Genomic DNA, 116,562 nt, shown 5'->3' with positions numbered 1-116,562 from the left:
AAATATCTGAGGTTCCGAAGGAGACAGCCCTTCGTGATAAAAAGGGTGAGTTAGAGAGAAATTAACAGTTAATTTGTGTGAAAGCTCTTTTCCAGGTTTCGTCTACTACTGCGGTAGACTTTATCAGAGGCGATGTGATAACGGTCGCCTTTGATCACGTCTACTGCATTAGTGGACGAAACATCAGCCATAAAAACCTGCCGACCTCGGCTGAAAAACCCAGAAAATAGCTTCCACACGTTGTCAAACGGCCAACTAGAGTGACACAATATACGGCGACAATCATTGATCACTTATTTGTCAACTTTTCTGACAATGGGACAACTTGTGTTATCGATAATATTATTTCTGACCACTGCACCATAATGTTTGACCCAGGTATTGATCACAAATCACAAACCCATACTGATGATTACAGGAGATTCTTCAAAAATAACGCAGTTGAAGACTTTATTACAGATATAAAACATGAAACATGGCTAAAACTTTATTGTATCTCCGATATGGCTCAGGCATATCAGTATTTTTATAATAATTTCATGCTTTACTTTGAGAAGCATTTCCCAAAACGCAAAGTTCTCAATGAAGCCAAAGGGAAATGTTGGGTTACTAATGATGTGAAAAAATCTAGCATGAAGTTGAAACACTTGTTCAACCAGTAACCAGTATGGAAGAGTGGTTTGCTGCTAACCTCCTTTTCATGAACATGGAAAAAACGAGGGTGATAAGGTATCATAATAATCTTCTTATCTTAGGACGGGTGAAGAATGTGTAAAATTCCTGGGTATACATGTTGATAAAGGTCTCACCTGGAAAATTTAATGTGAACATCTGATTTCCCACTTGAATACTATATCCATCCAGCTGAGGAACCTAAGACATATCCTCAGTCTTGATATGCTACGACAACTCTATTATGCACAAGTCGAAAATAGACTTCGTTAAGGAATTTGTTTCTGGGGCGTATCCCCCTTGGCAAATGAAGTATTTATTGCTCAAAAAAGAGTTATAAGGAGTATGACTGGTCTGAAAAGAAGATAATCCTGCCGCTATAGTTTTAAAAATATTGGAATTTTAACAATGTCGTCTATATTTATATTTGAAACTTGTTTATACATTTTTAATAATAAAGCTAAATTTATACTGAGATCTGATATTCACCAGACAATTTTGATGTTCCCCATTACAGAACAATGATATGTTCGAAGTCATCAAATGTAATAGGGCCTAAAGTCTTCAATTCTCTACCCGATGATATTCGAAATTGTGTATCTGCACCTTCGTTCAAATCTCGCTTAAAATCGTACTTGATCGAACAGTGTTTTTTGACGTGGATTCGTTTTTTCTGTAAGCTAATGTAATGTAATGTAACTCTATTGTGATATCTTTGTGATATTTTATTTTTATGTGATCTAATTATCTTTAGAATAAGACTGTGGTTTGTACTGTTAGTATGCCTAACTTCTGTTAATCTACTTTCTACTTTCAAAACAATTCCTATACAATTTCTTATTGTCTGAAGGAAAATAAAAATTATCATTCTTATTATTATCTTCGGCTGTGAAAGTTTACATTCTTCGAACAGTCAATCTATTTTTTCATAAGTAATAAAAATTCGTCCTGTAGATTGTGATTCAGTTCTATTAATCCTAGAAAACTTCAATAATGTTTATAGGAACCCTCTTATTATTTCAGTTAATTTTTTTCAGGTAATGTGCTGCCCACTCAGCGTAATAAATTTCCTGATCCACGATCTTCAAAGACAGAAAATATGGGCCATAAAATTATTGAAATCAATTACAAAGCTGTGCTCAAACAAGAAATGAAAAACATACTGACAAGAGAGAAGAAAAATGTTTTCCTTGATCCTGGGTCTGGAAAAGGTGATATTTCAAATTTACCAGAAAATTATAATCAGTTGATTATTTTTTCAATTATTGGCATTTAATTGACATCAAAATCTATTAAAAAATCTGTTTAAAATCTGTTTTTTCCGTTAATCAGCTGCCGCCCCCATACGAACGACAATTCTCAGAAGTTGAGAAACTTGTGCGAGCTAAGGACTAACGAGGTCTCACCTTTTAACGTGTAATTCGCAACACGGTTGCAGATTCATCTCAGATTCAACCAGATAAATTATCTCGAGAAAAATATCTGATCGAGGCGGGAATCGAACCCACGGCCTTCCGATCGTGAGTCGGGCGTACTACCACCGCGGCCAATTCCACAACACAAAATGCCGTTTGCCAATTATTCATCATTTCAAAAAACTGACATTCAAAAGAAACATAAATGTTTGTCAACCTAATGACAAAATGCATTTCCAATTTGAGTTATTAGTTCCTGATAGGTATTGAAAACAAAATCCTTTACGTCCAACACTTACCTATTATTATCAAAACTTTATTGTTAGTAGCTCTTCATAATAAATTCTTTCTGTAGTCGAAGAGTTTGTGTTTTGACTGTGTTCTGAAGGTGTTCTTTAAAAAATCTAGAGTAGGTAAATCTGGTTACCAAGGTGGCCAAACATGTGGCTTTCAAATAATTGATATATTGACATTGATCATATATGAATATATTGAAACCCCTGAGACTTCAAACGCATCAAAAGTATTCAAAATTACTTGTTTTACTGGAAGTAATATCGTATTGTAAATGTTTTTTTCCAAATCTACCTGTTCCACCAAAATAATTTACCTAATATTTTACCTATGTTCTGTAATTACCTACTGCTATGTAGACTAATTTGATGTACCCCAACCATTACCATAACTATGACCATAACCCCAACCCAACCCTTACCCTAATCATAACCCCCAAACCTTACCCTATTCATAACCCTAACCCCAACCTCAACCCTTACCCCAAACCTTCATTACAACCCTTACCCTAACTCCAAACCTAACCCTAACCTCAACCCTAACTCTAATCCTAACCCTAACCCCAATTGTTGAGCATCATTAAAAACACTTCTTTATTTCCTCGTTCTAAAACCACTACCATTATATTCCTCTCATCATCCATTTTCGGTTGATATACCACTCCTTCTTGTGGGTGTGGTCCCGAAAACTGAAGTGACGCCGGAACTGCTTCAATAACTAATTATCCTCAGTTACATTCATTATGTAATGGATATTACTTTTTTCTGTTCAATGGCTTCTTTGGTATACCAGAAAATGATGATGATGATGATTGCTCACGTTTTTGCAAAAAATGGAGAATAGTAACTTGTTGATACTTGATTTGGGTTGAAATGCATCATTTTCTCAATAAATACATATTTTTCCAGGCTTTCTATCGACATAGTGATCTAGGGGACTATCCAGCTGAATTTCCTGATCTCTGGCCATTGCTTTTTATTTCGCTTACCTTCAGTAGAAAGTTTTCACCACACTTCTGCAGATCCCTAAGAACTGTAACAAATAATTGTTAGGGAAAGCCCTAATGTTGAAAAACGAATTTCTCTAGCAATAATGAATTAATTTCAAAAAATTCAAAATGATGATAGTAGGTGATATTACACTATCATCTTTTTTCCAATGTAATATTGGGGTAGCTGCATTAAAGTGGTGAAGGTTCGAGTATGATAAAATGTAGACCCTTTGAAACAAAAAATTACGTATTTTTTTATTTTCGAACAAGGGTACGATGTTGAGTTACAAAAGGATCATATTTTTGTTGGGAAGCTCTGGAGATGGGTCCTGTTTCTCGGTGTTTATGCTTAACCTTTCTTACACGATTGCATCTACTCACAGCCGCTGATGCCAACTTAAACACTTCATATCCTCTGCCTACCGCTTCCTTAGACGAAACGTCAAGCATGAGTAGGTACTTATAGACCACGACCAACAAACCCAAAATATAAGCTAGATACAGTTAGTAAAAAACTATAAATTCAGATCGCCCCAATTATGTTCGATTATGTACAAGTACATTTGTGTTTTTCAGCAACTGCTGTCAAATTACAACCTAGAAAAAGCTCTTCTAGTTCTTCAGCGAATCCTACAGGGTCCTGTAGATGCGGCCCGGCCATAAGAAAAGAAGAAGGACGAGTACCAAATCGACAGTCATCTGGCAAATTTGAAGCAAAACACGCTGTCAGAGACAAAAACAAATGTGAATATCTGAATATCGCGACCAAAGTAGAAAAGAAATGCGAAGAAGTGAAGAAAGTTGGCAAAGAAAACATCAGATCTAGAGGGACAAGCAACGATTTGAAAGAGGGGAGAAGGAGTGAAGATGCGAAAAATATTATGAAGGGTACGAAGAAGTGTGTAGAGGCGAAAAACATATTGAAAGACCGAAATAAGCGTGACCAGGAAACAGGTAAGTCCAAAAATCTTTTTTTGACTAAATAAAACATTTGGTTTATTGTAAGGTTTGAGTCAGTCAATCATCAGTTAGAAAGTTGAAGGCTTCGCATACTATATATGTCGCACCCTTCTGTAAAATCATAAATTGATATAAATTATTGAATTTTTTAATGAAAAACATTCGATTCTTCCACTGTTCGAAGCTCCAAGGACAACAAGAACACGTTCATGTTCGTTGGCCATTGAACCAGTTGAAATAATCACCAGAAACTCCACCAAGCCAAGGATGTCAATCAATTTGAACCCAGAGAAACCCTTTCTGGCTAGTTCTACCATGAAACTGGAAAATAGGACGGAATATCGAAGGAAATGCTCTCCAATTCCACCAAACCCATTCACATCTTCGAATACTTTGATCAGCAGAAAGACAAAGAGTCAAAGAAGTGCAAAATTGGTGAGAAGAGCTCTCAGAAGAAGTGAGTATTGCAAATTATGTAATAGTTTTTCAACCCCCTCTTCAATTGGACTCATGGAGATGAACGTGTTCATAACTCTCCAAACCCTCAGTATAAATTATTGAGTATCATACAAGAATTTCCATTCAAGGTTTCAAGAACAATTGAAACATAGTTTAGGCTCAGCTGAAATTTTCCCAGACCTCAGTCCGGTAGATTTGTTATCTAGAAATATGTCAAGGAATGGACCTACTGCAGGAAATTAATAATACAAGATTGAAAATAGGATTAGGACAGTTTTTCTCTCTATTACGAGATATGCATTACTTGAAGTCCGAATCGAAATTAAAAATATATTTGATTGATGAGAAGCTTAGAATGAAAATTTGTTTTTTTCCTGCGTTTAATTTAAAAAGTCGTTCATGTTCTGATTTATCGACTTTTTCATATTTTCTACAAGAGTACATTTCCTAAAGCAAACCAAGTACTCAAACCTCACATTCTCTTTGGTCTCGTAGTGTGGACTATTCTAGTATAGCCCTATTTCCAGAGTTTTCCATCTGAAAAAATTAGAAAAAGTTTTGATTACCTCCGAATGGAAAAAGCGATACTTGTCAAAATTACAAATAGGAAACTAAAAAAGGATATTCAAATGATTTTTTTTATTTCGTTTTATAGATTGGAATATACTGGGTGTTAATAAACCCAATTTGTGACATCAACTCCACCAACACAACTTTGATAAATCACACAATCATTGAGCGAAATGTATCTGTATCTGTATTTGTAGAGTAGGGAGGGTGAGTGTAGGTCCATAGCACTTAGGCCACAGTGACCCATTGTATATCCTGTCGAGGAGTTGTCCTCCTAGGTCATCGTCCATCCTGTCCTTTCCAGAGAAGGTGGACAGGTCACTAGGAGACATCTCCTTTATATCGACAGGTGTAGGCCAAGATTCACCAAACACACACTCTCTTATTGACGATACCTCTGGACACTCGCATAGAACATGCCTGACAGTATCATCTTCCTGTTTAAACATCCTGCATAGAGTTGTGTCCACTATTGTGCCGCTTTATTGGCTAAATAGTCGGCAATGCGATTACCTTCAATCCTGTCGTCGCCTTCAACCTTCCCCGGGATAATTTTATTATCTACCGAGGCTGTTGCTAAATCTTGGTGGCACTCTAGTACTAGACCTGAGGTAACACGTTGTCTGTTCAAGGCTAATAGGTCTTGTCTGCTATCACAATGTGTTTTGACAATAATTTTCAAAACAAAGTTTATACTAGGACTTTTCTTTCATACATTTTTCTGTCTCAAACAAAGGAGCAACACTGACACACTGATAGACCCTGTATGACATCAAATTTTTTCCACCACTCTATTCAGTGGTGATGAATTGTTAAAGATGATTGACTCTTGTAACATTCTCTGTTCTTCATTGTAGTTAATAATAGTGCTGCCTATGTAGGAGACATTTATAATGAGGAATATTTAGAGGTGAGTATATAATCTTTTTTAAAAAACTCTTTGAAAAGTTTCCATTCAAGGTGAACCTCGAAATTGTGGGTGCGAAAGAAGGAAGGATCGTGCTGCCTATGGATTTCCTGGAAAAATTCAATCCTGATCAGAAATTTAGAGCATCAGTGGTAAATTGGATGTTGGAAATACAGGTATTCATAAGGAGACTGTTCAAACGAAAATGATTTTTTCCACATTGTAGGTTGTGGCATTTTTCAATCGAATTATAGCAAATAGTACTTTTTTTACAATTTTAAGGGGTTTTGAGGTTAGGAATAATATCCTCAGATGATAATTTGGCGTAATAAATTTTCCACTGACATATTTCATAGAATGGATTGCCCTGTGATGAAGATAAGACAACCAATTAAATGTAGACCTCAGCTCACACAAGTTAGCTATATTTCTCTCTACTTCTACACTGAGAGATCCATTCAAGAAAGTACATAGTCCACCGAATATTCATTATTATATAATTATCTTCTATTGCTGTCAATGTGATTAAATTTCAACAACGTATATTTTCAGGAACAAGTTTCACTCAATGATGAAGAACTATATTTATCTGTAAACTTACTAGATCAAGTTCTAGCCAGAACTACAGTCCCTACAAATATGTATCAGTTATTGGCAGTGAGTACTATATGGATTGCCAATAAGCTAATTGGATCTGATATTCTGACTGTAAGTTACAACTGACACTTTGGTTGATATTCGTAATATTGTGTCTTGTCTACTTCTCCAGATTTCCAAGGTTTTCGAGGTACTAGGTACTTTTTTCTTCACTCTGTTTGATTTCCTTTGGTCGCTTTTGATGGATCGTTATATCAAATATACATACTGAGTTACTTTTTGGTAACCTCAAATGTTCCAATCATATTATGTTTTCACAAGTATATTCCATCGTCTTTACTAAAGATGGCTTCATCAATGAGAATTTTATCCTTCAGACAGTGAAGACAGTTTCATACCCAAAAGTTTCGACGTAGTAAGAACCACTGAAAGTGAACCTGAATTTCTTTTGGAACGAAAACTGTTTTTCAACAACTTCACGTTCCATTTTCATTTAATCTGTCACTAAAAAGATTTGCCCAGGATAAGTCCACTGACTATGGACCTGAATTATTTTCAGAATACTTTTTCTACTCAGGATCTATTTTCTTTGAATATTTCTATGAAAAGATTCACGTTGAATCACCAGTGAAATATTTTCTTTATTTTGTAGGCTTCAACTTTGTTGGACTTATGCGGTGAAGCTTACATGTTGAGTCAACTTATCAAAATGGAACGCAAAGTGTTGAAGCTGATGAACTTTGAGATACATTCCATCGAACCTTCCCTTTATATTAACTATTATTTGAAGCTGATGGAGATTCATCAAATCCAAGTGAGTAACATTCCTCAAAGTTATGATTTACCTATCTATTGAAAACACTTTTCCAACACCAAGTCAGCATCCTCAGGAGATCATTGTGACTATATTTCACTACTATGTTAGTGTTTTCATATGCTAGTGTCCTAACTCCTACCTGTTTATATTACCTAACTACTACCGATTAGTATTACCTAACAACTACCTGTTAATGTTCCTCTGCTAAAATACCTGGATGAGTATCAGGTATCAGGTAGGTTATACTAATCGGTAGTAGTTACGTACTACTAACGGATAGTAGTTAGGCCACTAGCATATGAAAACACTAACATAGTAGTTCCAGTACAAACTATTGTGAATTAACTACTCATCCGTCATTGACTGTTCGTAATTTTTTGGCCAAAACCAACAACGAAATCATGAATTGATGGATGTAGCCATTACTACGTGGTAGGAAATCATTAGTGTTTTCATATGCTAGTGGCCGAACTCCTACCTGTTAGTATTACCTAACTACTTCCGGTTAGTATTACCTAACAACTACCTGATAATGTTCCTCTGCTAAAATTCCTGGATGAGTAGCAGGTATCAGGTAGGTTATACTAACCGGTAGTAGTTACGTACTACTAACGGATAGTAGTTAGGCCACTAGCATATGAAAACACTAACATAGTAGTTCCAGTGCAAACTATTGTGAAACAACTACTCATCCGTCATTGACTATTCGTAATTTTTTGGCCAAAACCAACAACGAAATCATGAATTGATGGATGTAGCCATTACTACGTGGTAGGAAATCATTAGTGATTTTATATGCTAGTGGCCGAACTACTACCGGTTAGTAATACCTAACAACTACCTGTTAATGTTCCTTTGCTAAAATACCTGGATGGAGCAGGTATCAGGTAGGTTATACTAATCGGTAGTAGTTACGTACTACTAACGGATAGTAGTTAGGCCACTAGCATATGAAAACACCAACATAGTAGTTCCAGTGCAAACTATTGTGAATTAACTACTCATCCGTCTTTGGTTGTTCGTAATTTTTTGGCCAAAACCAACAACGAAATCATGAATTGATGGATGTAGCATTACTATGTGGTAGGAAATCATTATGAAGAAAACAGAAGGTTTTTACCACTTTTATTTGTAATTAAAGTTTCTGCAGTTTTATCCTGTGAGGAAATTTTCAAACTTATACGTTAAACATTGAGTTTAATGTATAGTATATTCAAACTTATACATTAAACATTGAGTTTATTAAGTTTAAAAATATCCTAATATAACGTATAAGTTTGAAAATGTCCCTATAGGACTGTAACTAACTGCAGTAACGTTAGTTACAAATAAAAGTGGTAAACACATAAAAAGTTTCAATTCTCTTTTCTTCATAACCTAATCATGCCTTAGCCACCGTATTCTGAAGGTACCATGTGTGAATAAAGATAATGTAAATCGTACTCTATAAAAATGTTTCAATTCCAATTTGTTTTCCAGTTGGCTCACTTTTCCGTTTACTACATTTTGGACTGCACGGTACTTCTACCAGAATTTTCTTCATCCCGTTTATCAATACTGGCAGCTGCAGCTCTCAACGTCGCCATCAAATTGTTTTGCCCGGATTTGGAAGAAAAGTCAAACGAATTTTTCAGCAGGAATTTATCCGTTACAGAAATCGAGAAAAGGAAATCACTAGAAGCCATGATGTATTCCCAAGTTTTGAATATGAATAATGAGAGCTATGTTTTCAGGCAGCCGTTTTATAAACGCCGATTCGTTTCGAATTGTCCACCATCTTCATGCACAGTTTGATGATTTTAGATTTTGGGCGCCGGCGCTTTTTTAAATTGTTTTTATTGTCTGACATGAAATAAATAGATATACATGATTTTCATGATTTTTAATGACCAGTCTATATTGTACCCTCGTGATGCACTGTTTGGAACCTTTAGTGTAGTAATGAATATTACCGGAGTTTTTTCAAACACCAAACCGTTATTTTAACACCTTGACACGTGTTTCGATCACCAAGTGATCATCTTCAAAAGGAATATCAAACTGTTCAATCTTTCTCTTGAAGATGATCACTTGGTGTTCGAAACTCGTGTCGAGGTGTTGAAATTAACGGTTCCAACAAAATTTGAAGTTGAAGTTTTTTCTAAAAATTTCGAAGAAAGATATGATAACAAATTTTTCGAATGCAATGTTTTGTCTGTCTGTTTTGCAAAACATGGTTTTGATTTCTATCGTTTTTGTATGCTAGTATTTCAAAAACAGAAAACAATAGACATAAAACTGCTCTGTTTTGAAAATTTCAGAAGGAGTTATTTCAAAGGAATGTTCACAGAATAGATCATAAAACTTCAATTCGTGATTCAATATACAATAGCTTCAAATTGAAAAGGGTATATTTTTAGGAGAGGTTAATTTTTGGGAAAGAAAGTTTTTGACCTTCTACTTCTACAAAAAATGTGAGAATTTTCCAAAGAAAGGGAAAAAGCAATCAATTTAAAAAAATCAACTCTATACAAAGATGTGCAGTCCTACATATACACATCATACATATATACATATATATATATATATATATATATATATATATATATATATATATATATATATATATATATATCACACACTTCCTTTTATTACCAAAACTACAACACAATGAAAGTTTGTTTAGCGTGCACCAAAATGTTATAATCACATTCCGGAAGAGATCAAATCTCTGAAAAGCACACTAATATGTTCAAAAAACGGCTGAAAGACTTTATTAACAAAAACCCGAGAAGGGTGATAAATGCATTATTAGATGCATAATACTCAAAGTCAATCTATGTTCACTTCAATCATGCCTTCTACTTTTTTCTTGTATGAAAAACTTGATGTTCAATTGAGTGTTGAGTATATTTTTATTTATGTTGTTCATTTTCATATCTATATATTGCGATTCATTCATCCATTTCATTCGTTTATTCATCTAAGTATCGTATACATGTTATGTTTTTACTATGTACTAAGCGAAATCACGAACACTAAACATATTTCGCAAATAGTTCTTTTGTGATGCCTTTGTTTGTTTACCTTGCTACTTTATATATGTCATATATTCCAGATACAACATATATTATATTAGTATCCTTTATTATTTCGTAAATAAACTTATTATTTTCTAATTAGTCTGTGGGCTATGCTTGAAAACTGGCAGTAAACAAATCTAAAGAAATGAGCTTTAAACGTTCAAGCCCGTCTCGTATATACCTACACAGTAGGTTGAATGGACTGACGCCTAAAAATAATAACACTGGTAACTACTCACTTACTTACTACTATATTACTTCGTTTTCAGTTGGTGTCGTCAGTATGAGACTATCTAGGGACCAATTTTGTTCTTACTGTATTTTAACGACGTAGTAAATATTACAACCGACGGTTCTTTCACAATCTTTGCTGATGACACTACCATTCTATGGTACGATAAAGATGCTGATAACTTGCACTCAAAAATAGTTTTAGGGATTACAAAGATCAAAGAGTGGTGCGATGCTAATTTACTCTCTTTCAATATTAAAAAAACTAACTGCGTATCATTCCACTGTGCTTTGCCGGATATCCCTCTGGGTGATGGTGCAATAAGAAATAATGCATGTAATAAGTTTCTAGGGTTGCACATGGATGGGGAACTAAACTTCCAGCATCATGTTAGACAGCTAGGTACAAGGATCGCCTCGGGTGGTTATGCACTACGCATCGTTGTAAATGAACTAGGTACAGCGACAGCAATGCAGGTTTATCATGCCTTGATCGAATCGCACATTCGATATGGAATCGCTTTCTGGGGAGTCTGTAATCAAGTACATTTTAACTCAATCTTTGTTCTTCAAAAACGTGCAATTCGCTATCTTTGTAAGGCGGCTCCCAGGGTATCATGTAAAGAACTATTCAAAACTCGTAAGTTGTTAACTCTGCCCTCATTGTTCATTCTCGAAACTGCCTGTCTAGTATATAAAAACAAAACACTTTACAAGTTCGCTGATGGAATCACCCGCCAGAAAAATGACATAAAACTTCCAATCCCAAAAACAAATTTCATAAAAAATTCATGCATATATAACGCTGCCAAAATATTCAATCATCTGCCAACAGAAATGAAACATTCTGAAACATATGCTGTGTTCAGAAAAAAATTAAAAACTTCTCTTCTGGATCTGGCTTTATATAGTATTACGGAATTTTTTGAGACAGTGTTCACTGACGTCTAACATCAGCTCAGTATGTTATATGTGTTATTTAATTTATTTATCTTAATACTAGTTACAACCAATTGAAAATTAAATTAATTGATAGTCCTATATTTTATTGACAATATCATGTGAACCATGATATATCAAGTTTTATGAATGTCTACACTTTGTCGATAAGATTATTGTATCTTCAGACAATAAAGTATATTTATTATTATTATTATTAAAAAAGTATTTTTTGTTGGAGAAATTAGTTTTAGAGATAGAGGCTGAGATAGAAAAGGCAGATATTCACATTGAAACTCAATTGGTGGTGTACAATGTATCCTGTGATTCGTATATGGCTCTCATCCTCAAGCAAACAGTTTTCGATCATTTCATGTCATTTTGCATAAAAACGGTCAACGAAGACCGAACAAATTCATCATGAGGACCATTACAATCAAAATGAAATGTTTCCTGTCTTCTTTTGATGAGCTTCTTACAGCTAAGTCAAGCATTGGAGGTGGAACTTCTTCGGTGTATTCTACTGATATTCTAGGAGAAAGAACTCTTGGTACAAATGTGCTTTTGGAAATTACAAGTTGAGGAGTGGTACTCGTAGTTCTTTCTGTTGTTGTTGTGGTTGTTGTTGTCGTTGTGGTTGTAGTTGTCGTTGTGGTTGTTGTTGTCGTGGTGTGGATAGATGAGTTGTAAAGAAGAATAGTCACAAAAGTCAGCTTTGGATAGCCGATTGTCTTGGCAACTGTGAAGTTTCTTATTATTGTATGGTATCCTGTCTTCTGTACCTGAAAAAAAAGGGTTTCAACATTTTTGATGTATTGTTAGCACCGATAAAATAATATTTCATCATTACTTATATTGAAATATAACACAAGTGCTGAATGAAGGCAAAATGGAAAACAATAGCCAATAAAATATAACTTTTGAAGAGACATACAATTATTTCATTGACGAAATGGTCAAGACTTTCGTGGTTGAGGTTTTCAGTATCACTATTTTGCTTTGACAAACCCGAAACCCCTCCATTGAGAGACACTTCACGTGATGGAAGGCTAAGTTCTATGAGCAACTAGATGGCGTGGCGATGGAAAGTCCACTTAGCCCAGTTATAGCCAACTACTTCAAGTAGTCGACACCTTTGAAATGAATGACACCTCCGTCATATGAAAACATAGAAGAGACGCTCTGAACCATATCCAGGACCACTTGAACGCTCAACACCCCAGCATCAAGTTCGCCATGGCAACTGGACAGGAGCAGCGGATAGCATCTCTATATGTACTCATTGAACAATGTGGTGCTAGACCAGAGGTTCTCAAACTTATTTTGTGTACCGCCCACTTCGAGAATGAATTATTTTCCAGCTCCCCCCAAATTTTTTAACTTAACTACAACTTGAGAATCACAATCGCAGTCATTATTTTAATAATTAAATTATGGGTGTCATGTGAAAATAAGACTTTCTGATGAGGGTAATGTTAAACACCATTTTGTAATATTAGGAAAACTTTTATTTATGTTATTAAAACAAACATTTCATTTTGAATTTTAAAACTAATTAGATGTGTAGGATGAATTTAATGATTTTTAACAAGTTTGTTAGTATCAATCACCGCGATCTGTAATCTGCAACCTATTTTTTTTTATTTGGCAACGTTGCCACAGCACTAAATCCACGTTCACACAAGTACAACGATGGCAACGCTATCAAAAACCGTTGAACGATGGACCACAATCCAGGATACAATTGCGGGATTGGTTTTTGTAGCCAAAATTCTTGGTATCCATTTTTGAATTTTATTTTTATTTCCTCGTTAGTTATCAGTTCTATGAAAGAAGGCACATAGGTGAAGATGGATTTATGGAACTTTCAATAAATCCATATTTTATATATTCCGTGCAATACTGTCGTTTCTTCTTTACTGCTTCCGACATAATTTTGTCTTCAAAAATGCCGAAGTAAAGAATCGAGTATCAAAAACTTTCTAATCACTCACAGTTTTCATCACCGCACCTACAGCACTTCACCTAGCTAGTCGCTAACTAAATTCACTTGTTTTCGTAATATCGTCGCGCTATCATATGAGGCAGCGGGCGGGCCTAGTACTTTCGAGAATGGAGACTAGAAACTTCTCGCTTGGCATTGAAGCTCACCGCCATCTATTGTTCAGTTTGACAACTATCGGAAAGAAAATAATTACTGTCTAGTGCCCTAGATGACGTTACATGAGGAATCGCGCGTTAGGTGTCAAGGAGCGGTAAAGTTTAGGTAAAAAGCAAAAAAAATAAATCAGTTATAGCCCCCTAAACCGCTTCAATGGCCCTCAGTAATTTCCATAAATGACTGAGCAAAATGATTTCATTTTCATTTGTGTTTGACTAACCTTCAACTGGTATTTACCAGGTAGCAGAATTCTCCAAAATTCTCCAGTTTTGTTGGAACTCCAGAAAGCCATGTCTCTTCCAACAATATTCAATTCGGCTCTTTCTATGGGTTTCCCTGTATAGAAGTCAACAATTTGTCCGGTCACCCCCATGTTGGCTTGCATGGAATACATTAGCAGAGACTGAAAATATAAAGCGTTAGCAAAACATTAAATTGGAATATTCAACCGTATCCATCAAAAATTGTGGAGACCTAACGTTATTCAGATGAAAGAACAAACCTGCCTGTTGTCCTTCCAAAGTGCTTCCAGTTGCCTTGGTTTCGGATACTTGCAGCAAAAAATTTCCAGTGTTACCTCCATACATCCATGGAAGGCGTAATTATAATCACCCATTGCTCCTGTAACAAGAATAAGAACAAGAATCTTGAGTTGACAATGAACGAATTTGGAAACAATATTTCCAATAAATTAACTACATCCTGTCAAGGGAGTACGGGGAATCGATCATTTAAAAAGCTCGCGTGAAGGGTTAGGTTATGTTAGGTTAGGTCCAAAGTGAGTTGGTCTATTCGACCCTCCACCGCAACTCTTTAGGGTTTATTGTGGCTCACACCTATTCCCACTCGACCAAATACACCCAGCTTCTTAACGAAGCCGATTAGTTTGTATGGTGAGGGGTTTTTCAGGTCAGACGGTAAGAGTACGGCTCTGCCAAACTGTAAAAACCTGATTTGGTCCCCAGCGGGGGGTGCTCTGCTGTTTCATCATTTTCCAAACAGAGGCGATACACACTGTCTTCCGACAATCCAAGTTTCTGCATATGATGATTCAAATGGTAGTGACCTGTACGAAGGCCTGTTAGGCATCCCTACTGCAGTTCAACAACTGTTTGGTATCAAGCCTTCCAGGTCAATATGGCCAAAAATCCAATCTGTTAAGTCTTCCTAACGAGGAGGATCGTTTTTGGCAATTTACTATCAATTTAGACGTTGCTCGGTAGGAGCCAAGAGTTTCCAACGCCGCTTGACTGTCCGAGAATATTTGTATTGACTTGTGTATGAGATTGGACTCTTCCAATCTCTCCGAACACAATTCAATAGCGTAAATTTCTGCTTGAAATACGGTCGCATATGTTTCTAGGCAGGTTAATATCTCTGTCCTGGGACTGCGACTGAAAACACCTGCACCGGAACCGAAAGGTGTTTTTGATCCATCTGTAAACCAACAATTATCTGCTCTTAATACTTCCTTCTCCCTCGCGTGAAGGGATTGTCGAAATCATTTTTTTTTAATTGGCACAACTGTCCTCTGTACTCATCCGTCATTTAGTTTGTTTTCAGTACTTGATTCGTCAATTAACCTCAAACGTAATTTACCATGTATATCTCTAGATAAAAATATTGAAAAAAAATACTGAGAACCTCTGCCGCAAAAGCCTTAACTATTTTGTGTTTCAACTTGTTAGAAGACTGCTCACCTACAAAATTGTACCACTTGGCACCATTCGTGATTCCATCTGCGAAAGACAAGTCGCTTCCTGCGCAGTTTTTCTTTCCCAAATGCATTGTTGGATGGTTCTTCGAATATACCTTTGCTAGATGTTTGAATTCAGCATCATCCGGTGTTAGAGATTCCACTTTGGCTGTAGAACCTAGAAATTCATATAATGAACCCGACTTTAATAAAAACAGTTGAAATTGATGGAAGTGTCGTGTGGCTGAAAAAGTTTTTATTGTTTAAAATATCCTCATAAGAGTATACAGTATGAAACAACTGCCGCCATAGGTCTCATCACTGGTACTAGAATGAACCACAAACACATTGATAAACGAGACTCTCCCTGGTGATCCCTGTTAGACCATCCACCCCACTCACCATATATAGCTCCGTGTGACTTTTTTAGAGTCTCAAAAGTGGCAGAAGCAGTGAAATAAATCAGGTTCAATACAGTGGACGTTGTGAACAAAAAAGCCTCGAGAACTATGAACAGGCTTTCAGAAAATGATTCGATACACCGTTTTGGACAGTGGAAAATTCGAATGGAAATGTGTAAAGATTGTGAAGAGGACTGTATTGAAGGAAATGATGTGGATGTTGCGAAGGTAAAAATTGTAAACAGTTACACCAGAAATCCTGTTATTCTTTAACCAAACCTCGTATACTTCAGATTTGACGGCTGCCCACGAAAAAAGAAGTGGGGGCTTTATATCAGGTGAGCTGGCAGGCCACTCCAAGTGACCATGACGACACTCCCGATCCAGTCTATCATAATGAGGAGGTGTCTCATCAGGCTGAAGCGTAACATCAGTTGAAAACCAATTCAGGTAACGATTTCATCAATCATAAACCTGCAATTTTGTAGCATATTCAGATGCCTGGTTGAATTTTGGTCCTACACCCCACCCCCTTCCAATATAATTATGAAAGCATACGGAGCCCTCCAATCATTCGTTACTAAGACTTTGAAGTACTACATTCGTCCTTGCAGTCAACGCCTACATCACTGAAAATGTATGCCGCATTAGCAGACGAAATGTTTGGTTCTTATTTCGACAACGGCCTACCGGAAATCGTTCTTTCAAATCGTGACCCCGGCCGTGACAGCTCATGTTCCTATTTCAATTGCTTTGGTTTCTTGCAAATTTGAAAGACTTCGTATTTCCGAAATTAACAACGTTAGGTATGATTATAGGCTCGAATATGGTTTGTAACAGTTCTTTGCAGGCCTCAGAGGCTTTGCATTTATTTTAATACCTACTCACGTTTTCTGACGTTATCGAATGGATAATTGGCAACTAGTTGTCCTCCGTGCAGCGCAGCAGATAGTATGAATGGAGTCTTCTTCATCCATTCCATGATTGCTAATGACTCCTTGACGTCCGTCCTTGATAGTGCTAAGGAATTATCTTCAAAGAAGTCCGGAAAATGCCTGTTCAAATCCACATCCCAACGAGGCACTTCTCTCCCCGCTGTACCTTGGCAAGTAGTGGCTGCAACTTCGAATCCATCGGGATTCAAACAAGGTAAAACGTGTATCTTGGTGTTGTTCAGAAGCCAAGTCACATCTTTTGAAATCCCATAGTTGTCGATCAAGTACTGAAAAATGACCAGATGTTTCAATATTATCAATTTGGCAGTTAGATTTTTATAGTGTGCAAATGGCAAAACTGATATCAATTGGTTCTTCGTGAAAGAATGTTGAGCAGCCGGAAAGTAGGAAGCACCTGCCTATCGGCAACCAACTCAACTAGTAACAGTACCTGAAATATGAAGCCCAGCAATCTACAAGAGTAGGATATGTAGTTGGGCCGCATCAAAAGTTATTTACAGCAGAATATATTTTTGTTTAAAATTGGTTGACAATGTTCCATGGTGAATTTCGCCAGTTCGGATTTCCACAAGAAGGATGTTCCGCTCAGACCGGTCATCAATTCCAGAGATTCAGCTACTAAAACTCGTTCAAATGGAATAGCTAGGATGCTGTGTATGGAACTGCTATTTCCAGCTGAAGAACGAATTCTTCACGCAAGTTATAGCCCACATATACATCACTCCACTGTCCTCAGCAATCTACGAGGAGAGTGGTATGATCCTCTACTACAACAGATGTTCAAGACAGTGGTTGGACACCGATAAGCTACCCAGGCACTTTCCAAAGAGGCGTCAACGCTTGACGTGATTCACTGTTACTTTTTGCAATTGTGTCAAACCATCACAGCATAGTCCTATTATGAGGACATCTACGAAATGTATCAGAAATTGCGTAAGCAGCAGCTGACACTGGTCAACAGAAGAGGTAATTGAACAGACGTAGGTAGGTAATATCAACAATGAGTCATAGTAAGATCGTTTAAAAATACCTTGCTAAAAATACTAACTAAAATGAAATAGAATTACCTCAATGAAATGAAGAAGTACTTCCCTTCCACCAGCTTCATTACCATGCATATTCCCTATTAACTTCACATTCGGGACTCCAATTCTATTCTCGTCTGAGGCAGTCAGTTCCATTACCCACAACGGTTTTGGATGAACTAAGAGAGAACAAAAATATTCAAAAAATGATTGCAGTATGTGTTTTCATCACTTATTTCAATACAGTTTATACTGTCTGATCAAAATGTACACCCTCTATCAAGAAATTGAATGAACAAGTGAGTCGTAACTGGGAATCAGTGTCCTCAGAACTAGTTCCCTGTTTATACTGTGTGAAACTAGTGCAACTGTGAAACCAGTTCCCTGTTTAAACTGTGTTAAACCAGTGTAAAACAGTGAAACCAGTGCAACTGTGCAAATCCGTGAAGCCACTGTAACTGGGAAACCAGTGCCATGAAAACCAGTGCCCTGTTTATACTGTGTGAAACCAAAGCAAAACAGTGAAACAAGTACAAAACAGTGAAACCAGTGCAACTGTGCAAATCAGTGCAAAACAGTGAAGCCCGTGTAACTTTAAAACCAGTGTCCTGTGTGTACTGTGTGAAACCAATCAACTGTGAAACCAGTGCAACTGTGCAAACCAGTGCAAAACAGTGAAACTAGTGTAATTGTGAAAACAGTGCCCAGAGAACCAGTGCCCTATGTATACTGTGTGAAACCAGTCAACTGTGAAACCAGTGCCCTGAAAACCAATGCCCTATTTATCCAGTGTAATCAAAATTGTGAAAACAGTGAAAACAAGTGCCCTGCAAACAGTGTCCTCTTTATACTGGGTGGAACCACTACAACTGTGAAATCAGTGAAACTAGTGCAACTGTCGAACCAGTGCTCTAACAACCAGTGTCATGTTTACACCAGTGCAACTGTGAAACCAATGCAAATTTGCAAACCAGTGCAAAACAGTAAAATGCCCTGTTTATACTGTGTAATCAAAATTTACAGACTCTATCGAGGAATTGAGTGAACAAGACACTTTCAGCTGAAAGCCAGTGCCCTGGAAACAGTGTCCTGTTTATACTCAGTGAAACCAGTGCAAATGTGAAACTAGTGAAACTAGTACAACTGTCGAACCAGTGCTCAGTGGTAACTGAGTGTAACTGTGAAACCAGTACAACTTTGCAAACCAGTGCAAAATAGTGAAGTGAGTGCAACTATGACACCACTGCCCTGAAAACCAATGCCCTGTTCATACCGTGTAATCATAATTTACAGTCTCTACCGAGGAATTGAGTAAACAAGTGACTTTCAGCTGAAAACCATTGTCCTGAAACCAGTGTCTTGTTTATAATGAGTGGAATGAGTACAACTATGAAATCAGTGAAACAAGTGCAACAGTGAAACCAGTATCCTGAAAACCAGTGCCTTGTTTATACTATGTAATCAAAATGCACAGCCTATATCAAGGAATTGAGTGAACAAGTGACTTTTAGGCTGAAAAATAGCCTTTTAGGCTGAAAAACAGCCTAAAAGTCACTTGTTCAAAGACAAGTTACCACAGGTAACTTGTCTTTGAAGGAAAAGCCTGAGTGAGTGAAGGCGACGATATCTCCCTTTATTAGTACGTGAGAGAGAAGAAATCAGAGGTATGTATAGTTTTAGAAAGTGGACCTTTATTTGCTGAGAAGGAATGTAAATTTCACCTTAGCTGTGTAATCAAAATTTACAGACTCTATCGAGGAATTGAGTGAACAAGAGACTTTCAGCTGAAAGCCAGTGCCCTGGAAACAGTATCCTGTTTATACTGAGTGAAACCAGTACAACTGTGAAAACAGAAAAACAAGTGCAACTGTCGAACCAGTGCTCTGAAAAACAGTGCCCTATTCATACTAACGTATTCCAAAAACACTTTATTGTGAGATTTTCACTAAATTGTTTTACAAAAACGCAACACGTGTTTCGCCATACAATGGCTTCATCTGGCGTGTCTTTCAACAATTTAGTGAAAATCTCACAATAAAGTGTTTTTGGAATACGTTACTTATGGATTTTCATCAAATATCGGCCGATTCCATCATATACCCTATTCATACTGTGTGACACCAGTGCAACTGTGAAACCAGTGCAACTGTGCAAACCAGTGCAAAACAGTGAAATGAGTGCAACTATAACACCACCGCCCTGAAAACCAATGCCCTGTTTATGCTGTGTAATTATAATTTACAATCTCTACCGAGGAATTGAGTGAACAAGTGACGTTCAGCTGAAAACCAGTGTCCTGAAACCAGTGTCGTTTATAATGGGTGGAATCAGTACAACTGTGAAATCAGTGAAACAAGTGCAACTGTGAAACCAGTATCCTGAAAACCAGTGCCCAGGTAACTTGTCTTTGAAGGAAAAGCCTGAGTGAGTGAGGGCGACGATATCTCCACTCATTCGTACGTGAGAGAGAAAAAAATCAGAGGTATGTATAGTTTCAGAAGGTGGACCTTAATTTTCTTAGGAAGCAATTGAAATTCCTGAAACAACTTTTCGCAATAAAGCAGTGGCATATCACTTTTCTCTTCACATGTTATGAAAAAAATGTCTCTAAGAAAATTGAGGGGTGTCTTTTTGGAAGAATTGAGTTGTGACTGGAATGAACACTTTGCATGGAAATTGCAAAATGTTTGATGATTATTCACTGAAGAAAAATATGAAAAGGACGTTTTTTCAGCTGAACTCACTATAGTTATCTCGGAAACCGTAAGATCTACAAGGTCGGTCGACTTGGACAAAAATGTACTATTTTGGGGAACCAGAATAATATCTTTTCGGTAGTGGTCGTGGAGTAGAGCTAAAAATTCTCAAAAGAGATTTGAAGTTAATGTTCAGCTCGGTGTGCTAGAAACTGAAATTATAGGTCCCTACTTTTTTGAGTTATCTTTGACATAGCAGAACTATTTGCAGAGATTTTCCCAAAACCAGTATGCAAGAACGATTGATAGGAAACAATAGTTAAATAGTCCTATCAAATGGTCACCACGTTCACCTAACCTGGACCCTTCTGGACTTTTCATTGTGGGGCTCCATTGAAGACAAGGTATTCGCCTCAACTCCTGGCAAGGTCCGAAAACACCGGCCTTCGTGCGATCGGCAAGAACCCTACAGCAACAATTGACTGATTGAAAGGGACAATAAGGAAGGCTTTCATGGCTGTAACGCCACAAATACTGGAAAATTGACATAAAAATACTATTGCAACAGCGAATATGTGTTTAAGAAACGATAGACCGTAATTTGAACATTTAATGAGATATCTTGGAAGGCGTAGAAGGTTAGGAGTATTTTCACGATAACTTTTATGATTGTTACTTGGTATATATATAGATATATATAGAGTTTATGTATATCTTTGAGTTCCAGACCCAAAAACATATTGGTCCAAATTTTTTTGAGGTAGCTCTGACTGGAAATCGTATGACTATACAGTGATGATGAGAAAAACTTGTGAAAGCACATGTATAGTTATACATAACTGACGTTCTTATTACAGTGGCTACAAAAATCGATGAAAAAACTAGAGGTCCTTATTTAAAATAATAAAGTTGATAATGAAATCGTCGCACTGCATATTTGCTTATATCTGATTATGACAAATATGAAGCAGTATTGCATGTTCCCCGGTCATTTTTTAATATCATTCGAAATGGTGGCGATAGAGATGAAAAACGAAATTCGTCAATTCTAGATTATGGCGAATATTTGAAAAACAACCATCGATATTCTCGATCTGAAAATAGATTATTCTAGTTTCCCAAAATAGGACTCTTTTGCCTTCTGCAACATATTGTAGGTCTTAACGTTTCAGTTCGGAAGTGTTTTAAGTCGGTATCGGGTTCCAACAAGATTTTAATATAAACCCAAAAGCATATTGAACTATGTTTTATCAATTACCAAAACCATTGCCAAAACCAAGAACAGAAAAAGCTACGGATGAATGAATATTGACATGTGTCAGCAACAAAGGCGCACAGGCGCTCACCGCGTTTTCAATGTTGCCAACATAACAACGTGTTGCTTATTCGGCGATTCTCTGCTATAAAAAACATAGGTCAAAGAATTTCAATCACATTTTGTGTAAATTGTTAAATGACATCAACGGCGATCCAGATTTACTCAATAGGGTCATAACTGGTGACGAATCATGTGTTTATGTTTATCACATCAAAACCAAAGTTCAAGCCCAGCAGAGCCAAGACCAAAGAAGCAATAAACAACACCGTAGTCGTGTTTCAGCCACTATATTCACCAGAGTAGGCCCCCTGCGACTTTTTCCCCTTCCCAAAATGTAAGACAATCATAAAAGGGGGCATTTTGCGACTATTGAGGAGATAAAAAACGAATCGTTGATAGAGCTCAAGGACATAATGGGAGGACTACTTTGAAGGGATCAGAATGGAAATTGATGAATAATTTTTGGTAAAAACGAAATTCACCTTTTTTTTAAGTTTCCATAAACCGGCTTTCAACCAATAACTACTTACTTGTGTCTGAGGAGTTTCCAATACTTGTAACTCGAGTCCTGACCTTTCCAGATTTAGCAGAGAGGTTCCTCAACACTTCTTCCATTTCATCGTTCTTGTGGTATCGAAATTCCAGAGAGTTTGACACGTGCAAGCATATGAATAAAAACACATTTAACATTAGAAAACAGTTCACTGAACAGGAACAAATTCTATTGACAAGGCTCTGGTGTAATATCATTGTTTCGTGGTTTGTAGCTAACTTGATAATAAAGAATTATTCACATTTATCGAATTATACATACGAGAAGTTTCTCCTACCCGCAGAAATTCATAAGTTGTGTATGACGACAATGAAGATTACTTTGGGTTTCTTATCAATAACAACAGCGTAAAAAGAATCTGAAAGAGATGTATTTTTCAAGGACAAAACACAAGCACTACAGGAAAATCTTAAAGGTGCTCTAAAAGCGGTGCCTGTGCGAAAGTAGCGATTCACATTGGATTTGAAGTCACTTGAAACCTCCCGTGAAAGTATCTATAGAAAATAGATACTTCGATGTTCCAGACTACTTCAAATCTGCTTTATATACTCCCAGTTCCGGAGTGCCCCAAAGCTCGAATTTAGGACCTCTTTTGTTCTTGATTGTCATTAATGATTTGAGTAAAATAATAAACAATTCAAAACTGCTCTACGCTGATGCCCTTAAAATATTCAAGGTGATAAAAAATTATGGAGACTGCTTAGACTTACAGTATGAATTAGATCTGACATATGATTGGTGTTTCAATAAACGTTTGCATCTTAACACTGCCAAATGTCATGTATTGTCTTTTTCCAGAAAGGAAAGTCTGATACAATTTACTTACGAAATTGATAACAATACCATAAGTCGAGTTAATGAAATGAAAGACCTTGGCATTAATTTTGATCAGAAATTCACTTTTGTTTCACACATAGACTAAGCTGTTTCATCCACTAGTCCAATGTTGGGCTTCATGATGAGGAACACCAGAGAATTTAGAGATACTAAGGTGATAATCATGCTATTCTCTGCTTATGTGAGGTTCAAACTAGAATATGGGGCGATGATCTGGTATCCCATTTATAATTATCACATAGGTACAGCAAATTGAAGCTGTCCAAAGAAAGAAATTCTTTCGCACTACAGGTATTTACCCGTAAAGGGGAATTGACTATTCCACCATTTTGAACCAATTTAATATTATATCACTGAATACACGTAAACTTCTCATTATGGTCACATTTCTATATAATTTAATAAATAATAACATCTCCTGTACTCCTGTACTCTGGTAAATTTTTTTGTACCACGCCTCAACTCAAGATACGAGAAAACATTAAATTGTCAGAGTAGTAGAACAAATGTGAATCTCAAAGCACCAGTAAATTTAATGTGTTATTATTTTAATTTAGTATGTAACATGTGTGACATTAATGGAAACTCTTTGAACTTTATCAGGGACTGTATCTTACATAGAACCTTTCATTTATATATATTTTTTTATATATACCTTTCATTTGTTATACAGGCTGATTCACGGTGGATGGCACATTAGACGTTTCTGGTGAACCAGACAACGGATCACTTTGAAAATTTAATGGAGGGCATATTCAGATATTCTCTAGCCAACTAAAATATTTTCGACAATGCGGTGTTGCCGCTTCTATTAGAAAGCAGTAGCAACTTTGATTTTTCAAATGGAACACTCTGTATATAATATTATTTTTGGCATCTCCAACAATTGCCCGACAACTTTTCTTGATATTTCCCTATACCTATCTGTTACCGTTTTCGAAATAAAAATTAATTTCAATTTTTTTCTTCGAAAATCATGACTTCTAAAAATGCCGATATCTTTTAGTTAAGAAGTACTATGATATCGAAATTTGGTTTGGAGTTAGGTGATACTTGGACACTTCCCACACGTCAGCCTAATCTCCGTTATTTCAATACAGGGTGGTAAAAAAATACAGTTTTTTCGTTTGCTTGAAAAAGTTGCTGAAATTTGATTATTTTAAAAGGAACACCCTGTATATTATTGAAAATTCGGAAAGCTGCTGAAATTTGCTTTCTTTCTATGCATATCATACCTATACCTAACTGGTCAAGTTTCGGACTTATGAACATTTATTTGTGAAAATGTCCCTTCAGAATGGTATTTCCATTCGGTATTTGGTAAGCAGGCCATGATTACTATTTGACAGTAGCGTTGTGACATTCTCCTAATAATATCGACATTTTCGTCACTTCAGAAGTTGCAAATACCTTCAAAACGATGGAACAAAACTATTCAAACGAAGTTCTTATGAATTTGTTTATTATTTTTGGACAGTGTGACAAAATTATCAGCAGAACATGTAGAAAGTTCAATGAAATGTATCCGAATCTACCGCCAATGAACCTCAAGAAATTTATACGAATTCAGAACAATTTCAATGCATTTGGATCAACTTTAAAAGCACCAAGAAACTTGCCTCGACCCGTAACTTTCGAAGACAACCAGATTAATGTCTTAGCATATTTTCACGCATTTCCCGAGTCATCGATAAGAAGTGCTGAAGAAGATTTGGGTATAAAATATTCATCGGTTCAAAGAATCTTGCAAAGACATAAAATGCATGATTATAAATTCACCAAAATTCATGCAATGAAGCCTCAAGATCCTCAACAGAGAGTAGAATTTTGTGAAATGTTGTTGACACGCATTCAAGAAGATCCACTTTTTTTAAATAAAATTATTTGGACTGATGAATCGAAATTTTCGAGAGAAGGGATTTTCAATAGAAAAAATCGTCATTATTGGTCCAGTGAAAATCCTCACGTCACAAAAGAAGCCGGATTTCAAGAAAAATTTAGTTTTAATGTCTTCTGCATGTTGATGGACAACAAATTGAGGTACGTGATATACGAGGAGTCATTAACATCCAGAAGCTACCTGAATATTTTGGAGAATACTGTAGACAGTTTCGTGGATAATCTGCCACTCGAAGATTATCGAAACTGTTGGTACCAACTAGATGGAGCTCCTGCACATTGCACAAGAGAAGTGAGCGCAGAACTGGATAGACTATTTGACGATCGGTGGATGAGGCGCTTGGGACCATAGAATTGGCCAGCGAGATCACCCGATCTTAATCCATTAGATTTTTATTTGTGGGGAATGTTTAAAGAAAAAGTTTACAAAATACCCGTGCGTTCGAGAGATGAATTGTTAGAAAGGATTGCCCAAACATTTGAAGGTTTGGATCCCAATGAAATCAGAAAGCAGTCAACACCCGCATTTTAAAGTGCTTGGAAGTGAACGGCCAGCGATTCGAACATATTTTGAAATATTCCACATGATTGTTTTACTTTTTTATAATTATTCATATCAATATTTCCAATTTCAAGTTTCTTGGTGCTTTTTTAAAGTTTATCCAAACATATTGAAATTGTTCTGAATTCGTATAAATTTCTTGAGATTCATTGGCGGTAGATTAGGATACATTTCATTGAACTTTCTACATGTTCTGCTGATAATTTTGTCACACTGTCCAAAAATAATAAACAAATTCATAAGAACTTCGTTTGAATAGTTTTGTTCCATCGTTTTGAAGGTATTTGCAACTTCTGAAGTGACGAAAATGTCGATATTATTAGGAGAATGTCACAACGCTACTGTCAAATAGTGATCATGGCCTGCTTACCAAATACCGAATGGAAATACCATTCTGAAGGGACATTTTCACAAATAAATGTTCATAAGTCCGAAACTTGACTAGTTAGGTATAGGTATGATATACATAGAAAGAAAGCAAATTTCAGCAGCTTTCCGAATTTTCAATAATATACAGGGTGTTCTTTTTAAAATAACCAAATTTCAGCAACTTTTTCAAGCAAACGAAAAAACTGTATTTCTTTACCACCCTGTATTGAAGTAACGGAGATTAGGCTGACGTGTGGGAAGTGTCCAAGTATCACCTAACTCCAAACCAAATTTCGATATCATAGTACTTCTTAACTAAAAGATATCGGCATTTTTACAAGTCATGATTTTCGAAGAAAAAAATTGAAATTAATTTTTATTTCGAAAACTGTAACAGATAGGTATAGGGAATTATCAAGAAAAGTTGTCGGGCAATTGTTGGAGATTCCAAAAATAATATTATATACAGAGTGTTCCATTTGAAAAACCAAAGTTGCTACTGCTTTCTAATAGAAGCGGCAACACCGCATTGTCGAAAATATTTTAGTTGGCTAGAGAATGTCCGAATATGCCCTCCATTAAATTTTCAAAGTGATCCGTTGTCTGGTTCACCAGAAACGTCTAATGTGCCATCCACCGTGAATCAGCCTGTATGTCAACCTTGTGAAGGCTAATTCATTTATGACATGTCAATTGAATCTAATTATATTTCATTTATATATTAATATCATTTGTAATTTGCCAATTCAATATGTAATATGTGAGTTCAATTGAATTAAATGTTATTTTTTTAGTATATTTTCTAACATTTCCTGTAATTGGGTGTACACCTGTTGGAAATAAAGTGCTATCTATCTATCTATCAAGGTTGTAAGTGATGTTTGCGTCTCCAATCAGGCGAATGGCTCTTTTCTGGATGGAATCCAGCAGCTTCAGAGTATGCTTAGAGGAGGAGCTCCATAAATGAGAACTATACTCCATGAAAGGTCTGATATGAGCTTTATGAAGCATCAAAAGTTGCTGAGGTGTGTACAGTTTTCTGGTTCTATAATATCATTATATCCGGTTCGGTATGGACAATACCATTCTTCAAAACAAAATGATTGAATTGAGTGGGATATATTTTTACCCAATTCAAAGAAGATTCCTATGATTTGGACTTAATCAAATGAATGCACGACATAAAGTTGTGATTGTGATGCACTGTTTGGAACCTTTGGTGTAGTAAGGAATATTACTGGAGATTAAACTGGGGAGTTTGATCTTCTTCTTGAAGATGATCACTTGGTGATCGAAACACGTGTCGAAGTGTTGGAAAAAAACTCCAGTAATCATAAAGTTGCAATGTTATGAATGAATTGAGTACTTTATCTTGTCACGTTATCCATAACGAAGCTGATGAGGTAGTAAGACAAGTGTTTCATTTCGAAACTTCGAAGTCCTCAATTGAGGATGGTAGTGTTCTATGTAAATGCTATGTTACTGTGACTAATAAGTGAGTACAAACTGAATGGTAAAAGTGATTATCAAAAAATTCAATGTGCATATAAAAGTGGTTGTTTCTAAACTATTTCTTCAGTTCTGTTTTCGAAAAGTGATGTCGAATACTGGGGCTCATTGAATATGTTTTCATCTCAACATTCACGCTGTGATCATCACGTCTTTGTGGGAGGTCATTACGATTTTTATCGCAATTTTTGATGCAATTTTGTGCAGATAAACACCCACGTACAACTCCCCTTTTAAAAAGAAACCGTACATAAAATGAATAGAGAAGTTTTGCGTCTTCTGTATCTTGAATTCACAGAAAAATCCCGTGAAGAAATCATAGTAAGTCTACAGGGTGTAACATAAGTACCTTAAAATATTCAAATGACCTATTTCTGAGAAACTTTCAAAAAAAAAAGTCTATATAGACTTGTGTCCGTAAATGCTTCATTTCGGAGATACAAATAACTAAAAAATTAATATTCAACGAAAGTCATTTTTTTGTGGGGGAAAATCAGTTTTTTATCGAACTTTTTCGGGTATTTGTTACCTTCCACAATCTGAAAAATATAAAAATTATAATGAGTTTTGGAGAAATCATCAGATCAATTTGCTTCAACTGTTTGTCGGAAGAAAACACATACAAATAGATATATTCACTATACATCGAATCATCATGCGAGTGTTAAAAAAGGTATAATAAATTGCCTTTACAAAAGAGCTAAAACGATATGCAATTCAACTGAAAATCTCAATAAAGAAATATAATTAATTAAATCTTTTTTGAAAGATAACACTTATCCATAGTTGTTCTTAAATTCAACGATAAATGCAATAGAAAATAAAGAGTCAATTAAAAACCAAACAAACATACAATCAGCTTCACAAATTCAACAACATCCAACTCAACAATTACTGACTCAACATCCACCGGCACCTTTCACAACTAACGTTATACCTTACATTCCAAGACTTTCGGAAAAAATAAGACGAATTGGAAATAGGTCTGATGTTAGAACTGCTTTCAAAACAAAAAATACACTGAGATCTATACTCATACAAAACATACAAAACCCAACAACGCTGAAGAAAAAACAAAAAATTCTATTTATGAGATACCTTGTTCTTGTGGTGTTACATTGGTGAAACGTCGAGACCATTGAAATTGCGTGAGAATGAGCATCAAGATTACATAAAAAATAGACAATTGACAGGATCTAAATTGTCAGAACACATTTTAAAATCAGACGGTGAACATCGAGTAGAATGAAATAGGACAAGAATGATTACCAATGAGCCTCACTCTAAGAGACGTAAGCTAAAAGAATCAGCGTATATTCTCATATCTGGAGAGAATTGTATTTCGAATAGCTCCTTAGAAATAGACCGTACTTGGCTACCCATCTTGAAGAAAAATGTGGATAGTGGCGAAATGGCAACAGACTGATATCGGAGAGCACCTTGTATTACATCGAATGTTTCAATTGTCAATCAAAACCATTAACATAATTTCATATTTCAAAACTCCTTTGACATCGGTCGAAAAAGTAAAGAAATAAATAATCAAAAAGGAATAACAGCCAATATATTAGAATGTTTTTGTCCATTTCTGAAAACGGAGGCAGATTTTGGCCTCCGAAACGTAAAGATAAGTATTGTATTATTTCTTAACAATTTTTTTGACAGGCAAAATTGTTAAGTACTGATAAATTTTGTAGAATTTTCGTTTCTTTCGGCCATAATTTGAAGAAATAAATCACTTGAATACGTATAACATAACCTAGCACGACAGACGTATCGAAACTGACAAAACAATTTGACAAGATGGCGGGCGTTGCTACGCGATGGACACCAGCGACGCTGAGCGTTCTAAAACGAGATTACTAACTGCATATTTCAAGTGACCGAATGACGTACTTACTTAAAATGGGAATAATTTTAGACATTCATCATTTTTGCAGTGGACCCTTCAAATAGAAGATTTTTCTTTATGAAAAATACTTTTTTACGCAGTAACTTATCGGGGTAAAGAAAAAAGTTTGCCTTCTACACTTGTATGAAGTTCTCTATTATAATTTTTATATTTTTCAGACTGTGGAAGGTAACGAATACCCAAGAAAAGTCGATGAAAAACTAAAAAATTAAATTTCAACAATTTGTATCTCGAAAACGTATGATTTTTTCGATAAACATTTCATAGAAGAACGTTGTTCCTTTTGATGAAATCCACCACATCCTTAGTTTTTGTAATGTTCTCAGCAACTTCACTTAGCGCCCTAGGACCTAAGTAATATGCATCAATATAGAAAATTGTTAATATCTTGAAAACGATCACCTCCAGCCTTGTTGAGGAAGTGTACCGTTTTTACTCGTAAAAGGTGTGGGAAAAAGGTTTTTTCATGAAAAGTACCAAAAGTTTACTGTAAAAAAAGTAAGGGGAATTTGAAATCCATAATGACAGCTACGCAGCGCCTTCTGGATGTTACATGAAAATTAATACGAAGTTATGATTTCCCACGACAAAGAACCCCGGGGACCATTTTTTGCAAAAGTTCTTTAAAAAAAACGACCAAAAAATTCAATTTCAACACCCTGTATCTCCGAAACGAAGCATTTCCGGACACAAATTTATATAATTTTATTTTCTTGAAATTGTCTCGGAAATACGTCACTTGAATATTTCAAAGTACACCCTGTATAGAAAAGATCCAGAATAAACAGAAAACTGTTTTATAGAATGATTCAATATCATTGTATGATCATTGAAGAAATGTTCACTTAGAACATAAGATTTTCTTTGGAAACTGCTTTTACACTTCAGAAGATATTGGACAATCCCAAAGACAAAACGGAGGAAACAAAGAAGTATGGGATTTGAGCATTTGCGTTCGATTCGTGTGCTTTTGATATGTAAAATAGCTGAAATATGTTATAAATGAAGTAGTGAAAGAAGTTAATATGACCACAACTTCACTGATAGGTATTCTTATATATCGAAGAACAAAGGATTGCAGTCGATACCAACGTGATTCAAGATGAATAAATAATTTTTCCGGTTTGTGTGAAACGTATTATAAACATTGAGATATCTATGTGTGATCACAACCAAGAAATAGGATATTTTTGTTTACTTATGCGGCTAATTCTTCTCGCGTAGTAACTTGAGTCATTTTTTCTTTAAACGATAAACAGAAGTTGAACATTCCTTTGTGAAAGGTATTATTAAAGGAAAGACCGTAGTGATAATATTATCAACTAATTAAGAAATTTCGAGGTGAACAAAGTATCTGGAACTGATGATCAAATTGTTTTTTGAGACCACCGGTAGATCATTTTTTGTTTCAAGTATCAGCATGGAATCAGAAAATTTGAGCGTTTCTATTCGAGACAAATATCGGCACAGGAAAAAGAATTATAGTGACATCATTTTTCGGGTTGAAGGCCGTCGATTGACGCATCGGTGATGCGTTTTTTCATTTTACAGCTGAGAAACAAAATCTTGTACAATAAAATGTTTTTCACTACTGATTTATTATAATTCACCTCTGGATTGAAAGAATTGTTGTTCACAACAAAAAACACCATAACATTTTTTCCAGATTTATTGTGACCAACTCTAGCAAAGTAAAGGGGAAAAAATTAATTAATTGCTTTCTTTCGAAGATTTCCATCTTTATTTTCTCGTGTAGAAAGCCAAAACCTCTCTTTCCCAAGAAATTGAAGTTTTTCAAGACTCCTCTAGCGAAATCAATTCTCTCATCTATTTGAAAGTTCATCATTTCTAGGTAGGATTATGCCCTTTCCATGTGAAAGATGACATTCAAACCGCAAAAACAGTAAATCTGATAGTGGTAGTTATTCCAACCTTCGTAAAATACACACAAACCAATACTTCCTTTTTAAAAAAAAAAACATATCAGTGCTGATATGACAGTATTTGATACAAATTCTTATAGAAAAAACGATATCGAGAAAGATAAATTTTTGTTACATATTAAAATAGTTTATGCTTCGTTATCATTTGCCACTTCCTCGATACAGTCGCTTTCTCACTATATATTATTCTTGTATCGAAACAGCTCATCATCTCAAGTCAATTTTTTAGTCCCTATTTTCAATGAAAAGCTACTGCAGAAGGTACAAGATTTTTCTTGATAATAAAATCCATAAAAATGTGCACAAACTCTATTTACTACAATAAATGTTATTTTAGGACAAAACACGAGCACTACAGAAATATCCTCAAGGCGCTCTGAGAGCGGTGCCTTTGTGAAAGTGGCGATTTACGTTGAATTTGAATCGCTGGGGATTAACAGCCACAGTCCGTCGCGTATTCCTGATATGTACTGCTCTTGATGGAATCAAATGTGCCAAGTCACTTGAACACTTGAAAGTATCTATAGAAGAGAGACAAATCTCCAACCATTCTTTGATGTTCCAGACTATCAAGATTGCAAGTTATGTCCGTGTCTTCAATCAGGCGAATAGCTCTTTTTTGGATGGAATTCAGCAGCTTCAGGGTTTGCTTAGCGGCGGACCTCCACACATTTTTTTTGTTTTTTTTTTTTTATTTGATTTGATTCTAAGTGTTCTGTGTTCAAATTATCTAAGAACAATTCGTTCAGGACAGTCTCAACTCCCTACACAGTAAGTAATTGGACTGACACCTATTAGAAAACAACTACTCCCCTGGGTAATACCACGAAGGGCATTGGATTATATCCGACAAGTGTCAGTGCAGGATTCTTCACAGAAGTTATTCCTGCATATGCTGTTGGCGATACAACTGCCGCAATAGATTTTCAATTATTGGAACACACTTGCAGACCGGTTTCGGGCTGTTTGACTACTCGTCAGTGCAAGGTAGTGTATATCATCAACGTAAAGTCGATGATTTCGATAATTGAAAATAGAATTCCGTCAGAGTATCATTCCTCGAACTAAACTGAAGCATACAACAAACAACAGGTTTGTCGTCGCCCCATCTGCCTGTGGAACGAGGTAACCAACTGCATATCCGAAATCTGCCCAATTCCTCGTATAAGGAAAGAAAACTTCTGTGTTCTGTCCTGTGTTGTTTGAAGTCCTTTCATTGTTTTATTATACATTCCACCTCAAGCATTTATGCAATATCTCAGGACAGATTCCGCTAGAGATTTATATAATATAAAAATATTTTTTTTTATCCAAGATATCTCGTAATTGATAGAAGCTTTCAATTAGCATTCTGAGTCTTTTCACAACGTAATCAGAGTGCGCGACCCATCTCAGATGCTGATCTATCATCTCCGCCGAGATGTCATCGCAGCATCCGCCGTACACTAACCACAAACATGCAGTCGTACCCAACCGCGTACATATTGGTCTCACAACATTCCATTGTTAATGTCGTTTAGCTGCAAGTGCGGTTCATATGACCGCAAGTTGACCACAAAAATGGGGTTGGGTCAACCGCGAAGTGCAGTCAACGTGGCCACAATGTTGTGGCTGCCTCAACTGCAAATATGTAGTCCGTGTACGGCCGGACTAAGAACGCCCGTACACGAGCCACATTTTGTGGTCGGATCGACCACACAATTGCAGTCGCGTTCCAGCGAACTCAAGCCGCCCATAAGAAATACTGAACTACGCGTACACGGGCGTTCACAAAAGACAAAACGGGCTTCTGCAGACAACTTGCTGCTGATCTCCGCCGAGATGTCATCGCGGCATCCGCCGTACACTAACCACAAACTTGCAGTCGTACCCAACCGCGTACACCGTCTTGTACTTTTTCACATATTGGTCTCACAGCATTCAATTTTTGATGTCAGTTGCCTCAACTGCAAGTGCAGTTTATATGACCGCAAGTCGGCCACAAAAATGTGGTTGGGTCAACCGAAGTGCAGTCAACGTGGCCACAATGTTGTGGTTGCCTCAACTGCAAATATGTGGTCCTTGTACGGCCGGACTATGTTGAAGGCCTATCCCTCAATATCCTTCATTTCATTGGTTGAAGGAAATAATCGAACGTAATTCCACCAACAGCTATTTGAAAATGTCACAGTATGCCATCCAAATGTCATGTAAATGGAACATGTCAATGAAGTATTGATATTGTCACTAAAACAAGATATTTGCAGTTTGAACGAAACTATTGAAAATATTGGTGGAGGAGCTGAAATTCATTCATGGCTCTTTCCAACGAAAAACTATAGTTTCGTCACAGATTTCATAAAGGCTAACAGAATATTTCAAGACAATAATGTGAAGCTGTTTCTGGAACTAGCAATAGATAGGTAAAGTATATGAAGAGAAATTACTATCAATATTATTTCATAAACTCGCACAATTTCAGATTATATGTAGGTTTAAGATTGATTCTAAACAGATTGGAGGAGTATGTAAATGATAGAGTTTTAAAGAAAAACCCTTTCCTTCGTAGACCACAGCAAATTACACTTGGTTGTTGCTTCAAGAGTTTGTGGAGTGTATTTAGTACACTGCTGACTAAAATGGTGAGAAAACCATTGTCAGAAGTTATTGCAAGAAAAAACATTCTTTTACTCACCATTTTCTGAATCGCTCAACTTATTACAGGCTGAAAAGGACCACACCACAACAATTACAAGTGTTACAGAAACTAATCTCAAAAAGAAAATCGATGTTGATTGCCAGACTGATATAATTTCATTGAATAAGTGCGATAGCTGTGCTTCAGCTATGATGTGTATGAAGAATCTTCTGACAATTTTTGACGGTGTGTCTACTGATAATATGTTGTTCAAAAGGTAAACAATGAAGGTTTTTCATCGACTTGTTGCGTATTTTTACATTCATCGATCTGAAAAATATGAAAAATTGCAAAGGAAAACTTCATATTTGTGTGGACACGGCAACTTTTTGGTTCACCCTAACAAGTTATTATGTTAGATCTTCTTACAAAACAAATTACATTTATTACCTTTACGGTTTCCAGATCAAACATAACATTTCATACTTGTAATGCACTATTTAGTGCATTACAAGTATGATTTATTACTGGAGTTTTTTCCCAACACCAAACCGTTATTTTAACACATCGACACGTGTTTCGATCACCACGTGATCATCTTCAAGAGGAACATCAAACAGTTTGATCTTCCTCTTGAAGATGATCACTTGGTGATCGAAACAGGTGTCGAGGTGTTAAAAACAATGGTTTGGTGTTGGAATTAAATTTCAGTAATATTCATAACATTTCATCTCAATGTACCAAATTCGTTTCACTATTTTTACTTCCCTTTAACACACTGTGTAACACATCTGATAAACTAGATAACGTAGAAAAATTTTCCACAGTATGAGTGAATTCAGACTTGAACTTTGTAGATCTATAATTAATTCATTGTTTGACTCATTTCATGTGATTCGGTTTTACTATTTTATATTTGTTTCATTTTGTATGAATTGAATTTTTCGTTTCATTTACTTTATACTTATTATAGTCATTATACTGCTTGTTTGTATTTGAAAAAAAAATAAATGAATGTTTATTTCTGTTAACATAATAATGACCCATCAGTTCTGCAAAGTTTTTACTTGAACAACTAGAGATTATAACCATTATTTTCTTCTACTGGTTTCAGAAAAATCCGTCCGAAATTATTCGATATAACCCAATTCGGATGTATGTTACAAACTACTACTGCAATAGAGAACAGTTTGAGAAGCATTTTCCAGAAACTCCTAGACAAAGAACAAGAGAACACGGAACTTCTTTCGTCATATAATAAAATGAAAAAGGCAAATGACGAAAAGATAGCCAAAATTACAATGTTGGAGCAGGAAGTCAAAATTTATAAAGAAAAGCGCGAAAAAGGTGAATAGTGTTTGAATTAATCGAAATATGCATTAAAAATATAGTCTTTGAATTAAGATAAACAATTTATTATTTACCAAAAATGAGGTAATTTTTGTGCATATAATAAGTAACTATAATTTGATGAAATTTAATCAAAATATATGTTATTGTCTAAAAGTATGCATATTATTGAAAAGAAAATATGACACGAAAAGAACAAATACAAAAAATTATAAAACAGTTATGAAATATGAAAAATATAATACAACAGCTGTATAAAGATTTGCTGAAACTAATAGGGCTTAATTTCAGCAGATTATCCACTGCCTTTTTAAATTCAAAGTTGCTATAGTTCACAGACATGACATCTATTTCTGTAATAATATATTGAACAATTAACCACCACTAAAATAACTATAGTGAATAGTATAGTGAGTTGAAATTAATTTGTTTTTAAACAAGGCAAATCGCATGAAGAAAAAACAGTACAAAAACACGACATTGAGACAAAGTTTTTGGAACAGCCTAATAATATGGGATTTACTGTGAAAAGATGAACTATTAGGTATCTCGATGCGAAACTCTAATTTCAAAAGTGAAGTTAGTTGACAGAGTAGCTCATTTTCATTATTTGTCAAGCTGTACTATATAAATAAACAACTGATTACAGTTCCTTCATGCATCTGCTTCTCTTTTAGCGTCCCTCAGAAGTCTCCAAGAGATTTGCAATACCTACAAAATGGCGAGGAAGGTCCTTATTTATTGTTTTCACCTGAAACATGTTCTGCTCATTGAACTGACTGTTTATCATTTACAGATTTATTAAAAATGACCCTGTTACGGAATCGGGAAGAAAAGTTGCTTACTGAAAAATCTAAGAACGATCAAAAAATAAGAGAGTTCGAGTATATTATGACCAATTTGAATGATTCATTGAGGGTACATGAAACAAAAATACAAAACATGATATCAGAACGAGAAACCATGGACAGTGCCTTCAGAAGCATGTGGAACTTTGAGAAGAAACTGGAAACACAATGCAATCTTTTGCAAAGGAAAATGTCGGTACTTGAAAGAGGACAGTGTTATGTTGAAAATGGATTCAAGCAATTTCAAGCCACAGTAGACATTTTGAATGAGAAATTGAACAATATTTCTAAATGGCACTCCGAAACTGAAACTAAAATACAGAATATGGCCAGTGACATTTCAAATATAACCAAAGAATCATATTCGATGGTTGAAAAGATCGACCAACAAAAGGTAAGTCGTATAATATTTTTTTTTTCTGTTCTTCAATTGTTGTATATTGTTGAGTATCAATGTACGTGAACTGTATTTTCTGTGACATGAATTTGAATGTTGTTCTTTTGCGTAATTTTGGTAAATAGAGAAAGCGAATATTTCAAATTAAACCTGTGCTTACTTTGAGAATTTCAGCGTTCTTTCTTCTAGTCACAAATAGATGCAAACACAATAATACCGCGGTCTGAATATTAAAAATGAACACAAAATAAATTACTTTCAGAAAACACCAAATCAAGAAAAAGTTAATAATAATAATGAATTAAAATTGAATTCCAAAAAGTGGTAAAGACGGATCATATACTGCGTGTAAATTGTATCAGTCAATGTCAATATGGATGCCATCAAGTATCTGTTGTATTCAATTTCTTGAATTTTATTGAAATTTCAGGAAAATCTGAAACAGAAACTCATACGAAGCTGTATTAATGAAGTAGAAGACTCAACCATTCCGACACCTAAATTTCAAATAAAGGGGAATCCTTTAGAGGACATATCTAGGCAAATAGAAGAAAACAATGAGAAAATAAGACAACTAGAAAATGAAAATACAAAACTACAAAAAATTGTGTCCAAATTCAAAGGCATGAAAAAATAAAAATATTCATATATCAAGCACGACCATTTTTTAGATATCTGTGATATATGTTTATAATTGGTTTCAAAACTATTTGTTGAATAGAAAGCAATAATATGTCTATATAGTTGAAAAAAAATATTATGTGGGGTATCGCAAGGATCAATATTTGGAACTATTTCGTTTCTCATATATTTCAATTATTTGGCTACAGTAAATTTATTTGGTTGATTACAAATGTTTACCAATTTAATTAACAAGGGAAATAGTGTACAAGAAATTAAAATTCATATTTCAAAATATCTTGATCAAATATCTGTATAGCTTCAATACTATAAAATTATGAGGTGTATACTCAAATTGAACTACAAAAGGAGTCTACAGTCAACTTGTATAACACCAAAAACACTATCAGATTTGTCAGTTATACATGTATTCCAATTAGGTTTCTTCATTCATTTGGCAAAAATAAGCTCAAACATTTAAATCTGACTTTCAAACACAACTATTTGTCAAGATATTCAGGCAATGTTAAATTAATGGAAATGAAAACAAATATTGGGCAAAATTCGATTTACTCAAAAGGTATCAAATTTTACAATGTGCTACTGAAAACTTTGAGAAAAATTCCAAATATACTTTGAAAAACAGTGATTGCATAGATATATTCTCTGATGAGTGCATTTATGACTTTGTTGATAATCAAATTCGATCATATATATTTTTCTTTTAGGTTGTCAGTTCTGATTTATATATTTTTTGTGCTCATTTATATTATAGTTAGTTTTCAAATGTTTTTCCCCCATTTTCTTGGGAAAATAAATCGTTACTATTATTCTTACAATCATTGACATCTTTCCTTACAAAGACATTCCTTAAAAGAAAAACTCAAACCTTATTTTTCCACGACAAACAAGGGCCCCCGTGAATGTTTAATGCAAAGCAATCGATCACCTAATGGGGATTCGTTTTCTGTTTCTTTATTACATAGTTCCATGCCAAAATGTAGTGTGTGAAAGATCGGTGATTTGTGAAAGAAGCAAAAAAAGATGGTGTGTTCTCATTACAATATATCTTCGGAACCAATTTTGTTCTATGTCTCCTGAACCAGTGATTGACGAATAGACCGGCTCTGAAGATACCAAACATGGTATTTACAGATATGCATGAGTAAATGTTTCAATTACATGTCAATTAGTGTGTTTTGACATGGATCAGCTGACAGAATTTCATCAATTTCACCACAGAACATTATCATAAATGAAGTTTCTCTGACCACTATTAACCACTGTATTAAATCCACAAGAGAAACCACCATCTATTTCCATGAATGTTCAGTCAAGTCTTCATCCATGTCTTCTCAATTTACTTGATTATTCTCGTATAGGAAATCTTAGAAACAAAGATGATCCATCCTGTTGAAACCATAAAGATTAGGAAGTACATTTGTCAGCATAGAAATAAACTGTTTATAAAAATTTCGAACAGATGTCTTCGTAAGGTTCTCCACAAAAAAATTAGTCTATACCCAGAATACTGGTCCGAATATTTGTTGCTGATTGCTGAATATACAACTATCTCATCCAGAGATGATTTTCTCAGAACCAGTTTCACCAATTCTGACAGTTCACCACGAAGGGTTGAGATGGATTCATAAAAAATACATGATTGGATAAAAGTTCTTTCTCATTTTTTTCCGTCAGGATCATCTTCACATAACTCTTCTGTCGTGTGAATTTTGGAATAATATCAAATACAAAGATACTTAGACATTTTGGCTGTAACAATATAAAAATAATCACTTAACTTACATCAAGGAAAATTATGAATATTCCCAATTCATCAGTAAAATTAAAGTGAAAGTGGTGCATAAGTCATGCTACAGAACAGATGTGCTTGCTATCTGTCATCAAATTTATTTTCCTTCCCAACACACGCGACTTCAGGATTGAAAGTATGTGATATTGACTTCTTACAGTTAGAATCTGAAGTAAGCAATACTATAAATTGCCCTTGGGAATAAATCTTTTGAACAAAAGTATGTAATTCACTTTAAATTCTGAGCTAATGGCCTGTTATAAAAGAAAATAAAATCTCCCTAATATTTTTCAATTTTGTGTCGTCGAATTTCTGTTCTAGCTGAAAACAGATCAGATATAGTTTTCGATGCAAAAAATTATTTGAAAATTTAACTCTGCCAAGAATGTGGAAAACATACAGCAACGTTTTATCTGTGTGACAGCTGTGGGACAGCTCTCAAGAGGTAGGTACACAAACATTGAGGAAAAAAAATAATATAGAACTTAAGACAGCCAGAAAGCCATCACTTTATTTACACAAATATCCTGTTTACAAAACTGATGTAAATTACAATGTAGAACTATACAATGTGTAACGAGGACTGCCTAAAAAACCGCAGTCCTTTTCTCCAATTATTGAGACCAGCCCTAACCTCTAAATGAATGAAATGATGGGACCACTTAAACGCATTGTAGGAAGTACACTAACCAAATGTTAACTTGGCGATAAACACAACACTCAGGGGGGATGGAGGGGGCTAAATCCCCCTCTCTTGACTGCGGTTAGCACTGGTCTCCAGATAACGTTCAAAGCTTCGTACCGCATCGGGCACAAAGTGATAACAATTCTTTTAATTATCCTAAATATATGTTTATGTACATTTCATCAATTCCAAGTCTGGGTTCGGCAGATTCGTGGCCAGTCGGATCCTGATTTCGTTATTTGCTTATCACAGCGGTGCTTTACTGGACAGATTATTTACTTTTTCAAGGTAAAATCCGAGTGTCAATTAGATTTTTCAATTGAAATACAGCTGCGACCAACGAAATTTCTTAGATAGATCCATGGTCGGACCTTAACTAATCTTCATTTTTTGAAGGCTGTCAAAGAGAAGAGGAAGAGTCCGAAAACATTTTTTTTTTAAATAGATGGCGCTGATAGGCTTTTTGTCAATTAATTGTAGATAAGCAGCTGATGTCAAAGTTAGTAGAATATTTCGTAAATCCCAAGTAACTATTATGAATGTTTTTCGAAACGACTGGGAAATTTCGCTGGTCGAGTTATTTCTTGCAAATCTCGACTGGTACAGCGACATCTGCCGAAACTTCCACTAAGACTCTCTATCACTAGTCATCTAATGCGCCTTTAAACCAAATCACAGGTCTACAGGAAGACAATAGTGAATTTAACAAAGAAAACAACACTTGCAACTTAAAATAAAGCCATCGGAGTGAACAGCTACAGCTAGGTAAGTCATAAAAAAATAATATGCGACTCTACTAGCGTGAAAAAGATCGGAAAACTACGCTTTCCGTGTTAGGTAGAAAAAGAGTAGACGTAAGCTAGCCAGAGTCTTTTCAACGATTATCCTAACAGGTAATTAAAAAAAAAGCAGGAAGTCTGACGCTTGCAGTTACCATCTATCAACAACTACGTCACCAACTGAAACAGAACAATGACAAGCGTTAACGAAAAAATTACGGAAACTGAAATCAACTCGCATGCCTGTTATTGCAACATTCAGGTTAGTGAAGGAAATAGAAAGTTATTCGATTCGGACGAAAATGAAAAATCCACATTTTTGGGAAGGGGGCACTCCAAATGGCTCGATATGTCTTCGTGACGAGCTATTTACATTCGGCATATGACTTTGGGTACTGCGAAAAATAAAAACAAAACATTAGAAAGTGTATAATACAAAATGGAATGATTCATCAGTCATAATAAGTTACTTACTTTTTGACGTCTCCCTGTATAGGAATCTTTTTGTGTTAGATCACGACCACACAACACAAAATGTTAGTTGACAGCTTTGGAATGAGTAGAGAAATAGAAAATGTACATGGTGTGGAAGTGATACTGTGTAAGACCCGAAAGTATGAATTACTTTTCAAATGACAAATTTAGGTGTCAGTTTCAATCTCTACTTTTTTCATGTTTCCTCTAATTATTCTTCAGTGGAATTTATTGCAGGAGATCCAACATCTCAAATACAGATTCAAGAAATTTATTGAAAAAGTTGTTAAGTATCGAATTCTAACCTCACTTTCGGAATAACGACTGGATTGTCCGAAATTTTAAATTCAGAAGATTCGAGTTGACTGTGAAAGTAAGTTTATCAAAGAAATGTCGCAAATTTTCAGCAATCTTTGTTTTCAAACTAACTTTTTACTATTCTAGCTTTTCCATCATGCAAGTGATTGTTGACATTGCAAAAGTATTATTTTTCAAAAGTAAAAAAGATATGAAACAATCATCTCATTTCAGTTTCAACAGATCAAAATTATTGAAAAAGCTGTTGAGTATCGAATTCTAACCTCACTTTCAGAATAACTGAAGAGAGCACTTTTTTCCTTGATTTCTTGTCAGTGCGAAATTTCACACTTCAATGATTCGAGTTGGCTGTGAAAACAAGTGTATCAAAGAAATTACAAAAACTTTCAGCAACCATTATTTTCAACATAACTTTTTACCATTCAAGCATTTCCATCATACAAGTAATTATTGATATCGCCCAAGAATTCATGTTTTTCAAAAAGGGAAAGATTTGAGACAATTATTCCACTTCTGTTTTAATGGTTCTAATCATGAGCTTTGCAGTAGACTTTGGTTGTGTAACATAAACTTTAGAATTCACCAATCGCCACATTGATCTAAGAGTGTCATATCAGGTAATACAGCGGGTCATTCTAAGGGACCACGTTTTCCTATCCACTGGTTTGGATAATTGTCTTCTAGCCACTTTCAAACTAGCTCGTGGATAATAAACAGGTACACCATTTCGCTGGGATCCAATATTAGTTACTCCTTCAGGCCCAGCACTAGATTTCTAGAGAAATCATGAGGGTAGTAATAAATCCAGAAAAAATCGATTTGTTTTTGATGAAATCTTACTGCATCAAAAAAACAACAACATAATTTTCATTTCAACCCTGTGAATTTTCATTTTAACCCTGTGATAATGAATAGACATCTGCACCGGTAGAAAGACCCTGCAAACCCTAAGTGTTGGCATAGTAAAATATAAAAAAATCACAATGGCGACTGTTCAAGGTATGACAAAATGGTTTAGAGTTTCGTGGCTGAGGTTTTCAGTGTCACTGTTTTTCGAGTTTGAAAGCCGTGGAATTTTGGAATTTCTTCCTGACATTTCACTGGCACGAGTGGCCAGTTTCTTCGGAGGTTTAACCATCATAGCTTGCTGTCCGATGACTTCTGTCCGATAACATCGGACAGCAAGCCATGATGGTTGAACCTCTGAAGAAGGTAGCCACTCCAGCGAAACGTCCGGAAGGAATTCCAAAAATCCACGGCTTTCAAACTCGACAAACAGTGACACTGTTCAAGGTATATGATGTAATGGAATATTGTGTTTTATGTTGTTTAGCAATGTTTTCGAATATGCCAGGACTGCATAAGTCCTTAGAGCAAAAAGCCACAACACAAAGAAAAAATCAAATCTTTATTATTACCTTTTTTTAATTCAACACTGCCCAATACATTTATATACAAATTGTAATTTTTGAATTCAATCGTAATAAAAAAATGAGTTCTCAGCAAAATTACTCAGGTTTTGAGAATATGTACGAAAAACATCTCAAATGGTATACTTGCAAAAATTAAAGTGGTCCATTGTATGTATACTATTAGTTGCTTTTGTACTTGGGGTTACTGTAGAAGTATTACAATAAATAATGAAATTTGGAACTATCATGAAATACAAATCAATTCAAAGAACTAAGATTATAAAAAAATGGAAAGAAGAAAGTCATATCAAAGGTGCTGCTTCGTTCCCTCCTGTTCATAAAAGAGGACATATGCCTCATCGCTCACAAGTGATTTTGGCGAAATTGGGAACACGTGTGAATCGTTGTATTCATGCAACGTGTCACTATATGGGTGTCTGCAATATGCTGAGTAATACCCGTTGTGAGTAGTCCCACCGTGGTTTGAAAGTGCATATAGATTATAACGACAAGGACCCACATTGTCTGCTGCATAATGGCTTATATCTAAGTCATCTGAAGGAAAGTCAATGGAAACATTGAATTTTCCTCTGAATCTTTCCGTTGGAGAGAATATTTTCAAATGAATTACTAAAATACGGGGAAACTTATAGATTGATAAGGACTTTGTACATTTTCTTCTTTGCTTGCACCTCGAATACATTGGTTTTTCATCTCCATCCAGAATTTCCTCTCTTGTGAAGGAATCCAAGCAATGTGACAAACTCAATTTGCCAGTTCTTTATGGCATGGGAAGAGACAAATCCCAGTTGAAGTTACAATTCAGTTAGTTATATCAGAAAATAATTTTCCTGGGATAAACATGTCAAAAGTTATTGATTATTTCGAATTGAACAATAAACTATTGATTTTTGCTACCGATAAAATCGCAGTCGTCAGAATTTTGTACTGTATTTGCTGGTCAGTCTGCTGGTTTTTATGACTAACATTTCGTGAAAAACTGCGGTATACTTTATCAACAAGAGCACTGGGTTCAATACCTAATCAACGTTGACAGTGCCTACCGCATTTGTAGAAGAAACGTCAAGCTCAAAATCACGCAGATCACGACCAGAAAACTAGGAAACTAACTGATGGTTAGCTTTTGATGAATAACTAGAAGGTAATTGGCCCAGATTTAGTCTGAAAATAGATACATTTTTTATTCTCTTATTGAATTAACAAAAAAAAAATAGGTTGTTACCTTTTTATTTATCATAAAATTATCATTGATTTTTTTTTTCATTGAAATCAGCATTTTTCAAATGAAAGGCATTCAATTATAGATAGTGAATTGAAAAAAATACATTTTGGAATTTGGAACATTATGGAATTTGAAACCGATTTTTTTTTAATTTTAGCCGCTACAAAGAAAGATCACTGAGCATTCTGTAGAAAATTTCATGATAGGTAGAAAAATTCTATATTATGTGTAAGTATTTCTCTGGTTACATTTTATACAAAGCCTGATAGTTGAGTTATGATTAGTCAGATAAAATTTCATTCCATCAGAGCATAAAACTGTGATTGAAGAATTCCAGAAAGGCCAAGAGACATTTGAAAGCTGAGAAAGTGAATGCTGAGGAATCGGAAGATGAAGAAAAAGACGAGGACAAATATGTAGATGAGGTATAGTTGTTTTGTAGCTATACTGAAGCTATAATAAATAACAATTATAAATATATTTCAGTTCATTTCCTATATTAAAAGATGTAACTAGAACAGGGACTGCTCCCAAACACCAGAACTGCGACATTTTTTCGACGCATTTTCCACCAAGCAACTTGGCATCTTCAGAAGACTAATTCAACTTTTAAAGCCATCAACTTGGTTGGTGCGTGCATCTATGATTAAGGCATGGTGTTCATCAGGACACCCTGCCTTAATTGATTATGCAACTTTGAAGTCAGCAAACTGAGGAGACATCCCAAATATCCCTCCTCAGGACCACTTTATTTTCTGCAAGAATCCTCAACTCGTATTCGAACGAAATGTTCAGAAACTTCATTTAAAAAAATTCACCTAAGTTTACCGAAGTGGGCAAAACAATTCTACATCTGTACATACATACAGCATTTGAAAAATCTATATAATTGCCTATATATGAATAAATTACACACCTGAAAACCGCTTTGTCAAGAATATTGCGCTAGCGAACAGCGCGGTAGGAAATCACGAAATTTTATTAATGAATATAATACAAATGAAAACATCAATTTCGTGATTCACTGGAATCCTCAGTGGTTAAAAGCAATAAATTATACGAAAAATAATTGGAATGTTAAAACCTTTAAGGTTAAACGATAATTACACTGAGAATTTAAAAACTCACTCTCGAGATGCAAAAAATTCTTGTACTTTTAGAGAAAAGTGCGTATAACAGTAAGTGGATTGATTGTAAGTAATGATGTGGTTGAAAAAGTTTACAGTGTCGAGTACCTTTGTTCTTAAGCAACTTTTGACTATTACACTTTGCAAATATGCATAGTTGAAACCACCAAGTATTCGAGTCTGTTTCTGACATTTGAGAAAACAAAATCTTGAGACTCAACCAGAAAATATACCGGAAGAGAGTCAGATCAAATTTGTTGCATGCTACTTTTTCACCTTCCCTGGTAACTGAAAATCAATATTTTTGGTCCAGGCAGAAAAAGTTTCATTATTACTCTCTTTGTCATTGTTTCTCCTCTAGACTGGGTCATCAAATTTCTCTCTTGACCAAGGATTATCAGTATAGAATAAAAAAAGGAAAAATGACAACAGCTGCAAATTCATTATACCAGGAAGGGTGAAAATGTTTTTTGGTGATATGTGGAAACTAGGAAATGTAAAAATATGAATTGGAATCTTCGAGAGTTTGAAAATTTCCGCGGCTGCTTTTAACCATTAGGATGACGGTTCAGAACATATTAAAAAAATTAGTTACCAGGATGGAGTCAAATTTCGAGCCCGCTTTTACACAGTAAGTACTAGTTCTACGGAGTCTAAAACTCGCACGCTTCTAGACCGTGGCTTCTCTAAAATCTAGTGAATATGGACGAATCGATGACTCTACTAGAAAATATCACACCCACGAAATACGTGTCAACGGGTACTTCAATATATTGATATCAAAATGTCCTAGATAACTTCTACTTGTAACACTGACAAACGAAGGCGGACTCGAAATTCCACTTCATTCTGCTGCGCAAACAAGTCACCAATGTCGATTTTGTGTATCGTGATTTTGTTTTTGCCTACGTAACACAACTCGACTTGCCTTCTATTCAACGATGTCTCATTTAAATCCCTCGGTTCGGATGTTTCATCACACAAAGACTGTCTGAATTATGTTAAATAAACTAAAATAAACACTAGCGTTACTCCGGTTGGGTTTTAGTGGGTAAAATCGGGTACCGGTCATAATTTCACTTCTGGTGAACAGAACTCCACAACGGTACAACACAAAATATATTAAACATCTAACAATTTACAAAAAAATCGACCCGGAAATCTACTAAAAGGCTCGTGAATGACACGCGAATAAAAAGTCACAATCAATGAATGAACTGCCATCTTAAAGATATGATCACTAACTTAGAAGAGTATCGGCAGTGCTGGCGGGAATCGAGACCATTCCATCGAAAATAATTTCAATTCCCGTCAAACCGGTCGTTTATAAACGCGATTCAAATCCCGTGCTATGAATCCGTTCAAAATACGCCGTCAAAAAGGCACGTCCTCGAATACCCGCCAAAAAAAAACTAACAGATCTTGGTCCAACTACAAAAATGTACACGCTGCACGTTTTTGATCTCTTCCCGAATTAGCACCCGTTTACGCACTAAGGCTGCCCAATCCTCGTCTAGGGAGGAGGTTGTTCGGCGGGCTTTTCATTTTTAAATGGGGCACACACGCAAAAAGCCAAAGAATACAGCCCACATTAGTACCATCCAGTGCACAGTGTAAATAGCGTTCTCACCGTCTGCGATTTTTCTGGCGACGAACTTCAACGTCTCGTCGAGTAATACTACTGGAATTGAAAATTTCATCACTGTCATCCACTCTTCGACTGTCAGCGGACACACTTGGAATACAACCTAAAGAGAAAACCAAAATTAGTTGAAAAAATAGTGGTTCCCGAATCAAGGAAAAATTTGTGGTGTCCCACACTACTCAAATGGACACAATGAAAAATTTTGCACACCTAAGGTGAAATTCTAGAGTATACATTCAGGACGACGAATCATTACATATTCATCATCAATATCTGACGCGATAAAACATCCTTCTCGTCTAAAAGTTGAAATCCAAGATAAAACAGTTACAGCTTTTCATTTGAATAGAGAGCGCCCTCTTTTGGCTGATAGCTTGCGCGTGATATATCGAAAAAAGATAGCCATACAAACGTAAGTCGGATTCCAAATTCGGCAATAGGGAATGTTCCTCCTGACAAAAATCAAGTAGTTTTCATAAAAGAGCTATAAAACAACGCATTTTAAACTTATCATTTTAACCTTTTTCTTTGAAAAATTATTTAAATACTTGAAAAAGAGGAATGAAATAATGTATTCAACATTTAAAGGGATTCGTTTATATTTAACCATTTGGCAACATCGGTTATAGCTAATAAAGGACAATGAATTTGTTACCTGTATGAGACAAAAAAAGATGACCTATTTCAGAGGCGTGCTGTTCTGTTTACTTATGTTCCGAGTTCCGAGACATTCTGTGACATGACATTTTGTGCGCACCTAACCTATCTTCCTCTATATAAATAAATAACAAAACAACTGTTGTTTATGTGGCTTGTGAAGGTGGTATTGAACTATAATTTATATTTTGCCTCAATTGTTGATTTATAAAGATAATTTTCCTTTTGTAAAGTAGAATATCTAGGTATGTATAAATTATTTCAACTTGATATAGGCGCTGTTGCCAATATGTGAATTAGAAACAAATCCCTTTAAAAATTAAAACCCAACATTTGAAACATCGATTTGATTACTTTTCGAAGTGAATTTGAAAAACTCGTGAATTAAACTCAACTTTATTTTGTTCAAACTGGCATTTGCTGTAATAACCCAAATTGAGGAACATTCCCCATTGAAGACATATAACTATCATTTGACAGTTCAAAGTTGTTTATTATGTCTGTTGCAAAGATTCGATGGTTTTATACTACTAAACAGTCGTTTACAGAACTAATAAACTGCGATTATTTCACATTTCATAGTAAGTAAATTTTAACCTTTAACTGGAAATAACATGGATTCCTTTCTGAATCAATAGGTAGGTAATTTCAAATTGAGATATGTGAATAAACAAAAAATATTTTGTTCCATAAAGTACGTGTATACTCACTGAAAGTACATCAACATAAAGAATGACGAAATGGAGGGTGAAAGATAGAGCCATGGATCCAATGAGCCACCAGTTAGACCATGGGGGCATAGCAATCAGCGACTGGTTTTCTGACAAGCTGTAAAATACAAACAGTTGGAAACATTACCTTTCTAGACATCACCGAAAAATCCGAAATGAATTTTACAAAGCTCTAACCTGTTCATAGCGTTCAACATCTCAATAGTTACGAGTACAGAAAGGGCCATCGTCATTGGATGGGGATCGCCGAAGACTTTGCAATCGATTCCTTTGAAATCAGGTCCGCCTCCAATGCACTGCAAGTGATGGGTCTGAAAAAAATGATATAACAATTTTTACTCTACAAAAAAGGCACAGTTTATGTTATTTCCCAGGTCTCGTCGCCGGTCTCTGATAGAGAGTAGGCAGACAGACCCTGTTTTACTGGTACAGCTCTCAACAACGGTTTCAAGATAGATATTAGTGTCTCCATTCTTTCCAAAAACTATAAAAACAATCCATGAACCAGGTCTACCCATCTCAAGTAACGATTGTGTCCGCTTTAAGACATTGTCATATCTTGAGGATTTACAGAACAAATAATAATTTAAGCAAAATAATTCAAGCAAAACTTCAGTGTCAGAAAGATAAGGAGTATATAAGTTGACTTGTGGTCATTGCCCAAAATTTATATTGGCCAAATGGGGAGAATGTTTTCCCAACGAATTAAAGAACATAGAAGTGATGACACATTTGCAAACCATCTTTTGGCAGAAGGGCACGAGTTCAATCACATAACATATATGATGGATCATTGTTAATATTTGTGGTTCTTGAATATCATCAAGAATATCCTGAGTTTATTTATTAATTCATAAGCATAAAAAAATTGCTTTCAAAATGACTTCCTGTTGGTGAAAACTCGGGATTTATAGCACAAATATCATGGGCGCAAATATTTATGTGGATGCTTGGCGTGAAGAAAAATGATGAATTACTCGTTGTGTTTGAAAATAGGAAATCTGTATCGCATAAATATTGAAGAAAAATCAATATGTTTATAATTCTGAATAACTGATATAAGAAACAAAATAAGATTCCAGAAACTCGTTAACAAAATCAACGTTATATTTCAAGAAACATTATTTCATTTTTGTAATCATTCTGTATATCAAGTCATTTATTATCGAACATTATTTAATCATAAGTGGGAATTATAATCAACCTTGTAAATGGTTCGCTTAACGACCTGATGAGTTTTTGATTTGTTTTTATAACAAGTTTTTAAAATGTAATAAAATCATCCTCTGAAAATATTACCAACAGTTTGAATTTAAGTTTGTGCTAGCTCCAGTGTTATTCAACTAAAAATAAATGAATCACTCTGAAATATAAACATTACGTAGGAGTATCTTGAACTATAGTTCAAGATATTTCATGATGATATCCAACAAAATACAACCAAATTATAACTGATATTTTGTTGTTCAACACATTTGTGAACAATCATTTATGGGTCAAGAAAAACTGATCTTTGTAGAGTTCCACAAGGATCTATCATTAGGACGACAATAAGATTTATTGGTCCCGAAAAACAATTTTGTTGTTACTCGATATGTTGCGACCAAGATAAATTTTTATCAATATACTAAAATATACTTTGTAGAAATAAGTGGCAAATTTTCAAAATCAAAGTGCACAACATAAACTTCAATATTAGTAGTATATCTATGGGGTTTCTGGGACACTTTTTGCCAGAAAGCCCCAAACAGTTTGACAGTAGCATAAAAATCTCAAACGATTTAAGACCGGCGACTCCGCCTGCGAAAGGATGATTTTTGAGGTCAGAGTCCAACCGATATGAGCGTTTGGTGCACTTGACCGCTTCGACAACCATCCATAAGTACTTGGACAGAACGAGTTGGCATTGGTCGAGGTGGCATGATCGGAGATGTTTCATGGGTGTCAAATGGGATTTAAGCGAGAGATGTAATGTGTGTATAGGGAGGATTGCTGATTGGAGTGTAGTATATCGTTTGAGTGTATGGACTTGGCATCTTCATGTGGCTTGGCTGGCTGCAGCCGGAATTGTGATTCTGCATAGAGTTATTCTAATTCTACATTTATTTATATTAAATTATGATGGTATTTGTCTTTTTGTCAATTAAAGCGCTCTTCGCAATAAATATATTCCTAACAATGTGTCGAACGCGGCGAGTTTCTTACCCAGAGCTTACTGGTAAAACAGGGTATTACTTCTGTGAACTTATTATAATTTTCCTTACCAATTGATAGTAGTTCATCTGGGGTCCGTGAGGGGAGTACATAAACCACCAGGCGGCAGCACCAACAGTCGCCGCTCCCACATACCCTCCGATGGCGAGATACCTGAAGAACAACCATCCCGAAATGAGAGATTCGTCGGCTTTACGAGGAGGCTTGTTCATGATGTCCAAGTCGGGAGGATTGAAACCGAGGGCGGTAGCTGGAAGACCGTCTGTGACCAGGTTGACCCACAACAACTGGACGGGGATGAGTGCTTCTGGAAGACCGAGAGCGGCAGTCAAGAAAATGGACACGACCTCGCCGATGTTTGAAGAGATCAGGTATCGGATGAACTGCTTCATGTTGTTGTAGATAGCGCGACCTTCTTCGACGGCGGCTACGATGGAGGAGAAGTTGTCGTCGGCCAAAACCATCTCAGAGGCGGATTTTGCTACGGCGGTTCCGGAACCCATGGCGATACCAATTTCGGCTTTCTTTAGGGCGGGGGCGTCGTTAACACCGTCACCAGTCTATATGAAGAAATTGATTAGCTAACTATACATTCAGGAACAAAAAAATTCAAATTGGTGGACTCCAAACGGAGTATTTAGGAAGGGATGGCAAGTGGCGAAGTGTTGTAAATAATGGAGAAGATTAAATGACGTTAACTCATTTCAAACATGAGTTACTGGGACCAGACAGCATTTATTGATACTACTACTACTACTACTATTCTAACTTACCATAGCGGAAATTTCGTTCATGCTCTGCAAGTACTCAACAATCTTGGACTTGTGGGCGGGCTCTACACGCGAGAACAACCTGGCGCGTGCGCAAGCGGCTTTTTGCTCGGACGTGGGCAAATCGTCGAATTCTCTGCCGGAGTAAGACTTTCCGGTGGTGTCTTCGTTCTCGCCAAAAACGCCAATACGCCTGCAGATAGCTTCGGCTGTGGCCTTGTTGTCTCCGGTGATGACGATGACTCTGATTCCGGCAGCGCGACATCTCACGATCGAATCGAATACTTCTTTACGAGGAGGGTCCAACATGCCGACGACGCCGACGAAGGTCAGGTTGACTTCATAGGTGTAGAACTTGGTGGAGTCGCCGAGGTCCATATCTTCGGGTTTCATGGGGTTGTCGGCCGTAGCGAGTGCCAAGCAACGGAGGGTGTCTCGTCCGCAACCGTACTGCGCGGTCAGCTCGACGATACGTTTTTTCAGGGCGCTGGTAAGAGGAACCTGTAATGACCAATCAATTCATTAATGTATAGTCATCGAGACGGTTGAACACCATGTAACTGAACATGGATACAAGGGTAGCTAGGTTGAGAATTATAGCAGTTCTGAGAGTTAGAAGAAGTAATAATGCCACAGAAGTCATTTGACTGAATATTTTTTGAATATTTGGATATCTAGGCTCAACAAATTTTTGTTACTTTTTTCTCATGACATGGTGACAAGTCATAAGTTGAAGTTTGTCGACTACATCTCTTCTCGGAGATACGGCCCTTCAATAGGCTATCTGAAATGAATGTCCACCAGATATCACTCGAATATCCTGTGAATATCTAGTGGATGTCCATTAGGCATCAATCGGTGTCCAATGAATATCCATCAGATGACTAGTGGATATCTATCGGATGTCTACTATGAGATTGTTACAAACCTTCTGCGTGCCCACTCGGGCGTGCGTACACCTGTCCAACACTCCCTCAGGCGCTCCCTTGACAAACAGTTTAGGTCCGTTTCCGATACGAGAAGGCTTCGTGGGTATGCAGTAGGACGACATAGATTTGCGGTCTCTGGAGAACTCCAGTGTGAATTCTTTCTTCCATTTGGATTCAATCTCGTTCCTGACGCAGATAGCAATCTGGCGACGATCTCCAGTCTTCGTGACGCTGAACGGGTTCATCTTCTCGGCCAGAACGACGAGAGCCGTTTCCGTAGCCTCGCCGACCTTCTCGAAAGCCTGTTTAAACTCGTTGAAGTCGATAGCGGAATCGTTACACATCACGCAAATCGTGCCGAGTTCCTGCAGGCCGTCGAATTCGCTGCACTTGACTTTCTGTCCTTTGAGGAACACCTCGCCGATGGGTTCGTATGTAGAGCCGGTGATTTCGAATTCAAGGAAGCTGCTGTCGTTGCCTTCGACCTTGTCGAAGATGAACATGCGCGAGACGGACATCTGGTTGGTGGTCAAAGTACCGGTTTTGTCAGAACAGATGACGGAGGTGCATCCCAGAGTTTCTACAGAGGGCAGCGACCTAAAACAAAAAGTTTCATGTTTCCTCAAGAACGAAATAATACAAGAATTGTTGAAATACACCTTGTTTTGACAAAACAAATGTGGAACCTAGCTAACATATCTTTTTTATGCTGGTTGTATGTCCACTAAATCCAAAAGGTGGAAGTGCTTCAGGTAAGAACAATTTGTGTAGAACAAAAATTGTTAATTTTCACGGGCGAGGATAACTGCGTCAAAGCTATTTTCCGGGGTTGTTGGTCGTGGTCTGCAAATTTTTATGCCTGGCGTTTTGTCTACGGCTGCAGTAGACATTTTATCAAAAGCGACGAAGTGTTCTGGCTGCTCTCACAGTAGATATTACGAGGGTTGCCTTTTATATTTCGGGATTAGAGAACAAAAACAAATATTATTCATCGAAAATCCCGTTATTGTTTTTTAAAATATTCCCCATGAAGATCTATACACTTTTGCATGCGTTTGAACCAATTGTCGAAGCACTTTTGCCACTTTGATTGAGGTATCTCCAAAACATGCATTCTGAATGCAGCAACTGCTTCTTCAGGTGTCGAAAAACGTTGACCTCTCAGTTTGTTTTATACATACGGAAATGAAAAGAAGTCATTCGGTGCCATGTCGGTACTATACGGCGGATGATCTTTTGGGTGCTCAAATATGCAGTTGTTTGAGCCGATGTGTGAGAGCTCGCATTGTCGTGGTGAAGAGTGATCTGTCTCCGGCGGTTGGTTTTCCGATTTCTTGGAAGACAACTAGCAAACAAATGGTTGTGTACCACTCAGAATTGACTGTTCTGCTTTGTTCTACTGGTACGGTTGCGACATGTCCGGTTTTTTCGAAAAAAATAGGCGACCATTTGCTTGGAAGTGCTTTGTACGCGAACAACTTTTGTTGGATTTGGCTCATCTTGAAACGACTGCTGTTTACTTTCGGGCTCATACGCGTAAATCCACGATTCATCACCTGTCACGATGTCATAGACGTGTTTCGAAGCACCGCGATCGTATTTTTTGAGCATTTCCTTCGACCAATCGACACGAGCCTTTTTTTGAGCGATTGACAAATTGTGTGGGATCTAACGCGAACAAATTTTTTTTGACAGTCAAATGTTAATGCAATATTGAATGTATGACGGTCCCACTAATGCCTAAGGTTGTCTCGATCTCACGATAGGTTACATGACGATCTTGCAATATCAGTTCGCGCACAGAATCAATGGTTTTCGGAACAACAACTAATTTTGGACGACCTTCACGAAATTCGTTTTGGAGTGAACTACGACCACGATTGAATTCACGATGAATTCTTGATGAAGCTTTATCGCCAAAAATTGAATTAAGTTCATCCATGCACTGTTGCTGAGTTAATCCACGTCGAAAGTTGTAAGAAATAATCGCACGAAAATATTCACGATTTAATTCCATTTTTGTGCCGAGATGAATCTTTCCAAGTTACTGTAAACAACACAAATAGCGCGCGTATGTTGAAACGTTCTGAGTTCATATAAGCTCAAAAATGTCCAACTTTACGATAGAGCTGTCAGTTGCCAGATTGCAACACTAGAGTTGCCAAATCCCTAAACATAAAAGGCAACCCTCGTAAATTGAAGATTTGAGTCACCAGTTTTATTTTCTTGGTGACGGATATGGTTTCTTTCCTTTTGGTTAAAATAAATGACATTTAACTTGTGCCATTTAGTGCAGGTAGCCATATACGATTGGTAGTAGCTCATTAGTTCTATCAAATACATAGGTTTCTTCGTTCGTGAATGCATGTTCCATTAGACACTATCTCTTGTGATCAGAAAGCTGGTTCCAGTGTAGACGGATCCACAACTATAGGGAATCTGGCAGGCTCTTTTGAAGTTTTCTTGGCATAGAATTCCACATTCCTTGTAACAGTGGATCGATCCACATTTTAACCCGAACCAGAAACGTGAGTATCTGGCTATCAGAACACAGTTTATACAAATGCAAATCTATCAAAGTTTCAGTAACTCTTACAATATTAGTCCTTTAGTAAGATATGGAAAGAAAGTTCGAAAATTCGCGACTGTTCCCGATTTTTACGATGTTCACTTTACGATGTACATCAATGATTGCTGGACTAGTAAGACAGGGTTAACTTTCAATCGTTACATAGAAAATTGACAAAAATACGTTTGGTTACTGACCTGACGATGGCGTTCTTCTTGGCCATACGGCGAGTTCCCAGAGCGAGACAGGTGGTGATAACGGCTGGAAGACCTTCGGGGATGGCGGCCACGGCCAAAGCTACGGCGATTTTGAAGTAGTAGACAGCACCCTTAATCCAAGACCCGCCGTGAGCGGGATCGTTGAAATGCCCGATGTTGATGGCCCATACAGCGACGCAGATCACCGAAATCACCTTCGACAGCTGTTCGCCGAACTCGTCGAGTTTCTGTTGCAGAGGCGTCTTGATTTCCTCCGTCTCAGACATCTCCGTCCTGATCTTACCGATGGCGGTGTTGAGACCGGTCCCGATGACGATACCACGAGCTTTTCCAGCGGCAACATTGGTACCGGAGAAGAGGATGTTCTTCTTGTCCTGGTTGACTGCCCTCGGGTCGGGAATGGCGTCCGTGTGCTTGATGACCGAGACGGATTCTCCAGTCAGGATGGACTGGTCGATGCGGAGCGTCGTCGAGAAAATTTTCACTAAGCGGATGTCGGCAGGGATCTTGTCACCGACGGATACCTCAACGATGTCCCCAGGCACTATTTCCTTCGCTCTGATCTTCTGTACGCCCGACTTGTCGCCTCTGATCACCTTGCCCATTTCGGGCTCGTATTCTTTCAGGGCTTCGATGGCGGATTCTGCGTTCCTTTCCTGTAATACGTAATTCAAATCATTTGAATTTTATCTAAAAACTATAGTATCCAGAACCACAATACACAATTCGAAAGAAACGCGGTACCATTAATTCTATTGTGATTTCAAGTTATCAAGAGTATTTAGCATGTACTATAAATTCACTGAGGATACCTCTTCAAGTTATAGAACTATGGTCGAGTTACAAAATGTTTACTTTGTTGAAGAATTGCTGGGTGAAATTGGAACCATGGGAAACCAACTTTTCATATAAGGTGGACATCCCGGCAGAAGAATATTGAGTATCAAAGTGAGCAAGTGGGTTCCTTTCAGAGTTTTCAACAGAAGTCCTGGAGCATCGTTATTTGAATCAAGATTTCGTGTCTGTTGAATGATAAGCGAACCTTATCTATTTTCAAATGGACCTATATTTTTTGATTTTTTTCTGAATGTCAATAGGGATCTACAATGATTCACACACATCAATCCTTTTACTTCTGGAATTTATGGTTAGGTTATTTGAACAGGATACAGTGACTGAAGGTTTCCATTAACGTATGTTAATGTCTGTAATTCATGAATTCTCTAATATCAATTGCAAAAATAAGTGGCCCAATAACTGAACCTTGAGGTACCCTAGTTTTTTTTTTATGAAATTGTTGATATGTTGACGCCAAGGTGGTCAGTTTAGGACGTCTCAGAACTGTGATATTGAACCAAGGCATTTAGAAAACTTTCCAAGTCCAGAACTTGGCTAGTTAATGATTTTTTCATAGAAATTTGAGAGGAAAAATGTTCTTCTTCTGTGCCAAAGACCTGTTTCTGCTTCTCGACCAATATATCCATAATAGAAAGGTATTACTTGATTCTATCAAAAACATTGTGAGAGGAAACAAACTAAAACAGATAAATCCAAGTGTACCCAATTTCAAATCTATAAAAAGCACATATCTAGGAATAAGTTTCCAATATTTTTGTAATGCCATGCCAATAATCCGGACTGCTGATTGATAGACAGAATTTATCAATGATTACGATATAGATTGGAAGTATTGAAAAATAAATGAATTGAAGCAGCGACAGCTTTTGTCTTTCTGAAAAATTCCAGCTGTAGAAACTGAAGATAACAAACTTTTCAACAATCCATTATAAATAATGTCTTTGATGAATGAAGAGAAATGTTACATCACCAGAATTATAAGGAACTTATGCATCCTGATATTAATTATATGTTAATTATATACTAACACTAACAATATTTTAAACGAAACACGGTTCGTGTTTATTATAAATATGTGGAAGGAATACAATAATATTCAACAAAACCCAACTCTTTACGGAGTCTATGGAACTAAAACAACATTAGAAGAAGAAGAAGAAATGTGGTTGGGAAGCTAAACTATCAAAACTATCCGATTTGAAACGTTTCTAACTTCATTGAAGAGTACTTATATTATAAAGTACTGCAATATCAAAATATTAAACCACACAAAGTATGTATATTCGAATAGGACTAGAATTGAAACGCCAGAGTTATAATATTCAATGATTCCGTGTCACATTGTTCACAGCAAGAATTGAAATGATGGAATAATATAAATTCAAATACATACCTGCCATACTCCTACTACCGCATTCGCTATGAGAATTAAAAGAATTACGAAGGGTTCTACGAAGGCCGTGAATGCACCATCGTGGTCTTCAAATAAAGCGAGTACCTGAAAATAAAGAAGAAGAAATTATAACCTCTTCTTCAAATAAAGCGAGTGTCTGGAAATAAAGAAGAAGAAATTGCAACTTCTTGAATTTCAGTTATCGATAATGAAAACATATTTAAGCATTACTTTTAAATGCAGGTGATGTCGATTATTAATGCTTTTAAATCAAATAATCAATTTGTAAATTGCAAATAAATTATTTACACGAAATACGACTCTATTCCTGATTTATCAGTCACGTGTATGCAGCTACAACAAATCTCACCTCAAATGTTGTTGTCAATTTAGTACCAATTTTTGAAAACAAATTAAAAAAATCCTTACAAATTTCTTTTTTAGTTGTTAATGAATTGCATGCGGTGGATTTATTTTGGATAATTGAATTAATTATTTTAGGCCTATATTCACACTCAGAATTCCATATATGCTTATATAAACCAGTAATAATTTCCACGAAGTTGATAAATAACATTCCTTCAGAAATCGATTTCGAAAACATATTTCGATCATCAGAAGATACCTTTCAACAATCAATGCCGCTTTCATAATGTCACATTAGTATCGAAAATAGACCTCTCAATTTCGAATCGACAACAAATCCATCAGACAGTCGAACTTAGCCAGCCGAATACTCTAAAGAGGCCACATAAAAATAATTCTATCGAATCAACGTACAAAATCATCAAAGCGAGTATCTATTTTCTTTTAAGCTACGACAGTCGATGATTGACATATGTGATTCTGTTTTCTTTCCAGAATATAATTCGGCTTGATTCGCTACGACAGATTTATTAAAGAATGATTCGCCGAGTGAACTCTAATTACGTCATCGATCCAGATTCATAATTGATGTTTCCCAATTTCAATGCCCTGATGACAATCCCAATTTCAATCCTCTGGAGTGTCTACATGACAGAATGGTACTGGATATAGCCTGTAAAGTCGTCAGGAGATCGGATCCCCTTCTCTGCATGGTCCGTGACCATGAGAGAGCAGGAATTGGAGCGTTTCTCTTTAGGGCAGCTGCCCGAGCAGCTGATGAACTCGATATAGTTTTCGACTCTGAACGAGGTGACTACAACTCTGTCACCGAGTTGGAACCCGTTCAGCAAAAACTCAGATAAAAACCGCAGAGATCACCTTACTTCTGCGGAGACACAAGGATAAGCCAATGCATGGGGTCTTCTTCAATAACATTGGAGACCTTGGCGTATGAAAGCCCCTGACTTTCGCTTTCCTCAGGTCGAGTGGGCTGAAGTCGGAAACTGAGGGGTTCATCATGGCTTGCCAGGATGGTGTCTTCAACACCTTAGTCTACTGCAGTCGCGTGATGGGTATTGAGGTTCCTGACACAAGGTGCAGGGTCTGCCGCGAGGTGCCCGGGACCCTAATGCACTTGCTTTAGCATGTCCAGCATATGCGGTCTCTGGCTATATCCAACGACATAACGCGGCCCTAAGAGTGCTAGATTACCATCTACGGCACTCTTAAGGTATTGACGAGACACCGGTGTGGCCCTACGCTCCGGGGGATATTGAATCCGTTGTGGGGAACGAGAAGTGCCGAATTTATTGGAAATATTCGTTCCACACCCTCAGGCTCATACAAGCTAATACGCCTGATGTAGTCCTTCTCGACCACCAAAGCAAGACGATATTTGTCGTGGAGTTTTCAGCTTCTCGCATGACGAATATCGTCCTAAAAGAGGAGGAAAAACGGATAAAATATCGGGGTTTTTCCCTTCGAACTTCGCAGTCTCTACCCAGACTACTCTGTCAAGATGGTTGTTTTGATTATTTGAGTCTTTGGTGGAATGATGCCCTCTACTCTCGAATCTTAAAATCATACCGGCTTGCCGCACTAAGGCAGAAATCTCAGCCGGACAGATGCAACGACCACTCCCCACGGTGTGGGGAGTGGTTGATAATGCTGGCGCGCCCTCCCGAATGTATCGGGGCTTCGGGGGATAGGGCCTGACCAGCGCACACTACGGTTAAAAAAATAATAATTATAATAATAATCTTTTATTGCAATCCAACAGTGGACACAGCACTTTCGAGAAGGCAATTCTCATTTACACTGACCCAAGAAGTACAACGAGAGCACTGCCAAAATTTCAAGTTCACCAAATAACTCCTTACAAGAGCTTCTTCGATTTAGATTTAGGATACATCACAGAATATTTTTGATTATTGAATTTTTTTGGGAGTATACACATGGGCATAGGATTATGTTTTCGGACTACAAACAGAAATTTAACCCTCAAATATCGTATCACTACTCAAATAGAGCTTAATCTGTAATTTAAAAAGTTTATTTGGGTTTGCATCCATCGTGATACCTAAGAATTTAGTGTGACCAGATATTGGAACAAACTTATTTTGGAGTTTCACATATAGATATACATCAAAGTTAATTGATTCATTAAAAGTTCACAAGTCCTGTTTTGACCAAATCATTTGACATGGCAGAAGCTTTGGTTGAGAGTTCTGATGTATTAGTTTCTGTGATAATGACTGATGTGTCATCTGCGGACTGGTATAAACCACCCAGATTCAAAGCTTTGGATAAGTCGTTTACATATAGAAGGAAGAGTATTGGTCCGAGGATCGAGCCCTGAGGTACACCTTGCCTAATTATGATTTTACTAGATATATAATGATTTTGTAAATTAATTATGAAACAACCTGGGATCAATTTAAAAGGTATAACCTAATCACGTGGTACTCACACAAAAAATTATACAAAATTATAAAATACTTTTCATCCCACGGTTTTTTGTAAGCCGGAATATTTCTTTCCCAAAGACGGCTAAAATGGACTACAATATTAGGTATTAGGTATTATAAATTGCATTTCTAATCTCAAATTAGGTCGTTAAGGAATGCAATAATTTTAATAACAAATAGGTGTGCCATAGCTCTAGCAATACACGTGTTTATCCGTATAATAGCAGATGGAAGCTTTCATAAAAAGTTTTATGGGTTTTAATAAACGATGCATTGTTCATTTCAGCGAAAAAACTCAACATATACTCACAAATAAACTTTGCGCACTTTATTATTATCATAACAGACTGCATTGCATTCTTGTTTAATAATAAATCATCATCGTTATTATAACTGCTTTTGAAAATTGCTGATAAATCTTTCGATTTTAATATATTCGCAATACTTACAAATGAAATAATAGCGGCTAATAATAAAATCTTGACTAGAAGATCATCGAATTGTTCTAAAACTAACTGCCAGATGGACTTTCCTGTAACAAAGAAAAACATATAGAATACGATTGAACTCTGAATGAAATTCATGTTTTTTAGCAAATAGTAGACACTAAGATCCGTATATTTCTGAAGAGGGGCTAATCTGGGACTAGATTTATTATTGCGTGAAAGTCATCTATCGAACATTTTTCTTCTAAAGCTTTCTTGAACTCAATCAATAAATAGTCTATTTAATTTCATTTCACACAGAGAAAAACACTTCTATGTTCAAATACAGTCCTTACTTACCTCAAATTTAATTATACTCAGACATATATTTGAAAATATCAGAGCGTATATGCCTACATTTTTTCCGTCATGGTATCGCATCAGCTGATAACCAGCACGAAACCGGTCTGCAAGTGTGTTCCAATAATTGAAAATCTGTTGCGGCAGTATATGCAGGAAAAACTTCAGTGAAAAATCCTGCACTGACACCTGTCGGATATAATCCAACGCCCTTCGCGGTATTAGCCAGGGGAGTAGTTGTTTTCTGATAGGTGTCAGTCCATTAATCTACCGTGTAGGGAGTTGAGACTGGCCTGAACGAATTGTTCTTAGATAATTAAAAAAATACTGTTGTTCTTTTAGATGATTTGAATAACAATAATCTTCAACGAAATCCACTCAAAGAGAAGCATATTCACATGTATAATTTTAATTTGAAACAACACAAACAAATATGCCACCTTGACCTTCAAAGTAATTAACTACGTAAAATAAAACAAACTAAATCGCAACTTTTCTTCATCACGCGTATTGAATCAGGGGGAATTCGTTGTGCGATAGTTTTAATTTTGCGATAACTTTCAAGATATTAATTCGAATTGTATGGTGTGAAGGACCAGCTATAATATGCACGAAAAGCTTGGGAATTAATATAGTATTCGTCCAAATAGCTTTTCAATTGCCAAATTACCTGTAACCTTCTTCTGAAGTCGCTCCGTCCATTGATAGTTTTTGAGTTAATCGCATTAACACGCATAGATTGACAGACACAGCAGGGGAACTTTATTTCACGCGTTGATTGTGACATTGAATATATTTCATTCATTTTATTCATTTGTCAGCTCAAAGCAGAAAATTATCATTAAATGTCGACCTTTAATACACAGAATTGATACTAAAGGTTCATTCATTTACAAAGATTAGAATGAATATATGAAAATGAGGTAAAATTATCCAATTTTCAAGTTGTCGACTGTCAATATCAATTGTTATCAAATGAAATAGTTCATACCACTATATCATTTCTTCATTTCCACGTGAAATCAACGTTTTCAATTCAATAACTATCCACAAGATCTCAGTATTAGATTTATTTAACGATGACTATTTTATGTTCAGCAACTTCCATAATTCTGCACCATTTCGACTACTTCGTGGAGGAAAATCACAAACAAAAGCATTTCAGGTTCAGAACTCATCTGAAGAACGATGTTTTTACAGAGTAAACTTCCAGAGATCTTCATTCGAAATAAATAAATTCTATATCAATATGAGTTCAACGTAAAAAACGTCAATGGCGCAGTAGGTACGATCAACACTGAAACAAGGAAATATTTACCACCAAAATCAGAAATTATTCCATTCGAAACAGTGGATCTTCATTCCATTGGAATTTCTCTTAAACAAACAACTTAAAAAAATCCACATCTCATAAATCATTCGTCAATTCTCTAAAAAAACTCGCGAATTCTAAATGAAATTAATCAAAAAATATTTTCGGTTTTGATAAATTAGAATCATAATACTCAACGGCCATTCATAACAAGAAGTATATTTTGACAAAGGCAATAATTCAAACAGGCAATTCTTTATGCCTTCCTCTTACGTGTCAGCTAAATTATTCATCCGCGCGGTAATCCCGGGCATAATCCGTGTATATTTTTTTGCATGATATTCGTCTGGTTAATGTGCGTTAGTTACGACATTTATTACCCTATCGAAAAGTTTAATTGTTTATTGAATAGCAGCAGCGTAGGTGGTCAACACTGACAGAGAATGTAGATAAATTTGTTGGACTTGAATTTACTTTATTATGTTCCTTAGAAAAATGTTATTTAATAGGTCAAACGAAGTAACCATCGAAAAACTGAATATCAGTTTCGGCCTTCAAACCGGAATGAAGCTAGTAACACTGAACTACTTAACTCTGCTACTTTTAAAATTCCAAAGTTAGAAATTTGTAGTTACTTCTCCAGCTCTGCCAAAATTGTTATCTTCAACAAAAAATTGATCATTGTAAATCATTAAAATAAATTCATCCACGTCTGTATCATTCAAAAAATTCAAACTCCGCCTATGAAGTAACATGAACAATATTCATAACAAATTTAATATTCCAGGCTTGTTACGCTTTGATGTTTGATATTTTTAAACTTCTATTATTTATTGAGATAGCCTTTTCAATGTCAACTGTATTCTAACTTTGAAAATGTTTCCTATTAAACGCAACCCGACTGAATGTTTTACTAATTAAATTAGAAGCGACTCGAATAATCCTGAATATATAAAAAATGGGGTGTGGATCCCTGCTCAGAATTAAGAAAAAATGAAACTCTGAAACGCCTATCTGAATTTCAGTTAACACTTTGAAGGTACCTTTCACTATAGCGATGTTATTTTTATAGATTTCAGATTCATAAGTACTATATTGATGATGTTTTGGAATTATTTCACCTAGAATCTAATATATTCAAATTAAGTTGCAGCAAAATGTAAACCTAATTATGACTGACTGTTTCGACGTTGGTTAGGTGACAATCATCCTAACTGGCGCACATGGTTCCTTAGAATGGCCAGCTAGATCACCTGATATGACATCCTTAGATTTTTTGTGGAGATTCGTGAAATCTAAAGTATACGTTACAAAACCGCAACCAATCCAGAATTCATGAAGAGAATAAAAGGTGTTTGCAACGAAATTACTGCAGAAACATTACATAATTTGAGAAAGGAATTCGGAAGCAGACTTCATTATTGCCAAGTGGATGAACATTTCAAGCTAATGTTGGAATACGAAGAGTAACAAGAAACTCTTTTCCATTAAAAACAAAGTTTGACGACGGGTGCTAAAAAGGATATCTTTCACATTAACTTTGTTCGGCAATTTCCTATTGAAAAAATTGGATCAAAGAATTTGGCCTCCTGCGACTATTTCCTGTTCCCAAGACTGAAAAGTGGGAGTCGCGCTCTACAGAACCCCCCCACACTCCTTCACTTTTCGTCATTACTCAGTCGACCAACAAATCGGATTAAAGAAAAAAACATGGCGGTATTCAGTGCAGCTTTAAAGAAAAAAGCGGCGAGGAATTCAGTACAGCGCTAAAGAAAAAAACAGGTCTGCCATCGTTAAAGAAAAAACGTAAAAGGGAAATAAATGACCTCAATGTGTACAAGGTGTCTCAAAATACGTCATTCAAGAAAAACATGGCAGTTTAATGGGGCTCTATCGTTTTAAATTGTGAATCTTCAATGTGTACAGGGGGTCTCAAAATACGACATTTAAAAATATTGCAGTTTAACGGGACTCAATCGTTTTAACGTGCGATTCTTCAATGTGTACAGGGGGGTCTCAAAATACGTAATTTAATAAAAAAAACGCCGTTTCTGGCTCAAAATCAGATGCTTTTTCTTATTGAGCTTAATTTTAGTCATTTTCAGACCCCGTGACGGAACCTTGTGGAATACCCAACTCGAGGTAGATGTGACGTGTGTTATACGTGGAGTAGAGAAAAATCAGAGATGGTGACATACCGAGAGGGTACTAAATGACATCTTCGTTAATAATAGTCGCATCGTCACGTACAGTACATCAAATGAATGGAGAAGAAATTTATCGACAGAGAAAAAAACAAAGAATGTGGCCAGAAGGGCACTAAGCCACATCTTCGTCAATAATAGTCTGAACATCGCGCACAGCACGCCAAATGAAAAGAGAAGAAATGCAGAATTCATCAACACAGAAAAAACAAATGATTGCTGCCAGAAGGACACTGATCCACATCTTCTTTAATAATAGTAGCATCGTCACGTACGGCACGTCAAATGAAAGGAGAAGAAATGCAGGATTCATCGACAAAGAAAAAACAAAGATTGCGGCCAGAAGGGCACTAAGCCACATCTTCAATAATAAATCCATGAAAGGACGGCGTTTGGCGACAATTGAGGAGATTAAACACGAAATGCTGGGCTAGCTCAAGGACATAACAAAAAGTGCATATCGAAGATTGGAAAAAAAGCTGGCACAAGTGTATTATATCTGAGGGGTAATACTTTGGAGGGGAAAAATAGAAATTAATGAATAAATAAATATTCTTTGAGAAAAATGAAAAGTAACCTCTTTGTTTCAACAAAATATTACATTCGAGAGACAATATGATTTGATATTTGTCTCATCGGTGTGCTTTGATCATCACTTTATACCGTGTCGCAATCGCAATATTGAAACTTATATTCCATTGTGCTCCATTTTCTGATAGGTTACAAGCATATTCAATACTCGTGACTAGTGAAACCAAATGAGCCAAGAAAGAGTAAACTGACATAAAGCGAGACAACTTCATTAGCTGAAATCGATCGTTTGGAATGTCACCGTTTCCATTTGAAGCTTTGACAACGGTTCAACAACAGATATAACACCCTTTGAGGTGAGGTAGAATGAAATGTTATTGCTCCAGAGAGACAGAGGGAGAGAGATAGAGGTTCCGATGTTCAATTTCCTCATTGTCCGAAACAGTCTAATGAAAAGCAACGCAGAGAGAGAAAATTGCAAGAGCAAACATTGATAAGAAACTACTAATTATTTTGATGAAATTGAGAAACATTTCAAAATGTTATCGAGTAATATTCACATTTATTTCAAACATTCCTGTATCTGGTAAATACCGTAGGGTTTTTAAAAATTATCAGCCATAGGATGATATAAAACATTTAGTCAACAAGAATTGTTTTCAAGTACCTATTCTACCCAGCTTGATTCAACTAAAAAGAAAAGATTACTTGAAGAATTTGATGATAAAACATTTCGACCTGGAATCTAGAAAAAATGCTAGACTTGAGAAAATAAAATTCCAGGAACTTATCAACCAAACAAGTTGATGATGCCTTTCCAAAAGTTGATAAAATCTCGGTTTATCGAATACATTTATTTTAGCAATGCCACCCGTATTCAGGGGTTAAATATAGGCAACTGAAAGCTAATATAATTATTTGAAATCCACGAAGATATGGTCTCCAACAATTTCAATAAAACCCATCAGATTATAGGTATACGCTTCATTACATCACGATCTTCAGTGAGACAGATCTGTTTTACGGCCTCCATTGTTATCTAATCTAATTCCGCTCAATTTCCCCAGGGGTGCAAAAACGTCAAGAAAAGTAAGGATTATTTCATTTGTTCCGACTTCCATTGTCTAATTTGATATAAAATGATTTGAAATTCTTGAAAGAATCAATAAAATTAAAAAGATCAGCTGAAAATAACAATGAAATAAAACACAAACAACAATTGAAAATTGAACAATGAACAATAAATGAAAAAACTAAAAATTAGAAGATTCCAAGCCAAGTTACTTCACGACGTTTCGATTGTGAAATCTTTTAATTTTTGATTTTTTTATTTCTTGTAAATTGTTCAATTTTCAATTGTTGTTTGTGTTTTATTTCATCGTAATTTCAGTTTGTTTTATTTTGCTTAATATAATCATTATTTTCAGTAAGGATTACTCCGAGACAGATCTGTTTTACGGCCTGCATGGTTAACTCCGCTTCATTTTTACCCAGGGGAAAAACTAGTGAGGAAAATTGTTGTTATATTGAGAAATATGTTTGACTTCAGAACGTCTTGTAAGAGATAAAACTCAAAATTCAAGTAGTGCACCTCGTAATACCGATACTACCAATAAATAAACGACCATAAAAATCCGATTTGCTTCGAAAATAACGCAACTTAAAAGTTCTCAATAGAAATTAGTAAAATGAACCGCTGATGCCTTGTCATTAAATATTCGTTTATATGCACACGCGTAGGATTCGTTTTACGGTCCATATTTTTGCTTAAGCGTGACTGCAAGTAGAAATAGATTTTTCAAAGGATCCTTTGAAAATATAACGAATTTTTTACCGAAATTCAAACGCAGTGTCCGACGCAAACAACCTCTGGGATGATAAAAATGTTCAAATCTCCCAGGAAATACTGATTCTCATTAGAAACTTACCAATTGAAGTTTCAGTTTGAGTTGACAGCAATTAAATTGATTACAGGATATTTCATTAGAGTAAGAGTTCATAACTTGAAATATATGGCCTTCCAACAGGGATTTACGATCTTTGACAATTGATAATGATCATCTTGTTATTTCATCAGTCTGTTTTGCCAAACCACTATGGACGAATATAGTATTCAACAACACGCGCTGTCTGTGAGAATGTGCAGCAGAATCCGAGGCAGTCGATTTCGCGTCGCCCGTTAAACTTTTTCTTGCGGGGTTTTCCTAAGTCGCCGATGTGTGCGACCAAGCTACAAACCACAAGGGTACTCAAAGCCAACATAGCCCATGTCATCGGTCAAATTCGGTCTGATTTATCCGCCAGAGTCATCGACGTTTCGGATGCGCTCTACCCACAGAAGCCGTGGCTGACATTTGAACGATGTTATATTCCACATATAATGGCGTCAATAGGTTTTTCGAAGGAATAAAAATTTCGATGACATATCATACATTTAAAAATAGGAAGCGGCCGATAAAAGATCCTATACATTCCTCATCTTGAACATTAACACTACATGTTCACGTGTTTCTCATACAACAAAATCCACCAGTCATGAAGCAGTTAGTACACCGAAACAAAATATTTCTGAAATAAAGATTCCAACACCACTAATAACCAGATGTGGTAAAACCTGAATATTTTTGATGCTCATAGTTTTTTAATGAACTGGCAGAACCAGATTTTGTTATTTGAGAATTGATTATTACAGTATCCCACACAGGCGACTTACAATTCCATATTGTATATTATGAAGAAGAATGTACCGAGAATTGTGCTTTGCGGAATTCCACAGTGTAGCGGCCGAGATTATTCAATCATAAAGAAACGACATTACCAAAGATTTTGAGTGTAAAAAAACTCAATGAACATTATGCAATATTACTACATATTATAAAAATCCCCCACCGCATCTGTCGGAGTTATTCAAGGGGAAGATTTATGTGTACCTATGATTTAATACACACATCGGAAAAGTCTAGGGATATTTTTAAAAATGGCAATAATTTTTTTTAGATCGCTTTAGGGAAAAAAAGTTGACGGGTGATTATTAAACGAATGTAACTTACAACAAAATTTATTAAATGGTCAAAAATACTGAGTGCGCATATAAGAAAAACTAAAAAAAAAATATGGCTCTTCTTTGGCACCCCGAAATAAAATCATAATACAAAAAAAATTGGAATCAGTACAAAGTATGGCCTCCACGCTGGTTTATTACGGCCCTACATCTATCGTGCATAGACAAAATGAGATTGTCAATGTCTTGTTGAGGTACATTTGCCCATTCAGCGATTAAAAGCTCTCTCAATTGAAACGTTGTGTGAATGTTCCCCATATGCGGAGTAATTCTTCGTTGAAGCATATCCCACACGTGCTCGATGGGATTCAGGTCCGGTGATTGTGCTGGCCATGGCAATACGTCAACTCCTTCGTTGGTGAGCCAGTCAGTCACTAGACGCGCGACATGTGGACGAGCATTATCGTGCATTAGGTGGAAGTTTTCACCAACAGCACCAGCAAACGGACGGACGATAGGTAGAAGAATGGTGTCGAGGTACTGTCGAGCTGTGAGGGAGCGATTTGGAAAAACGAGATCGGTTCTACCGCCGATCATGATTCCGCCCCATAGCATTACTGTACCACCTCTGTGTGTGTGGACTTCCTGGACGTGTCTCAAACGTTCATTATTTCCAGGTCGTCTCCACAGTCTTACTCGACAAGAATCTGGATGAAATCCAAATCTGGATTCGTCTGGAAACAAAACTGTGGCCCAATCATTTGCATCCCAGTTTTGATGTTCTTGACACCACTCTAATCGACACCAGTCGATTTCTGACAGTATCACGACCAATGATTACCTGGTGCGTCTGCTGCAACACGTTAACCAACTCAGGTGCTGTGATTGTCGGTTGTCTTCTTGCGGTTAAGACCAAAAATCGGTCTTGAACTGCAGTTGTAGCGCGTCCTCGCCCTGGATGTTGTTCGACTGGACTGCCAGTTTTACGGAAACGCCGCCACAATCGACTGATAACACTTTGGGAGACCCCCAAACGAAGAGCTACATCATTTTGTCGCATGCCACCTTGAAGAAGCCCTACAGCTCTATTCATCTCAGCCAATGGTAAGTGATGGCGTTCCATGTTAAAGCACAATATTTCCAGTTTAATTGCTGAGCAAGAACTGCATAGAATGTACAAACTCGACACTTTCAGATTATTCATTTTAGCCGAAAACCTACAGTTTGTAAAAAACTTGATAAAAGATTAGTTACCGTTTTTGCAGGCTTTGTTCAACCCATAGAAATCTACAGAGTGGTCGAGTGTACCAATTTAATCGAAATTAAACGACCTCATGCATTTATTTTTATGATATTTAGTAGGTTATAAAAATATCCCTAGACTTTTCCGATGTGTGTAGTTTTGTGTGATGTGGTTGAAATATGACTATGTTATTTGTGAGAAGTCGGGACGCTGGTACTACCCTGCGTACTCCCTTGGAAATATAACAAAGCAATTTTCTACGTAATGTTCTTCATTCACAGTTCTAAAAATCCGCAGTAGCATATGTCCATATTTTGAGGATAGCTTACTAAATATTCCAACGTTGAAAATAATGGTCACATATAATGTGATAATTGAAAAACTATTTAGACGGATACGATATTATTTCTTTTCAAATTGATACTTTAGCTACCTCAAGCATTTCATTTACATTGAAACTGCCTTTCACGCCATACAATTCATATAAATATATCAAAAGCAATCGCAAAATCAAAACTATCACTAGAGAAAATAAATTCAAGCCCTAACAAACCAATGCAACAGATGTGATAAGGAAAGGTTGCAACTGCATTGATTATATTTTACGTAGAAAATTATTTTGAAGGTTAAGGTCGCATTTTTGGTTTGTGTTGTCTTCAGGCAGGTGGATACTTGCCTAGCTCATGAATGATTGATAGTTGTGAATATACTATTGTTTGGATGAATTCAAAGCTCACCGCTATGTAAACCCATACCAATGAGTAGCTCCATCCATACGAAAAGGGTTTTTCGATTAGTCCAAAATGATACACAACATTCTACAATATTAGGGAATGTTGCCGAGCGTTCCAAACTATTTACGAACATTCCACAGATCACAGAATGTTTCCAGCTCCTATATCTCTAAAAGCACAGTATCACGGAAAAACGGAAACTTTCTCCTTGGAGCTACCACACCATATAACTCTCTTGATCATGCACACTATCAAGGAAAAACGGAAACTTTCTCTTTGGAGCTACCACACCATATAACTCTCTTGATCATTCTACAATGACCTGAAACGCTCCAGACTATTCCCGAACATTCCAGAATGTTCCGAAATTTTCTGTAATGTTATGAAACGCTCTTGAACGTTCCCGAATGTTCTGGACTGTTATGGAAATTTCTAGAAGACCAAACTTCCAACCCCTGCATCTTCTAGGCACACCCTTCAGGTAAAAACGGAAACTTTCCTAATCCTTCTACACAAATCTGAAACGTTCCAGACTATTCTGGAATATTCATGGATATTCCAAAAGTTTCTGGAAGGCTCTCTGTAAAACCCTTCAGATAAAAACGTTAGCCTTCTTCACGGACAAGCTGATATGAAACTATGACATAAAAATAAATGTAAGCATATGTGTTGCTACCTGTGCTTAGCTAGGTCTGATACACTAATGAAAATATATCCCCAATGTTCTTTGCTAAGTGAATACGATTCCTTAGCTTTTTCCTAAACTAGATATTCCTTGAAGACTTTGCTGAAATACTGCTGAAGTTCCAACTAGGATAAATAAAACCAATTTCATTTGATTGTTTGCCGATTTTTCAGTTTAAATGTCATGAATTTGTATGATAAGATTTGTGAATAGTCTTACTGCTACCGCAGTTGTCGGTCGATTGATCAAACCACCAACACTGACATAACAACTTGGCAAGTTGACTGGGATGTCACACCAATAGGTGGTTCCACTTATGTCTCGCTTGTGTTCACACAGTTATTTTTATCAAGAAGTTTTCTTGGTTATTCACATTTTGTCTTCAATCAAGTACCGCCTGTTCGGTACTGACGACGCCTAACAGGCTGAAACAGCTGTCTACCGGTGGCTCTTAAATTGAAATCAATATAGGAGTGATCAGAATAGTACTTGTTTATTTATTTTTTGATTTTCATGGAATTATTTTCCAGCAGCAATTTTTGAAGATAATGAAAAAATGCATAAGCTATTTTTTCTTACTGGCAGGAGTTTATATTCCTGAAAGAAAAAATTGATAGACTGGAAACTCTACAAAATCATAAGAAGAGAACTATGATATTTCCCTCGTGAATATATTCAGCTATTTTGTTGTTCAATTGATTTTTTGAACTGAAAGATCCTTGTCACTAAGTCAAATGCCAAAAAGCTTCTGCCTCAAGTTCAAATGAAGCGAATCCACTTGGTAGAACTGGAACACTTACCTTCTTCCGCTGGAAGTTCTGAAACAGAACGAAACAATTAATTAGTTAGGAAAACAATTACGGCATACAAATCAGAGATTCAAATCGATTGAAAATGAATATAACCAACAAGCAGTTGCAACAATATATACGTTAAATAAATTTATGAATACCATTGAAGTTAGAGTTTGAGAAATACATAGTTTTATATGAAGATTATGCATAAGCTACTTTCCGGGATATGTTTGGTAGTTGTAAGTAATCTTTGGTAACTAACGATATTGTTTTCGAGACTCTTCAATTCCTACTTATGACATGTCAAACGCACGGTATGATTGAGTTTTCAAAGCAATACATATTTATTGTTCTGAACAATTTTGTTTAGCGGGTTTTCAAATTGGGTGAAATATAGTCATTAGTGATACCCAAAAACCTCAAAATTTGATAAATGGATTTCCATTTTTTAACGAACTTTGTTATTTTGCAATACCATCGGAGCGTGGTATTCAAAAAGGTTATTTACTGCCGAATGCAACAATATGAAAACAAGATCAATTCTCAAATTGAAGGAATTTTATTACCTAAATAACGAGAAATTTTAGCAAAGTACATTTATTCAAAAGTAAGATGTTCGAAAATTAGAACAGAGTATCGTAAATGACTGAACTCATATTTTCGTTGGAAAGAAAAGAAATCTTTCACGTATAGTCAGTGGGCATACTTATACGAGGAATTGGGCAAATTTCGGATATGCAGTTGGTTACCCCGTTCACAGGCAGATGGGGCGACGACAAACCTGTTGTTTGTTGTAGTCTTCAGCTTAGTTCGAGGAATGATACTCTGACTGAATTCGATTTTCAATTATCGGAAATCATCGACTTTATGTTGATGATATACACTACCTGACGAGTGGCCAAACAGCCCGAAACCGGTCTGCAAGTGTGGTAATCAACGAGGTAATCATTATCATGTACCCCCAAATTTATTCATTTTGCTAATGTTCGCTCTATTTCACACTTCTGAAATAAAACAATACAATAAAATTTACGGTTTCTACTGTTAAATTGTATTCAAAAAGTTGAAGAAAACCAGACTCGAGAGTAAATATACATATCACAATTTATTTCGCATTTATCTGCGGATTTTATTAGTCAGAGAGAAGTTTAACAGGTTTCTCACTGTTTATTTATGCGAAATGTTCCAAGCCAGGATAAATAAATGAATCATTCGAATTAAAGTTGAAGATTCTTCAAAGGTAACATGGCTAACCCCACAAATCAATTGTTGAATGTTGAAATATACATACACATGCAGCATCAACGTGCCAATTTTGAATTGGTGTAAAACTGGAAACGAATGCAGATTTTATTAAGAATAGAATATCGTGATCGAATAGATCAATCAAGTGATTTCTCAAGTAATGAAATCATATGAAAAGTATAACCAAGAGATAATGAAAGCAATAAAAAATGAAATCGAGCAATAATTGATTCACGGAAAATGAAAATCTCATTGTTGCAAGCAAAGATAACTGAAAAAAATCCTCAAGTTGTAAAATGAAAAAAAAAAACAATCCTGAACGAATTACGCAATGAACCCACAGAAAATCAACTGATACAAACTCAATATGTAAATACTATACATTTTTCGAATCTGAATAAGATCATCAAGACAGGTTTCTAATTCGGTTATAACCTGTATTGCTCACAGATATATTTTTCAATCTACCAAAATTCTACATTGAAATGCATATTTGCAAACATTGAAATGCAATGGAAATTTGTCAAATCTGTTTGGCCAAGTCATCAAAAAAACCTAAGTCAATGGCAGGGGTCTCCAAACTATGGCCCGTCAGTGTCATCAATCCGGCCCGCGACAGCCAATGATTTACTGTCATCAATCTGGCCCGCGACAGCCAATGATTACCTAATTGTTGTTACTATTGCTGTGATAAGTTGAAGAAGAAAACACAGAATGATAATTACCCGGTTTTATTTACTTGCAAGGTAAAACTTAACGACATAAATGATGACAAAGAAAACTTAAGTTGAATATATCATATAATTGAAATGAATCACAGTAAAACAAAAACAGTAATGAGATTTATGTAATTGTGATTTTCCACCGACAATACTTTGTAGTTGTGGATCAATTTTACTTGTACCAATTATCAAAAGAGATTCAAGATGCTCATCGGTTAATTGAGATCTGTAAACTTATAGTTAAGGGCAGAAATTGGCCCTTGGAACAAACTGAAAAAATCATTATGGCCCGAAGGCTTCCAAGTTTGGGGATCCCTGGCCTAGAGAAATGTCTCTGTGAATTCCAATGATGAGAAAAATTTAAATTGTAACTTGATTTGTGTAAAATGATCACATTTGAGATAATATAAGTTATTATATTCCGAATCAATTTGGAATAAATGATATGATTTATTTTGCAATACTGAGCTGTAATAACATGTAGATAAAAAAAGGAAAGCCAAAGCTTTCTGGAACACTGAAATATTGACCAAAAGTTTTTTTTGTGGAGAAAATCATCACACTACAAAAGATGAAAAAAAAGGGTGGACGAAATACTTGAGTTTTCAGAATTTTCAATACTACTCTCCAAAATATGCAGTTTCACACAAAATTTCAGAGTAAAAAACTTGATCTCAATTTTTGTAGGCCTTTGATTGGAGGTTATTTTTATTTTTTTCATTCATAAATGATATTTCTGCAGAAGACTTAAAATGATTTTCACAACTAATGATTGTTCTCCTTTACAAAGTTTTCCTATTGAATTTTACAACTGACGTGGCGAGAATAAACATAAAGAGTAATTAAAATCGGTGTTTTTATTCTTAATGAAATAACATATCTGTTTCATTTCACTGCTAAAATGAAATAACAAATCAATAAGAAATAGATGCGTGTAAATATCAGAATTGAGTTCGTTTTCTTGGACCACCCCGTATATTTTATCTCGATTGAAAGCGGAAACTTACATGAACCTATCAAACGCGAAAGGTTGAAAAAGTCAATACAATCTTATCGCAAAACCGTTGCTCATTAAAATAAGTTAGCGATTAACATTTTTCAGGACACGCCAATATGACTAGCGCTAAATATCACCTTTTCGTATTGAAAACATTTACCGTTACAGCGATCATTTCTAATAATAACTTTCCGAATTTACTACCCAAAAACTGACTGAAAAACATAAAAGACCGTTATCTCATAATTCACCGCAGACTATTTTAGAAAACTTGGCAGACAAAGCTGTTTATAATTTTTATGCAATCCTCTTTATAAACAAAGTATTACAGAAGTTTTTTTTGAATATTGTGGATCTCTTTCAAATTGCCAAGAATGAATCATAAGGTGCAAGATATAGTCGATTCTCCAAAACATATTGAGCAATACTTATACATTATTGATACTAAACGAGTCTATGTGCTCAGTGTTCTGTAATACGGATATTTATTAATCTTACAACTTGCCCAATATTGGTTTTCATCACAATCTCTCGAGCAATTTACGAAATATTTTGAGTAATACTATTAGTATCACAAAGTGATATTTCATGGTTAATCTAGTTTCTTCATTACTACACTGAAAAAAATTATAAATGAAACTTTTTGAACTGAATCATAAATATTTAGAAATAGAAGAAATCACTATCAATATTTCTAAGGAAGACAATTTTTTCTTATGATATTATTTAGAAATCAGTTAAATAAAGTTAGTAATCGACAGTTCTTAGATTCTGGGAATAACTCATTTCATTGGGCTCACTAAATTTTTTCCATTCAAATTTGAGCAAAGAACTATTCATCATTCAACACCAAAGTGTACTGTTTCTACCTGCTACAGACTTCATCAGTGGTTCTAGACTGAACTACATATGCATTGTTAGTCTCAACTGTCCACAACTCAACAAGAAAGACTAAACGTAAGCATGTAAATTTACTCCTAAGGAAACACCATCCATGAGTGGGTAGCAATTATAATAATGGTTAATTAACACAAAAACTAATTTCAAAAACTCGTATATTTGTTCTGTGGATGTCTACTTCTTTTTACTGCAGTTCAAACCCTCATAGGAGCATATCAGAATGATAAAAAGTTATTTTGAAAACAGAAACTACAGCGCTTAGAAGATCAGTCCTGGAAAAAGTGTACTGTTAAAGAATATATATCCTTAGATTCAAGACCTTGACCACATCATCATCAAACGTATACTGAACCAAAATGAATTGATTTCAGCTTTTTTGGTCTACTTCAATGTCACTGATAATACATTTTTTAAAAGAAATGTAACGAATTTGGAAAACCTGGCATATCCTTCAAGCGCTCAAAAAAATACCAATTACCACAGGACGGATGGCAGATCGAAACAACGCTGAGGTAATCATGAGTGAATCACGTTTTGGACTCACCTAAAAGTCCCATTATTCATCTTTGAATTCGAAATATTCAGTCAAACCCATATGCATTGACAATCAAATAATAATCGTTTGAAACTGTTGAGGCCTATACATGCCACCAGACTTCTTGATGCCACAATAGCCACACATCAATCTAAAGTATTCTCTGTACTAGTTTGCACAGGTCCTTCAATGTGTCTTCGTCACATGCTTTTGGATTTTGTTCCATGAACTGCTCACGAACTGGTTCCGAATGGAGTTGATGATCCTGAGTATCTTGATAATTAGCAAAAAGTCAATCCATCTCTGTCGTTTCAGTTCGTCAATAAATTAGGTGGTTCTGTGCACCGTGGTCGTGCACATATATAAGCAACTATTTGCATCAACGCTGGTATTCCCCAGGGATCTATATTGTCTCCAACCCTCTTGCTATTGTAGGTATATCAACGACTGACGACAGCACACTTGTTTTGTCATTCCATTTGGATTCCAGGACATCGGCGGCGGATGCACATCAGTCCAGTCACTATATCTTGATATATTGTTGTAAATTATCCCGTGAAAAAAAACTACGGCCGCCGCTGGTCACCGTAAATCGATTGTGACTTGGTCAAGATCGCGCTCAACTCGACTTGCGCTTCGCGATTGTTCTAGATGTCGCATGGCTTCGAGAGACTTCTAGCGACTTCGGCTTCAAGAGATTTTCATTGCCATATATAAAAACTATCTCTACGCAGATCGACGAAGTCTACTTGTAAAGGCGATAAACATTTGAAGTGTCAGTTGAAGTGTTTGTGTTGTATTGTCGGTGTAGCATCGAAATAAAGTTAAGTTGAATTGTAGAATGTAGTCAATTATTGTCAAAGTCACGGGGAAAACGTAACAATTTTCATGATTAATAAACAGAGACAGAATATCCATGTGTATACTATAAACTATTCTCAAACTAAAGGTTGAGTGAAGTCGTAGAATATTTTCATGTAGAATTTTAGCACATTACAGAGAAAAACGTCCCCTTATCGAAACTGAACATGGTGAAAATCACGCTGAGAAAACAGTGCTTTAAAACATGGAAAACAATTTCAACAAGTATATTTGTATTAATAACCCCAAGAAAATGTCAGTATAATACATGGGCTCTCTACTTTTAAAGACGACCCTGCCCCAATTATTTTTCCACTATACAACTTTGAGGGATTAGTGGGGGTGAATAAACTGGATTATTATTATTACAGCTTCAATAATCTGGTTCCTCCTGATATGACAGTTTACTGTAAAGACTTGAGTCTCAATCACGAATAGGCCACGTTGATAAGCAGAACATTTTCTCCCACATGGCTCCCCCCGAGCCATGTGGTCAATATCTTCGACCACATAAACCGCTCCATCGGCGTGAACCATCGCTTTGTTAATCATCGGCTGCTAGAGAAACATTCCGAAGGTTGTAGAGTGACGTCAGTTCAGACGTCAGAAACAAAAAGGTGACGTTACCCTTTCTTTGGTTTCTGCATCCTTGGAATGTAAGCATGATACTCTGCACGATGTCGGTGTTGCCAGATCAACTAGAAATCACTGTGTTACACAGTACTACCAAAGAATTCAAAACCCATAGAAGTTCATAAGTACGATTTTAGGGTATCCTGGAATTTAAAGTACCTACGTTGACCACCAGAGAGCGATGGCAGTCGCTGACATTCCGACTCCCCCTGCTAGCCAATTATGTTGGTAACCACATTAAATACTGACATCGTACTGCCAACGCTTTCTGGTGGTCAAGGTAGGTACTATGAATTTCAGGATACACTAAAATCGTAATGTTAAATCGTAATTGTATGTTTAGTATGGCACGGTATCAGAGATAGACAATGGAGAATGTTCCTCAATTTGGGTTATTACAGCAAATGCAAGTTTGAACAAAATGAAGTTGAGTTCAATTCATGAGTTTTCAAATTCACTTCGAAAAGTATTCAAATTGATGTTTCAAATGTTGGGTTTTAATTTTTAAAGGGATTTGTCTTTAATTCACATATTGGCAACAGCGCCAAGAATGTTAGATCGGAGTACAGGTTAGTAGTATGCTAGAAGAAGAATCATGTCAATAGTGTCAAATTAAGGCAAAATATAAATTATAGTTCAATACCATCTCCACAAGCCACATAAACAACAGTTGTTTTGTTACTTATTTATATAGAAGAAAATAGGTTAGGTGCACAAAATGTCATATGTCACAGAATGTCTCGGAACATATATAGAACAATGAGGGCAACCACGAAAATGCTTTCCGGTAGAGGGCGCTGAAGGGCGTGAGGTTAGTTCTCGTGGTTCTTTCGTTATTTACATAAGAATATAACGAATTTATTTGAATCATGCAACGAGAAGTCAGGAAATATTTTCAATAAGGGAGCTTTGAAACCAGCGATACTAGGGAGAAAGATATTGATGTGACAAGTAATGGAGCTGAGTCAGAGATTTCTTATGTCTACTAACAGAAATGTTTGTGAAGGTGATAGGTGAAATCAATGAGAACTAAAAATGAAAAATTGAAGGTAAATAATGATAAAAGTAACAGGACCAGAATATTCCAATGAGCTAGTCAAAAAAGAACTATTGAAATGTGAAAAAAATAATATTTAAACGATCAAAAGTATGACAAAATAACGAAGATGAATGATAAAAAATGCAAATGCTGAGACTTCGAGATATAATCTTCGTCGGAGTCAACGCACATATCGCTGAAGATGTATGCCGCAGTAGCAGACGCAACGTTGTTCAGGTTCCCTTCAACCGGCCCAGATTTTGGGCTCTTCAATTGTGATTTCGGCAGGGTTTTTATAAATTTAACGATATTCTTATATCATTTTATGTCCTTGCCACTATACACTTGTACATAAAAAGTTCAGCAGGGAAATAAAATCGAGTAACATTTTTCTCAGTGTACTTTCATGACGCTAAAATACACTAGGAATAAGACAATGGCATTTCTCGAGAAATCATACTTCCAATCTACACGAATTTAAGAAATTGTGTTACTGAATGAAAGACGAATAACAATCTTCAAAACAGACATTTAAAAAGAGTTCGTCAACATTCTGAAACCTGTTCAAGAACCAAAAATTGTTTATAAAACTGGTGTTTCGAAATACCTTATCAAAATGTGTATGATTTCATATTTTTGTCGAATCCCGTAATAGATAATATATTTCACCTTGGACTTTCACAAGATATTGACATTTATACAGTTTTTATGTACACAAAGTCTGTAAGTTTGGCAACGTTGCTTCGAACATTGAATAGTCAAACGCCAAAAGCGATATCATTGTTATAGTTTATTGCATACGATTACAACAAAAGCCTACGAATACATACGCGAGCAGATAATAGTTTTCATTTGGCTGGTCTGGGTAAATTTTAAAACCAAATGTACCTACACTTATATGAAAGTATAAGAATACTAGTCAAAAAAAATAAATTGCAACAATTTATGCGTCTATAATAAATTTTTCATCAAAGAAACAGATAAAGAATTCAGAAAAAAAATATTTTCGGTATTTAAAAGAGCAGTGGCAATAATGATTTCTTCAAAAAATTATTCTTTTATATTAATATTTACTGGCAAAAATGAATAGCTAATGGATAAAAAAAATTTGGAAACATTATTTTTCTTAAAAATCATTACTTGCATTTGCTAATAGGATTTCCCAAAAAATTCAATTACCTCATTTCTTTCCAATTCTTTATCAATGAAAATTGAAAAAATACATTTAGCTTTTTTATCAAACCATTCGAAATATTTGAAAAAAAAAAGTTTAATGCCTTACGTTTTTGAGTTTTCAATATGTTTGTCCGTGAATAACTTTAAAGTCGAATTCTTTCAATTTTTGGCTCCCATTTATAAACTCACTAAGATTTTTATATAAACCTTCAATTTGGGAAAAAAACGTTATTCAATAAAAGAACAACAAAAAGAAAAAACGCGATAGTTTTTTTTCTGTCGAAGAATTTTGTTTATTCTACTATCCACCAAGTGGGTATTTAATGGGGTAAGTAACAATTATTTTAGGGAATTTTCTGCTCTTCAAGCTCGTCTTTCTTAAAATTTTGAATTTTTGGAATAATTTTGATATATTCGCGAAAAAAACGGACCCGTCTTTTTTCTTTAAACTAAACTGTTTGTAACTTATAAACTATTGTTAACACCACTTGGCTCGAATCGTAAATCACTGTGTAAAATTACGAATCCTGTTTTATTATCAGTTATGACAAAAATAAAAAGGAATCTAACCTGTAATTCAAAATCATGACCCTTTGCCATAATTACCAAAACAGGCAGACCAATTATTATGTTTAGAAGAAATCAAAACAAACTTTGAAAGGCGACGTATTTCACATGATGGAATGTATATATAATTCACTAACAAAAAATTTAATTCAAAAAACATCTAGTATTATGTTCGAGATTCCAAAATTCTCTAAAAATGTTCATGTTGAATAGCTAGCAAATTTCAGATTTTACTACAATTATTTCTTATTTTTTCACTACAACTTTACTGTGGGTACTATTCCATCAATTATTTCTTTTCTTACTGTTATTACACTTCAATGTAATTTTTGCAGTTGGCAGTAATAAAACAAAATGTATCATTGCCATGTTTCTCAAATTGAATATATTTTTTCACTACCACATTTTGATAACGTCAGTCGCCATACATGGTTAAGAAATGGCCCCATGGGCGAACCTTGAAGAACTCCCAACTATTACAACGACCGTGTGACCGCATTTCAGATTCTCGCAGCTATTAACTGGGGCGTGTAAAATGATGAAGCGAATAGTTTTCTGAAAAACAACTTGCAGAAAGTGATTCATATGTACCACTGCCAAATAAAACAAATAAACGCATAAAATTGTTTGTTTGAAAACATGCAGGAAGTGCAACACGATTGAAAGAACGAGTCTATTTTGGCTTGCGGAATAGGACAGAATTCGTTTTTAGAATTCAAGAAGATTTCTGGTGACTCATTAGATATTATAATAATGCCTCTCATGTATAGGCAATTTTTTGCGTCAAATTTTTTCGGTGCATTACTTGCCACATATGTAGTACAGTTGGACTAACAAAAGATTACACAAGCGTCATCAATAAAATACACAATAAAAGTCACGCTTTCCCACAGCATCCTTTTCTTCTACGAGTTAAAAACGAAAAATAAAATCAAAGTATAGTTCAAGTAAACGATATAGTGCAACCTACCTTCCAACAGTTCTCCTTCAATAATATAGTTAGGGAGCTAACTAATTTTGTTATTCAATAATCATTTCTGATTATATAAGAATCACAAATTTGAAGTTTATATAGATGCCAGTCTTCTTCGGTAATATTAGATACTTCTTCTTTAACTAGCTCTATATTACCTTCTTATCAAATTTTGGGAAATTATTTTTACGCCTGATGCTTTGTTTCAATTTTCCCCAAATCAACTCTATGGGATTGACACACAAAAAGAGGGGGGAAGTCTCAGTATGGTGTGTTCATACTTTTCAGCAATACTCTCAAGGGCATACACTTTTTCAAATGTTTTAAGTAATCAAGTAATTGATTTTTGGTATAGTAATCTTCAAAATACAAATTGTTATCTATTGAAAAACTTTGTATTTCATCTTACAGATTTTTATTCGGTTCTTTGATGAGCTGTCGCTAATGATAGGAAGCCTTGTCAAGAAATATTAAACTACTCGCATCCAAATTCGGGATCAATGTGTTTTCAATCATTCCTCAAAAATATTAGTTTCCATGTTCTTATGATAGTCAACATTGCAGTCCTCAACTTTCCTTCCACATAATTTCAAATAATTCGAAACCCATCCTTTACTTCCTCCGTAATGCACAATGATTAGTCGCGATTCTTTGTTTGCAGGCATGTTAGGCGTACACATTCTCGAACCATCAGTCAAAATTTCGTAACTGTGTCGCAAGTGTCATACCAAGTTTCGTCCAAATAGAAAATTTGCCGTTGTTCTTGTCTATATTTAGTTATTTGTTCCAAGTATTTGTTACGCAATTCCACTATTCTTCTGCTTTCGTAACTGATTGACGTTTGTTTATTATTTTAAATTCAAATCCTAGTTTCTTTATCCAAGAATTTTGTCATAGCAGCTCACATTATGGCCGGAGGTATTCAATTTTTTCGTTATGATTTCAGTTGCAGGAATCTCATTGCTTTTGTAACAATCGTATATTGTTTTTTCCATGATTTTATTAGATAAACATCTAAAGGTTTTGGTAATCTCGTATCACATCGCGTCTTGCGTTCATAAGGTTTGTTTTCGACTATTTTACGTACAGTTGAGAAAGGAATTTCGGTCAAATCTGATGTTGCTTGTAATAGTTTGTTTCCCTTGAAACCAAACTTGAAATGTAAATTCTTATATACATTGAAACATACTCTCTCTGTTTCGATATTCAAATACATCCGAATCTTATTCATCGGCATCTCTTTTTCGCATTGTTCACCATTACTATTGGAATCATTACACAAGAAAAAGTCTGCGTTGTTATCACACTCGTTATTACTATTAGTACTTGTCCAAAGTCGCCACATTTTAAACAGATAACAAAAATTTCAAGTAATTATAACTGCACCAATATCGAAATTCAACACTCATATCGCGATCAGTTCATGAACTGAACATTGACGACACAACGGCGATACTCATCCCCACATCTCATCTATTCGTCACCGTAACATGACTTCGAATTCAATTTTATGACTCTTCAGCCAATCATAAAACTCAGTAAAAATTATCCAATAGGGAGCGCCAATTCTTCAGTCCACGTGGACTAGTTGACAGCTGCATTATTTCTCTGTATTGTTTATTTTTTTGGTCTTTGAGATGCCGATATCTTTAACTATTCACAATACAGGTTACTTCGTCTATACCTCAGGGTACCCAGCACTTCAATTGGATCAAAGTCTCTGACTTCTCTGACCGATTTGTTCCGATTTCCAGTATCTGCACGTAATAGTTTGATAGTTCAAAAAAGTAAGTTGAACAGTGAAAACAAAATTCGATATGAAAAGTTATGTGATACAAAGTTTGGCAAATCCAGCTGTGCCTCTTGATATTGGATGCACGGTAAATCAGTCGGCGGAATGGGACGAGTGCTCATTAACATCGAGGAACTCGTGTAGTGAACATCGTGTTAGTACAGTAAGTTTGGATTGTTTGACATAGTAGCCAATTCGCTTCTCTTTCATTACTTAGCCCATTTCGGATATACAAATTGATGACGCATGTATAATCTTTTGTTGCACTTATTACTTCGTTCAACTGTATTGCTCTCTCTCAAATTTCTTCTTTTGTTTCAAAGCATGGCTAACTGATACTGGATACGCATGAAGGATGTGGTGAATCATGTTTCTAACTATAAATGATTGTGATTCATCGCAAATCAATAATACTCGTCTAATTTCAGAAGGCAATTCTCTAGCATTGAAAAGTAAAACCATATGTTGCATGAAGGAAATCTACACCATATAGCAAAGTTTGAAAACTTACACTAGTAGGATAAAGTCACAAATAAATCAATGAAGTGAAATCAATATTTCTCGGCAAAGTATATATCGATTTCATTGTACGCTCCAAATCCGAATTAAACTAGAAGCGAAACAAAGGAAACATCGAGTAATCTCTAAAGCAACGAAAATATTTCTACATTGTTTTTGTTAATGAACGAGTACTCCTAACCAAGATTAAAGAATAATCGTCAATGCGTCCAAAACAAGATTAGGAGGGAAGGGTGATGGTTCAGATCACCGACGACTGGCAAATTGATGTACGAAACAGAGCCAAAAAAAAAACAAAAAGAAGAAGAAACAAGGTTAAATGTTTCCGTGAAAAATGAAAACTTACTTTTTTTATGTTTGGGCCGATTTAAAGTCAAGTTGACAGAATCCACGTTATTTTGCATTGATGACGTTTTTTTAATATTCCATCCAATAGTTGGTGGTACTATCTAAAAGTTGTTCATGTCAACTTTCAGGATGTCAGTTGCAGGTGCATGGAATTTATCGTTTTATCATGTCATTCAACAGTTTGCATCAAACAAAAACTATATAAAATACACGTCATTAACATAATAGATACAACTTGAAAAATTGAACATTTATATTTTTTTTCATGTTTTTACTATAATAAAAGTTTTCAACATGAATATTCAGCTGAAAAATACTAAAGAAGTCTGTTTTTAGCACAGTTAGATTCAAAAGAAGCTCCATAAAACAGCAGGTGCACAAAATCAACAGAGAATCATTGAACCTTTTTTAGCTTTTCAACCCAACACAAAAAACTATATTTATTCACATATTTTCCTAGTTGCTACATTCAAAAATATAACTTTATTATTATATCAAATTAGCCTATTTCCACAGTGAAAATCAGTTCATCAGAGAATAGTTGAATTGTATGTGATCGTAGTACTACGAAATTCTCGTTGTAATTCAAAACTTCCGAAAATACTACATCATCCATTTGAAACTTCACGTGGCATTCACGCAATAAACTTCTAATTTTACACGTACGTCTATCAAAAAAGCGCAAGTTATGCCAGATAACATACTCTGAAGTATGATCTCAAAGTTCACCTATTAAATTAATGCAGACCTCATTTCCGTTCCAAATTTGTTTGGCAAACCGCTGAACCCACTTCAATTGCGAAATTTATACATGTCTCCTTCGACAAGTCAAATAAGAGCTTCGACAAATTTTGAAAATTAGTGTTATAATTTTTTGTTAATCAGGCTCGTAATTATTGGCAATTATCAAAAGGAATGAAGACAGCTTCAACATAGTTTTGTCAACGGAAATTGTGACCAAAATCGCTACTTTCAATCTTCCAACACTGTTCCGAAGAAATAACTGCTTCGAGAATAATATACAAGTGTTCCGAATGTTCAAATAAAATTTTTCGCGGGACTGTACACTAAGAAGTACACCCTTTCTGACATTGGCCTAGGGTGACAAGCACTCTTTCTACCTGGTTTAGTTTACGGGTTTTATATCTGTAGGTGAAAACTTTCACGAATTCATTCAAATATCATGAAACTACTTTGTTGTGAACGGACAAAAGGACCCCCTGTAAGAATGGTGACGTCATAAAAAGTTGGACCGAAGAGAAGTCACCTTCAAAAAAATTAAATAGCGAGCAAAAGATGAAACATATTCTAATTACTGGGATGTTCAACCCGGTAAATTACTCCATAAACTGAAAGTTCATTTCACAAAGGAAAATGTTCTATTTAAGTATCAGTATCAATCAATAATTTTGCATACAAAAAAAAGGGAGCTAATAAATAATTCAGACGCTTATCTTAACGTTTCGGAGACTGAAATCTACCCCCGTCTTCCGAACTGGAAAAATCTAACAAATATTGCAGTTTATTTTTCGTTTCGTTTCATTTTCAAAATTTTGAAAGATGTCAAAGTTGTCAAAGTTTTTGTCCATTGCTTCTTCATCTACAACTGGCCATCTAGCGTTTTCAAACGACTCCAAAATCGCTATAATCATTGTGTTCACATCATATGTTTCAAAAAAAATGTGTAACACATAGTCATCTCTCGGGGGAATAGTCCAACCATCACCTGAAGGCGATTGTGGATACTAACAAACAAAACGTCGTGAAGTAACTTTTTCAATTTCATTTTTAATTGTTCGATTTTTAATTTATTCCTTTTTTTTTATTTTATTGTAATTTCGCTTCAAGTTTTATTGCCTAATAAAATCGATATTTTTAGCTACTCATTTTAATTTTATCAACATGAACTTCTAAACAAACAGAAATTGTTGTTACCGCAAAAACTCATATGCCGGAATAGATTTCTGGCGCTTTTATTTCCAATCGAATCTGAGGCTTGAAAGACCGTGTTGGTCGGTGGTTCAAGCCCCAGGCTGAACAATCGATTTTCACTAGCTATCGTCCAACCCGTGTCAGGAAGCACACGTTAAAAGATAAGGCCTCGGTAATCTTTATTTAGCAAAAGTTTCGATTTCTGAGGGTTGTTCGTTGGATTGCGACAGCTGGCTAACGGAAAAACATATTTTACACAATTTTTTTATATATATTAAAAGAATTATTTTTTTCGGTATTCTACGGACTTTCTGAATGACTGATTCGGACAAAAGAATTTTGTCGACTTTCGACATGAAAATTACATTATTTGTAAATACAGTAGAACCCCGTTTATCCGAGTCACGTTTAACCAAGCTCCGGATTAACCGATGTTATATACTGGGTGAGTCAAGCTTGGGATTCCACTTTTCAAAAATAGGAATGAGAAAAAAGTTTGTTTGAAGTAATACGAGGGTTGCTAAAATATGACAAGACAAGTACCTATCGAAGAAATAACGGATGCCTTGCAGGAAATCGGAGAAGTCGATGACGATGACGAAGTGGTAGATGAAGAGCCTGCACCTAAGATATCCCGCCAAGAAGGTTCTGCTGCTTTAGAAAAGGCTTCAATTTATATTGAGCAGCAACCAGAAGCAACACCGCTGATCTACTACTTCTTAATAGATGGCGGAACATTGCAGCGATATAGATAGTTATTTTACTGTTTTGTAATGTACTTATCTACATTCCACATATATAGGAACATAAATAATGTTTTATTGGGGAAAATAAATGAAATAAGTTTTCATTTAACCGAGATGGGTTCCCCTCCCATTACCTCGGATAACCGGGGTTCTCCGTACTAGGAAATCACATGTATGATTCGTTGAGTAAATGGAAATTTCAAACATTGAAAGCTATTCGGACTAATTATTGGTCATGACATTCTAATTTATTTCACGATAAGAGGGGGGAGTAGAACAGAACATCGATAAGACCACAGTACTTGTTTGTATAGTTCATAGACGATAATTATAAGGATACACAAATTAGAAAGAGTATTTGTGTTTCGAGGTTATCTTACATACACTAGTAATGGTTATTGAATATCGATTTAGACAAAAGATAAACACTGGTCATGAAAATTTAATGATTGCAATAAGGGATGATTTCGATAATAATAATTATAGATCATAATCTTCGTTCGAGGATCACAACGTTTGAATCGACGTCATGGATGGTTTTGAAATTGCGAATGAATAAAATGAACATGAGCATTGTAGTTTTTGAATAAAAAGGTATGCAACACAGGAATTCAGAAAGAAACTGAGCCAGAAGACAGAAAAATCGATGGAACTGGAGATTTTGAAGTAAGGAAATGAGAAACGAAAAGAACAGAGTGTAGGAAGCACGGTTAATGTTATCTGATGAAAAACTACGCGAATACCATAATACTAATGGAATACTCTGTAGATTGTTACAGACTCGATTTAAAAAAAATATCTGATATTAGTTTCAGAATTACGTTCGATTTTTGGGGTCGACGTTGGCAAATAGTTCCTTTTTAAGTAATTTTTCATAGAGAAGGTTTATAGGCTATCAATTTTTCTGTAACTCGCCACCAGATGGTGCCGTAGAACAATTTTTTAAAAGCACTGTTCTAAACATTGAAACAGCAGCGTTACAGTAACATAGTACTAGTATTTTATATGTCTTGAAATTTTCCAAATAGCGCCATTTCATTCCCAGCAGAAAATCAACACTGCATTCACGAAACTCGTTTTTGAAAATATGGGGTGTCTATGTATGGTGTAGACAGTGTAGACATACAATAGAAAACTGAAAGAATCAGATTCAAAAATTGTCACTGAATATTGTGATGAATTATTTTCCAACTCGATTTTTTCTTCGGAAGTTTTTTTAAAGACAAAACACAAGCACCCCAGGAAAATCCTTATGGCGTTCTAAGAGCGATGCCTGTGCGAAAGTAGCGATTTACGTTGGATTTGAATCGTTTTTTTCGATGTTCTAGACTATCAAGACAGCTTCAAGGTATGGTTAGGGGCGGATCTCCCTCCATACATGAGAACAATAACCCCAAAGAGGTTTATAAAGCATCAAAAGTTGCTGAAGTGTGTACAGTTTTCTGGTTCGGTACAGCAATTCCAGCAATTTCCAGTAATCGACGACCCCTTGCAAGAAACGTTATTTCAGGAAGCTGGAGAGCCGTACACAAGTAACTTCTCGTTCTGATTTGGATTATTTAAACGCGCATGTAGTAAAATCACACCAAATATAGTAAAAGGTGTTAACGTGTAAACGATATTTTTCAGGCTGGAGTCAATTCAAATGGATATCAAAGAATTTTTATAATATTCATATCCTATGTAGACTCACTTCGTTATAGTTTCATTCTTGGAAACATGTTTTTAGAATCGAAAATGAAAATAAGATCAAAAATCGTCTTTAAATATTTTGATCTATGAATGACTTTCAACATATGAATTAGGTGTTCCTATCGAAAATTTGCAAATTATAAACATATCCTTGTCAAATGGCTTACTCCGAATGATCAAGAGTTGGTAAGAGAGTCTATATGAGAAAAAAAAATCAACAAAAAGTTATATTAACAAGATATGAAGAATTTGATGAGTTGAAAATAAGAACAAAATTTAAAAGTTTAGACAAAAAATGAACAATGAGTATGAAATTTAGAAAAAAATAGAAACACTAATTTGTGAAGAGAACGAATCGGGCCTGAAATGAAAGGGAATAATAAAATAGATCAAATAATATGTTCAGGTGAACAATATGTGAACAATAAAAACGAAGATAAACTAGTTACTCATCAACCGAAGTTTGATATGAAATATTTATCCTTATTTTCTTTTTTTGTATCTGGTTTCATCATTCAACTTCATTAGTTCATCATAATTTTCATTCTTCACATAAGAATTATTAATTTTTTCACCTTCTTTCAATATTTCCTTTTTTATCTAGCTCATCGGTATCTTTCGTACCTGGTATTTGATTCATTTTTAACCTTCCATTCACACATTTTTCATTTTTAGTTCTCGTAGAATTCAAAAATGGTAACACCTGTTAGGAAACATAGTTAATTAGCTCTGACTAAGCTGTAGTACTTGTCACATTACCGTTTGATACCAGACGCCCTAATATCGCTGGTCCTAAACCTCCCTCCTTCAAGAGTTCTCAGCTCCTCATCGCATTATCGAAGTAAATTTATTGAATCAGCATATAAATATCGAAAGAACCACGAGAATTGACCTTACGCCCCTTAGCGCCCTCTCGCGGCAAGAATTTTCGTGGTTGCTCCAAATTATGTCTCAAATTTCAGTAAAACATCTACATCGAAATCCACTGTAGAATCGACTGAAGCGTTCGTATCAAATAGTTGAAAAATGAAAGATAAGCGAACTTTCAATTCAACTACTGATTGCTAGCTACTTCTAGCCAAACAAACTCGACGATAAAAGATAACCGATACAAGTTGGCGGCCTGCTTGACTCTGGATCAATGCTGGCAAACAAATAAATTCCATGGCCACCAATGTTAAGTGCCTACACTGCGTTGGTATTCAGAATTGTCGGAGAGCATATTTTTACTACTGACAAACGTTTTTGCTGGCCAAGTACTGCGTCAATCTAACAGTTTAGAGTTGACTGATCGAGCAGTTCCGCAGGGATCAATGATATGGTCGTTTTTGTGTGTCATTATGTGATATTTCTGCGGATATCCCCAGATTTGAACAACGAAGCGTTCATGATTTTTCTAAACTCATTAAAATATACCTTCAACGATATTTCAAACTCCACGTTCCATATATATGGCCTCAACAATAATAACGGAATAAAACTTCATTATTAATAAGTGGTGAATGTTAATTTTCATTTTGAAGTTTCATTTTATTCGATGGTTAAGTGAGTGTGAGTTTTTTTTAGTTAAAAAAAGCATCCTCCATAAATAAGTTTTCCAATGATGAATCATAATGAACGGGGTGGCAACAAAATCTTTTTATTCATTATACGTGCGCTTTTTATATGGTTTATCCCAATCTCACTGTGACGGTTCGTGGACATAATAACTGTGGAATACAAAAGTCAAACAATTTGTATTCATTTTCTAATGCAGGTAAGAAATAAATATATTTTGTTTTTTCGGTCTCCTTGTTGAAAATCAATTTGAAAATTTTCTCAAACACACAAAACTAGTTGTCCACACATCAAATGACGATAATCAAATTAATCATTGAAGGGTGATAAATAGACTAAGTATGTTTGTTTCTCGCAAGCTCCCCTACTGAATTCCTAGCAAATGATTTTCAGAACACAATTATAGGTTATAATGTGAGACATCTTACGACGTCATTAAATTTCTGCATATAATCGCTTTGCCACGTAAGAAAACTGTGATGACGTCAAAGAATTTCGCACACCCGCGATGGAAAAGCCAAGGTTACCTTTGTCCCATTAGCAGGTATTATATTTCTTGTAAAAGAGGTGTAGTTGAAGACAAACTTCCCACTAAATAAGATCGCACTTCATCGAAATAAAAAATCATAGCTGTGTTTGAAAAGCAAAGAAAACATGGTTTATTTTTGTTTGTCTGTGAGCAGTATGAAAATATACTGAAAACTGTGTTAATAAATAGGGTAATAACCACATCTTTGATAATGTAGATTTTATTATCGTTTTGCACAAACAAACAAATCATTCCGAGGCTTCAACATAAACCATTCTGTTAGGAAAATATTTTGTGTGGTATTTTGTTCAGGTATAAACTTTCTTGAAGTTACCAAGTACCTGGCTTTAACTTTTTGTTTAGATAACATTAGGATGAACATTTTTGCTATTCAAAATAGTCGAAGTTAGGTACAGGGTAGTGTATTTTGGTCCTTCGGGACGGATTCACTAATGGAGTTCATAATAAATTCTTCTGGAAATGCAGTAGATAATGAAAAAACATTGTGTTTGGGAGCGGTTTTGGAGAGAAGACTATTTCAAATGGCTAATGAAGTATTCAAAAGATTAAGAATCGGTTTTCAAGCAAAACAAACTTTCTTGAATAAACTTTCTGTAAATTGAAAATAGTGTTCCTTCAGGCTCAGTATTCAATTATTCAACTCAAACTGTTAAAATATGTAACAAAAATGTATTGAACAAAGTGTTTCACAAAGTTCACAGTTCTCTATGTTATATAATATATTCTGTGTATTTCCATCTCATATAGAAATATATTTTTAATATACCTAATAAAGGGTGACTAAAGACTCTTTCAATTCATTTTCTTGATTGGAAATTGATGGCTTCAATGAACTTCAATTATATATAGAAACTTCTGAAAAAGAAAGGTTTTAGCTGTTTTCTTCTCCATCTTTATACAAAAAAAAGAAACTGGGAATCTTTCAAAGAAAGAAGGAAGGCAAATAATTTCGAAATAATATCTTTGAAAAGAGCGGAATATTCCTACATTTTTTTGTATAGAGATTGAGAAGTAGAAAGCCAAAACTTTTCTTTCCCAAAAATTAATCTCTCCTAAAAATATACTCCTTTCTATATAGAAACTCTTAGATCTACACATCTATAAAGAATGTGTATCATAGTTCACTATTTTCATTCACAAGTTTGTTTTATTTTAATATTTCTAGCTAACATTACATTTTTCATAATGTCCCATTTAGTAAGAAAAGATATTGTGTAAAATGATTTTGCCAAACATAAGCACACATTATATTTTTTATTTCTACTACTGGAGTGTCTACTCTATGATTTTGTGAATTTTAAGCTTTGAAAGTAACTAATGGTATGTACTAATTCACAACTTGAGTGTTATGTTTCAATTTACAGAAAAAAAATTATAATTATCTATCCTTCATAGCTCCTCTAGTCGAGATTTGATGTGCAACTAAAGACATTGCAAAGTATTTTAAACCGTTAATAAGTACAGTTTATTGTATGATTTTCACCATAAACTAATTTTATAGTGAAAATCATACAATATACTGTATTAATGAGTTTTCATAAAGTATCAGCCAATTCTATTCAATTAGCAAAGTATTTATTTTAAGGTTATCCATCAAATATATATCAAGACAAAAAACCCAATCATTAATTAAGTATAGTTAATTTACTTTCTAAGAACTGCTTGTTGATTCATTCATGTGAAACTAGTAATCACGTAATTAGTACTCACCATTAGGTCCATATTTTGCTTGATTCTTTTTGACCTGATCCAAGGTAAGCCCTCGTTCTGGATCAGCGTCAAAGTATTTCAAAACTTCATCTACCGTTTTAATGTGACCGTCCTCCATGGTGCCCGAGTGTCACTTTCTGAAATGGAAACAATAATAAGAACAAAAATTTGGAACTTATTTTCAGAAATGAAACATTTGTCCGCTTGTCAAAAAGTGACTTTGAATAACAAGAAAATTTTGAGGATCGCTTGATTCATTGATCATTCGAAATCATAAACTGAACTAGTATGGTGAGCAAAAATGTGCAAAATGTATGTCAACCTACAAAGAAACACCTAAAAAATATAACAAACCACTGCACTGACTATCGACGTAATAGAACGTTTCAAATTTGCACTCACCCTTTACTAGAGAAACGTGTAAAGATTACTGAAGGATTATAACCTAAAAAAAATCGTGAATTGCACAGTCACAGCACGTCACTGGGATTTTCCTAATACCCTATCTTCTCGCGAACTGTTAAGCCACGCAAAATATTCATTTTTACAATAACTGGACTGAGAACATTAGAAATTGGCAGATATAGGAACACAATTCGCTGTCCTGTTCTTTCTTTGCCCCGGACGATTCGTAGTTCCTGTCGAAACTTAGAACTAGCGCCACGTTATCTAAATTATTTCCGTGTATGACTTGACATGCGCTCTTTGATATCGCTTCGTCAAACAAATTTGAAAATGAATTCGAATTTAAATTACAAACTAAAGTTCGGTTTGAAAGAAACAACGAAATCACAAACCTCAAACTATCTGTCTCGTTCAGGAACTAAATTCAGAAAATAGTTCCAGAGTAGTTCTGTACGCATGTGGCATGTGGACGTACCGCATTGGTGAGTCCGTCTAGCGAGCTATCACGTGACCGTGGCCGCGCAAACTTTTAAATAGCCCAGCGGTTACAATGATAATAATTATTAGAAATAAATCGGGATATTATTTTAGAATGCGTCATTAGTACAAAGTTGTTTTATTTTAGAACTGCCTCAAGGAATGGCCCGGTACTGGGCTGGCTGCCAACCGGCCAGCGACGATTTTAGCACACGTATTTCGTCTTCATAATTATTCTGGCAAGTCTGACGAGCGGATAACCGCAAAATATATAACTGGTGTCTTACACACTTTTCACGAAATCCGTGGTATTATGTAACAACTGGAAAAAAGTCCCTAGTCACGGATTGTCAAGCACTTTCCCTACACAATACAAACAAATGAAAGCAACGTTTGTCTTACTCTTACGAATTTAGTCCAGTGGTACCTACATTTTTAGCACGAAAAATGATATTTTTATAAATCCTTGATAGATGTTTCACTTCACTGCACTTTCAAACTTACCGCTAATCACAAAGTGGTCCCACCGTGTATGCACTTGTTTTTCAGTTCGTGAAATGAAAGGTTACGAGCGACACGTACTTTTAGGCCCCCATGGAAAAACACATATGCAATGTTTCACTAAACTGAGGAGAACAAACGGGCACCGCTAACACAACGTTGGAGCTTTTATAAGTTCGGTAGCTACCTGTCGGGGACTCTGTCCATGGGCACGCTGCCAAACCGGGACTACAGAGCCTCCCCTATCGTACCGAAAATCACGACTTTTTTTTAATTATGGTGATCGGCAGCAAAATAATGACTGCAGTAATGGGAGTTCACTTAATTAAGGTGAATTCAAAGCTGCCTAATGGCACCAGTGATATATCTTGTTCCGAATATCAACATGACATACTGCCGCTCTCGAACTAACTACTGATGAAGCCTAAATCGTGAATTTTCAGATTTAAAAAAAATAAAAACAATCTGGAGATGCGGGGGATCGAACCCCGGGCCTTTCACATGCAAAGCGAACGCTCTACCACTGAGCTACATCCCCTGATAAAAATTATAGTCGACAAATTGTTGAAGAAAGATAATATATAACATTATATGTTGAAATCTAAATTAAGTTATATTATGTATACTTTTTAGTTGAATTGAATTGAACAATAGCGACCTGAATAATTGCATTAACTATCATAATTCGTAGCAGTCGAATAAATTATCAGTGCATTGTTTCAATGTGGAATTTTGGAGTATAAAATTACTTTCCATCTTTTTAGTATAGATATATAAAAAATGAGCTTGATATTACATCATACAAGTATTAATTTTTTGTCTATCTGGTGGTGGAAAAGTTCAGGAGAAAATTCAAGAAAATGCCACAGGAATCTAATTCTATACCTCATTGTGCGATGTGTCGTATATAATTATTCTCTCTCTGTGTACCTCTTTATGAGAAAAGTGTGAAATGAATCAATAGTGGGTTTTATTAATCAGGTGATGAATGAAAAAATACGAGAAAAAGTAAGAAATCTATAAGCATATGAATTGGTAGGTATCCCAATGTCTTGGACTCCCTTTTGCATCAACAAATATTTCTTTGATTTGCGTCTAAATACAAAATATCTGTTACTCAGTTTCAAAAGTTGAAAATGAAGTATTCAGTGGTTAAATCTGTAAAAAAAAACGATAGAATTTCACATCTCCATCAATTCTTTTTTAAACTCTTGCCAACCAAAATTGTTATTGACTAAAATAATCAAAAACTGGATTTTCAGCTTTTCACTGATTGGCTACACTTTGATATCTGTTAGTCTCATTTTCTTCTAACTCGGCGTGTATAAATAAATTGTTATTGCAAAAGTGTGAATGGGGGGAAATTACTCATCAATGCTTCTGATTGAAACTAAGATGAAAATTATAATATTTATCTCAAACTTCAACTTTCGTTCCAAGTCATACTCGAGTTATAATAAAATGTAAGACAAAATAATAGGAATATGAAAAACGCAGAAAAAACTATAACTGCAAAATAGCAATAATTGATCTAATGAATGGAGGATCTGGAGGATGAGGTATACAGGTTATTGTTGTCTTTCTATGAACAGCAATCCTCACATGTCTTCAGGAAACTCATGCAGAAGATCACCGACCATTTTGATCTGTGATTCCCATATGTTTATGTACATAAATAAATGATTTTGTACCTATCAGCTGACGCCTGACAGTCTTGACATTAGGTGCGTTTTGTTCGCGTAATGATATATTAGATCTATCATTCCCGCCCCAAGTTATTCGATATCTACTCGATCAAATGGTGTTTCCATTTCGTTAAGCTAGTGCAAATTGTATGTATCCTTCAGTTGTGAATACATTGATTAAGGATATAAATACGCTGGATGTGCAACAGTTTTATCAAGAGAAAACGCCAAAAGTATACTGAGCAGAGACAGTGAATAACTTTTGGAGATCAAAGAACTTTTGAAACGCGCTTATATACTTCTTCTTCTTGTATTTCATTTTTGTTTATGTTCAAGTTTTAAGGTTAACATTAACCTATCATCCTCTAAAACATATCTGTGCTCATTCCCACAATTTAAATATGTGTAGAACAGATATAAACATTATAAATTTTAAGGAAAAATTTCCCGAAATAAAGAGATCATTGGAAGATGCTAGGTTCATCAGTTTCGATTTAGAATTTAGTGCCTTGTATCCTCTAAAAGAGTACTCTCCCAGGTAAGCACCTGAGAACCAGATTGTTTTTTTTGCTGATCCAGGTATTTCAGTATTTTTGACACCCCTTCGGAAAGATACCGCAAGTTACGAAAAATTATGGAACATGTCGTACCCATACAAATTGGAATTACAGCTTTCACCTGTGATCTTACAGATAACTGCTTCCGGGGCAAAATTTACAATTTTTACCTCCTACCGCCATCATTCCCAACGATTCACAAAAATTTTCTGTTCGACCCTGGCGCTGTAAAATTTTTAGCATTCCATGGTTTCGATTTTAATCAGGTATGATTTTCAGAAAGAATAGCCCTTGATTTGCTTGAGATGTACAACCTAGTCTAGAAACTGCTAAAGTAATAAAGCACAAAGCTCACAGTCATTTCTTGAAATTAGATATGAGTAAATTGAATTCAGAAGGAACATCCAAAGCTATAGAAGCTATCATACCTGGAGCTCAGCTTTATTCCAAACGCGGACTTTTTATTCATATTTATTGGCATCAGTATCCATTTTTTAAGAGACTGAAGTAAAAATTCCTACAACGAAGATGATGCATTGACTGTAGTCATATGGCAGTCTACTAGAGAATCCCCCAAAATTGTTTTTCAGAACATGAGCAGTGCAATACAGCTGATCTAAAAAAATCATTCAAGGTTCTGTTCTAGAGCCTGTATTATGTTTATTTCATTTCAGTAATATTGTTGTTTGTAAAAACATCAAAAGCATGTTATATCCAGATGATGCATTCCTTAATGCAAGAAATACCTGCTATAAACCAAAAATTGTTGGTGAATGTTGAGAATCACATGTTAAAAGGTAAGACCCCGTGAATTCTAAGCTTGTACAAGTTTTGACTTCTGAGGGTTTGAGGGGGAGTAACAGCTGCTTAACGGAAATCAGATTGTGACGTTACAACTTCGTATTCTCTGGTAATTTTGTTAGGAATGATTATTGACAACTACTAACTATTTACTAAAGAACTTTTGTTCGATCGGTAGCCAGTCGGTTTGATGTGGGTGCTTTTTCACTCACTCGAATTGACCGCCGTGTTGGTCGGTGGTTCCAGCCCCAGGCTGAACGATCACTATTCATATTTTCTTAATTTGCTGGTAACATTTTGGAATCAGTAACATTTGCAAACTTACTATGGCAGTTTTCTGACATGGCTCTACATACAAATGTTATCAATTCTTCATCAGTTTGTTTTTAGTTTGCATCCGTAGGTTTACCCTTCTTGAGCAGTCCTGAAGAAGAAACCCTCAGGAAAAAGTTGAAGCAGGGTACCATCACAAACGATGTGGCTGAATCGAAATTGGAATTGAACTCGCTCTTCTTTGAAGTACGCAAAAAAGTGAGAGAATGGTACAAGGTTGCAAAACACGGAGACAAACTTTCTCTGCCTGAGATATATGATAAATTTTGGAACAGTTATGAAATGCTTTATTTCATACATAAACGCTTCAGGTGCAAATTTTCGAAGGTGTGGACTTTTGTAGATGAGAAGAACAAAGATTTTGTTTTACAGAAACTCACTGTCGAAGAGTGTGCAAAGCTGGAGGCATCGCAAAACTTGGAAGAGGAGCTTATCTCCCAGCTTTTAGGCTTCACGCGGGTCTTTCGACTTTTAGTGTCCCTTAAGAAACCAATTGTGGGACATAATTGCTTCCAAGATTTATTTCTGATGGTCCACAGCTTCGACAGCCCATTGCCTTCCTCTTACAGTTGTTTTAAAAAACGTATGAACCAACTTTTTCCCATTATTTTCGATACGAAACATATCTCTCGTGCAATAAAATTAGAAGTTCCTCTTCGTAAGAGATGGCATGACAAAGGTTTGGACTTCCTTTACCGGTTTTTCAGCCAAGACGTGGGACGGTTTTTGGTGTACGATGTACCTAAATTAGAGCACGCGAACAACGGCTATGTTGAAAAGTACCATGAAGCTGGTTGGGACTCGTACTGTACAGGGTATATTTTTTTGTGTATGGCATTTTGGGCGTTGAACAGAAACTACTCTGGGTTGAGACCGTTTGTGAGCCCCCATCTTATTCAGGCCCTCGAAGAATTCAAGAACAAGATAAATGTTATTAGGTGTTCTGTTCATTGTGTAGTAAGTAAATCACAGTTTTGAAGCCTACATTGATTCTATTGTGAGTTTTCTGAATGTATCTCTGGAAGATGAATTCAATCATCTTTGTAGGGGACAAGAAAAACTCATACCTTTTCAATTTTACAAATTCTAGGAAAAACAGTTTTTGTAACAAAATGTAACAAAATGATCTTTCAAGATGAAGAAATTTTGCATTCATTGAAACCAATTTTTCCCAGACACTTTTTCCCAAAAACATTGTTTTGGAAGGTTTTGACAGCTTGATTGGATAGAATCCTACTTAAAAAATCACCCAAGTCATAGTAACAGATAGTATCAAATCAGACAGTCTCATTACAGACATGGGTTGCCCCAGGAATCTATAGTAGGGCCTATTCCGTATTTAGTATTCTATAATGATATCTACAATACATGAATAACTCCTAATTATTCCTACGCTGATGACAGAACACTATTATCTCATGAAAATTTAGAAGATCCCAAGTAATTATGCATCAGAACAACAAAATAATTCAATTATATTATATTTTGTAATGTTAAGAAAACAGTATATCAATTTTTTTCTATCAAACTCAAAAATGTTTAAAATCTAATATATGTGGTGAAATTTTTCAAATATAATCAACCCTTTGTCAGTGCAAATTATGTGATATGCAATATCTCTGTCTCTATTGAAATGAATAATTAAATTCCTGTGAGAATTCTCTAAAATCATGCGTGGTGATAACTTCTACATATTGAAACAGTTTCCCATGAAATTTTTAATTTGACAAAGGAAAAGCTTGAGATATTTTTTCATTGAAACTTTAATGACGAAAACCATTATATTTGATGGTATCTAACTATAATAGATTCCAGATTATCATGTTCTTCACTGACTCCTTTGAAAAAAGGTTCCCTTTTTTTTGTAGAAATTTATACATGAATATCATGATTTGAACTGATGACTTCTATGAGAACACATTTTTTGTGAATAAAAAAGCTATACTTCGTAATACTATTGATACAACAAAACTTGGACTTTCAACAAAAATATGCAGAAAATTCTGCCAAATTTGGGGTCTATTTGATAGAGAACTATTCCATAGAGAAGTTGTCAATATGAGCATACGAGTACAATTTTTTTTTTCTTTATTTATTGAAGATTTTATAGAATCAATATAGATTAGGTATAGCACATTAATTTTTCTTCAAATCTTACTGTCATTCATGTTACAGAAACTTGATGGTGATGATCCTAAACCCATTAAGCCTCCATTTTTGGTCCTGCAATCCAACATCAAGCGCAATTTAAGCATATATCAGGTAAGAGTTCCTGAAAAGAATATCGATTTTCAGAAATATTTGCCATTTTTCGGTGGTACTTCCATTTAATATAGAAACCTGTAGATCTATTTTAGGATTGTATTTGTCAATATCTGCTGCTGCTGTTGGAATGCTTATTCCAGCATGGTCAAACAATTTGAGGAAATAGATAAGATAAGATATTTATTGACCTTTGAAAATTACAAAAATGTTTACATGATAAATTCACAACATAATTGTGTAGGTACGTCAAGACAGAGGTGTAGATATAAAAATGTATATAAAATTTGTAAAGCTATGTAAATAATATTCGAAATGACATCTTTAGTAGTACAAAATTCTCTGTCTAAAATTATATTTATATCCGTGAGGTTTCGTGGAAGAATGTTATGATTGTGAATGTTGAAATCACCAATAACTTATTTTTCGGCACATTCGCTGTAAAGTGACAGATCTGTACATGATGGATATGCAAACAAAACCTTTCTAGAAATTATGCTTGCTTAGATACTGAATATTTTGAAATAAAAACGTTCATCTCTCCCAAAATCCCTACAATGTAGGATTTGATGAATGCCTCTCAGGGAGCAGCTACTTTCCCGGCTAATACTACGATGAACATTGAATTATATCCAACAGACATCAATGTGGGTTACTCCACACAGATGTTTCTCATTCATCTAACAGCAGTTTCACTGGAAATTATCAAGTACACCTCCTACGGTCCGGTTTGGTGTATTACCCATCGTCATTGCATATTGATTCTTTCATCTTAGAGAAAAATTTGTTAACTAGTAACAGCCCCATCTCGTGGACGAAGCCACGAATATCTGTCGGATATAATCCAATGTCCCTCATGGTAGTAACCGGGAAAATAGTTGTTTTTCGGAAGGCATTCACCAGATCTCACAGTGTAGAAACGTTGAGAGAGACGAATGTCTGTATGACTCGGCGCACTGGCCCCAGGCAGTGGAGGCACATAGGATGATTTGGAGTAGGGTGATCCAGTTTGGCCCACTTATCTGGTCTATCCGCTTGTTATAACAGGTATCCTGTAACTAACGCGTGTTTGGTGGATCTTGCCAGTAGAGCTGTGTCGTCCGCGTAGCGTTTGGGGATAGAACTGCGCCTTGTGGGACTCCTGATTCCAGAAGTCGCGTAGCGGAGAATTCATTTCCTACTCTGCATCGGTCGGTCAGCTAGAAAAGAATCGCTCTGGTGTGGTAACCGTTGCCCAGGTTGAAACCTTCAATCGCATAGTCAACCACTCTCAGAGCTTGATGTTCCGTACAGTGTTCTGACCGGAAACATTCATTCGGTTGGAGTCTTAGTTCGTCGGTCTGGTCATAAATGCATTGCTAGGCTCAGCTGTTCTTAAAGGACAAGACTGAGTGAGGAAAGACGATAACATCTCCACTTACGAAGACGCCATCTATAGGATCAACAGAGAACTCAAGACTCGAATATTCAAAATGAACAAGGCTCCACAAGTCGGTCAGTTATAAAAAAAAAAAACTTCGTTCTCGGTCTTTCACTGCAAGGCAACCGGTTGCAAAACAGAGGTCCAACAGCTTGGCTTGGCTTTACAACTGACTGTTTTGGGGAGCCTTGTTCATTTTTGATATCCGGGGATTTAGTTCTCCCATAGATGGCGTCAGTTGAATCGGGGAAGAATCAGAGAAAGCACATTTGATATTGTTTATAATGACGGATCATATAATTTCTGAGGTTAGCGCGCTTACTGTGTTCGCCAATGATTTGGATAATAAATTGATTTAATATTTAATTCTAATTTCACCATAATTTTGACACTTTTATCATCATTTATTGTGATTTTTCAAACAACAGTTATATCCATGTCCAATAACACTTATTATTAACGACTTTGTTACTGTAATGATCCATGAAGATTTATGACTGTATATCTAGGAAAACGGCGAGAAACTTTCCCCATACGAATTTATTACACATCTGATGAATTATATAAGGAATCTGAACGATTTTAGAGGTCGCGACGTTCGAAATTGTCACCGAATGCTTTTGGCGGGTTCCAAAAATTTCGTTTTCTAAAAATAGTTTGGCGAACGAAATCATCTCCGAGTTATATTTACTCTTTTGCACAGCACAATACATTTGCGAAGATATTTTGCAGTAATTTATAGCTGTTGTTAAATCACGACACGGTGTTTTTGAAAAACATCAAGCGTTTTTTCAAAGAGGGGTTATTGTACGAATGCCACGTTCAAAAAATTGTTCTGCATTGACGAACTTTTTTCAAGATAGAGCAGGATAGAACTTCTATTCTTGTAAACCAACATTATGCATTAACGGGCAGTTCTTGAAAATACTTCGGAGGTGCTTTGAAACACACTATACTTTTACAACGACCATTCATAACCTCCACTGACTCATAAAAAGATATTTATTGTTCTGGAGAATTGAAAAACAAATTTTTTTTTTGTTCGAAGGTAGAATTTGAACATCAGATGTAGAATTATTCCAACAAAAGACGTCTTCAAAGAGAATGGATACAGCGAAGGAGAGTGCGAACATTAATAAAATCTGGCTACCTGTTCTTAAAGGTATACAAAAAAGGTCAGGTAGTCTAATTGAGAGAAACCAAGCCAGGCTCACAAATACTAATATGAATCAATCATCTTAGTTAATGCGTTTGGAACAACGGGAACAACAACTTGAGCACAAACTTGGGCACTGCGATCGTTACCACATCGCCTTCGATAACGTCTACCGCAATAGTAGACGAAACGTCAGCCTGCAGCTTCCACGCAGTATATCTCTGAAATCATTAGATACATGGTTGTAAAAACATACACAGTATGTGTGACTATCACTAACCAAGATTTTTTTCTACATCTAAATATATCCCCCCAAACCACAGGTTGTTCACGTCACAATTCTGAACTGGCTAGCAAAAACCTTTCCCCAGAAAACCGTCACCTTGGTAGTTTTGAAATATGCTTATTTGATTCATTGATTGTTTCAGGTGTCAAACATGTTGAGCGGACTAGGATTTTTTGAAATTCGTACGTTTCCATTCCACAGAGGAAGATATTTGATTGCCACCGATAATGACCAAACGTAAGTAAAACTATATATAATACATATACGAAGTCTGTTGAAAAAATAAAGTGAACGTTTAAATTTCGCGGGCTCTTAACATTCGGTAAGGGATTTTTTTATTGAAGTGATAACTTCTTATAGGAAGGTAAACTGCTTCGTGACGTAACGCGTAACGGCACCAGTCTGTTTGGCTTCCCTCTTACGCATACGTCAGTGACAGGCAGGCTCCTCCTCTCTCACAGTAATCTACAGCGTTAGACGTATTTTGGACAGACGTTTCTCTCCCCTCTCTTCGCATGACTCAGTGTTTAGTGTGCGATAGACATATATTGTTGACAGTGAACATATAACCTAAAACTACCACCGCTTTTGAGAGTGATTAAAAAAAAATTGGTGGAACAAGCAGAAGATGATCCTGGGAACAGTACGGAATCTCCTAACGAAAGGTAAGTTCAATAATATAGTATAATATGATTTATCAATAACAAGCACTGCCGCAACGGCTGTATTTTGAATTTCTATATATCTTTAGCGTTTCTGAACGCCATCAGTTTCATTGAGTTCATTTCAAATAAAAGAGGAATGTTACTTTTTACAATTGATTGTCAAAACCTCAATGCTCATAGTCTCGATCTTATTGACTCGGTCACTCGAGGTTGTAATATTCTTTTATTATGTGAGACATTGCTTAAAAATGATGATACTAAAATTATTCCATCTTTTAAACGTATTGTACAACTTGAGCGTGAAAATATAACAGCTGGAGGCGTAGCAAGAATTGTAATTAAGAATAAAATATATTTCATAATCAATAAAAGATTTTATTAATAAATAAACTTTCCTTACATTATCATAATAATATACATACAATTTAAGTAAGTAATAGTTGAACATTTCAAATATTAAATAGTTCAATTTAGATAAAATATTGACAGTGGTATACGGTGATTGTACTCTTGAGCCAGAAAAAATGTTCACAAGCTTTCCACAAAAGGTGGAGAAAATGTGAACAACGACGCTCGCCCGGGAGAAGCAATACGAAAAAAGAAGCAAAACAACATCGTAATCATGCCTCAGCTACCGTATTCACAGATTTGTCCCCTCATGACTTTTTCCTGTTTCCAAGATTGAAGAGGTTCATGAAAGGACGGCGTTTTGCGACAAGTGAGGAGATGAATACCGAATCGCCAAGAAAGCTCAAGGACATACCAAAAAATATTTGACAAAACTCAGGAGGGAACTACTTTGAAGAGGACCAAATAGAAATCGATGAATGAGTAAATATTTTTGAACAGAAAGCGTATTTGATTGAAATGTGTTGCATAAATAATTTCAAATCTCTTCTTGGAAACAATCTCATAACTATTATCCCCAAACTATCCATCCGGTTTCACAAATGTTTCAAACTCTGTCTTATCAGGGAATAAATTGTATAGTATAACAACTGTTCACAGTTTCCTCTTTGAACAAAAGTCTACATTTTGCAGTTGAAGTTCTGCCAAATTGGCAGTTCACTCGGAGATGAATCAATTTTTATTATTAAAAGTGAAGGATCGAGAAGCAAGCTTCATTATCAAGATAAATATAAATCTGGATTCTCATCGAGATTATTTGACATTATCTACCAAAGCAGATTTCTATTTTGAAAGTTAGCCCTGATATCTAAATCATTATCAGAGTTGCCTTTAGATTTTGTGATGGTTATGATAGAATGTCCTATGAAAAGTTATTCAAATTGATATTCGTGTTCAAGATTTCAATAAGTGTTACACATTTGCTAATTCGTTTTACTGGCGAGAAAACTGAAGTAACCATTTTAATTCACACACTAAGTATAATTTACTAATGATAACATAGGCGTTCTGTATCTGTAGAATAGGGAGGATTAGTGTAAGTTCACAGCACTTAGGCCACATGTGACCCATTCTACATCCTCCCGAGAAGTTGTCCTCCTAGGACAGGTCTCTGGAAGACATCTCCTTTATATCGATAGGTGTAGGCCAAAACTCGCCGAACACACACTCTCTTATTGACGATAACTCTGGACACTCCGTACATGCCTGACAGTCTCATCTTCCTGTTCACACATCCTGCACTGTCTACTAGCCCCATATTATGGAGGTGTTTCCTTAGTTGAAGTGGCCAGTCAGAAATCCTACTGTAAGGCGTAGATTTTTCCTGGTCATCGTCAGATATTTCTTCGGCGCCAACTTCCCAGGGTCACCCAAGGTGATCCTGGCAAGATTACATCCTTTGATTTCATCCCATCTCTTTAGTGATTGAGCATGGGTGTGACGTTTGACTAGTTCAGCAATTGTTGAGGTCATCAGGCCGTAGATGTCAGATGTCACTGGGTCCTAAAATTCTTAGTCCAGCCGCTTCCTTGGCTAAAGAGTCGGCAATGCGATAACCTCTACTTCTGTCGTGCCCTTCAACCCACCTCAGGATAATATTATTATCTATCGAGGCTTTGGCTAAATATTGGTGGCACTCTAGTACTAGCCCTGAGGTAACACGTTGTGTGTTCAACGCTAATAGGGCTTGTCTGCTGTCAGTGCAGATTGTTATGTTATAGTCAGGACTATATCATAGACGATGTCAGACAGCTGTCAAGTTGACAAATTGACAAATTTTCGTTGTGCTAATTTCGAAGTGTAGCATCTATCTTTCGAGATGGAACAAGTTATAGAAACGATTTTCAGTTTTACGAAAGTTCGTAAGCCAAAAGAAGCAGGTCTGGCTATAATGTCAACTATTATAAAATACTATGAAATAAGTAGTACCGAACTAGTGGAAGGATATAAATTCTTTGCAAAGAGAATGGACTTGAATTTGAGAAACAAAAACGTCTAATTCATCGTCTTATCGACTCCGACTCTGACATCAGCGATCTGGTCAGCGACGATATTATGTCGGGCGAAGAAAGCCAAGAATCAAAGGCCCCGAAAAGGAGAAAAAAGAGCCAGATACGGCTCGACAAATAAAACAGTTAAAACCCGCCAAAGCCAAAATCAAATAAAACTACACCCGCCTTATCACAAAAGCCGGGCGTGGCACTGGAAGATCAAATTCAAAAGCCCACTCAGAAAAATAAGTCGGCAAATATAGAGGAAACAGAAGTCCCGCCACCTGACTCAATGGAAGTAGGCGACGAAGAACTAGTAAGAGACGCGCAAAAGAGAAGTGGAAAGCTTTTAACACGATTGCTGCTGCGCAAAACATCTCCATATTGCGGGCGGTGAACACAACAGATGGAATTAAAGTCCATCTTAAAAATACAGATGATTATAGGAGAATTACTCGGATCCTCGATCAAGAGAAAATACCCTATCACACCTATACAATGAAAAGCGAAAAACCACTCAGAGTAGTTTTTCGCGGGGTCCCGGAAACCATAGAGTGTGACGACATCAAGACTGAACTCCAGGGCAAAGGATTTGAGATCCTTTCCGTAGCCCGCCTGAGTAGAGCTAACAAGGTACCGATACCGTTCGTGCTTGTTTTAGTTCCAAGGAGCCAAAACAAAATATATGAGATCACAGAAATTCTAAACGTGCGTGTAAGCGCCGAAACACAGAAACCGAGAAACCGAGCAGGGCAATGTTACAGATGCCAAAAGTTTGGTCAAACGCAACGCAACTGTAAAGCAGTTCAAGCCTACGTTAGATGTGCCGGACGGGACATGACCAAGGAATGCAAAAGACCTAAAAACTCGGCCTTGCGATGCTTTAACTGCAAGGGAGAACACCCAGCGAGCTTCCATAAGTGCCCAGAACGCCCTCAAAATAAAAGCCTCAGATAGGCCGAACGAAAACAGACAGACCACACACCCAAGGCCTGTCGGAAGAAACTCAATCAGGAGTGACGTCCCGTACGCGAGGGCCGTTTATCGTCAGAGAACGCCTGCAGCTCTCCCGAAGGTTTCCCAACGGCCTTAGGACAGCTGCAGGCGCTTCTAGTGAAGTTTCCGGTACTGCAATCCATGCTTGCCGAAAAATAAAAAAAGAAACAGTGCCTAAACGGCCGCAAAGCCAAAGAAGTACGCTGCGACCTCTACACACAGGGCAAAGAGCCAAAAGAAGACGACAGAGGACCATGCAATCCCCTGCCGCCCCGCCACAGGAACCCAAGAAAAACTCAAACAGCCGAAAGGATAAGGGCCCATAAATCTGACTTGAACAAGATAACGAACAGGGCTATATCGTTAATTCAAGTTCTTTTTTTTTAAGGACAAAACACAGGTAATAAAGCACCTAATCGTAACGTCATTGAATTTTGAGTGTGTGAGTTTTCTTGTTATTTTCAGTTGAAACAACAATTTTTCAATGCAGATACAATTTCTATTGCCGCGTAATCCCTCTATTGTATTTCTCTCAAGGCTGAAATTGACTGATAGCTTTAGAAGACCGGACTCGTGACACTTCTAGCTCCGCGATAAAAAATGATCTATAAAAATAGTCAGGAAAAATCTAATTTTCGCCTTACGTCTCCTTCAATCTCAACAATAAAACGGTCGTTTTCGTGACAGGAAAATTAATTCTTTTCAGAAAGCTATTAAACACCCAGCGTTCTTAATGACGTACTAAACAGAATGCGACTTTGGATTTCGGCCGCCTTGAAAATTATTCTCTGCGTTAGTGTATCGTGTTATAAATCGCAATAATATTTTTACGGTTGTTTGTGGTCGTAAATCGGTTGATTTATAGCGTGGTTACAATTTGAGAAAACCTACCGTTGTTCTGCTACACTTTCTGTTGACGTTTAGAGAAACATAGGGAAACTCATCATTCAGATACGACATCTGGCGGAAATATTAAAACTACGCCAAATGGTAAGAAACACAGGCCTGTCAGCTGTCATTTACAAATCGTTTCGATTTCGTGTGCTTTCCGTTTGGGAAAGTACTTCATTTTATGTATTCACCAGTTATTTGTCCAACTTTATTGTATCACCTTCAAAGTAGAACCCTTACGAAATAGTACAATTACGCCAACGAACAACCCAATCATCAAAACATTTCCTTTACTTTAACGATGTTGAGTTCAGTTCCCAAAACATTTTGTGCTTTCTTTTACTTTCTCAGCTTTCTGAATTTGTCGTTTTGAGATAAGCCAGTTTGATCCTGTGGGATTAGAGAGGGCATCATTTCACCAAGGACTACTATAATCAGTACAATCATTTCATCCAAGAGGTCTGACCATAGTCCACGAAATTCGAATTGTAAATCTTGATATTTTATTCGTTATCAACCTGAATCTGCCCGAAGGCGAGGAATGGATAGTTCCAATAAATTCGGCACTCCTCATTCCCCACAACGGATTCAATGGTGCGTAAAACAGTACATGTCTCGTCATTACCGCATGAGTGCCGAGAGTATAGTATAGCACACTTGTGGCCGCAATGCGTCAATGGTTAAGAGCTGAAACCGCATATATTGGACATACCCTGTTTTCTCTAAAATTGATAGTATTACTGATACAAAAAAAATAAGAAATAAACTCACCGCAGGCGTTGTTCCTAGTCTTGTGATAAAGGACTGTATCGTCGTTCTCTCTATACCTCTAATTAGCATATTCAACTTAATTTTATCAACTTGTGCCTTCTCTGAGCAGTGGAAAACGGCTTGAATTTGCCCGATATTAATAAAAGGTGGCTTCAGCGATATCACAAACTACGGGCAATTTCAATTTCATGTAACTTTTCTTAACACTTCGAGATATGTGTGCAAAATGTTATGTACTCCCATATTCAAAAAGTTATTTCTCCTACTCAGCATGGTTTCGTACAACAAAGATCATGTATGAAAAATCTTGCATGTTTGAATCAATATCTCTGTACGTACCTGGGCAAGCAAAAACAAGTCGATATTGTTTATTTAACTTTCAAAAAGCCTTCAATCAAATAGACCATTACGTTCTTCTCAGCAAATTGACAAAATTGGGACTCTCCAACCAACTGCTTACTCTAATTGAATCATATCTAGTTAACAGAAAACAATTCGTCGAATATGAATCTTTCAAATCGGCCCAGTACGTAGTTACATCTGGGGTACCACAAGGTTCTAATCTTGGACCTCTTTCATTTTTAATTTTCATTAATGACTTGGCAACCTCTTTGAATATTCCTAGCCTACTATTTGCAGACGACCTGAAACTATATTATAAAATCGACGACATTACTGACTGCCAACGTCAACATGAATTAGATGTAATCAAACTTTGGTGTAATAATAATCGTCTACAACTAAACGTATCCAAATGTAAAATAATATCATTTACAACAAAAAAGCGAACTTTAATGTACGAGTATTCGAATTTAAGGAATATGACTGCTGATGCAAATAGGATGCTTGGATTCATTTACAGAAATGGCAAAAACTTCAAAAGTATTGTCACCTTAAAATTGCTATATTTCGTGTATGCCAGATCTAAGTTAAAGTATGACTCTGTGTTATGGAATCCAGTTTACAACTACAATAAAAAATCAATTGAGAGCGTACAAAGGAAATTCCTAAAATACTTATGTCTGAAAGTTGATGGTCAATATCCCACGAGAGGCATGGATCATAACATATTGTTGACACGATTTGATATGACATCTTTGGAAAATAGGAGAGTTATCCTTGGTATAAAATTCCTGCATAAATTACTAAACAACAATATTGACAGTACGGTTTTTTTACCCGAGATCAGGTTCTTAGTACCAAGAAGTGAAGGTCGACACAATCTGAAATTCTATTGCGAAGCATCACGCACAAATGTTATGCTACGATCACCATTGAATTCCATGTGCAGTAGCTTCAATAACATCTGTGAACACTGCGATATTCATTTCGATTCTCTGAATGCCTTGGTATCTTTTATCCACAATCACTTTTAATAATACTATAAATAACTTTTGTGTCAGTACTGTTACATTGCATGATTTATTACTTTTTATGTTATATACTCAATTTTTCATTTCTCTTTGAAATTCTACTTAAACGAATATTTTATATATACTTTATTTTGGCATTTACTTGTATACATTTCTATATTCCATTATTTTTAATATTTATTCCACATATACTCTGTAATAATAGCATTTCCTGTAACTGGTACTCCTGTTGGAAATGAATCGCTTTTTTTACCAGTAAATTCCAGTAAGGAATCCTTATACCAATCACTCCAAACTCAAAAGTCCACACGATTTAGGGAAATGACTCACATCATCTGATTATGTTGTAGTTGGGATAATGTAGAACCTGGTTGGGATAATGTAGATTGAATACAACTTCATAAGGCAATACCTTTCCATGAATTGTTTTTGTCAGTTCGGGTGATGCTTGGAATATTCCCAAATGAAAGTAGTCTCACGCTCAATTTTTAAAAGAATTTCTTTATCTCAAATTGATTTAAATGTAGGATGTAGGTATAGACAACTTCCCAATCAGTTAATTGGTGATAAATGTGAACACAAACGCCTTACTTTTCGTCCCCTCACTGCTAGCTGTATACTCACCACGGCTTGAAAATTCGTTGATCATTTATAGTAAGTGAAGTTTCACTTATTCCAAGTTTAAATGTAAATTTAATTCTGTTCTTTGCGTTATTTGAAAATCAAATCTACGGCATACCCTGTATTAACGACTACTGAATAATTTTCTAACAAAAAAATGTATTTCCTGTCACGTGCCTTTCTCACACAACTTCCCACGTGGACCGGGAATTGATCGAATTTTTCATAGATCAACTAAGAATGGTGTCCAAGTAAAATAAACATTGTTTATTTATTGGAATGTCCGCAAAATTAAAATTACACTCACATTTTGGCTTATACTTCATTTACGATTTGTTAATGACCAGATATTGACCAGATATTGAAATATGTTCAGGGTGATCTTGAAATTATAAACCTATTATATAATGCAATGTGAAAAATATTAAAGTTATTTATAGATCAGTCGAGCGAACAACGAATTGTCATTGTAACTTCAACTTCATAAAACGCAACCCTCAGTTTTTATATTCAATATCGAGAAGGATGGAATTATGACGTATTTTTCAAGATTTTTTCAAAGGTATAATACCTGTATTATAAACGATTATTGCAACAAATTCTGATGAAGAACTGCCAGATCGTTACTTCGAGTTGATTTTTCAAATCAGAATCATTTTTTATTACCCTAATATCCTGTGTTCTTCAGGGATCTGTCCTCGTACCGCTCCTATTTGCCATTTATACTGAGTCGTTTTGAAAGTTTCTTTAAGCCTGTGATTGCTCAAGAATTGATATTAAATGAAAATAAGGATATGCCATAATTTTTTGAGAAACTGCATAGAAGTGGGAAAATTTTAAACATCCAATGTAATTTCTTATATGTTAGCAGAAATGTTTTCATCAATGTCAAAAACAATATACTTTCTTTAATTTCTGATATTGAGCTTTCTTTTGTTGTTTATGTATATGTCAAATTGGATATTCCTTGTTACTGAATGAAATCTGTTCTGGAATAATATATATTCATTTAATGGTCATGATGATACAAACATACTCCAGATTCGCTAGATTATCTACATTATCACAAAATTCGTCTATCTTCTTAGTAGTAGGTATAAAATTATAAAACAATACATAATTACATAATACATAAATTCCTCCGAGAGATGACTATTTATAGGTTTAGCGAGAGATGACTATTTGGCGGGAGTTTGCCATTTTTCGCTTGATTATGGGTTTCCATATGTTGCGTATCTCTACGCTAGCTTGGATGAATACATTCTAGGACCACATATATGAGGCTTCTTTGAATTTCCTTCTAAACCAGTGTTCCTTCTTGTGTATGATCTCAGCTTGGGACCACGCCATATTATGTTGATGGGTCCAAACAATCTCTGTTATTCATGATTTGCTGGTTTCCCCTCGCTGTGTGTGTTTCTTGTGTTCGGTAATGCAAACTTTCAAAGGCCTCTTAGTTTCACCGATATAGGATATTTCGCAGTCACAGGGTATCCGGTAAATGCAATTCTCGTTTCTCGTTTGGTGGCCTGGTTTTCGTGAGGCTGCTACGGATAGTGTTTCCGGATCTGAAGCAGATTCTGACGTTGTACTTGGACCCAATTCTTCTTATCCTTTCCGATAATCCTCTGATGTAGGAAAATGCAAGCACTGGCTGTGGCAGTTTCTCTTCCTTATGAGGCTTTTGCTGTCTTTTAGCAAAAGTCAGTTCCACCATCGCTTTGGAGTATCCATTCCGTTAAAGATCATTTTTGATGTCTAGTTCCTTCTTGAGACATTCCGAAAGCACGGTGGTTCAGATACTGTCCCGTATGAGTGGGTTTTCGGTATACAGACGTTTCTCACTTAATGTCGGTCCTCTTCACCAATGGCAACTCTTTGTGGACTTTCTTCTCCATTGTCAAAGTGATGGATGGTCTTACGCTGTTGATGTGTTTCAGGAAGGCTTCTAGTTCAGTACTCCCATGGTTCCATATTATAAAGGTGTCGCCAACGTATCCCAACCAGAATCGGGACTTCTTGTGGGCTTCTTCAATGGCCAGTGTTTCAAACCACTCCATAATGAACGAGTTGGACGGTAGTGTGAATAAGAATAACTTTCATACGTTTGTTTTAGCGGTATTGTATATTGTATATCATTATGAGTGAATGACCAACGATAGGAATTAGTTCAATGTGGAGGAGTGGACGAAAGACCTTTGGACCTAAAATTGAAATTGTGCAAGACGTAATGGAATCGGGTCTTGTTATATCGGTATAATAGAAACCAATATTCAACTGATGTGTCCAGTCTGATGTTTATTACTTCACGGGGTCCTAGATTATTACTGTAAGCAGACAAATATGGCTTCCCAAACAGACATAAATGAAGGTTCAAGTATTGCAAATTCCGTAAAATATGCTAAAATTCAAATAAGTCTTCAATCCAAAAATAGATAATAAAATTGCAAGCTAGCGTCGGACACAAGTTAAATTTAGAAAAAAATTGGCATTAGTCGCGTAGTCGCAAAATTAATTAAGAACAGGTGGAATCGAACTTGTCCCGTCCAATATAAAGCGACATACAATGTTCAATATCAAGCATAACCAAGGCCCAAGGCCCACACTTGAAATAATTAAGGAGTCTATTAATTATCGGATTCTTTTGGAGCATAAAGAAAGGATTGTGACGTAACTCAGTATATTCGTAGTGTTCCAATAATATAACACGAATCACAACCAATTATTGCCCCAGTTGGCAAAAAAACTGAAAAGGCTGATGATAATGAACTTGGTTGGAAGAAGGCAGAGATAGTCAACCTCTTGCCACTGGTCTTACTATTCTTTTGAGTACTCACCTATTTGTAGATTCTCCGAAACAGCATATATATACCCACAATTTTTCATGTGTCAAAAACATTCTCCGATTTTGTTTGCCGTGGTCTGCCTGGTGTTTCGTCAACTACTGCGGTAGGCATTATCAAAGGCGATAAGGTAAAGCCCGACTGGCTACCGCAGGATGGTAGATGGTAGCGTAGGATAGTAGCCAGTCGACCGTTGTGTGAACCGGTGGTTTAAGCCGCGAGGCCGGACGATCGATTTTCACTTGCTATCTTCCAACACGTATTAGGAATCACATTTTAAGACCTCGTTAGTCTTTAGCTCGCAGAAGTTTCGACTTTTGAGATTCGTAGTTGATAGGGGGGCGACCGCTAGTCGACGGAAACACAGATTTTAACAGATAATACAGTGGGTAATGATGGGAGCTGTCAGAAGAATATCTGAAAGTGATAGTATTCCATTCCGTTGACGCCTCAAATTATAGTAGCCAACAAGTAAAAAAAATTGCCACAAATATTATAATGGCTATAGATGAGAGTTTAAAGCATCCTGACGGCGACTCCAACATCAAAAATTTCCCATCATGTAAAGATTTTGAGTTATAGTAATTTTTATTTTATAAAAAATCACATAGGGAAATATAAGATCAAAACAAGAAAAAAAACAATATATTATGAGGGCAACAGACTTTATTTATAATACACATGAAAAAACATGGAGTCTTTTGTGCATAACCTTTCTGCAAATGTTGACTTCCGTTTATTTGTTTCATCGTTTTCCCTCATAAGGAACCAACAATAATCCCCTATCATTGCTACATCCCATCTGCCTTGGTAACGTTGCTCCATTGTCAGTATGTCTTGGTGGAACCGTTCTCCTTTTTCGTCACTGACAGCACCCAAATTTTCTGGGAAAAATTCAAATGGGAGTGCAAGAAATGGATTGTGAGAGACATGTGTTTCGTAATTTTCTACTTTCTTGTTCCCTAAAAACTCCAAAACAATTATTTTGAAAAAACTCCCCGCAGCTAATTCAAAATTACTAAATTTTTGATCAAACTGTTCATCACTTAGTAGTTTTCTAATTTGTGCTCCAACAAATATACCTTCGTTGAGCTTTGTATCACCTAATTTTGGAAAAACGTGTTTAAGAAGTCATCACCTTCTGTGTCTAATGCTTTTACAAAATGTTTCATTAACCCCAGTTTAATGTGTAATGGAGGTAACAAAACATTTTTGGGATTAACAAGAGGTATATTCTTTACGTTAGCTTGACCTGGCAGGCCATTCTTTTACTTGGTAATGGCTCTGTGTTGCCCTACTGCTCCAAAGGCAAAGAAAACAGCGAAACTTCGTAAATCCGGCCTGAAGACCTAGTGATAGTCCTATGATTTTTAGGTCACCACATATTTGTCATTAATACGTATTATAATTTATTGCATTTAGAATGAGTGACATACTTTCGTGTGTTTCCTTCATGGCAACCGCATGTGCAAGAGGAATAGAGGGTCTTTTGTTACCATTAAAAGCAGAACGGCTTTTAAACTTGTTTTAGACGAATCTATAAATAAACGCCATTTGTCCGGGTTATGTGCAAATCCATTACACCATTTGGATTTACACAAACACGAATTTTATCCTGCATAGTAAAAAACGAGGATAGCTCATGGTTACGGTTCCTAAATATTGTAACTTTGGTTTTAGGGAATAATAAATTCCATTGTTGTAATTTACACCTTGTTCGATTGAATGGGGTGCTATTCCTCCACTGTCGGGAAAATGAGGAACGTCTTTTTCTGGCACATCATGGGGACCTGTCTTGTCATCATACATTTCCAAAACTTTCTCCAAATTTGCCGGGTGTGTTGGAACTGGTAAACCTCCTCCATTAAGAACCGGCCTTCTTGCAGAAGGAATATCCGGATATACAATTTTGTGTTTGGTCTTTCTTGAAAAACCAGACACGTCTGTCATGCAAAAGTAACAGTCGTTGTAATGATTGGAACTGCAAAAGGCATAGAAGAGCGTTTGCCATTTAACCAGTTACTTAGATTTGCTGCTTGGCAACATACGTGAGGAGCCCCGATCCGGATCTTGATCACCAACAACACATCCAAAATACTTATGGTAAGCTCTTCGGTCATTTGATTAATTGGCCGTTTCTGCGATTTAGGAGTAATAGCAAAAACTATCTGCAGGATTAACGCAGCTACGTTTCTGTAGTTTGGGCATTTTTGTACTATTGCGTATATACTTCGAGTTCAAATATGTATAATACTGCGTTTACAGGGGTCAACTTATTTTATTCACAAAGATAATACTTATATTTGCGTGTTTGCTCAACTTATTTCTCTAATACTAACTCACCACTACTCGCGTTAAACCAATATTGATGATTCGATTGTCAAACTGCTCCTTCTATAGCGGCTCCGTATTTCTGGTATTTTCTGGAAACTTCTATTATCGGAAGTTCGAGAAGCGGCGTTACAAGTCAAATACAGCGAAAGCAGATTCGAATACTGGGCAGAGCCGCTGTGTTGCCAGATTTTAAACAATTTCCTTAGTTTAGGGGAAAAGCAAATTTGGAATGTCGTTTCCATTGAATTTTTGTAAAAAAAAAATCATAACTCAAAAATCTTACGTGTTGTGTATGTGTGTTTCGACCGAGCGAGTAGCTGTAATGTAAATTCATACACGTACAGTGTATTGAAGTCAAATCGAAGTTCCCAAAAACACCTTCCTACCAACAGTCCATTTGCAATTATCATATTTTTGTCACTTCGATTTTTTCCTGCTAATTTCAAATCCGACACGTCTGTCCACTATCCATTTCATGTAATGTAAACAAAAGCCACCATGATTGATGGGAGTGATCTATTTTAATATCTTGATTGTGTTTCAACAACAGATACAACTAATTACCGATCTATTTATGAACTAGTGTCTGTGTTTTAGTTTCGCAGTCGATCGTTTATCTTCTTGAATTTTACAGCGCCAGAAAAATTCACGAAGAATTTCTAGGCGACGAAGAATTTACAATAACGGAGTACAGTTGGTGGCAGCATTCAGTGGGAGCCAACGTTTGCAAATTGTAAGTATCCAATAACAAATTTTCATATGAAAAATATCCGTGCTTTGAAGAGTTCTAAGAAAGCACAACTACTCCACAAGCTGATAATTTGAAATTTCGCGGGCAATTTCAGTACATTCCAGATACCTACTATTGTCAGGGCCGCACTTGCCTACTTGTATTCACAATGTTATATTCTGAATAGCTCTGATTGTAGAGTACTGTCAGTAGCTCTAAAATAGAACTTCGAAAGTCAAATGTGCCATATTTCCTTCTATCATTTCAATTATTTTATTTAATATGTTTTTAACAAATTGTGAAGCTGATGCTTTTTGAGAGATTTCATATATTTTTTTTTCAGTACCGGCGTTGTGGCAACTAGTTTTCTTCTAGTATTGGTAGCGGATACATTAATAACCAAGTATAGGTGATGAGATTGTGCCTAATATAATTAGTATTGGACTGACTTGTTATTTTTTATATCTTTTCTCACTTACTGTTTTCACCAAGATATTTTATAAATAAATATAAGAAATAAACTATTTGTTATTTAATGTACATGTTTTTTTGCGCTATGGAAAGCACCATAAACTGAATTCTATAAAAACTCGAGGAGGATAAAGCTAAAATACCCTGTGTGGTAGAGTCTAAGTAACTGGTGATTCCTACAACTGAAATCATAAGGAAGAAATTGAATACTTCCGGCCATAACGTGAGCTGCTGTACAAAACTCTTCAGAATTGGATAAAGAAGCTAGGATTTAGATTCAAAATAATAAAGAAACGTCAGGCAGGTATGGAAAACAGAAGAATAATGGAATTGCGTAACAAATACTTAGAACAAATAACTAAATATAGACAAGGACAACGGCAAATTTTCTATTTGGAGGAACTTGGTATATGACTCTTACAACATAGTTACGAAAGGGTGAACTGATGGTTCGAGAATGTGTACGCCTAACATGCCTGCAAACGAAGGATCACGAATAATCATTGTGCATTACGGAGGAAGTGAAGGATGGGTTCTGAATTCTTTGAA

General features: G+C 35.8%; 5 protein-coding genes and 1 non-coding gene across 15 annotated transcripts in view; 3 read left to right on the top strand and 3 right to left on the bottom strand.

Moving 5' to 3' along the window:
* Positions 1–9,553, top strand: part of LOC111510294 (uncharacterized) — a 9,698-nt gene extending 145 nt beyond the window's left edge. The window contains exons 1-9 of one of the 3 annotated variants that reach the window (XM_023166207.2): positions 1–45; positions 1,710–1,883; positions 3,949–4,326; positions 4,517–4,789; positions 6,219–6,271; positions 6,322–6,444; positions 6,821–6,976; positions 7,518–7,679; positions 9,162–9,553. The exon at positions 1–45 is cut by the window's left edge and continues 144 nt beyond it. In XM_023166207.2, the coding sequence (XP_023021975.2) occupies positions 1–45; positions 1,710–1,883; positions 3,949–4,326; positions 4,517–4,789; positions 6,219–6,271; positions 6,322–6,444; positions 6,821–6,976; positions 7,518–7,679; positions 9,162–9,476 (1,679 nt within the window). In that variant the 3' untranslated portion in view covers positions 9,477–9,553. The remainder of the gene's footprint in view (positions 46–1,709; positions 1,884–3,948; positions 4,327–4,516; positions 4,790–6,218; positions 6,272–6,321; positions 6,445–6,820; positions 6,977–7,517; positions 7,680–9,161) is intronic. The other 2 variants (XM_074175536.1, XM_074175535.1) reach the window with 2 other exon arrangements.
* A 1,069-nt stretch (positions 9,554–10,622) lies between these two features.
* LOC111510285 (carboxypeptidase D) lies at positions 10,623–23,000 on the bottom strand. Its single transcript, XM_023166195.2, has 7 exons — positions 22,698–23,000; positions 18,196–18,332; positions 17,061–17,394; positions 15,776–15,949; positions 14,578–14,696; positions 14,296–14,478; positions 10,623–12,696 (listed from the first exon to the last, which is right to left on the bottom strand). Exons 1-7 carry the CDS (start codon positions 22,915–22,917, stop codon positions 12,310–12,312), a joined length of 1,554 nt encoding a protein of 517 aa, XP_023021963.2. The 5' UTR covers positions 22,918–23,000; the 3' UTR covers positions 10,623–12,309.
* Positions 23,001–33,909: 10,909 nt separating this feature from the next.
* LOC111510275 (uncharacterized) lies at positions 33,910–37,617 on the top strand. The gene is made up of 6 exons (XM_023166187.2): positions 33,910–34,153; positions 34,213–34,372; positions 34,455–34,645; positions 35,483–35,715; positions 36,515–36,960; positions 37,394–37,617. The coding sequence occupies exons 1-6, from the start codon at positions 33,945–33,947 to the stop codon at positions 37,598–37,600; spliced, it is 1,446 nt and encodes a 481-aa protein (XP_023021955.2). The 5' UTR covers positions 33,910–33,944; the 3' UTR covers positions 37,601–37,617.
* A 2,259-nt stretch (positions 37,618–39,876) lies between these two features.
* SERCA (ATPase sarcoplasmic/endoplasmic reticulum Ca2+ transporting SERCA) lies at positions 39,877–93,582 on the bottom strand. Of its 7 annotated transcripts, none has more exons than XM_023166167.2 (13): positions 93,423–93,582; positions 92,037–92,173; positions 71,549–71,566; positions 60,703–60,785; positions 57,420–57,524; positions 55,148–55,824; positions 52,381–52,978; positions 51,456–51,953; positions 50,733–51,242; positions 48,646–48,779; positions 48,448–48,565; positions 47,066–47,183; positions 39,877–41,256 (listed from the first exon to the last, which is right to left on the bottom strand). In XM_023166167.2, exons 2-13 carry the CDS (start codon positions 92,152–92,154, stop codon positions 41,231–41,233), a joined length of 3,003 nt encoding a protein of 1,000 aa, XP_023021935.1. In that variant the 5' UTR covers positions 92,155–92,173; positions 93,423–93,582; the 3' UTR covers positions 39,877–41,230. The 7 variants fall into 7 exon arrangements, 6 of the variants coding, with proteins under 6 accessions (XP_023021935.1, XP_023021927.1, XP_023021899.1 ...); XM_023166159.2 differs by having other exon boundaries at positions 39,877–41,041; XR_012465500.1 differs by lacking the exon at positions 39,877–41,256 and adding an exon at positions 43,048–43,829 and having other exon boundaries at positions 44,148–47,183.
* A 303-nt stretch (positions 93,583–93,885) lies between these two features.
* On the bottom strand, positions 93,886–93,957 carry TRNAA-UGC (transfer RNA alanine (anticodon UGC)). The gene has a single exon. It is a non-coding gene; the product is annotated as a tRNA-Ala (tRNA).
* Positions 93,958–95,420: 1,463 nt separating this feature from the next.
* LOC111510263 (pre-piRNA 3'-exonuclease trimmer) lies at positions 95,421–116,078 on the top strand. Of its 2 annotated transcripts, XM_023166176.2 has the most exons (7): positions 95,421–95,642; positions 95,693–95,927; positions 96,853–97,752; positions 98,971–99,057; positions 102,062–102,156; positions 115,447–115,545; positions 115,886–116,078. In XM_023166176.2, the coding sequence occupies exons 1-7, from the start codon at positions 95,506–95,508 to the stop codon at positions 115,953–115,955; spliced, it is 1,623 nt and encodes a 540-aa protein (XP_023021944.2). In that variant the 5' UTR covers positions 95,421–95,505; the 3' UTR covers positions 115,956–116,078. The 2 variants fall into 2 exon arrangements, with proteins under 2 accessions (XP_023021944.2, XP_074031639.1); XM_074175538.1 differs by lacking the exon at positions 96,853–97,752 and having other exon boundaries at positions 95,422–95,642.
* The last annotated feature ends 484 nt before the right edge of the window (positions 116,079–116,562 follow it).

The sequence above is a fragment of the Leptinotarsa decemlineata genome, unplaced genomic scaffold, assembly GCF_025532065.1.
Source record: "Leptinotarsa decemlineata unplaced genomic scaffold, Ldec_3_MD MMD2_tig00001064_RagTag_RagTag, whole genome shotgun sequence".
In the NCBI taxonomy this organism is placed as follows: domain Eukaryota; kingdom Metazoa; phylum Arthropoda; class Insecta; order Coleoptera; family Chrysomelidae; genus Leptinotarsa; species Leptinotarsa decemlineata.
The sequence above is the reverse complement of the archived record's forward strand: the minus strand, read 5'-3'. Positions and strand labels throughout refer to the sequence as shown.

Bases quoted from the DNA above. Each gene is read 5' to 3' on its own strand.
- LOC111510263 (XM_023166176.2), top strand. From the start codon at position 95,506: ATGTGTAGAACAGATATAAACATTATAAATTTTAAGGAAAAATTTCCC. The intron at 95,928-96,852 runs GTATGATTTTCA...GTTTGTTTTTAG, and splicing joins ATGGTTTCGATTTTAATCAG to TTTGCATCCGTAGGTTTACC. The intron at 102,157-115,446 runs GTAAGTAAAACT...TGAATTTTACAG, and splicing joins GCCACCGATAATGACCAAAC to CGCCAGAAAAATTCACGAAG.
- LOC111510275 (XM_023166187.2), top strand. From the start codon at position 33,945: ATGGAACATGTCAATGAAGTATTGATATTGTCACTAAAACAAGATATT. The intron at 34,646-35,482 runs GTAAACAATGAA...TACTGGTTTCAG, and splicing joins GATAATATGTTGTTCAAAAG to AAAAATCCGTCCGAAATTAT. The intron at 35,716-36,514 runs GTGAATAGTGTT...TATCATTTACAG, and splicing joins TAAAGAAAAGCGCGAAAAAG to ATTTATTAAAAATGACCCTG.
- LOC111510285 (XM_023166195.2), bottom strand. From the start codon at position 22,917: ATGATATTACACCAGAGCCTTGTCAATAGAATTTGTTCCTGTTCAGTG. The intron at 14,697-15,775 runs GTGAGCAGTCTT...TTCTTGTTACAG, and splicing joins CAAGTGGTACAATTTTGTAG to GAGCAATGGGTGATTATAAT. The intron at 12,697-14,295 runs GTTAGTCAAACA...CTTTTTTTTCAG, and splicing joins CTGGTAAATACCAGTTGAAG to GTACAGAAGACAGGATACCA.
- SERCA (XM_023166131.2), bottom strand. From the start codon at position 92,154: ATGGAGGACGGTCACATTAAAACGGTAGATGAAGTTTTGAAATACTTT. The intron at 57,525-60,702 runs GTAAGTATTGCG...CTTTATTTTCAG, and splicing joins TAGCCGCTATTATTTCATTT to GTACTCGCTTTATTTGAAGA. The intron at 48,566-48,645 runs GTTAGAGCTTTG...TGTATTTTACAG, and splicing joins ATGTTGAACGCTATGAACAG to CTTGTCAGAAAACCAGTCGC.